The 144179-nt window shown below is 41.2% G+C and overlaps 1 long non-coding RNA gene and 1 pseudogene across 2 annotated transcripts; both read right to left on the bottom strand.

Moving 5' to 3' along the window:
- Window positions 1–27212: 27212 nt before the first annotated feature.
- LOC147366708 (translin pseudogene) lies at window positions 27213–69654 on the bottom strand (annotated as a pseudogene).
- Window positions 69655–70567: 913 nt separating this feature from the next.
- LOC147366707 (uncharacterized) lies at window positions 70568–91169 on the bottom strand. Of its 2 annotated transcripts, none has more exons than XR_015168961.1 (3): window positions 91008–91169; window positions 75716–75800; window positions 70568–70890 (listed from the first exon to the last, which is right to left on the bottom strand). It is a non-coding gene; the product is annotated as an uncharacterized LOC147366707 (long non-coding RNA). The 2 variants fall into 2 exon arrangements; XR_015168960.1 differs by having other exon boundaries at window positions 70658–70904.
- Between the last annotated feature and the right edge of the window lie 53010 nt (window positions 91170–144179).

Raw genomic sequence — 144179 nt, 5'->3', positions numbered from 1 at the left:
GGCAGAGGAACCAGAGATCAAATTGTCAACATCAGCTGGATCATGGAAAAAGCAAGAGAGTTCCAGAAAAACATCTATTTCTGCTTTATTGACTATGCCAAAGCCTTTGACTGTGTGGATCACAATCAACTGTGGACCATTCTGAAAGAGATGGGAAGAGTCTCCTTTAAGGAGCTTCAAACACCTGGGCGTAGAAAATTCACCAAAGAAAACCACACAAGGCTGTACTTAATGGTACAATGCAGAGTGTAAGAAGAGTGCAGAGTAAAAAGAAATAGTAAGTTTTGAACCCAGGAGTGCACAGCATGTTCAGTAAGAGTCATTTGATGTCCCAAGGGTACCAACAATGCATCATCAAGACTGTGGTTCCTTGAGGGTCACTTAAATTTGAAAGCCTTTTCTACAAATAAGATAAACTCTGCTACAGAAAAACAAGTGAATAAGTACGTCTAAGTAAAAATTGAGTCTTTGACTACTTTATGCCTTCATGTGACATCTTTGGGGAAAAATAACAGAAATAACAACAAGCAAACAGCCTTAACGATGAAGTTTACTGTTAAAAGTGTTTCTAAAACTAAGAGAATTCACTGTGGAACTGGAAAATACCATGATGCTTTAGCGATCAATTAATTACTCCTCAGCACTTCATCAATCCTAGTTATTCAAGATTTAACCAGGAGTAATGGGAATAAATTAGGAAGAAAAATTTAAGCTGAATATCAGGAAAATTTCCTTAATCATTAAATCAATTAGACAATAGAATTTAAAATTGGATATTTAATGTGAAAGATGGAACCAGAAAAGAGAAAATACATATCAAGAATAAATGAGAAATCATAGTTTTAAAAGGTTCTGCATTATCACTAGCCCATCCTTCTGTGTTTGGAAAGAATGATGCTTTGGGTTCCTATTCAGATTACTATATATTCTACATATTTTGAAAATGCAGAATATATACTTACTAAATTAAAGAAGTTACATTTCTCCAAGGCCAGCAGATTCTGTTTTAGAAATCTTACTAAATCCCAGAAAATGTGGACATTCTTTTTGACTATCTATTGAGAAGACCAGAAAGCCAGAGACTACTCTTTGCATACTGTTCTGGAATATAATCTTGTAAAAATAGTCAAAAGACATCATGTAAGCTATCACTATATTCCAATTCTGGACTGTATACAGTGAAGTCCAACAGAACTTGGAAAGTGATGAAGAGCAGAAAATTTACTTCCAACAAAATAGGGGAAGAGACACCCTGACCAACCCTCCCAACTGAAAAATAATTAAAATACTGACTAAAATAAGCTATTAAGAATATGTTTCTAAAAATGCACTGATGAGTTAGTAAGTTATGCTCAGAGGTCAAAACACTAGGCAAATTAGGAAGTGAGGTGAAATAGAACTCTGAGCACATATGCTGCAAGTGAACTTGAACTTCAGTTTTATACCATGAAAGGCAGAGAGATAATGGAATAATAATAGAAGACTGCACTTGACCTTAGTGTAAAGGCAAACCAGAAATAAACCTAGTTCAAGAGGATGCAAGAATAATTATTCATCTTATTTTTTTTTTTTTTTTTTTTTGCTGGGTAGCATTAATTATTTTATTTTATTTTTTTATTTTTTTATTTTTTCTCTAATTTTATTTTATTTTTAAACTTTACATAATTGTATTAGTTTTGCCAAATATCAAAATGAATCCACCACAGGTATACATGTGTTAATTATTCATCTTAAACTTGATACTGACTGAAAGGGAGATTTCCCTCAGAGTTTACAAACATAAACTAATCCTCATGAAGTTTTGCAGCTTCACTTTACATTACCTGAGTGACATTAAAAAAATAAAATAAACAAACAAACCAAGACCTTATTTTAAAGTGATTCTGGGCTAACAGTGTCCTCTGGCAACTGACAGAGTCAAATGTAAATTTTCTTTGAAATAGCATGTCCCAAATATGTTCTCAAAGAATGCCTACTGATGAAGTTCTGGTGGGGCGGGGGGTTGAGGGGGAGGTGGGGAGCGGTGCGGAAATGGTACTAAAATTTAAAAAAAAAAGGACTTGGGCAAGACACCTTGAATAGCTGCCAGAAGAAATGATAGTCAGCAAATTCAGACCAGCAAAATCTTCAGCTACTGAAGTTATCAGAGATAAAATATAAATGTATTTGATGTACTTTTAAAAAGAGATTAAAAATATGAAGAGAAAGCATATTTTAAAACAGTAGATATCCAGAAATGAAAAATATAATCATTCCCATTAAAAATTCAATGAATAGATTTCACTTTTATGGTAGCCAGCCTCTGAAATGACCACACATAATCCCTACTGATATTCACACCCCTGTATGATACACTCCTACAATGCACCAGAAGTGGTCTCTGTGACCAACAGAATATGGCACAAAAGATGGTATGCACTTCTGAGATTAGGTTTTTGTTTGTTTGTTTGTTTTGAGATTAGGTTTTAAAAGATGTTGTACCAGATCTGCAGCATTTAAGGCCACAGGAACACAACCCCCTGCAGGGAGGTCTCAGGAAAGAATGCTGGTCAAGGTCAGTAATAGTAGAGCTAAGGACATCTCAGCACCCCAGAACTCAGGAGTAAGTACTCCTGTTAAGATAGATGACAAAATTTGTATCACAAAACATTGTCCTGGCCAAGTATTCATGACTATGTTTTCTGTGTAGTTTATAAGCTCATAAGGAAAATAAACCAGAGTTCATTAAAAAAAAAAAAGATGCTGTGTGCTGCGTACGGTCCTCACACATCATTATCATCACCATCCCCATGACCTCATCACACGAGCAGGAGCCAACCACCATGCAATGAGGAGGCCTCCTACCAATATCCCCACGAGGAAGCCTGGAAGTAGGTCCTCCCGCACTTTCACATGACTGCATGGCTAGCCTGCAGGTTGAACACACTTTCATGAGAGACCCTGAGCCAAATCAGAGCTAAACAGCTTCTGGACCCCTGATGCTCAGAAACTCTGAGAGATAATGGCTTGTTATTTTATACTGCCAAATCTTAGAGTAACTGTTTACATAGAAATGGAGAACTAATGGACAACTTAGACATAACTGAAAACAGAAAGAGTTAGAACACAGAGGAAAAAAATTCAGAATACTGGACATAAAGACAGATATTGAAAATCGGAAAGATAAGAAACATTGAGGATAGATCGAGATGGTTTAATAAATATCTAATTCAAATTTCAGAGGAAAAGAGAGAGAATATACTAAAAACAAATATGGCTATAATTTTTAAGAATGGATAAAATCATCAAACCACAGACTCAGGAAGATCAACAAATCCTAAGCAGAATAAACAACAAGAAAACCATTCCTAGACATATTAAGATTTAATTGAAAAGCACCAAAGACAATAAATCTTATAAACAGATAAAGAATAGAGGCAGTTTACTATTGAACAAGGAAGAGATGAAACCCGACAGCGATAGTGACACCAGACAACAGGAAAATTCCAAAAGAAGAAGTGCCGGCAGAGGGAGAGTGATTCCAAATGAAAATTCTGAGATTCAAGAGGGAGTGATGGACAAAGGCCGAAACAAATACGTGGGTAATCCAAACACAGAGCATATAAAACAAAAGTAATGAAGGTCTGTGTGGCTAGGGGAAAAAATACAAATGGCACTAATATATGTGGCAGCAATAGCACAGAAACCACAAGAGATGATGAGGGAGGCTGGTGAGGGAGGTGACGTGTGGAACGGTCTTAATATTATTGGGGGAAAGGCAGAAATACTGAGCTACTTCAGCCTTTGAGAAGTAATCATAGTGATGTTTATAAGATAGCAACTAAATGTAAAGAAATACAGCGAAAGAATATAGCGCAAAAGAGTCAGACACAACTTCCCTGTGGCTCAGATGGTAAAGAATCTGCCTGCAATGTGGGAGACCTGGTTTCAGTCCTTGGTGTGGGGAGATCCCCTGGAGAAGGGAAAGGCTACCCACTCCAGTATTCGTGCCTGGAGAATCCCCATGGACAGAGAAGCCTGGTGGGGTACAGTCCATGGGGTCGCAAAGACTTGGACACAGCTGAGCAACTAATCACATCACATAAGCAAACAGCATTTATACCAATAGTGTGCAGACGGCAAAAAGGAATGGGAAGAAAACTAATCAGTCCTGAAGGAGTCAAGAAGAGGGAGAAAAAGAAACATAAATGAGACCGTCATCAAATAAATTGCTAGAAAGAATATTTAATCAGTAATTACAATAAATGTAATAGATTCAACATTCTAGTTAGCAAAGCTGTTAGACAGATTGTCACCTGGTTGTAGCTGTTGCTGAGACATATAAACAACAGGTATGCTCCAAAAAGAATGAAAGTAAAAAGATATGAAATTAAACCAAAACAAGGTTGGTATACCCATACTCATATCAGACAAAGGAGACACTGAACAAAAGACATTACTACAGATAAAAAACATGTAGCCACATAATGATAAAAGTTTCAGTTGACCAAGAAAATATAACAATTCTAAATGTGTATGCATTGATAAAATAACCCTGTTGCTGCTGCTGCTAAGTCGCTTCAGTCTTGTCCGACTCTGTGCGACCCCATAGACGGCAGCCCACCAGGCTCCGCCATCCCTGGGATTCTCCAGGCAAGAACACTGGAGTGGGCTGCCATTTCCTTCTCCAATGCATAAAAGTGAAAGGATTACAAAAATACACAAATCCTGCATCCGAGTGACAAATTTTAATATAAACAACCTGAGTAATTTTGTCAAGTAGACAAAAATAAGTAGGAATATAACAGTTTTGAAAAATAGAATTGTTTGATCACTGGATATACACAGAAAACTGCAAAATACATATTCTTTCCAAGCATGTACAGAAAATTTACCAAATATGAACCCATACCTGGCCAGTAAGTAAATTTTAGCAAATTTCAAATGTTGAAATCAAAGATCACATTCTCTGGTAACCCTTTCAGTTAGAAATGAATAACAAAAATATTACTAGAAAAATCTAAAGTTTAGGGTATATAGGAAATACATTTATTTACAACTCCTGGGTCAAAGAAGAAATCAGTGAAATCAAATAACATTCACAACTGAATGGTAAAAAAATACTATGCACCAAAATTTACGGGGTACTAAGAAAGAAAGATATGCATTTAAATACTTACACTAAAAAAGAAGAAAGCCTAACAATAAATAACTCAAGTATCAAACCTAAGATATTAGGAGGAAAACAGAAACAAAAAAATAGAAAATAATAAAGATAGAAGCAGGAATAATGAAATAAAAAACAACAAATTGAAACACTGTTAACTGAGAAGATTAATACAATACCCCAACTTCTGAAAATCATAGCAAAAAAGAGAAAGAACGAACAAATAAGCCACATTATTAATCAATAAATATGAAACTACTTAATGCCAATAAATATGAAAGTTTGATGAGATAGAGAAATTCTGAGAAAATAAAGCATACCAACTAAATGAGAAGAAATAATTTTAAAAAAAATTAATAGCCATTAAGCAATAACTGAAACAGTACTTAAAAGTCTTACCAAAAAGAAAATACGAGCACTAAAGGATTTGCCCATGAGTTATACATAATAATCAAGGAATTCCAATCACTTTAAAAAACTCCAAGTAGGTAAAAGAAATATTCTCTAACTCAATTTACGAAGCTAATATAACTTTGATACTAAAATCTGACAAGAACCATAGAGGACAGTAAAATTATAAATGAGCGTCATTCATGCACCTAATATCAACAAACTAAATCCATCAGTGCATCAATGATACATTTTAACCAACTTGGATTTATCTCAGAAATGTTTATGCTATTTTAACATTAGAAAATAAATTAGTAATATAATTCACTATATTAAAAGTTTAAGGTGATAAATCATTATCTCCATAGATAAAGAAAATACATTCAATATAAGTCAATATCAATTCATAACTGAACTATGAATACTGACAAAATACTGACAATTAACATCATCTTAAATGGTAAAATGTTGAAAGTTTTGCTTTGAAGACCAGAAAGATTGTCTGCTATGACTGCTTCTATTTATCACAGCCTCCAAAGCCTAGACAGTATATTATGGCAAATAAAGATATAAGAATTTGAAGGGAAAACAGACTGTTATTTTCATAATGAAAACAGAAAAATAATGAGCATAGCAAGTTTGCTGAACTCAGGATCAATGCACCAAAATAAATTGCATTTATTTGATCTATTAGAAGACTCAAAATGTAGTTTTAAAAAGATACCACTTTGGTAATATAAAAATATGTATAGAACAAATTTTGACTAACTCTTAACAAAGGATATTCAAGATCTTCCTGAAGAACATTATAAAACTTTGTTGAAAGATAATAAAGACTAAAAATGAAGGAGTAGATTGTCTTCATTGATTTAAACATTCAATATTTAAAATGTCAACTCTCCTGAAATTAAACTATAAATCCAAAGTAGTTCTAAGAAAATGCCACTTTTTTGGTGAAAACTTCATGCTAAAATTTATATGCAAAAGCAAAGAAAAACTCCCAAAGAGGCATAATGGATATCAAAACTGATACAAACTACAGAATAAAAACAGTATGGGACTAGCATATGCAGAAACAAAGTGATCAGTGGAAAAGAGCAGTTCAAAAACAGATCCACACACATTCACTTACTTGATTTTTGGTGTCGCAAAATGTAGATTACCGGAGAAGTAACAGCCTTTTCAGAGTCACTGAGACAAGTAGACAACCATATGAAAAAAAAAAAAAAAAAACACAACTATCTTGGCCTCACCATGTGCTCAAAAATCTGAACAGACTTAAATACAAAAGGCTAGATGACTATTCCTTTGGAAACAAAATACAGGAGAATATTTTTTAGACTAGTGTTAGAAACAAAGTTACAAACAAGGATTATAAGGCAAACTATAAGGGAAAAATTTATAAGCTTGAATATTTTAAATCAAAAACATCTGTTCTCCAAAAGACACCATTTTTAAAAGTTAAAAGAAAAACAGGCCAACAAATTATGAATGGAAGAAGACGTTTCCAACATAAACTTCCCTGGTGGCTCAGACGGTAATGCATCTGCCTACAATGTGGGAGACCCGGGTTCGATCCCTGCGTGGGGAAGATCCCCTAGAGAAGGAAATGACAACCCACTTCAGTATTCTTGCCTGGAAAATCCCATGGACAGAGGAGCCTGGTAGGCTATATAGTCCATGGGGTCACAAAGAGTCGGACACGACTGAGCTACTTCACATTAATACCCCTAATATATAAAGGATTCCTTAAACAAGCAAATTAAAACTTTAGGCAAAACATTAAAAACATGTATATCACAGAAAAGGAAACAAAAATGGTCAGTAAATATATTTTAATACTTTAATGTCATACAATTGTGGAAAAACAAATCAATATCAATAAGAATGATAACTGATGTTCATCAGACTGGGAAAACTGATAAATCAAGGGTTTGCAAGCATCTGGGAGCAAGGAAACATTTATATGCTACTGTTTAAAATATCAGTTGATAAGTAACACCTTAGCTACTAACTAGGTATTATCTCAGAGAAGGCGATGGCACCCCACTCCAGTACTCTTGCCTGGAAAATCCCATGGATGGAGAAGCCTGGTGAGCTGCAGTCCGTGGGGTCACTAAGAGTCGGACACGACTGATCGACTTCACTTTCACTTTTCTCTTTCATGTACTGGAGAAGGAAATGGCAACCCACTCCAGTGTTCTTGCCTGGAGAATCCCAGGGACGGGGGAGCCTGGTGGGCTGCCGTCTATGGGGTCACACAGAGTCAGACACGACTGAAGTGACTTAGCACCAGCAGTAGCAGCAGGTATTATCTAGGTGATGAAGCAAGAAGGATGCAAATTTGATGGGCATGTACCTCAGAGAAACTTTTGCACATAAACTCCAAGGGTCATGAACAAGAATCCATTGTGGCACTGTGAGAAATATCAAACCACGGAACAGAAACTAAATGCCCATCCACTCACATGAATAAATAGTCACATAGTCTACACAGTGAAAACTACTTAATTACTGAATGGATGAAGCTTAGGAACATGCTGTTGAGCAAAAAAATTGTAATAATAAAATTACTAAAATACATCTCCCATAATCAATTTGCTTTTGACTCTTTGCGACTCTATGGATTGTAGCTGGCCAGGCTCCTCTGTCCGTGGAATTCTCCAGGCAAGAATACCTGAATGGGTTGTCATTTCCTTCTATAGGGGATTTTCCCAACCCAGGAATCAAGCCTGCATCCCCTCTCTTAAGTCTCCTGCATTGGCAGGCGGGTTCTTTACCACTGGCACCACCTGGAAAGCCCTTTACATTAAAAAAGCAATATATTTTAAGATTACAAGTACACATATTTGAACTGATTATTAAAGGCAAGAGAAAGTTAAAACAAAATTTGGAATAGCCATATACATAAAGGGGGCATGAGACAAATGATAAATAAGTGATAAAATAAGTGATAAGTGATAAATAAGTGATAGTGATAAGATAAATAAGTGATGGGAGGCACTCAGGAAACCTCAAAAGTAATGCTAATATTCCTTTTCTTAAACCATGTAACTGGTATAGAGGTGTTCATTATGTGCCTACCTTTTTTATCTCACATACATTTTAAAATGTTTTTGTATCAACTTAATACTTGGCCTTGGAGTACGGAATGAAGCAGGGCAAAGACTAATAGAGTTTTGCCAAGAAAATGCACTGGTCATAACAAACACTCTCTTCCAACAACATAAGAGAAGACTCTATACATGGACATCACCAGACAGTCAACACCGAAATCAGATTGATTATATTCTTTGCAGCCAAAGATGGAGAAGCTCTATACAGTCAGCAAAAACAAGACCAGGAGCTGACTGTGGCTCAGATCATGAACTCCTTATTGCCAAATTCAGACTTAAATTGAAGAAAGTGGAGAAAAGCACTAGACCATTCAGGTATAACCTAAATCAAATCCCTTATGATTATACAGTGGAAGTGAAAAATAGATTTAAGGGCCTAGATCTGATAGATAGAGTGCCTGATGAACTATGGAATGAGGTTCATGACATTGTACAGGAGACAGGGATCAAGACCATCCCCATGGAAAAGAAATGCAAAAAAGCAAAATGGCTGTCTGGGGAGGCCTTACAAATAGCTGTGAAAAGAAGAGAAGCGAAAACCAAAGGAGAAAAGGAAAGATATAAGCATCTGAATGCAGAGCTCCAAAGAATAGCAAGAAGAGATAAGAAAGCCTTCTTTAGCAATCAATGCAAAGAAATAGAGGAAAACAACAGAATGGAAAAGACTAGAGATCTCTTCAAGAAAATTAGAGATACCAAGGGAACATTTCATGCAAAGATGGGCTCGATAAAGGACAGAAATGGTATGGACCTAACAGAAGCAGACGATATTAAGAAGAGGTGGCAAGAATACACAGAAGAACTGTACAAAAAAGATCTTCATGACCTAGATAATCACGATGGTGTGATCACTGACCTAGAGCCAGACATCCTGGAATGTGAAGTCAAGTGGGCCTTAGGAAGCATCACTACGAACAAAGCTAGTGGAGGTGATGGAATTCCAGTTGAGCTGTTCCAAATCTTGAAAGATGATGCTGTGAAAGTGCTGCACTCAATATGCCAGCAAATTTGGAAAACTCAGCAGTGGCCACAGGACTGGAAAAGGTCAGTTTTCATTCCCATCCCAAAGAAAGGCAATGCCAAAGATTGCTCAAACTACCACAGAATTGCACTCATCTCACACGCTAGTAAAGTAATGCTCAAAATTCTCCAAGCCAGGCTTCAGCAATATGTGAACCGTGAACTTCCTGATGTTCAAGCTGGTTTTAGAAAAGGCAGAGGAACCAGAGATCAAATTGCCAACATCTGCTGGAACATGGAAAAAGCAAGAGAGTTCCAGAGAAACATCTATTTCTGCTTTATGGACTATGCCAAAGCCTTTGACCGTGTGGATCACAACAAACTGTGGAAAATTCTGAAAGAGATGGGAATACCAGACCACCTGATCTACCTCTTGAGAAATTTGTATGCAGGTCAGGAAGCAACAGTTAGAACTGGACATGGAACAATAGACTGGTTCCAAATAGGAAAAGAAGTACGTCAAGGCTGTATATTGTCACCCTGCTTATTTATCTTCTATGCAGAGTACATCATGAGAAACCCTGGACTGGAAGAAGCACAAGCTGGAATCCAGAGTGCCAGGAGAAATATCAATAACCTCAGATATGCAAATGACACCACCCTTATGGCAGAAAGTGAAGAGGAACTAAAAAGCCTCTTGATGAAAGTGAAAGTGAAGAGTGAAAATGCTGGCTTAAAGCTCAACATTCAGAAAACAAAGATCATGGTATCCGGTCCCATCACTTCATGGGAAATAGATGGGGAAACAGTGGAAACAGTGTTAGACTTTATTTTTCTGGGCTCCAAAATCACTGCAGATGGTGACTGCAGCCATGAAATTAAAAGATGCTTACTCCTTGGAAGAAAAGTTATGACCAACCTAGATAGCATATGCAAAAGCAGAGACATTACTTTGCCAACAAAGGTCCGTCTAGTCAAGGCTATGGTTTTTCCTATGGTCATGTATGGATGTGAGAGTTGGACTGTGAAGAAGGCTGAGCGCTGAAGAATTGATGCTTTTGAACTGTGGTGTTGGAGAAGACTCTTGAGAGTCCCTTGGACTGCAAGGAGATCCAACCAGTCCATTCTGAAGGAGATCAGCCCTGGGATTTCTTTGGAAGGAATGATGCTGAAGCAGAAACTCCAGTACTTTGGCCACCTCATGCGAAGAGTTGACTCATTGGAAAAGACTCTGATGCTGGGAGGGATTGGGGGCAGGAGGAGAAGGGGAGGACAGAGGATGAGATGGTTGGATGGCATCACTGACTCGATGGACGTGAGTCTGGGTGAATCTGGGAGTTGGTGATGGACAGGGAGGCCTGGCATGCTGCGATTCATGGGGTCGCAAAGAGTCGGACATGACTGAGCGACTGAACTGAACTGAACTGAACTGAATACTTTTTAAAAACATATTAAAATGAAACACATAATTTGTCTCTCAAAACCAGCCCTCTACCTAGTTTGGTGAACAAACCCACCAAAAGCTGTAATAGTAAAAACTGAAATGATTTTTAGATTTTTCAGAAGAGTTCAGTGAAAGTATTATGGTAATACTTGTGTTAGTGGAGAAGCTGGAGAAGCAAACATTCTAGAGACTGGGAATGGTCTTCACCCTTCAGGAGTACAGGTTGGACACTTTTCGTGTGCCATGACAACAGATACAAAAATAAAGTCCCTGCTGAATATTAGCCACAGTAAAGGCGTGGCTAATGAACCAGATGTTTAGCTCTATCTCAGGTGTGTGTTCAAAATGTCATCAATTCTGGTTGTTTTTTTAAATGAGATATAAAGATAAGCTCAGGAACTGTTAACAGGGTGCTGTGGCTGGAAGCACTCTCAGAGCATGAAGACCCTCAAAGCAGAGATCTGAAGGTCAAATGGGAAAGGGATTCCTCATACCCCAGGAATCTGTTCACCACTATGGGGCCCCATTAAGTGGAAGAAAGCACCCTTCAGTGGCGAGAGGTCTGCAGCCAGGTGCAGTCCAAAATCCAGTTTCATCCTGCGGCCTGAAGAGCACGTTTCAGGTAGGCTGCTTAACTCCAGACACTAGAACACTCTCAAATGACTTCCTGTGGTATTTTTTAGCCTTCAATTCCTCCTTTGCATTATTTGACCAATGTCAAAAAAGGACCAAAGTAATGCATCTCAAAATGCAGATCTGCATGGCCTTTTTTGGAGTGGGTGCCTTACACATCCCTCCATGTTGCTGCACTTCCTGAAAATTAAGCAAGGGCACCTCTGCAAGGTCATGGGTGCTGGCAGTGAGACAGGTTCCTCAATATTGTATTCACACCTGGGTAATTCTCTGCAGTCATAATGGGTCTAAAAGCTGATGCTGACTTGAAGGTGTCTGATCAGTGAGAAATAAATAAAATGATGCCCAAATTGCTAAGGTCACAGAGTCCAGAAATGACAGGGCTCTTGCCTACACACCCCAACTTCCTGTTGGTTTTTCAGAAGAGGCTTCCACCCAAATGATGATTAGAGGAACAATTCTAGCTCCTCTCCTCTAAAGTGTGGTAGATACAACTGAGTTCAATTACATCATAACTTCTCAAGAAGTGACACTTCGGAAGATGAATGTTTAATTTTGCTCTGTCAGCTGTTGCTAGGTGGTCTTAGGTTGTTAGGGGAATCCTTTCCATGTTGAATGCTACAGTTGATGGTTCTGTAGCTGAGAGGAAAATGGGACTGAAAATAGCTCATGCTCTCCTTGCAGAACCCCTGCCCTGGTGCATGATCACCTACACCTAGATGGAGGTACAACTTTTCCTCCCAGCAGCTTCCCTGTGCTGACCACGCCTTCCACTTGCAGGGCTGTAACCACCCAGAAGAGGCTCCTCTCTCCAATTCACACAGATGCTCCTGAAAGCCAGGTGTGGTGCTCTTCATGTTGGTTAGGGTGACACAGTGAATAAAGCACCTGCTTGGGAGTCTTTGAAACTTCAACTGAATCCCATGAGCCACCTATACCATCATCTGACCTTGAGAAACTTCAGTACAGCTCTGAGCTAGTTTCTTCCCTTTTAAACAGGGATAATATTGTAAAACTTGCAAGACTGACATGAAGACTAAGTTAAATAGCATGTAAGTATATAATAGATGTTTAGGAAATTTAACATTCCCTTTCTTTTCAGACTCTTTCTGCTTTTGTATTACAGTAATGAACATTTGTATAGTAAGCTTACTATGTGCTGACTTTTCTTCATTCTACCTTGGATCTTTTTTTTTTTATCTTATTCAAGTATGCTGCTGCTGCTAAGTCACTCAGTTGTGTCCAACTCTGTGCAACCCCAGAGATGGCAGCCCACCAGGCTCCCCCGTCCCTGGGATTCTCCAGGGAAGAACACTGGAGTGGGTTGCCATTTCCTTCTCTAATGCATGAAAGTGAAAAGTGAAAGTGAAGTCGCTCAGTCATGTCCGATTCTTAGCGACCTCATGGACTGCAGCCTACCAGGCTCCTCCGTCCATGGGATTTTCCAGACACTACTCTATATAAAATAGATAACCAACAGGGACCTACCATATAGCACAGGAAACTATATTCAATATTTTGTAATAACCTATAAAGGAAAAGAACCTTAAAAGAATATATATGTATAAAATATATGTATGTATATCTATAGTCTCAGGTATATGTATGTGTATATATACATATATCTGAAACTAACAAGACATTTTAAATCAACTATATTTCAATAATGGAGAAGGCAATGGCACCCCACTCCAGTACTCTTGCCTGGAAAATCCCATGGACAGAGGAGCCTGGTAGGCTGCAGTCCATGGGGTTGCTAAGAGTCAGACACGACTGAAGTGACTTAGCGGCAGCAGCAGCAGTGTGTACATGCTAATCCCAAATTCCTAATTTATGCATACTCCCTTTTGCTCTTTCCTCTTCAGTACCATAAGTTTGTTTTCTATGTCTTTGGGTCTATTTCTGTAGATACCCCCCCCCAAAAAAAAAAACTACAGCCAATATCACTGATAAACATAGTAAAACATTCTTAACAAAATACTAGCAAACTGAATCCAACAATATATTAAAAAGATCATACACCACGATCAAATGGATTTATTCCAGGGATGCAAGGATTTTTTAGTATCTGCAAATCAGTCATGTGATATACCACATTAACAAATTGAAGAATAAAAATCTTATGATCATGTCTATAGAAGCAGAAAAAGTTTTCAATAAAATTCAACACCCATTTATGATAAAAAGTCTCCAGAATGTAGAACACATCTCAACATAATAAAGATCATATGTGACAAACCCACAGCCAACATCATACTCAACAGTGAAAAAAGCTGAAAGTATTTCTGCTAAGGCCAGGAATCAGACAGGTATGCCCACTCTCACCACTTTTATTCAACATAGTTTTGGAAGTCCTTGCCATGGCAATCAGAGAAGAAAAAGAAATAAAAGGAACCCAAACGGGAAAAGAAGTAAAACGGTCACTGTTTGAAGATGACGCGATACTAGACATAGAAACCCTAAAGGTGTTGACTATTTACACACCTATTTCACCTAATGGTCCTGAAGCACAGGACAAATGGAGACAAAGAGATATATGTTGATGGTTTACCTAGGATACGACCAAAGTCTGGGTCATCTGATTGTAAATCTCAGGACTGTCCTGTTGCTTCAGGCTGGAGTTACTAAAATTGTGATACCACATGACAAGAAGACACAAGAGGAGCTATGTTGCTATAATCATCACATGAACCTAGAAATAAAACCACTCACCATGTGATTTGCAGTTTGGAAGTTCTCCAGTCTCCATGGACGGAGGATGAGACCAGATATGCCACGTTCTCCACCGAGTTCACTCCATGCCTCGTAAAGAGAAAGATGTAAATCATGCAACCGAGGCCTCAGGGCGTGACAACATCGTTAGAGTGTCAGAGAATAGAAAATTGGTTTTCAGATCTCTTTATATATTCAAAAAGCATTTATTGAGGATCTATTATGTCTTCAAGATAATTCTAACTTTCAGGATATAGCACAGAATTCAGCAGGCAAAATAGCCGCTCTCAAGGACCTGACATTCTAGTGGGAATAATCAACAATAGAAACAGTGACAAATAAATACACATCAGGAGGGAATGAATTCGATTAATAAAAATAAAGCAGAAAAGGGGGGAAATATAACAGAATAGAGTGAGGCAGGGCAACAGACTGATATAGTTGACATCACTGATAAATGAACATTGATATTGTTTCCAAAAAGTACTGCTTTGTTCCCTTCTAAAGAAAAATAGCAACAAAATAAAACAAACAAACAAAAAAGCTCAGAAGTGGGGACCCTGCCTTTACTTTCATAATTCCCCTTGCTTCTTTTACCCTTTTCCCCTGTGAAATCTATCAGCACAGGACTCAGAGGCTCCCAGAAAATGAGGCTTCCTTCCCAACCTCCTCTTCATCTGAATTCTCCCCCTGGGCCAGCAATTCTCAGCCTCTGATATAATAGGAACAAGAGCACAGCTCTCTTTGAATGTGAAAATCTTTGGGGATGTTGCAAAATTTGTCTTATACTCAACTTATCAAGAACACATTAGACATACCTTTAAGCACATCTAGAAACTTAAGCAGTAGCAATGCATAAACAGTACTGCAATCAAGTCAGAAAAATCAATAGAAAAGTACTTGGCCACTTGAATTTGTTTTCCTGCCCCAGAAGGATAGCTTTGATGAAGCAGGAGTCTCCATTGAGATTTCTGAGTATGAAGTTAGATAATACAGCAGAGATTACTGACTCAACTCACCCATCATATAAGTGAGGATCTGGGGTCAAGAGAGTTTAGTAAGAATAGTTGCTCATACTCAGTTCAGTTCAGTTCAGTCGCTCAGTCATGTCCGATTCTTTGCGACCGCATGAACTGCAGTACGCCAGGCCTCCCTGTCCATCACCAACTCCCGGAGTTCACTCAGACTCACGTCCATTGAGTCGGTGATGCCATCCAGCCATCTCATCCTCTGTCGTCCCCTTTTCCTCCTGCCCCCAAGCCCTCCCAGCATCAGAGTCTTTTCCAATGAGTCAACTCTTCGCATGAGGTGGCCAAAGTACTGGAGTTTCAGCTTTAGCATCATTCCTTCCAAAGAACACCCAGGACTGATCTCCTTTAGGATGAACTGGTTGTATCTCCGCGCAGTCCAAGGGACTCTCAAGAGTCTTCTCCAACACCACAGTTCAAAGCATCAATTAATCGACACTCATCTTTCTTCACAGTCCAACTCTCACATCCATACATGACCACTGGAAAAATCATAGCCTTGACTAGACGGAATTTTGTTGGCAAAATAATGTCTCTGCTTTTGAATATGCTATCTAGATTGACCATAACTTTCCTTCCAAGGAGTAAGCGTCTTTTAATTTCATGGCTGCAATCAACATCTGCCGTGATTTTGGAGCCTCAAAAAAGAAAGTTTGACACTGTTTCTACTGTTTCCCCATCTATTTCCCATGAAGTGATGGGACTAGATGCCATGATCTTCGTTTTCTGAATGCTGAGCTTTAAGCCAACGTTTTCACACTCCTCTTTCACTTTCATCAAGAGGCTTTTTAGTTCCTCTTCACTTTCTGCCATAAGGGTGGTGCCGTCTGCATATTTCTCCTGGCAATCTTGATTCCAGCTTGTGCTTCTTCCAGCCCAGCATTTCTCATGATGTACTCTGCATATAAGTTAAATAAGCAGAGTGACAATATACAGCCTTGACATACTCTTTTTCCTATTTGGAACCAGTCTGTTGTTCTATGTTCAGTTCTAACTGTTGCTTCCTGATCTGCATATAGGTTTCTCAAGAGGCAGGTCAGGTGGTCTGCTATTCCCATCTCTTGAAGAATTTTCCACAGTTTATTGTGATCCACACAGTCAAAATCTTTGGCATAGTCAATAAAGCAGAAATAGATGTTTTTCTGGAACTCTCTTGCTTTTTCCATGATACAGAGGATGTTGGCAATATGATCTCTGGTTCCTCTGCCTTTTCTAAAATCTCTGTTCGTTTCCAAGGCAAACCATTCAATACCACAGTAATCCAAGTCTATGCCCCAACCAGTAATGCTGAAGAAGCTGAAGTTGAACAGTTCTATGAAAACCTACAAGACCTTTTAGAATTAACCCCCCAAAAAGATGTCCTTTTCATTATAGGGGACTGGAACACAAAAGTAGCAAGTGAAGAAACACCTGGAGTAACAGGCAAATTTGGCCTCAGAGTAGAGAATGAAGCAGGGCAAAGACTAATAGAGTTTTGCCAAGAGAACGCACTGGTCATAGCAAACACCCTTTTCCAACAACACAAGAGAAGACTCTACACATGGACATCACCAGATGGTCAACACCGAAATCAGATTGATTATATTCTTTGCAGCCAAAGATGGAGAAGCTCTACACATCAGCAAAAACAAGACTGGGAGCTGACTGTGGCTCAGATCATGAACTCCTTATTGCCAAATTCAGACTTAAATTGAAGAAAGTAGGGAAAACCACTAGACCATTCGAGTATGACCTAAATCAAATCCCTTATGATTATACAGTGGAAGTAAGAAATAGATTTAAGGGACTAGATCTGATAGACAGAGTGCCTGATGAACTATGGATGGAGATTGCTCATACTATTGGAGGCCTATGTGCCTGGAAGTCTGCTAAGCTTTATTCCCTGTATTAATCAAAGTTCTCCAGAGAAATAAAACCATAGAAAATATATGTGTATGCTGTTGTTGCTAAGTCGCTTCAGTCGTGTCCGACTCTGTGCGACCCCATAGACGGCAGCCCGCCAGGCTCCCCCGTCCCTGGGATTCTCCAGGCAAGAACACTGGAGTGGGTTGCCATTTAAAACCATAGAAAATATGTGTGTATATGAATATATATTTTGTGTGCATGCTCAGTTGCTCAGTAATGTCTGACTCTTTGCAACCCCGTGGACTGTAGCCAACCAGATTTCTCTGTCCGTGGGATTTTTCCTGGCAAGAATACTGGAGTGGGTTGCCATTTCCTTCTCCAGGGGATCTTCCTGAACTGGTGTGTCCTGCATTGGCAGGTGGATTTCTTACCACTGAGCCACCTGGGAAACGTACATATAAGAGAGAGACGGAGAGAGGCACAGAGTAAGAGAAGAGGCTTTAAGGAATTGACACCTAAGGAATTACTAAGACTGAAACCTACAGGACAGGCTGGCAAACTGGAATTCAGGTGAATTGATGTTATAGTTTTGAGTCTGAAATCTACATGCTGGAAAGGAAAGCAGAATTTCTATGTTGCAGTCTGAAGGCGGAATTGCTTTTGCTTCAGAAAATCTCAGTCTTTGCTTTTGAGATCCTCACCTGATTAGAGGAGGCCCAGTCACATTATGAAGAGTAATTTGCTTTACTCAAAGAACATGAACCTAAAGAGTATCTTCTCAGCAACATGGAAACTAGCATTTGACCAAATGACTGCCTTCTCCAGGGGATCTTCCCAACCCAGGGCTTGAACCCGGGTCTCCCGCATTGTAGACAGACGCTTTACTGTCTGAGCCACCAGGGAAGTCCACTGGGCACCATAGCCTTTTCAAATCGGCACATGATATAACCATTGTTTTTCTTTTATCTTACTATGAAACTAACATTAGTATTGCCTACATTTTATAAAGGAGAAAATTGAGGGTTCAGAGATCTCAGGGGACATGTCTAGGTTACAGCACTAGGAAGCATCCATGTGGAACAGCCTAAAACAGAACCCGAATTTTCAACCATCAGCTCTCTGGCTCTGGGTCTCTCAGCATAGAGGTGATTGCTGTGTCCATCCGACTGTTAATTCTCATCTGATAAAAGTCATCAGGGACACTCCTCATTAACTAACTGCTGCAAGAAGACCACACATAAAGAAGAACCATTTGGCACCTTATCAGCCAAATGAAAAGATAAAGCTATTATAGGATTTGAGGAGAGAATGCAAGGCAAGTAAAAATGAAGTAATTCTGATAGGCTCAGGACCAAGCAGGACTATGTATAAATGATTAACCTAAGGCCTGGATTCCAGATTGGATTCAGGGTTCTATTTCCTTACATACTACAAAGTTCAAATAAATATAGAGAGCTATGTCTTTAAAAAGCACATCTGAAGCTCTGCACTTGGTTTAGAAAACAGACCATTTCTCTGTTTCAAAATGACTCCTTGGGTCTTTCAGGAGAGAATAAGATATTCTGTTCTTACGGATGATTCCTCATCATTCTGCTTTATTTTTAATTCACGGTCTGCACAAGTCCACAATCCCAGGTACCAGCTCAGTGTAGAATTGGTCAGTCACTAAGTCGTGTCCAACTCTTCATGACCCCATGGACTGCAGCATGCCAGGGATGTCTGACTCTTTGCAACCCTAAGCAAACTATAGCACACCAGGCTTCCCTGTCATTCACTATCTCCCAGAGTTTGCTCAAACTCATGTCCCTCCAGTTGATGCAGAACAGACAAAGCTGAATAAGACGTTCTAGGATCCCAGTGAGGAGGAAATACACATCCGCCAAGTAATTACACTGCAGCATGATGAGTGCAAGGACAGAGGGCGAGACAGGAACCCAGAGACATTACAGGAAAGATGGCTTTGATCGAAACAGATGAATCAGCAGAATGAGCATGTCACCAGGTGAGGAACAAGAAAGACAGATTATGTCCAAACAACTACAAGGTTGTATGATACATGGGAGGATGGAGAACGAAAGTGCTAAGAGCTCAACTAACTCTACCTGACTGACTCCCTCCAAGTGTATTGTGCTCTTGCGGCCCCTGGACATTGCCTATCCTATTTCCTCTTCTGCAAAGTCCTCTCCATCCCCACCCCAGTCACTACCCTCCCACCGCTGGCCTAGTGACCACAGTTTACCCTTCCAGGCTCAGCTGAAATATGTCCTTGGGGAAGCCTTATTACTTTCACAAATAATGAGAACAGAAATAACAATAATAATCATGAAAATTTACTGACTGATTTCTACATGCCAGGCATTTACCAACGAATCTACCCACATCATCTCATGTAATAATCACAAGAATCCACGAGATAATAGTCATGCATTTTATGGAGGCCACGCAAAATTAGTTGAGTAATTTTTTCATGTTTTGTTAGCTCAAAAGTGGCAAAACCAGGATTTGAACTCATTGAGCCAGATTCTGAAGACAACCTGGTATCTTAAGTATGAAGCCTGGCTGTAGCCTTTCCTGCCTCATGCAAGTACAGTCAACCATACCCTCTTTGGGACCAACTCTGAATCTTTATGCATCTGTGTTATAGCACTAATCTCAGGCTTGTGATCACTTTAATGGGCCCTATGGCTCCATGACATCATGAGGTCTTAAGAGTGGTATTAACTTCTTATCTATCCCTAGTGCCAACAACTGCTACAGATACACAGTAGAAATTCAGTAAATGTTTGTGAATGAATGAATGGATGGATGGATGGACAGAAGAATAAAACATCTGTGGAAGACCCACTCTGTGAAACTCCACATAGGTCACTGCCAGGTATGTTGTCAGAGAATGAACTATGAAGGTTCATGTCACATGCAGGAAATAGGCATTCATGGAGGCCAGGGGAAGAATTGGGCAAAAGAGTGGACAAAGTACAGAGCAAAGGCTGTAGCATCACTCTGCTGTTGAGAGGTGGTCCAGGCAGCCACTGCCAATTCCTATGAAAAATCCCCCCAGGCAGGAGATGGTCAGGGCTCTCTGACAATGGCTGCCTCTTTGCTAATATCCCCCTCAACACACACACACACACACACACACACACACACACAGGAATATCCTGGCATCTCTTTTTGTCTCCAGTCAGTTGCCCTCCCAAAATCTAATCCCCACTCACATATCTGCATTTTTAACCCAACTCCTTACAACCAGGCATTCCAAATTCCTGTAAAGAAACCAATAGAAACGAACAGCAAAAGAGGTTTACTGCTCCTGCAGTGTTCTCCCCCAGCACCTTTAGGCTCTAGGTTACAGTTACAGGCGCTACGTCTTTCTGATGTTCTTCTCCTGCTTTAATTTAGAGCTCAGGGTTCTGATTGCATTAACGGTCAGGGCTCTTTGGAACAGCCCTTGCTCAGCAATATGCATCTGTCCCTTGCAGGGACACTGTATCCCCATACACCATGTCCTCTCCTGAGCTATCTATTGTTTCACATTTTATCCTCTGCACAAAAATTGGCCTTCAGTTCACAGACCTCATTTTGCAGCATCTGTTGCATTGATAACTAGGAAACTCAGTTCAGACAAGGGCCATTCACCAAACGCTGTCCTCATGCAGTAAATAATCAGGTAGCAAGGAGTTATCTTTGCAAATTTCATTTTCTTGATATCAAGTCCCAAATAGAGAGAATGTCTATGAAAATACATCTCATCTATGTATGGTAACATAATGACATTACTTCATTGAAATATACTCTATTTATTCTATGATATAAAAAGTTAAAGTACATTTAATAAAACTAGCAGAATATGACAATCAGCTTGAAACATGGGTGAAATTTTGCCTTTCTCTAGGTGACCAGACATTTTGTAAGGACAAGAAGAAAAGTCTCTTCAAGTCCCAATTTGTTTCTATCCAGAGAGTGTCATGTAATAAAAAGAAAATAGCACTGAAATCAGATGCATCTGAGGTTACATCCCAGGTCTGCCATTTAGCATTAATGTGACCTTTGAGCAAATGACTCCAGCTCTCTGAGCTCAGTTTCCTCACTTGTAAAATAAGGATACACTGGCGTAGTGGTAAAGAATCGATCTGCCAATACAGGAGAGGAGGGAGATGTGGGTTCAATCCCTGGGCCAGGAAGATCCCTTGAAGAAGGAAATGGCAACCTGCCCCAATCTTCTTGCCTGGAAAATCCCATGGACAGAGGAGTCTGGTGGGCTACCCATCCATCTGGTTGCAAACAGTTGGACACAACTGAGTACACACACATGCACGCACTATCCTACAGGCTTGTGGAGGAAGAAATGTAATATGGCATTCAAAGCACCTAACAGCATTCCTGGCATAACGAGGTGTTCAATAAATGGGAATCCCCTTGCATAGGAGATAGCATGTAGGAAAGACCCCAAGGACCAGGCATTGTTGCTCTTCCTCAGCCATTCTGCCTGCTGTCCCGCTCTCTGCTCCTACCCTCCCCTCTCCCAACAAGCCTGGTAGCATGAGAGGTTGGCTTAGCAGTAGAACCATTACCCTCTTCCTTCTCCTATTAGTGTATCAACATTTCAACTCAGAAACAGATTTTACCACAAATGAAGGTTCATTTTGGCACACACCTAGGTTTAGAATTTACTAACAACCTCTGGCCACTGAAGCAGTCAGTAGACACCGTAGTTATATTGAAACATTTAAAATATTTTTAATATACCTTTTTGATAGTATTAAGGAATATAAGGAAACAATTTGAGCTATTTTTAAAATCCTTTTTAATGGCAAGGATTGTGTTCTTTGAAGTCCTGCTTTGTTCCCAAATTAAACTATATGGGTTATGGTATTACAAGTTTTATTTCCCTCCACTTGACTATCAGATTTTTAAGACCAGGGCTTTGGCTTTATCTTATTCTCATCTCTTAGCACCTAGCATACTGCTGCATATGCTTCAAGCCCTTTAATAACAGTTTTTCCTCTTAACTTGATTCACTTTCACATTGACCATCAAACCAAACATGACCTTAACTACAGTTTGGGTTAATTGATTTCCTATTCCTTTCTCAAACAGGTGATAGATGTATTCTTAAATAAATAAGGAGATGAAAAGGTGCTATGCCAAATGAATCCTAGTCTCTTGGCCCAGGAGTATGTTTCAACATCCTCAGAGAACTTGTAGAAATGGCTGAATCATTGTCAGTGCACCTGAGAAACCCCAGAGGAAAAGAGCTCCTGGAAAACTGGATACAGGCAAGTGTCATTTGAATTTATAAAAAGAGGAAGAATGCGTATTCATGAACTAGAGAGCACTGAGCTTGACATCTATTCAGGGCAAGATTCTAGAACATTTTTTTTTTCTAAACAATGGCTTCTGAGCACTTAGAAAAAGAAGTGGTAAACTCAGCGTGAGCTCACTAAGAATAGTCCTGTCACACTAACCTCATTTTCTAGTGACAGAGTTACTACACTGGGAGATCAGAGAAATAGAGTAGAAATAGTGTAGCTGGATTTCAGAAAAGCTTTTGACAAGTTGTCTCCTGATACCCTTAAGGGCAAGATGCAGGAAAAGAAGCCTCAATGATATTACAGTTGTACCGATGTATCCAATGTTAGTATCCAAAAGGAAATAGTGATTCATCATAAGTTCAACAAAAAATGCAATTAACAATGTTTTCCTGACCTATGTCAAGGGCTACTGGTTCAAGTGTACAGACAGAGAGCAGAGGGAATCAGACTTGGCAGCAGCAACCGTCAAATGCTCCGTTTGTGTGATTTGACTTTCAAAAGTGTCATGTAAACCTGAGATTATGTCAGACAAATAAAGTGTCTAAAACGAGTGAGGCAATGAATACCTCTGTTCTTGTCTATGTAGACTGTATTCCTTCATGCACTAAGAAAAACTCTGGGTTGTATCCTAAAAAGGGTGATCAGGATGACGAAAAGACATCAATAAAATCATATTGAGAAAGAATGCAATATTAAAAAAAAGAAAACTCACAACTACCTCAATGCATTCCAAAAAGTAGAAGTAGGACAGAGCAGGAATTCCCAATGGGCTACCTAAAAAAATGTTGAGTTTTCTATAAATGGAGCTGCTTAGGTGTGAACTGGAACACAAGTACCAAGTGGTTGGAACCCATAACTTGCAATCTTAGAGTTTTGGTTTAAAAACACACACACACACACAAAAACTTTGTAATCTCCCAAAGCAAAGATTCTACAATCTGCTTGGTTATTTATCCCATGATTTAACTATAAGCTACCGTATTTTTTCAACTTATTTTAAATCAATAAAACATTAAAACTATTTTAAAGTACAGAGAAAACTGAACCAACACCCATATACCTACTATCTAAGTTTATCCGACTTGAATATTTTGTCATTTGCTTCATTTTTAATAAATAAATGATTATACATATAGTTGTGCTTTCTTCTTCCCCACCCAGAGAGAGCATCATCTTAAAGATGGTATGCACTATGTGTACTATGGCTACTACATTTTATTTACATGCCATGTGTACATATAATAATAATAAATAAATAAATAAATTGTCTTGTTGTAAGGAAACAATATGAAGGAATCCAGTTTAGCAGAAGAGGTGGAAAATTTTCACAAAAGACATAATGCTCAGTGTTGAATAAAGGGTATGAATTATCCAGGCTTTCCAGGAAGAGGAGGGTGTTCCAGATAGAGGAAACAGCAGTCTTGCTCTCACAGAAACAAGAAAAGAGTTGGAAATTTTAAAAAACTGCAAATAAGTTTATATATTGCTTTAAATAAGTGGTAAGTTGGGAGTGTGAAAAAGTGAAAATTGAGAAATCAACAAGGACCTGATTATGAAAGCCTTTATGGCAGAGAAGGACAGTTAAGCATATTCATAAGGGGAATAATATATGCATGTTAGATAAATCTTGTCATGATGTGCTTAGAATGGGGTGGAGGGTAAGTACAGTGGTCTGAGAGCCCGGTTGGCAAATATTGAAAAAAGTCCAATAAAGAGATGATGTATAGGATTAGAGAATGTTCTAATTTCATTCTTTTACATGTAGCTATCCAGTTTTCCAAGCATCACTTATTGCAGAGATTCTTTTACCCCTTCTATATTCTTGACTCCTTTGTCATAAACTAATTGACCATAGGTACATGGGTTTATTTCTGAACTTTCTATCCTCTTCCGTTGATCTATATGTCTGTTTTTGTGCCAGTACCATATGGTTTTGATAACTGTAGCTTTGTAGTATAGGCTTCCCTGGTGGCTCAGACAGTAAAGATTCTGCTGGCAATGCAGGAGATCCAGGTTCAATACCTGGGTTGGGAAGATCCCCTGGAGAAGGGAATGGCTCACCACTCCAGTATTCTTGCCTGGAGAATTCCATGGACAGAGAAGCCTGGTGGGCTACAGTCCATGCAGTTGCAAAGAGTCATACACTTTCATTTTCACTTTTCACTGAAGTCAGGAAGCCTGATTCCTCCAGCTTGTTTTTCTTTCTCAAAATTGCTTTGGCTATTCGGGGTCTTTTGTGTTTTCATAAAATTTTAAAGTTTTTGTTCTAATTCTGTGGGAAATGCCATTGATAATTTGATAGGAATTGCATTGAATCTGTAGATGTCTTGGGTAGTCATGTTGACAGTATTAATTCTTCTAATCCAAGAACACAGTGTATCTCTCCATCTGTTTGTGTCATCTTTTATTTCTTTCATCAATGTATTATAGTTTGTGGTGTACAGGTCTTTTCTCTCCTTAGGTGGTGTACAGGTGGTGTACAGGTCTTTTCTCTCCTTAGGTAGGTTTATTCCTAGGTATTTTATTCTTTTTAATGCAATAGTAAATGGGATTGTTTCCTTAATTTCTCTTTCAGATCTTTTATCAGTAGTGTATAGAAATGCATATCAAAGAAAACCATGAATAAAACAAAAAAAAATCTTACAAAATGAGAGAAAATATTTGCAAATGATGTAACTGACAATGGATTAATCTCCAAAATATACAAACAGCTCATACAACTCAATATCAAAAAAACAAACAACCCAATCCAAATAGGCTGAAGATCTAAATAGACATTTCTCCAAAGAAGCATTCAGACATTCAAAAGGCACAAGAAAATTGCCAAACATCATTATTAGAGAAATGCAAATCAAAACTACCTCACACCAGTCAGAATGGCTGACATCAAAAAGCCTACAAATAATATTAATAAATGCTGGAGGGGGTGTGGAGAAAAAGGAACCCTTCTACACTGTTGGTGGGAGTGTCAGATACTACAATCACTATGGAAAACAGCGTGGAAGCTCCCTAAAAAACTAAAAATAGAGCTACCATATTATTCTTCAATCCCACTCCTGGGTATGTATCCAGAGAAAACCACACTTCCAAAAGATACATGCACCCCAATGTTCATAGCAGCACTATTTACAATGGCCAAGACATGGATGCAACTAAAGTGTCCATCAATAGATGAATGGATAAAGAAGATGTGGTGTATATATATATATACATGCAATGGAATATTACTCAGCTATAAAAGTGAATGAAATACGGCCATTTATAGTACCATGGATGGACCTGGAGATTATCATATTAACTGATATCAGTTAAGTTGGAGAAGACTCTTGAGAGTCCCTTGGACTGCAAGGAGATCCAACCAGTCCATTCTGAAGGAGATCAGCCCTGGGATTTCTTTGGAAGGAATGATGCTAAAGCTGAAACTGGAGTACTTTGGCCACCTCATGCAAAGAGTTGACTCACTGGAAAAGACTCTGATGCTGGGAGGGATTGGGGGCAGGAGGAGAAGGGGACGACAGAGGATGAGATGGCTGGATGGCATCACTGACTCGATGGACATGAGTCTGAGTGAACTCCAGGAGTTGGTGATGGACAGGGAGGCCTGGAGTGCTGTGATTCATGGGGTCGCAAAGAGTCGGACATGACTGAGTGACTGATCTGATCTGATCTGATGATATAATATGATATCATATTAACAGACAGTTAATATATAATATGATATTATATTAATAGAGAAAGACAAATATCATATGATATCATATATATGTGGAATTTAAAAACATGATACAAATGAACTTATTTACAAAACAGAAATAGCCTTATAGACACAGAGAACAAACTTATTACCAAGGAGAAGGGAGGGGAGGCATAAATTAGGTGTTTGGGATTAAAACACACACACTACCATATATAAATAACCAACAAGGTTATTGTTAAGGTAACCAACAAGGACCTACTATATAACATAGGGAACTATACTTGATATTTTATAATAACCTATAATAGAAAGTAATATTAAGAAGAACATATATATATATATGTATCTTTAATTGAAACACTTTCTGTACATCTGAAACTATCACAACATTGTAAATCAATGCTATTTCAACAAAAAAATTTTAGAAAAGATGATGGAACTTAAATCAGAATGAAATGAACAGAGTAAGAATATCTTTTATACTGCTGTATGTACAAAGATATATTTTTAAGAATGATGAGAGGTATTTAAAGAACTTAGTGACCCATTAGATTTGTAATTATATTTCAGGGAACAATTCATGACATGACATATCTGAATCATTGTAATAGTATATTGGATTATTAATAACATTATTAAATAAAATACATAGCATAATGTTTACAAAGTTATGAAAACTGTTGTATTAGCATTGTACAATGGACAATTTCTTTTTGGGGGGTGGGGGGGTGCGGTAAGCAAGAAAAGAACTTTAGCAAGAGATCGACACGTACGTTTGCTGACAAAACTGAAGTATATACTGAGTTACAGAGCAAATTCACTGAAAACAACAAAGAAAAACCTGTTCTTGTAAAGGCTATTCTGTCACCCCTTAAAAAGTGTTTCAACTCTGAAATACCATACAACCGGTTAAAAAATGACGGGGTATCCTAACTACCATGGGAGGCGCTGGGCTGGGCCTGGTGGGCACCGCTGGAGTCAGCAGGGCCGGCGGGCAGCCCCTGCTTCACGCAGGCGGCTGCTGGCTCCCTGTTGCAGCCCTGGATGGAGAGATCATAGACCACCTCCTTCACTTTCTTCACATCGTACTTCAGGCTCTCGTAGCGCTTCCTCAGGGAATCATTTTTGAGATTGAGGAGGCACAAGCCGGAATCCAGCTCTTTTGATGAAGGTGGAAATGTGCAGGGGCCGGGAGTAGTCTCCGGCGGTCACTCTGTTGATGGACAACCTCTACAGTTCACTAGTGAGAATGAGAACCCCCGAGAGATAATCATCCACATCCAGGTGAAATCCCTTCTCCTGATCAGGCTCAGTGCCAAGGATCTCGGTAACTGCTTCTCGGTTCACTATGGTTTCGGTCTCCAAGTACACACCAAATGCTGCCAAGAAGACCAGGCACTGCAGCACAAACCTTCAGTGCTCCTGAAACCTGTAATGCTATTCCGCAGGAAACTTGGTCTTCAAAGACGTTGCTGCTGCTGCTGCTGCTAAGTCGCTTCAGTCGTGTCTGACTCTGTGCGACTCCATAAACGGCAGCCGACCAGGCTCCGCCGTCCCTGGGATTCTCCAGGCAAGAACACTGGAGTGGGTGCCATTGCCTTCTCCAGTGCATGAAAGTGAAGTCGCTTAGTCGTGTCCGACTCTTCGCGACCCCATGGATTGCAGCCTACCAGGCTCCTCCGCCCATGGGATTTTCCAGGCAAGAGTACTGGAGTGGGTTGCCATTGCCTTCTCCTCAAAGACGTTAGATGTGTTTTTACTGTACCAAAATGTTCTCGAGCTTTCAAACGCCTCGGGAATGTCCTGAAACCCGGCACTCTGATGGACCCCTTGCAATAGAGTTAAAATCTCTCGAGCTGTTTGTTCTAGACTCTGTACAACTTTTCGGATTTCCTCTCAGATGTCTTGCAGCCAAAAAGCCCTGCAGCCCACTAAGATCTCACTCACGGACTTGCTACCAGCTTTACGACCGTCCGCCAGGGCTGCAAGGGTGGCCGGCAGAGTGCGCTCCGGAGACAACCCGCGCGGTCAGTCGCAACGCCCCGCCGCCACCGCCACTGCCCATGGACAACTTTTGAGTTTTGTTTTTTAAGATGCCCATTTAATTTTCAAACTGTTGTTGTTGTTCAGTTGCTAAGTTGTGTCCGACTCTTGCGACCCTCCATTTTACTTGAGTTAGATGGACGGCATCAACGACTCAATGGACACAAGTTTGAGCACACTCTGGAACATAGAGAAGGACAGGGAAGCCTGGCGAGCTGCAGTCCATGGGGTCGCAAGAGTTGGACCCGACTTAGCAACTGAACAACAGCAAATCATTTTACTTATAATGTAAAACTATAATTTAAAAAGTGGGACACGACCAAAGCAACTCAGAAGGAAGGCATATAATTAAAACACCACTCAATTTAGTTCAGCTCTTGCCTAGTTTATTTCATTTCTTCCATTTGCCTTCACTCCCATGGAGAAGAGGGTGTGGGGCAAGAAGATATGAATTCTACTCATGTTGCATAGGGATAAGAATGGACTCTCGGCTGCTTCATCATCTCCAAGAAACAGAATGGTGTTTCAAAATATTGAGTACTAGGACACAAGGATTCTCACATTCACAAACGAAACTAGATTTCTAGGAAGACTCATTTGATTAATTTGGACTATTGGGCCTATTTTGTTTTCAAAAGAATCAGGTTGTTGTTGTTAATGATGTTTTGCATTGTGTAACTCTAATGTAATTAATTCTTTGTCTTCTACCTTTAAACCATTTAAATGTGTGTGGACAGGGAAAGTATATGTAAGTAACAGTTGTTTAAAATGGAAGCTGTTGCGCTTTTTCAGTACAGTTTAGAGACAAAGAAAAGAATAGGAGATCTTAGATGACTTAATTATCAAGAGGTATCAATTACGTAAATAAGCCTGATAGTAAAGAAAGCATCTTTTCCTTACAAAGTGGTTACTGAGCCTGAAGCAGTGGTTATTAAACCTGAGCATGTATCAGAACCATCCAGAGGGCTTATTGCAAAACAGACAAAAGACTCTCCCTAGAGTTTTTTATTTAGTACGCGTGGGATGGAGCCTCAGAGTTTCTTTCTGACAAGTTCTCAGGTGATATGATGCTATAATTCAAGGACCACACTTTGAAAAGCGCTGCTGTAGGGAGACTTCCCTGACCCCTGACACTGGGTACGTTGGTCCTTTATGAGCCTGTCTGATTATCCCTCCCCAAGGACCATTACCCTGAAATCTGATGACTAACAAACACATCAATCTCCTTTATCAGACCTTGAGCTACCGGAAACAAGTGCATATCTAATTTAGTAGTGCATCCCCCAGGGACAGCGCAGGGCCCGAATGACAGAGACTTGTAGATAGTTCATAATTTAGTGTTGAATTATACTTGATTTATCATCAAATAAATGAAAACATAAGTTTTGAGGATGAAACAGAATGTCTGTGTATGTGTGTGTATTTGTAACTTGAAATACTCAGAACCATGATAAGGAAAATGCTGAGTATTCAGGGGAAAAAAAAGAATATTATAGAGGCAAGATATATCCAACCAAAGGAAAAATAAGAAATTAGACTTTGAAATTCACTTTAGCTACCATAGTGTGTGATGGGAATAAAATAATTTGGAAATATCACAGTAATATGTGTATAAATGTTTTGAACTTTTTCAGACATACTCTATGGCCCATAATACTCCATCCTGTGTAGCTAGTAAAACTGAGAATCACCCCAATTTACCTGGGTATAGCCAAGGGCACACCAGATATTAAAGAGATCACCCACATCCTAAACAGAAAAAGAGAATTATACGAAAAAAATGGAAAAGACCTAGTAGGTCACTCAGTTCTAGTCTCTGGAGTAGTGAAAGATTAAATAAAGTAACAGAAAAAAATTATGGAAATATACTAAAGAAAATGTAAGACTCTCTGATCCTTTAATTTTTAGTGCCTCATGAAGTTCAAGGGTTTATTGTCAACTCATTGCTTAAACCCCTATTCATCAGAAGAAAAATATTCCCTATGGTCTGCATTAGAAATGGAAATAAGGAAGGCAATGTAAAAAGTTGATTTTTGTGGTATTAAATGACTCACTTTTTCCTGTGTTCATGAATTTCTGGTTTGTAACTGTACTTATCCAAAATATTAAAATGACCTTCAGGCCAACCCCTTTACTTAAGAGTAAAAGGGGAAGGGAAAATTACTAGAAGTTGACCATTACAGAAATTACTTGTGAGGCATTTTTCTTTGATAGCTGCAGTTTCACTCATATTATCATCCTTTTCTGTTGACAAGTTTCCAAGATTTTAATCTTGGATTGGAAATGTTACCCTATCAGAAAGGACTTATATTGTCAGAAGCAGCGCTGTCTTGGAATACAGAATCATATATGAGAGCGCTTGCTGTATTGAAAAATATACCATTGCTAGGAAAGGCATTTAAATGTTTAGTCTGCCTGCTTATAAATCACTTTCAATGTGCTCAAGTTCTTAGACAACATATTGAAAGCTTTTTTATTTCTTTTATTATAGCAGTGTCATTTGCATTGCTGAACTTGGGGTTATGTTGGCAATTCCAGATAAACCCTTGCTCAGAGGGTTTATAACTGCAATTAAATTTCACCCTGGCTTGGAATTCGAAAGTAAAATTTTTGTGAGCTTTTTTTTTTTAACTTAAAGTATATCTGATGTTTTTAAGACATGATCAGATTGACAATTTGGGTTTACAAAGGGAAAACAAGTGGCTTAAAGCACAGAAGACTAACAAAGGCATTAGGAGACCACGTGTTTACCTAAATTCACAGATTTGCTTGGTTGTTTTAGAAGAACATAATCATGGTATTAAAATTTTTTTTCTATTAACTTGATTTGAAGACTGCTGCTGCTTTTTTTTTTAATTGAAAAATGTTTTAATTGTATGGACAGCTTTTCCACTCCCTCTTAGTCAAAATATTTAAAATTCATTTAGACATCTCTTTAATCTTGGGCACACACACTGAATGAGTGCTTTCCCTTTCGCTGTCTTCTTACACAAAGCTAATACTGCCATCCTGTCTTCTGCCTACCACCTGGAGTTGTTCTGGGGATGAAATAAGTCTCAATGAGCTCAGAGTTGTTTGAGAAAGAGAGAAGTTAGGGTATGCTGACAGGAAGCCTTTGGTTTGAGAATGAAACTGAGTTAGAAATATGAAACAATGAAGCATTTCTGAGAAGGAAAATTTGAAGGAGATTTGGAATAACAAGAAAAGAAATGACTCCCATGTTTACTGGGTTTGAAAAAACAATCCTCAGCTTCTGGGTTCAAGAGTGGGAGTAGTTCGGCTCAAGGCTGGCTAAGGGAAGGGGTTCTCTTCAGGCTTTCCAGGACTTATCCTTCGATTCTCTCTGGTGGTGCTGATGCTGGTGCTGAGTCGTGTCCAATTCTCTGTGACCCCATGGTCTGTAGCCCGCTGAACTCCTCTGTCCATGGGATTTCCCAGGCAAGGATACTAGAGTGGGTAGCCATTTCTTACTCCAGGGGATCTTCCCGACTCAGGGATCAAACTTGTGTCTCCTGAATCTCCTGCACTGGCAGGCAGATTCTTTACAACTGTGCTACCTGAGAATCCCCCAACTTGCTCTACCTTTGTGAACAAAACAGAAGTAAAGACAACACAGGTTTACTGGCTTTGAAGTGAAATAAATCAGTAGTAATAAATCTAAATATGATTCTGACTCTGTAGTGGAGGAGAGAAAAACATCTGGCATAAAGGGAGATGTCTCTGCATAAAGGAGAAGGAATGTTCCTCCTCAGGACTCATTCCTCTGTGTATTGGCTCTTACAGAAATACAGCAATAATCAGATTGGTTAAAACTGCAACTCAATGCCACAGTAAAGATTTGAGGAGTAATGAGGACCTGGCTTCCCTGGTGGCTCAGTGCTAAAGAATCCACTTGCCAATGCAGGAGATGTGGGTCTGATCCCTCGGTCAGGAAGATTCTCCTGGAGAAGGAAAAGGCAACCCACTCTAGTATTCTTGCCTTCAAAACCCCATGGACAGAGGAGCCTGGCAGGCAAAAGTCCATGAGGTCCCAAAAGAGTCAGATACAACTTAGCAACTAAACAACAAGGTCCTTCAATACTAGGCCATGTATGCGCAGGCCCATGAAAACTACAAGGTAACCCAAGAATCCCAGTGGACGTGGAGATCACTTGGGCGGATTGAGAGGTTCCCAGTAACTCTCTCCAAGAGTACAGATGCCAACATTAGATGGCAGTTGCGGGAGGAGGAGACACAATCTACCCCACTTATATGTCTAGCCCACGTTCTTACACAGACCTCCACTGTGGTCTGATTTACAGGCTGAAATGATTACTGTAGAGGCAGCATGCATCACTGGGAGTCTGCTGTAGAAAATCATGAGAGCCTATGTAAGGGAGTTGGGGCAGAAGTGAAAAGGAGATATAATCTGAGGCATATTTAGGGGAAACAATTGACAAGAATTGATTTCCAACTAGATGTGAGATGAGGATGAGGGATACAAGAAAATAAAGGAAAACTAAGATGTTAAAATATCAGGAAAATCAATTAATGCAAATAGACAAAATAAGGCTGCACAGGTGAAGCATGGTTCATTTCACAGTGTGAGACACCATCACTGGGGAAAACAAGGCTGGGAGAGAATGGGAGGTGACTTATACAGAGTTCACAGAAAAAGCATGACAACGAAATGAACACAGTGTCGAAAGATTACTGTGAATACACATACCCAGATTCTCTCTTAGATAACCCCATTCCTCTGTACATGCTAGGAAACTGACTACGGACCAAATAAATGAGCTGCGCCAGTACTGAGTGGGAAGAGCAATTAAAACAATTTAAAGAAAGATGGGAGGACCTTTAAGTCCATAAGGTCTAACTTGACTTCTGAGAAACCCAACAGCCTCTACCATCAATGTGCCCACATCCAGCCAAGTAGAAAAGAAGAAACATGCCATGCTGCATCTTAAAAATGGCAATTTACTCTTCAGAAGCTCCAGGAAAGAACCAGTACATGAAAAAAGCGTCCCATTATTAACACAGTTGTCTAGTTTAATGACTGCACAGTGTTATCCCTACACAAAGAAGAAAAGACAGGACAAGAAGCAGAATTGGATGGAGAGAAGAGTTTAGTTTGGAGCATTCTAATTATGTAACACTGCCCATTAGGTGAGTGAAAGCACAGAAGGAAACTCAGGAGAGTGAAGAGGTCTGAGGACAAAGTAACCTTTCTCCTGCTCACATTGAGAATTGGAACGAATCATAAGTGTAATTTTGATATGTTACACATTTACGAAAATCTCTGTCTTCTACTCTGTCTTACCAAAAGCCAAAGTTGACTTCTTCTACATGTGAGAATAAAAAGTGCAATAAGCAGCCAGGTGAAAATTCCACCCTGCCACAGTAAGAAGCCAAGGATAAAAGCAGCTTGAAAAGGAACAAGGAGCTTCCGTATCTAGCAGATTCTCAGACGAGACGCACTGAGGAACTCTTCTACTGAAAAGAGCAAAGAATGCTGAGCAAATATAAATAATATGTATCAATGAGCTAGCAGACAATTAAGAAATTCTCAGGGGCCAGTGGTTAAGTAAAAGAGGAAATCCAGGTAAGCAGATACCTGAAGCCAGCCTTCACTCTGAGGGTAAGAGAAAGGGTATAGAGGTGGGTGTTCTGTTGTTATTCTATATATTCTGCACTTATTTTGTAAATATGCATTCATGTTTCCACTGCTGAATGTGTCACGTCAGTTACCCTGTTTCTCTGATGTGTTCTGTGCCCTGAGAAAGCTGGTCTTTAGGGACTGCATCAAACCCACGCCACCCCTCTAGCTCCCAGCTGAGTCTGGCCATGACCACAGATAGCAAATTATGGGAGCAGAGTATATACTCTCCCGGATCTTTCCCTCCCAGGGAGCCAAGGTTAGCCATGTTCCTTTGCCAAAGGAACTCCAACAGAACATAACTCCTATTGGCTACTCAACTTCGAAGAGAGTTCCCTGTGGCCCCTGCAGGCCTGGGTGTGGCAGTTCAGTTCAGTCACTTAATGTGTCCAGACCTTTGTGACCACATAGACATCATCACGCCAGGCTTCCCTGTCCATCACCAACTCCCGGAGCCTACTCAAACTCATGTCCATTGATTCAGTGATGCCTCCAAACATCTCATCCTTTGTCAGCCCCTTCTCCTCCCGCCTTCAATCTTTCCCAGCATCAGGGTCTTTTCCAGTGAGTCAGTTCTTCGCATCAGGTGGCCAAAGTATTGGAGTTTCAGTTTCTGCATCAATCCTTCCAATGAATATTCAGGACTGATTTCCTTTAGGATGGACTGATTGGATCTCCTTGCACTCCAAGGGACTCTCAAGAGTCTTCTCCAACACCACAGTTCAAAAGCATCAGTTCTTCAGCACTCAGGTTTCTTTATAGTCCAAATCTCACATCCACACATGACTACTGGAAAAACCATAGCTTTGACTAGATGGACCTTTGTTGGCAAAGTAATGTCTCTGCCTTTTCATATGCTGTCTAGGCTGATCATAGCTTGCCTTCCAAGGAGCAAGCATCTTTTAATTTCACGGCTGCAGTCATCATCTGCAGTGACTTTGGAGCCCAAAAAATAAAGTCTGTCACTGTTTCCATTGTTTTGCGACCTATTTGTCATGAAGTGATTGGACTGGATGTCATGATCTTAGTGTTCTGAATGTTGAGTTTTAAGCCAACTTTTTCACTCTCCTCTTTCACTTTCATCAAGAAACTCTTTAGTTCTTCTTCACTTTCTGCCATAAGGGTTGTGTCATCTGTGTTTCTGAGGTTATTGATATTTCTCCTGGCAATCTTGATTTCAGCTTGTGCTTCATCCAGCCTGGCATTTCTCATGATGTACTCTGCATAGAAGTTAAATAAGCAGGGTGGCACTATGCAGCCCTGACATACTCTTTTCCTGACTTGGAACCAGTCTGTTGTTCCATGTCTAGTTGCAACTGTTGTTTCTGGACCTGCATACAGATTTCTCATGAGGCAGGTCAGGTGGTCTGGTATTCCCATCTCTTTAAGAATTTTCCACAGTTTGTTGTGATCCACACAGTCAAAGGCTTTGGCATAGTCAATAAAGCAAAAATACATGTTTTTCTGGAATTTTCTTGTTTTTTCAATGATCCAGCAGATGTTGGCAATTTGATCACTGGTTCCTCTGCCTTTACTAAATCCAGTTTGGACATCTGGAAGTTCTTGGTTCATATACCGTTGAAGCCTGGCTTGGAGAATTTTGAGCATTACTTTGCTAGCATGTGAGATGAGTGCAATTGTGCGGTAGTTTAAACATTCTTTGGCATTGCCTTTCTTTGGGATTGGAATGAAAACTGACTTTTTCCTGTCCGGTGGCCACTGCTGAGTCTTCCAAATTTGCTGGCATATTGAGTGCAGCCCTTTCACAGCATCATCTTTTAGGGTTTGAAATAGCTCAACTGAATTCCATCCCCTCTACTAGCTTTGTTTGTAGTGATGCTTCCCAAGACCCACTTGACTTCACATTCCAGGATGTCTGGCTGTAGGTGAGTGATCATACCATTGTGGTTATCTGGGTCATGAAGATCTTTCTTGTATAGTTCTTCTGTGTATTCTTGCCACCTCTTCTTAATATCTCTGCTTCTGGTAGGGACATACCATTTCTATCCTATATTGTGCACATCTTTGCATGAAATGTTCCCTTGGTATCTCTAATTTTCTTGATGAGATCTCTAGTCTTTCTCATTCTATTTTTTCCTCTATTTCTTTGCATTGATCACTGAGGAAGGCTTTCTTATCTCTCCTTGCTATTCTTTGGAACTCTGCATTCAAATGGGTATATCTTTCCTTTTCTCCTTTGCCTTTTGCTTCTCTTCTTTTCTCAGCTATTTGTAAGGCGTCCTCAGACAACCATTTTTCCTTTTTGCATTTTTTTTCCTTGGGGATTGTCTTGATAACTGCCTCCTGTACAATGTCACGAACCTCTGTCCATAGTTCATCAGGCACTCTGTCTACCATATCTAATCCCTTGAATCTATTTGTCACTTCCACTGTATAATCGTAAGGGATTTAATTTAGGTCATACGTGAATAGTCTGGTGGTTTTCCCTACTTTCTTCAATTTAATTTTGATTTTGGCAACAAGGAGTTCATGATCTGAGCCACAGTCAGCTCCCAGTGTTTTCTGCTGACTGTATAGAGTTTCTCCAACTTTGGCTACAAAGAATATAATCAATCTGATTTTGGTATTGACCATCTAGTGATGTCCATGTGTAGAATCTTTTCTTGTGTTGTTGGAAGAGGGTGTTTGCTATGACCTGTGGGTTCTCTTGGCAAAACTCTCTTAGCCTTTGCCCTGCTTCATTTTGTACCCCAAAGCCAAATTTGCCTGTTACTCCTCTTGACTTCCTCCTCTTCCGTTCCAGTAATGGTTTAAGGATGTGGTAGTCCCGGGGAATGTCAGCACCCTTTATTGTTATTCTCTTAACCCTGCTCACACCTTTGTAAATAGTCTCACATTAACCATCATTAGTTACCCTACTTGATTAGTTACCTAATGCAAGAGGGTAAGCCCCTTGCAGGCCCCTGATCAATATAGCTATACAGTAGTTAGAGGAGAAATTGTTTATAGAAAGATAAAGAAGACAAAGGAAACAAACGTATGAGGGAAAGGTGGTGTGTACTAAGTCGCTTAGTGGTGTCTGACTCTTTCTGACCCTATGGACTGTAGCCCACTGGGCTCCTCTGTCCATGGGATTCTCCAGATGAGAATACTGGAGTGGGTTACCATGCCCTTCTCCAGGAGATACCCCAGTCCAGGATAGAACCTATGTCTCTTTTGTCTCCTGCATTGGCAAGCGGATTCTTCACCACTAGTGCCACCTGGGAAGCCCATGGGGAAAAGTGGGAGAAAGGATAAATTGAGAGACTGGGAATGACGTATGCAAATTACCATACATAAAATAACTAATAAGGACCTACTGTACAGCACAGGGAACTCTACTCAATGCTCTGTAATGACCTATGTGAGAAAAGAATCTAAAGAGTAGATATATGTATATGTATAACTGAGTCACTTTGCTGTACAGCAAAAATGGACGTAACATTGTAAATCAACTAATGGCCAATAAAAATTAATTTTGAAGGAAAGAAGAGTGGTTAAAAGAGGCAAATACTATAGAGATTGTATACCTTTAAGGCTAAGAAGGAAAGAACAGACATGACAATAAACAGGCAACCAGTGACCTTTATTAGTAGGGAAAGCCTGTGCATAACAGTGGGGTTAGAAGAAGCATCTAGGGGATTAGCGACTGGGACAACAGACTCAATATAAGGAGATATTTCTCTGGAGAAGTTTGGCATTAAAGGAAGCAATTTTCTAGTGTTTTGAGATGGTAAAGCCAGCACACACACACACACATTTTCAGTTTAGGGTTTGATAAAGAAAGAGATCAAGCCAGAGAAGAGATTGCAAATTGAAGTGTCAAAAAGAATAACTGATAGATGCTGCTGCTGCTGCTGCTGCTGCTAAGTCACTTCAGTCGTGTCCGACTCTGTGCGACCCCATAGACGGCAACCCACCAGGCTCCCCCGTCCCTGGGATTCTCCAGGCAAGAACACTGGAGTGGGTTGCCATTTCTTTCTCCAATGCATGAAAGCGAAAAGTGAAAGTGAAGTCACTCAGTCAAGTCCGACTCTTAGCAACCCCATGGACTGTAGGCCACCAGGCTCCTCCATCCATGGGATTTTCCAGGCAAGAGTACTGGAGTGGGGTGCCATTGCTTTCTCCAAACTGATAGATGAGGGGTCTGCAAGGTAGCAGGAAGAGATAGAATCAAGATAATGAAGTAAGAACCTTTCTCTTCTGAAAAGAAGTTGAAAAAATAAAGGTAAAAGAAGATCAGGACAACTCTGGACTTGAGATCGGTGCACATTTCGAGCATTCATTCTTGTCTGTTTTTCTTCCCTTCTACAACAGGAGCAACAAGGTTTCCCTTGGAAGCAGGGAGGTGTGAAGGGTGAGGCTGGAGGCTGGATAAAACTGGTAAATTTTGGAATAAACTGTGGGCATTGGAAGAGGTGTGTTTTACTTTAAGTAAATCATCTCTTTTTGTTCACAGTAGCTAACCCACCACCAATGGGGGTGAGCAGGGGACAGCCACTCAAGTGTCCAACAAACAAGTTTCCTTAGCTTTCTGGACGGCAATCATATGCATTTCTGTTGGCTTCTATGGCTGTGATGCTCTAAAGGTAACCCAAGTTCATGTAAATCTGACACAAGGATTACAAATATTCATCAGGCATCCCAACAAAGGAAATGCAGCAGGCGCAAAAGCGAGAGAATAAGTGAGAGCAACCGGAGGGGGAAAAACCTAGCAACCAGCAAATAACACCATCCAAATTCATCCTATGCAGTCACTGGCGCTTTAACAGGGAAGCAAAGAAAAGCAGGTTTGATGAGGCTTTGTGTCTTAATAAAACATCTTTGAGGATTGAGGAAACAACATATACAGAGCGTTCTGTGTTCCTTCATCATCAAAGGCACAGGATTAATGGATGCGGCTCTTCTTTCTCATGTATGACAATGTATTTATCATTCTTTACTTTACTCTGAGACTGGATAAGAACAGCTCCATCCGGTTGCCCTGCCAACCCTTCTCAAGTAAGAGGAGAGTTCAGACTCCACTTTGTGTTTGACTGTTATATCCCTCCTATTGAAGCTGACCTGAATAGAAAAGCTACCCACTAATGGCGTAAATGTCAACACTGTAAACAAGCTTTAGAAATGAGAAACAGCCATGATAATCAAGCTATCTAAATGCAAGTGCTATAAGCTTCAAAAGTTGTGGCTAATAATTTCTGTAAGTAAATCTCATTTTAATGTGCCTGTGTGTGTGTGCAAAGTCGATTCAGTCATGTCTGACTCTTTGCGACCCCATGGACTGTAGCCCACCAGGCCCACCAGGCTCCTCTGTCCATGGGATTCTCCAGGCAAGAATACTGGAGTGAGTTGCCATGCCCCTCTCTAGGGGCTCTTCCTGACCCAGGGATTGAATCCCTGTCTCTTACATCTCCTGCATTAGCAGGAGGGTGAGCAGGAGGGTTCTTTCCCACTAGCACCACCTGGGAAGCGCCTTTAATGTGCCCACTGTATGGCAAATACACTGCATGAAAACTCCATCACCAAAGTGGGGAAAGGCAGAGAGTGAGGTGGCAAAGCTTCAGGCCTGCATTCTCTCTGCCTGACTCCACCCAACTAAAACAGTGGGTTTTTTACATGTTACAAATAGAATCTTCAGGTAAGAATGCATTTGAGCAAAGGACTTTACATCTGAGAATTTTGAAAATCACTGCACCAAAGGAACACACAATGGAAGGGAATCCTTCCACAAATCCTTCCTTAAACTAAATACTTGTTTTCATTTCTTGTGCAGACATTTATTGAGCATCTTCCGTGCACAAGAGTATGATCTTTTCACTATGATGGGCAAAGAAGTTAAAAATACAGGAGAGAAGGAGGAGGGAAAAAATGGAAATTAACGGATAGGAGTGCCATTCTTGAGAAGGATGAGTGTGATCTTGAGCACAAGAAAAGGGACTAGCGTCAGCTGCAGGAGGAAAGCCTTGTCCACAATGAAACAAAAGACACAAATGGCTTTGTGGTATGGGGGTGGGGAGAGTAAATAGAGAGGGGAGGGAACTCAGAATATGAGAGGAGTCCTGCCTGGTGGCTGTGATCTCCTTTATAAATTGTTCTCCATTCATCCCACATTCATCAACTACCTACCCCATGCCAGACATTGTGCTCAGTGATGATGGACATGGGCAGCGTCCCTTGGGAACTTGCAATTCAGCTGAAACAGTGAAACCAGCAGATTCAAGGCTACAATTCAGACAGCCGGCGAGAAAACCCATAAGGCATGGGAAAGAAAATAGGCACTGTGTGGATACAGAGGAGATCATTTTGGACCTAGCTAACCAGAAAAATGAGGATGATGAGGTGTTCAACAGATGGAGGTGGTGTGAGGTGATAACAGGAGTATTCTGTTTAATAACATAGTGATGATCTTTGTATATCACAGACCATCATAGCCTATGCATCTTAAAAGAAGGTACATATGTCTTTCAGATACGTTTCATTTAATTGTCACAATAATCTCGCAAACCATTTACTACTGTCACCACTTAACAGATGGGGGTGGGAAATCTCTAGGAAGGAGAATAACTTACTCAAAGACATTTCCTTGATAAAGGGCAAAGCCAGGATTTGAATCTAGGTCTGTCTGAGTCCAAAGTTCATGTTCCATCCTCAGCACCAGACTGCCTCTTCATTGATCTTTTTTTTCATCATTTTTTTCCTGCCTCACTTTCCCTGAATCTTTCAACTCACCTGCACTCAGTTGATGAGTAATCAAACTTCTTTTAAAGAATAATTACATACTTCTAAGTAATGTTTATCACAGTAGCAAATGTGTACTGACAGAATATATACTCTCTTTTAAACTTTGACAGGTTTCCATTTATCAGAACCAGAGATAACCAATTCAAACTGAAAAGGTCACTCTAGAGCCTCATTCCCACCAGAGATATCATGTGGCTTCAAGAAACTTCAAGGTAACCATGCGTTACTCATCTGAGGATCTTCAGAACTTAACCCAGAGCCTAATGCAAAGGAACAATCTAATTAATGCTAATTGAGAGGAAATGGATGAATAATCAAATATTCCCTTTGCTTTGTGCTGAAGAATTGATGCTTTTGAACTATGGTGTTGGAGAAGACTCTTGAGAGTCCCTTGGACTGCAAGGAGATCAAACCAGGCAATCCAAAATGAAATCAACCCTGAATATTCACTGGAAGAACTGAAGCTGAAGCTCCAATACTTTGGCCACCTGATGCGAAGAACTGATTCATTGGAAAAGACCCTGATGCTGGGAAAGATTGAAAGCAGGAGGAAAAGGCAGCGACAGGGGATGAGATGGCTGGATGGCATCACCGACTCAATGGACACGACTTTGAGTCAACTCTGGGAGATAGTGAAGGACAGGGAAGCCTGACATGCTACAGTCCATGGGGTCGAAAGAGTTGAACATGACTTAGCAACTGAACTTTGTTTTCAGTGAATGGGCTGATTAAATTAGGCAGAAGAAGCTGTTCTATATGGCAAACTCTCCACATGTCAAACCCATCAACCAATAATGAGACTGCACCATGTGCTAGGATGTGCTCTCTTGCTCAGTTGGGTCCGACTCTTTGTGATCCCGTGGACTGTAGCCCACCAGGCTCCTCGGTCCATGGGATTTTCCCAGCAAGAATCCTGGAATCTATTGTCATCTCCTCCTCCAGGGGGTCTTCCTCACCAAGACCTCTTGGATTCAAGAGACCTGAATCCAAGCCTCTTGTGTCTCCTACAGTAGCAGGCAGATTCTTCACCACTATACCACCTGGGAAGCCCCAGTTGCCATGATATTGGTGGTGGTTATTTGTTTCTCTGCATACTGACTTGTTTATATTTCAACACCCAGCTTTTCCATTTCCATTCAATTGTTATTTATTTAATTCTAATGACCACCTATGAAATAAGATACATTATCCTCATTTTGCAGCTGAGGAAACAACAAAGGCTCAGAAATATTAATAGTTTTATGATCTCCATCAATTCACTCAGCTAATAAGGGCTGGAGACTGGATTTCACTGTGGAATGTTTTTGATTCCCAGTTTGCAAAGGACAACTTATGAAGAAGTCTTAGAAGAAAGCCATTCCAAAAACTCACTGATCTCTTCTGCCCGAGAAAAAGTTCTATACTCGCAGGACCAGCCTTGCACTTGGTTTTGCCCAAGAGGCATTAAGAGAAAATTCTGTCACAGAGATAGTCTCTGCAAATGAAATTGGAAGATCCAGGAAACCGGAGAAAATAAAATACCCAGATTTAATTTTCTACAAATACATCTATCATTAATCTTTTAAATGGATTTTATAAGAACTTTATTACACATAATTCTAGTCCTGAAATCTCAGATTTACAGAGGCTAAAATTTCCATAAAATATAAAATGTGAATAATTTAGATTACATCCTACTGTACAATAAATACACACCCCAGACAGGAAAAGATCTATAACCTCATTTTCTTCCTGACATCCACCGAGCAGCTTTTCCTGGCAAAAAGTTTGCTGACTCAAGCAGTTCAGCCAGAATCCTAACAAAGAAAAGGGTAGTTCTCTTTGGCTAAAATGCCTTTCTTACCAAACACAGTTTAGAGAGGTGCCTCTAGAGTAATGGCTGCCCAGTTTTAAATTCTACTTCTGCCATTTACAATCTGTGTGATGTGACCTTGGACAATTTAGGAAAACTCTCTGTGTCTGTCCTCCTCCAGGGCTAGGACTATTATGAGGCTTAAATGAAAATAATGCATATAACCTAATTAATTTATTTCTAGGCACAGAGCAGGCATCCAGTAAACGCCATCAGCATTATGTATTATGTGTACACATGTGTGCTGTGCCGTGCTGAGTCTCTTCAGTCCTGTCTGACTCTTTGCCACCCCATGGACTGTAGCCCACCAGGATCCTCTGTCCATGGATTCTCCAGGCAAGAATACCGGAGTGGGTTTCCCTGCCCTCCTCCAGGGGATCTTCTCAACTGAGGGACTGAATCCACTTCTCCTGCATTGCAGGCAGATTCTTTATCACTGATCCACCAAGAAAGTCCCCTTACAACCCATCTAAACTTCTCTGTCCAGTATTCTGTTCTTCATTTCACATTCTTTCTTGATGAAAAAATAAATTAATTTTCACTAAGGTATTAACAGACATTAACAACCTAATTTTAACCCTCCTGGAATAGCAAGAATAATAACTAACATGGTCTTGTACTTAAGACGTGCTGTGTAGGTAGCTACGTATACAAGAATGAAGTTAGAACACTTCCTAATGCCATACACAAAGATAAACTCAAAATGGATTAAAGACCTAAATGTAAGACCAGAACCTATAAAATTCTTTGAGGAAAACATAGGCAAAACACTTAATAACATAAATGAAAGCAAGATCCTCTATGACCCACCTCCTAGAGTAATGGAAATAAAAACAAACAAGTGGGACCTAATGAAACTTAAAAGATTTTGCACAGCAAAGGAAACTACAAACAGATGAAAAGACAACCCTCAGAATGGGAGAAAATAATCACAAAGGAAACAACTGACAAAGAACCAATTTCCAAAATATACAAGCAACTCATACAACTCAATACCAGAAAAACAAACAACTCGATCAAAAAGTAGGAAAAAGACCTAAACAGACATTTCTTCAAAGAAGGGATACAGATGACTAACAAACGCATGAAAAGATGCTCAACATCGCTCATTATTAGAGAAATGCAAATCAAAACTACAATGAGACACCACCTTACACCCATCAGACTGGCCATCAACAAAAAGTCTACAAACAATAAATGCTGGAGAGGGTACGGAGAAAAGGGAACCTACTTGCACTGATGGTGGGAATGTAAATTGATATAGCCACTATGGGAGATGGTATAGAAATTCCTTAAAAAACTAGGAATAAAATCACCATATGACCCAGCAATCCCACTCCTAGGCATATACCCTGAGGAAACCAAAATTGAAAAAGACACATATACCCCAATGTTCATTGCAGTGCTATTTACAATAGCTAGAACATGGAAGCAACCTAGATGTCCATCGACAGATGAATGGATAAAGAAGCTGTGGTACATACACACAATGGAGTATTGTCCTATGCTAAGTCGCTTCAGTCGTGTCTGACTCTGTGCAACCCTATAGACTGTGGCCTGCCAGGCTCCTCTGTCCATAGGATTATCCAGGCAAGAATACTGGTGTGGGTTGCCATGCCCTTCTCCAGGGAATCTTCCCAACCGAGGGATTGAACACGCATCTCTTGTGTCTCCTGCATTGGCAGGCAGGTTCTTTACCACTAGCACCACTGGGAAGCCCACAATGGAATATTAGTCAGCCATAAAAAGGAATGCATTCGAGTCAGTTCTAATGAGGTGGACGAACCTATACAGAGTAAAGTAAGTCAGAAAGAGAAATATAAATATCATATACAGATGCATATATATGGAATCAAGAAAGATGGTACTGATGAATTTATTTGCAGGGCAGCAATGGAGACACAGACATAGAGAAGAGACTTTGACACACGGAGACAGGAGGAGAGGGTGATCCTCATGGAGAGAGCAGTATGAGTAATTTACAATGCCATACGTGAAATAGACAGCCAATGTGGATTTGCTGTATGACTCCAGGAACTCAAACAGGGGCTCTGTGACAATCTAGCAGGGTGGGATGGGGAGGGAGATGGGAGGGAGGTTTGGGAGGGAGGGGACATGGGTGTACCTATAGCTGATTCTTGTTGATGTTTGACGGAAAACCACAAAATTCTGTGAAGCAATTATTCTTCAATTAAAAATAAATAAATGCTTTTAATGTGCTGTGTACTTTGTGAATTTGCATATTCACAAAGCTTATTATTTGTGATTTCAATTCTCACCAAACCATTTTACAGATGATGAAACTAAGGTTACTTAACTGACTGCAATTCACAGCATTTGCAATTGGCTGTCCAGAAGTGGTCCAGGACTGCCTGACTCCAAAAGCCAAACTTAAAGAGCATTTCACTCTTAATTGTTGAGGCCCACAGTCAAAGTGTGGAGAGGGGCTGGTGTTGTTTAGAAGGGGAGAAAGGAAAGAGGGATGATTTCTTAAAGTTAAGGTTTTATTATGACTAATATTCAAGTTTCCACTTGGTTATTTCCTTTCCATTCTCAAATATTAACTCAAGCATTAAGCTCCCCAAATATGCATTTTTAAGGATAAGCCCACTCCTGAAGACTGGGAGAAGAGTCAAAACCACCAAGAACCTCTGACAATTTAAAAGTCTTATCCAGTGGCTCTAAGAGAGCCATATGTCCCTGTAATGGTGGGAAGATGTTGGAAGAATATTGCATGGTGTGTGAGTGGTCAGTTGCTCAGTTGTGTCCAAGTCTTTGAGGCCACTTGGATTGTAGCCTGCCAAGTTCCTCTATCCATGGAATTCTCCAGGCAAGAATACTGGAGTGGATTTCCATTTGCTATTCCAGGGGATCTTCCCGACCCAGGGTTCAAACCCATGTCTCCTGCAGCTCCTGAATTGGCAGGCGGATTCTTTACCATGTTGAATGATGGCATCACATGAAATTTATCAGATTTGTTATAATTTTTATAGTGGACTCATTGCCTATATGAAATAAGAAGATAAGGCAATCTCTTGACAAAAATACACAGAAAGGGATTCCAACCTTAAAGTTGCTGTGCAAATTGTGCCCCTCCCCAAAGAACATGATAACGATGATGTCTGCAGGATTATGTCAGTGAGCAAGACATAATTCTGGGGCTGTTTGAGGCAACTGGATTCAGTTGATGATCCTTAGGGGTTAATTGCACAATGTATGTTACCGACGTGGGATAAATCTACAAGGATATTTCAATAGGGGACAGATTTTTGTATTACAAATTTGGATCTGAGATCAAGGAACAAAAGCAACCCTGAATTTGTAAAAAGCTAAGAATCTTCTCCTCACTGTACAAGCATCTGCACCTTAAATTTAGTCTTCACTTCATCTGCCACCATCTCACAGGGCGACTGAGATAATCAAAGGGGATAATGTATCTGAGGGTGCTCTGAAACACCGCACAAATGTGAGGAATCATCGTCATCTTTATTACAGTAGATATTCAAGACTTTTCCCAGCTAACGACCTTCAGAAGTCAGAGAAGAATGCCTGGGGGGAAAAATACAGAGTTTTATTAATTCATTTAGGCTTTGTGCCAATTGAATCTAACTCTAGAACTATTTCCTGTAATTATGATTTAGTAGTGCCAGAAACAAATATAGCTATCAAGTTCAACCACTTGCCTGGAGAACAAATTAGTTCATAAAACGTAGAGGATTTTATCTCCAAATTGAAAATTTGGCCTAAGTCAGTAACAGACACTAAGTCACTTGATTTTGTTCTCAGTAGGGTAAGTTTGGCTAGGTGGTATTTTCAGGGAGAAAAAAAGTAGCCACTAAAAGTTAATGTAATTAGAAGAAAAATATATTCCCATGTAATGTTCAAAAAAGGGTCCATTCATGATATTAGTATTTTGATCCATTTTTTTAAAGACTATAATTCTATCTGGTCAGTGGGATCAATGAAGGTGGCTACAGCAATGAAATTAAAAGATGCTTGCTCCTTGGAAGGAAAGCTATGACAAAACTAGACAGTGTATTAAAAAGGAGAGACATCGCTTTGCCGACCAAGGTCCGTAGAGTCAAAGCTATGGTTTTTCCAGTAGTCATGTAAGGATGTGAGAGTTAGACCATAAAGAAGGCTGAGCACTGAAGAACTGATGCTTTTGAATTTTGGCGCTGGAGAAGACTCTTGAGAGTCCCTTGGACAGCAAGGAGATCAAACCAGTCAATCCTAAGGGAGTGAGTGAAAGTCACTCAGTCGTGTCTGACTTTTTGCGACCCCATGGACTATACAGTCCATGGAATTCTCCAGGCCAGAATACTGGAATGGGTAGCCTTTCCCTTCTCCAGGGGATCTTCCCCACCCAGGGACTGAACCCAGGTCTCCCACATTGCAGGCAGATTCTTTACCAGCTTAGCCACAGGGGAAGCCTAAGGGAAATCAGCCCTAAATATTCATTAGAAGGACTGACCGAAGCTCCAAGACTTTGGTCACCTGATGCAAAGAGCCAACTCATGGGAAAAGACCCTGATGCTGGGAAAGATTGAAAGCAAAAGGAGAAGAGGGTGACAGAAGATGAGATGGTTAGATAGCATCACCAACTCAATGGACATGAATTTGAGCAAATTCCCGGAGATAGTGAAGGACAGGGAAGCCTGGCGTGATGCAGTCTATGGGGTCACAAAGAGTCAGACATGACTTAGCAACTCAACAACATCAATTATTCCAATAACTTTAGTAAGCAAAAGTATCACTATGTTTTATATCCATGCATTTTATTTTTTAGCCCAGGGCAGGACCAGGGATTCTCCATTGTTAATAAGAATCTCAAGTACTTTTGATGTAGGAGGTCCCCAGAATCACTGCTGGAGATCAGAGGTATGCAAACTCAAACTAGTCTCCTATTTAGACCAGGGCAAGGGAGGCAGCAGAAATGAGTAAAGCAAGCTCAACAGGGATCGTGGTAACAGAGGATGCTTTTTCTCTTCTATGGGATGCAGTAGGTACTTGGCATAAGTCACTTTTCCCCCCAAAGAAATAAATACGCATTTTCCAGGTGTTTCAGTATTTTAAGAGATGTCAAAGCTGTATTTGTGTGTAAAATATTCTGATTTTCAAATGTTCGCTCAACATTTAGAATACTATATAGATGAAACAATGCACTGACAGGCTACACTTAATCAGTGAAAGGCTATTCTAGAACCTCTATTCTAGGCTAGAACTACTTGCAGGTTACAGAGTATGGGCCTTTGCCATGAACGAATGAATGAATGGTATGCCAACTCTTTAGGACTGCTGCCCTTACCTTGCAGCTGAAGCAAAGTGCTATCCTAACTCCTAAAGAAATTAAAAATGACCACCCCATTGTTTTCAGTGGTGGGAACTGTCCCATAAAACAGCAGTACACTTGCTCATTGTGCGCACGTCCTCCCCTCAACAGTAACATTTTATTTTGTTTCTGGAATGTTGTCTACCTATCTTTCACGGTGCAGCTCATTGCATTTTTAAAAGATGTTTTTTCCAGGAGCTAATTGAGCTTTATCTATGTGAGTGGGCTAGAATCTGTCACTGACAGCCTGCAGAAGGCCATTTCTTCAATTGCTTGGAAGAACTAAAGAGTCAGACATGACAAACTGCAGCCCGGAATACCTGGCAGCCAGCCCATTAGAGCTGCTGTGGTAAGATGCAGTAATAAATTACTTAGAGAACACAGACTCACTTTATTTCCATCATGAAACTCGCCACCCTAAAACCAAAAGAAAAGATTTTATTTTATTTTTTTTCTATCATGGTTTGTCAGGGCCTTTTGGAAACAGAATGCATTATTTATTTTCTACAAAACATAATTGCTGGCAAAACCACTCTAGACTATGGAAACAGCTTTCTTTTGTTTCTTGTATGATTTCTTGAGAAACAAACCTTCGGCTTTCTTTATACCCCTTATGTTCTGCCAAGGAGCAACTGTTAACACAGTAGCAACTGTAGCGAATAAAAAATCAAACTGTGCATTTCTTTCCAATCCTGTTTTATAAACTGAATCCTATTGCCTCCACGTTCCTTCCATCCTACCAGACAATTAACTTTTTCCTAAGGGGTGAAGCAAAAGTACCCCTTTTACCAGGATGTTATCAACCACTGACTTAAAGGATTAAGAATAAACTGTAAAAGGTGTCTGCCAGTATCCTGGGGATTTGCTCTGTTTAGTTTGGATCAAATCCTCCCATAGGCAAAGCAGGCTATATAGGAGTCTCGATTTGAAATGGATGGGTTTCTCCCTAGATTGATAATTTTCTGAACTGACTGCTTTTTCTGTCTTGATCCCAGTTCTAATGTTTATTTTTGATCATATAGCATGTTACAACCTCACAGATTTTGGTGTTCACCTTTGTGCAGTACTGGGTGTTGATACAGCCTTGCCATCACTGAATCACTGTGGTCAGGGAAAGAAGATTCTCTGCCTGGCCAGCCTGGGTTGGAGGAGTCTTTTGAAGGACCATGTGCAGTGGGGAAGCAGCGATGCCCCAAATGAGAAGCAGGTTGTTTCTGCCGGTGGATAGCCGGTAGAATGTAGCCATGAAGAGCATCAGTTTGGTCGTGGTTTAGTTGCTCAGTCGTGTCCCACTCCTGTGACCCCGTGGACTGTAGCCCTTCAGGCTCCTCTGTCCATTGGATTCTCCAGGAAAGAATACTGAAGTGGGTTGCCACGTGCTCCTCCAGAGGATCTTCCCACTCCAGGGATCACACTTGCGTCACTTCTGTCTCCTGCATTGGCAAGCAGGTTCTTTACCACTAGCACCACCAGGGAAGCCAATGCTCTTGAACAATGGAAGCCTCACAGGAGTAAGTGGGCAGATTCCCAAGAGATCTTTGGCACAGATACGAATACTTATTTGGAGGTAAGATTTCTTGTAACAAGTGCAGCCTCAGTATTATTTGCTAGAACGCTGTAAATATTATCAAACTGACAGAGGCAGGTGGGCTATCAGAGGACTTGAAGCATCTTCTTTAGCTTTTCCTCACTAGTCATTCATTTGGTGTAGTCTTCCAAGAAGATCATCCTGACAGTGAAGGAAGCAGCTGTCCAGCCACCAACTCCCAGGGATGGGAGGTGAAGAATCTTCAGGAGTTCCTGTGCTCGCTCACTTAGCCCGCTGACTGAGCCCCAAGGAGTCATGCCATTTGTATCCACAACCCAGGACAAGGACACACTGAAGTTACCATTTAGTAAGTTCAGTCTCTGTGCTCTGAGCTGCTCTGCATTGAGACAGGGATAGAAAGAAGAAGGAAATGAGAAAACTTAATTCTGGTACTTATATTTTTTGACAGTCTCAAAGTTCAGAAGAAGTGCCCTTTCTCACAGGCTTACATCACATACAAGCCTCTTCCAAGGACTTTTGCTGCAGCTTTGAGAGAGAGATCTCGTGCAGCTCAGCCTCCTCTCTAGGCAAGGTTGCTGCTGCTGCTGCTAAATCGCTTCAGTTGTGTCCGACTCTGCGACCCCATAGTCAGCAGCCCACCAGGCTCCCCCATCCCTGGGATTCTCCAGGCAAGAATACTCACCTACATTTCCAATAAAAAAGAGTCCTTCACTCTTTGCCACCTGGCTCGCCTTTTTAGGGTCACTTAGACATCCCTCCACTGAGAAATACCTACTTTTCTGTGCTGTGAGTCTGCAGGTAAACTGGCAGCTACAAGAATACAACCAGAACTGAATATTCTTGTCGTGTTCCTCTAGACAGTTCACTCTGTTCATGGTGTTTCCTATCATCCTCCGTTTTCAATTTTTCCTAAACGAGTTCCTCTACATGCTGTTACTCTATCTCTCTGGTTGATTCAATCTCTTCTTCAGAAAATATTTATTTTGTACTTTTTTTATTCTCATGCTGGGCAGCAAGAATAAACAATATATTATTTAATTCAACCAACATGTATATGCCAGGCACAGTTTCCATATCCTAGCAATCTCTCAGCCTGATAGGGAAACTAAGCAAACCAGAATATATATATATAATAGAGAGAGGCAAATGATGCTATCCTGAGCACAGTGCGCTGGGGAAACACAAAACGGAAGTGGGACTCCAAAAAGTGGACGGACACGACTTAGCGGCTAAACAACAGCAACACGGCACTCACTCTCTTGAGAGCTGAGGAACACAAGAAAGAAGAGTCGCAACGACGATGGACATATCCATGGCAGCGTGTACGGGAGCACCACGGAGCCATGTAAGTGTCAGTGGGGAAAGGCCGAGAAGTTTGGGCATCCTCTTCCATTTTTGTGAAACATCTCCCTCCACCAGTTTGCTGTCAGGTGTCCACTATTTCCTCCAGTCTCAATTCATAGAACCACAAAAAACATCCTCAAATGCCAGTGAAGAACAAACAGCTCCCTCTTCATTCTGCTCGTCAGTGATAAATAATTTCTGCCATGTTGTATAGCAATCCAGATGCTGGTCTCTCTCCCCAACTTCTCTGCAGGACCCTGTGAGCAGGGGACTGTACCTCTCTCCTTTCTTTACTCCAACACCAACCCCAGTTCTTTGAATGCAACAGAGGCTTCTGAGCAGTTAGTTTGTGGGTTAGACTGTGTCTCACTGCACCATGCACATTTCTTTAGCCTAGGCTGCCACTGTATAAACACTATGCCCATGAAATGAACAGTCAGCATTCACTGGTGAGAACTATTGAATACTCTGCTGCAGGTAGGGAACTAGAAGCTGAGAATACAAAGACGAACTTCACTGTCTCTCCTCACGAGAGAGAGAGCCGTCTATGATTCCTAGAAGAGGTGATACCTGCCAAGAGGAAGAAGAGGAAAAGACGAGTCTAGATCTATGCCTCTCAAAGTGTGGGCTGAAAATCAGCAGCAAGAGCACCACTGGGGAATTTGTTACAAATGCAGAAGGTCAAACCTCACTTGAGACCTACAAAATCAGATGCTGCAATGTGACCAGGCCCCCAGGCACGCGACAGGCACGACAACCAGGCACACTGTTGTTGCCGTTTAGTCGCTAAGTCATGTCTGACTCTTTCGCGACCCCATGAACCATAGCCCGCCAGGCTCCTCTGTCCATGGGATTTTCAAGGCAAGAATATTGGCGGGGGTTGCCATTTCCTTCTCCAATGCCATAAGCACATTACAGCTTGACAAACATTGATGGAGGCAGTGAGACAGCGTGGGAAACAGCAAGAAAGGATGCTCACACGTGGCTTTTCAGTTGGGCCCCATAAGTTGTTCCACACAGCTGGAGAAAGAGCGCAAATTTGGGAGTGGGTAAAACAGACTGGAAAGGTAGGGACGGGCAGATCTTGAGGCACTACCTGTCATCCTGGGAGTGTGAATTTTGTCATGTACATGAAGGCTATGAGGGTTCAAGGAGAATGGTATGCAGGAGAGCAACATGGTCACACATGTTGTAGAAAGATCACTTGGAGGGCTGAGGGGACAGGGCTGGGAAGGGGGAGTCTACAGGTAAAGATTAATTCAGAAACTGTTTCAAAAGTTGAATTATGACCCAGCAATCCCACTGCTGGGCATACACACTGAGGAAACCAGAAGGGAAAGAGACACGTGTACCCCAATGTTCATCACAGCACTGTTTATAATAGCCAGGACATGGAAGCAACCTAGATGCCCATTAGCAGATGAATGGATAAGAAAGCTGTGGTACATATACACAATGGAGTATTACTCAGCCATTAAAAAGAATACATTTGAATCAGTTCTAATGAGGTGGATGAAACTGGAGCCTATTATACAGAGTGAAGTAAGCCAGAAAGAAAAACACCAATACAGTATACTAACGCATATATATGGAATTTAGAAAGATGGTAACAATAACCCTGTATACAAGATGGCAAAAGAGACATTGATGTATGGAACAATCTTATGGACTCTGTGGGAGAGGGAGAGGGTGGGGAGATTTGGGAGAATGGCATTGAAACATGTAAAATATCATGTATGAAACGAGTCGCCAGTCCAGGTTTGATGCACGATACTGGATGCTTGGGGCTGGTGCACTGGGACGACCCAGAGAGAGGGTATGGGGAGGGAGGAGGGAGGAGGGTTCAGGATGGGGAACACAGGTATACCTGTGGTGGATTCATTTTGATATTTGGCAAAACTAATACAATATTGTAAAGTTTAAAAATAAAATAAAATTTTAAAAAAAAGTTGAATTAACACAATTGCATTTGTGGTGGTGGGGGAGGCATTTCAAAAAGAAGAAAAGCTTCAGTGTATAATTAAGAGAGTAGAAGTTTTTTACATTCATGTTCGATTATTCTTTAGATTTAAACATTTTAATTTTATAGCCTTTATTGAGATTGTTACTATGATGAGGAACTGTATTTAATTGTTGGGTGACAAAAATAGAGAAGCCACAACCCCAGTCAGGAAAGTTTATGCTCTTAGAGGGGAAGGCAGACAAAAAAATCATTAGCAGACCATCTATTAGATGTGAACAGAAACTGTAGAATCACAGAGGTGGGCAAGAATTACTAAATCCTGACCAAGCCAATAGAAGAAAGCTTCACAGAGGAGGTTACATATGGGCAACTGAATAAAACACAATAATGAAGGCAATATAACATCATGGCTCAGAGCATGAGTTCTGGAGCCAGACTGTTTAGGTTTCAATAAACCATCTACAGGTACTTGCTTAGGCTAAATAAACCATCTATACAGACCGGCCCTACACAATCCTATTGTTATTATTGTTGTTCAATCACTAAGTCATGTCGGATTCTTTTTGACCCCATGGACTGCAGCACACCAGGCTTCCTTTTCCTTCACTGTCTCCCAGAGTTTGCTCAAATTCATGTCCATTGAGACAGTGATGCTATCTAACCATCTCACCCTCTGCCACCCTATTCTCCTTTTGCCTTCAATCTTTCCCAGCATCAAGGTCTTTTTCAACAAATCAGCTCATTCCAGCAAGTGGCCAAAAATATTGAAACTTCAGCTTCAGCATCAGTCCTTCCAATGAATATTCAGGGTTGCATACTGTCTTCTAAGTGAAGTGAAGTCACTCAGTCGTGTCCGACTCTTTGCGACCCCATGGACTGTAGTCCACCAGGCTTCTCTGTCCATGGGATTTTCCAGGCAAGAGGACTGGAGTGGGTTGCCATTTCCTTCTCCAGGGGATCTTCCTTCTGCAAAGTATTTAATCTTTGTTTCATCTTTATAGTGGGGATGATAATAAGCAGCCCATCTTACAGGGTTGTCCCAAAGACTGAATAAGACATGTCAGGTTTATAACACAGTGCCCAGAATCTGGTAAGCACTCAAAAAAAATGATACCTTTTATGACTACAATATACGAGCTGAATCTTGAATAAGACAGTGTTTTCTAGAGAGAGAAAAGCTGAATATAATTTCTGGTAGAGAGTGTGCACAGGCAGGGGAAGATGCTGAAACAAGAAATTTGGGAAATATGGCACAAAGCCTGGAATGAGACTCTCAGAAGCTTCCATTTTCCTTTGAGGATCCTGGGTATAGATGCAAAAGAGTAATGTGATGGTGTTCATGTGTTCAGTTCAGTTCAGTTCAGTCGCTCAGTCGTGTCCGACTCTTTGCGACCCCATGAATTGCAGCACGCCAGGCCTCCCTGTCCATCGAGTCAGTTCATGTGTTAGGAAGCATAAAAGATGTAATAAAACAAGAAGAGCCTGGAAACACGGTGAACTATTCAGAGTGTCCAGCAGCAAATGTGACAAGAGATGATGGTCAAATTAATGTTAGTGATAAGCAGGGGTGTGGCCGGAATCAAGAGTCAGCTCCGAATTTGAACTCCTGGGTTTCAGTGAGCAATTAAGTAACAGGATGGCTCTGAGTGTCTGTGTGGGATGAGAAGAACAATGGTGAAACATCTCATCACGTGTCAAAGCCAGGCTTAGGAGGCAGCTACAAATAGCAAAAAAAAATAGCAGAGATTAGAAACATCGAAGTTTGTTTCTGTCGCAAGCGTAGTCCACAGCTAGGCAATTTGTGACTGACAAGACACCCAACAGTGGGGACCAAGGCTCCTTCAATCTGTTGATCCCATGTAAGGACCCTCTTCCCAAAGTCACCCCATGATTCAAATTGCTGCACCAGCTCTAGCTTCAACCACTATCTCCTCATTCCAGTCATTAAGAAAAAAGAAATGAATGAAAAAGGAAAAATGCTTTCAATGACATTTATTTAAAGGAGGGTCTCAGAAGCTGTCACGTGACGCTTTCACTAGCATCATATTAGAAAGAATAAGCAAGGGAGGCAAATCAGTAGATTTACTTGGAGTGCCAAGCTAATAGCTAGAGATTCTATCACTGTGCTATGCTGGAAGGATACAGAAGATCCTGGGGAAAAAAGAAGCAATCTCTGCCATAACCAGACAAGGAATAGGGCAGGGAAGCAAGCTCAACTGAGGGCAAAATAAAAATTGAGATGAAGGTATCTATAGGGACAGTTAATGAAAAGCACCAAGGAGGTAGTTGGTGACATGTCTCTAGAGATTAGGAGAGCGGTGTGAAGACATAGATAAGAAGCTGACATGCCTTTGCTCCCGCTTCCAGCTGTTGTGAAATAAACCTCTGAGGTACTGAAAGTAGCCGATTTATTCCATCCATAGAGGAATTTGTTGGCATGACAATAAACCAAAAGCAGAAATTATTATATTATGATGGTCAACAACACACAGTAATTCACATGGTTTACAGATAAGAATCTTCTCCCAGGACTGCTCCATAGCTCTGCTATTGATGCCTATGGGCTGGTCATATTTTTCCCATGTTGGACTTTGGAGCTGACGTTTGCTTCTTGAGTTTGAGGCTACGATCATTTGAAATCCCTTATAGCAACTTCTTTAAAACAAACTTCATATCCCAGTGCTTATGCTGTGTCAGGAACAACATTTATTTTCATGGCTCTAAAATGACAGAATTTGAGAGACAGAATTCCTAGATTTCATGATACCTGGAAAGCATGAGTATCCTCTCCCTGTCTCCACGTGTGACACCCTCAGATCAAAGGTCAGTCAATACTGTCCCCAATTTGACCTTGTATTCCTAAGGGACTCCTCATATATTTCTGTGAACAACTCATATGGTGAAAGGCCTGAAAATCAAGTACACATGGGATAGTTTGAGAAATCTTGAGAAGGCAGGAAGCTGAGCAGGATTTTAAGATTCCAATATCAGAAACATGGGCAAGAAACACACTTATCTATAAAATGGAACCAAAAGGAAGAAGTTCTGAGGAAGTAGACTGAGCCTAAAGGTAGACAGCCTAACATTTGAAAATAACTTACTGAAAAAAATTTCTTTAGTAAAGTGAGAGAATAGGAGGGCATGCCTGATGTAGGAAAGAGTACACAGCAACAATAAAACACTGGAGGCATTTCCATTCAAATCAGAAACTAAACAATGATGCTTATTGTTGACACTTTGACATTATTCTGTAAATTCTAGAGACTGAAATACAACAATAAAAGAAATAAGGTGCATAATCACTGGAAAGGAAATGACAAAAAAATTAATTACTTGCCGATGGTACAATTTATAGTTTTACCCAGAAATCTCAAGCAAATCAACTGAAAAGCTATTTGCACAAATAACATTTTAGGAGGATAGCCAAGTAGGAAAAAATGTAGACTACCAACAGCTTGCCTATATAGCAGTAGTGATGAATTAGAATATGTAGTGGGAAAGGATCCCATTAGTAATGGAATGACAAATATCAATTTCTTGTAATACACCTCACAGTTTGCTGTTCTAAACGCAGGGGCACAGAAGCAGAGTGAGCAGAATCCATCTGATTCCCAAGCTCTCATTATCATGATGAGCACCAGACCTAGGCTGAGCTGGGCCCCAGGAGAAAGCCCTGGCCCCACAGCACGTCACTTATTTATGTGGGGGAGGAGGGGCAGAGGGAAATACCAACCATCTTTGCAATGTGTGCTAAGTCACTTCAGCTGGTGTCATGCTCTCCTCCAGGAGATCCTCCCAACCCAGGGAGCAAAGTCTCATCTCTTAAGTCTCCTGCATTGGCAGGCGTGTTCTTTACCACTAGCGCCACCTGGGAAGCCCTTAATGTGAGTTAACTGTGTTTTGAGAAAGAGCCTTCTTATAAAAAGTAGCATTGAGGCACCCCGAGCTCGGCCTACTGTCTGGATCAGTCAGAGATGTTGCTGTCCTACAGCCAAGCCTGCACAGACCTCTGTTAGCTCACAGCGAAGCTACCAAACAGGGGGATGCCACTGCCTCCGAGGCCACACAGGAGATAAAACTTTTGTCCCTCCTTACAAGTAAATAGCAATGTCTCCAATAAGGAGGAGAAAAAAAATTATCTGAAGTATTATAGATTTTGGTAATATTTTCATTCTATTTACTCATCCATTCACTGAGAAAAAAATATTTTGAGGCTGTACTCTGCTGGCCACTGTCACAAGGGCTAGATAGCTAATGGAGAAGTCTCGGGGAGCTTGAGGTTCAATGGGAAAGAGAGTTAATGCACAAGTAAGGAAAGAAATAAACTTTCTAATTAAAATTATGATAAACATTAGAAATCAAATAGAGGGCAGTACTAAAGAATAATCCGGACAATGGGACAGGGAGGTGGGCTACTTTAGACACTGGGACTTGATGCATTAGAAAGAGTCTATCACTAAAGAGCCAGAAAAACAGTATCTTAAGAAGAAGAGGTATCATGAGGTTTTCAAAGAACAGGGGGCAGGAAGGCCGATTTCATTAGAGATCAGTGGGCAAGAAGAATAGTGGTGTGAGACGAAAATGGAGAAATAAATGAGTGTGGCTTTGCAGACACTAAGTCGTGTCCCACCCTTTCGAGTCCATGGACTGTAGCCCTCCAGGCACCTCTGTCCGTGGAATTTTCCAGACAAGAATACTGGAGAGGGATGGCATTTCCTTCTCCAGGGGATCTTCCCAAGCCAAGGATCAAACTTGCATCTCCTGCACTTGTAGGTGGATTCTTTACATCTGAGCCCATGTGGCCTAGGAGACCATATTAAACAAGTTGGATTTTATTTTATGTGCAGTGGGAAGTCATTGGTGGTTAATACACAGAAGAGTCAGATTACCAGGTTTTTGGTTTTAAAAAATTACTTTGGCTTAGCAGGCACAATGGATCAGAGACCATTAAGGAGGGCAGGATTAGAATACAAGAGAAAAATGATTATGGCCTAAAATAAAGCGCCAGCGATGGAGCTAGAAAGATGAGAATAAATGCACGCAATATCCCAGAAATAGAATCGAAAGGAATTCTTTGGGATTATACGTGCAAGGTGAAAGAGGAAAAGAAATCAAGGAAGACTTCCAGTCTTCTGGATTGAACAACACAGGTCTTGGTGAAGTGGCAAGGAGAAGACAAGGAAGCGCTTAGGGGAAGAAAGCCCCAGAGTTTACTTTTGAACATCATAACTTTAAGGAGGCTGTGAGATGTCCAGGAGGAGCTGTCAAGCAGGCAGTCAATTAGAAGAGCCTGAACTCCAAGAAGAGGTTTAAGCTCAAGACACAAGTGAGGCTGTCAGCATAGCATATTTAGCCAGGAAGAGAATATAATTGCCTTGGAGAATGGTTCTAAACTGAGTCATGCTCTTTGCCACATCTGTGTAGCAGCACATCTATGTATTTTATTTACTTAATACTTTTTCTAGAAATCAACTGAAACATTCACTTAAACACACACTTTAATCTCTTTCAAAGCTGTAATACCTGTAAAATCTCTTGTTTAATATGATAGTTACATTCCAGTTTAACATGCATCTAAAATTAACTTTAATTATAGAAGGAGAATGCATAATTCAGGAAATATTGACTGAAGAAGAAGAAGTGTTGAGAGGAGGTACTAGAGAACCTAGGAGGTTCTCTTATACTTGAATATTTAGAGTTGTGGTCCAGGGGAAAGAAATTTGCAAAACATGTGCAAAGATTGAGCATCCAGAGATGAGGGGGGTACATCAGAAGAGTGGAGTGTAATGTGTTACCTAGAGCCCCCTTTAGGACTAGAGGACTTACTCCTTCCACTCAGGAAATTGTCATCATCTGGAGAGAACTACCTTCTCAGGGGTTACACCTCCTCCTCAGGGGGCAGACATATCTCATGATAGTCATATCCAGTGGTTACCCAGAGGTTCTAAAGACTACGCCCATCAGCTCAATTTGAGACAACTCTAAAGGCTTTTAGAACTCTCACAAGGTTGGCCAGAGTATTTGTGAGGTCCAATATTTTCCACTCCATGCTGTTTCCTTCTCTTATTCACAGATAACAATTCCAAGAGCACTCCCTAATCAATTTCCTGCACGCTGATCTCAGTCTCAAAGTCATCTTCCTGGTAAATGCATCCTTCATATTGTGATAACTCAGAAGGTAATAAAAAAGCATGCTTCAAGGAAAAATAGAAGGATATTGAAAAGTCAAGTAAGAAGTTATAACCTCATTTTTGTGGGAAGTCTCAATAATTGCAAAGTATACATTTTTACCAAATTAAATGTGGGTATTGTTTGTTGTTGTTCAGTCACTAAGTCATCTCCTACTTTTTTGTGACCTCATGAAGTACAGCACACCAGACTCCCCTGAGCTTCACTATCTCTCAGAGTTTGCTCAAATTCATATCCATTGAGTTGGTGATGCTATACAACCATCTCATCCTTTGCCTCCCCCTTCTCCTTTTGCCATCAGTCTTTCTCAGCTTCCAGATCTTTTCCAATGAGTCAGCTCTTTGCATCAGGTGGCCAAAATATTGGAGCTTCAACTTCACAGTCTTTCTCAGCATCCAGATCTTTTCCAATGAGTCAGCTCTTTTCATCAGGTGGCCAAAATATTGGAGCTTCAACTTCAGCATCAGTCCTTCCAATGAATATTCAGAGTTGATTTCCTTTAGGATTGACTGGTTTGATCTCCTTGAAGTCCAAGGGACTCTCAAGAGTCTTCTCCAACACCACAATTCAAAAGCATCAATTCTTTTACATTCAACTTTCTTTATGGTCCAACTCTCACATCCAAACATGACTACTTAAAAACCATAGCCTTGACTAGATGGTAATGTCAGCAAGGTAATGTCTCTGTTTTTTAATATACTGTCTAGGTTTGCCATAGCTTTTCTTCCAAGGAGCAAGCATCTTTAATTTCATGACTGCAGCCACCATCTGCAGTGATTTTGAAGCCCAAGAAAAGAAAATCTGTCATTGTTTCCAGTTTTTCTCCTTCTATTTGCCATGATGAGACTGGATGCCATGATCTTGTTTGTTTAGTTTTAAGCCAGCTTTTTCACTCTTCTCTTTCGCTGTCAAGAGTCTCTTTAGTTTCTCTTTTTTGCCATTAAAGTGGTATCACCTGCACATCTAAGGTTGTTATTTCTCCCAAAAATCTTCATTTCAGCTTATGATTCATCCAGCCTGGCATTTTGCATGATGTACTCTGCATAGAAGTTAAATAAGCAGGATAACAATATACAGACTTGATGTGTTTCTTTCCCAGTTTTGAACCAGTCTGTTGTTCCATGTCCAGTTCTAACTGCTGCTTCTTGACCTGCATACAGGATTCTCAGGAGACAGATAAGGTGGTCTGGTAGTCTCATCTCTTTAAGAATTTTCCACAGTTTGTTGTGATCCACATGGTCAAAGGCTTTAACATAGTACATGAAGCAGAAGTAGATGTTTTTCTGGATTCCCTTGTTTTCTCTATGATCCAACTGTATTGTTTGGAAGAGGAAAAATGAATTTCAGATCCAACAGCAAGTAAAGTGAGAAACATTTTTTGAAAACCTTTGAAAAGGAAAAAAGAGATCTTCATGCCTCTAGTGTACTTAGTCGCTCAGTCGTGTCCAACTCTTTGCGATCCCATGGACTGTAACCTGCCAGGCTTCTCTGTCCATGGGGATTCTCCAGGCAAGAATACTGGAGTGGGTTGCCATGTCCTCCTCCAGGGGATCTTCCTTACCCAGGGATTGAACCCAGGTCTCCCACATTGCAGGCAGACTCTTTACTGTCTGAGCCACCAGGGAAGCCCTATAATTAATATAGATTCATGCCTCTAGAATCTATATTAAAATGCACTGAAAAGTATAGTAAGTCATACAGAATGGGGCTGATAACTAAATAAAACAGATTAAGATAAATAAACAGAAAGCTCAAAATGGATCCAATATACATATAAATACATAAGGATAAGTAAGAGTCATTCAGGAAAATGTGTGTGAGAGAGAGAGTTTTCCAGCAACAGAATTTATGTTTGTAAGACCCCAGAAGTTTGAGAGAGGAAAAGAGTTCAACAAAAAATTTATTATACCTAGCACCAAAGCAAAGGAGGCCATGGCATGAGATAGCACCAAAGCAAAGGAGGCCACTGCATGAGATAAAACAAAAGGGATAGTCATATCAAGAGCCTACTAAATCAGACCAAAGATTTTGGATTTTCTCCTAAAAGCAATGGGAAACCATCTAAGGCTGTGGTGGCCCACAGGTTAGCCACTAACACCAAGAGCCAAGCTTGTATTTCAAATACTGTTAGTTTGAATAGAGAGATGCTGCAAGTATAAAACACACACCAAATATTTTGAAAAACTTTTATATAAAAAGTATGTAAGGACTTTCTTAGTGGTATCAGTTCAGTTCAGTCGCTCAGTTGTGTCCAACTCTTTGCGACCCCATGAATCGCAGCACGCCAGGCCTCCCTGTCCATCACCAACTCCCGGAGTTCACTCAGACTCACGTCCATCGAGTCAGTGATGACATCCAGCCATATCATCCTCTGTTGTCCCCTTCTCATCCTGCCCCCAATCCCTCCCAGCATCAGAGTCTTTTCCAATGAGTCAGCTCTTTGCATGAAGTGGCCAAAGTACTGGAGTTTCAGCTTTAGCATCATTCCTTCCAAAGAAATCCCAGGGCTGATCTCCTTCAGAATGGACTGGTTGGATCTTCTTGCAGTCCAAGGGACTCTCAACAGTCTTCTCCAACACCACAGTTCAAAAGCATCAATTCTTCAGCGCTCAGCCTTCTTCACAGTCCAACTCTCACATCCATACATGACCACAGGAAAAACCATAGCCTTGACTAGACGGACCTTTGTTGGCAAAGTAATGACTCTGCTTTTGAATATGCTATCTAGGTTGGTCATAACTTTTCTTCCAAGGAGTAAGCATCTTTTAATTTCAGGGCTGCAGTCACCATCTGCAGTGATTTTGGAGCCCAAAAAAATAAAGTCTGACACTGTTTCCACTGTTTCCCCATCTATTTCCCATGAAGTGATGGGACCAGATGCCATGGTCTTCGTTTTCCGAATGTTGAGCTTTAAGCCAACTTCTTAGTGGTATAGTGGATAAGAATCCCCGTGACAATGCAGGGGCCACAGGTTCCATCCCTGATCTGGAAGATTCCACATGCCTCAGCCAACCCCACCACAACTTTGGAGCCTGCACTCTGCAGCTCCCAAGTCGCAACTGCTGAGCCTGTGTGCTGCAACTCCTGAATCCTGCTCATCTAGAGCCCATGCTCCATAACAAGAGAAACCATTGCCATGAGTAGCCTGTGCACTGCAACAAAGAGTAGCCCCCGCTCACTGCAACTAGAGAAAGCCCAAGTGCAGCAACGAAGACCCAGTGCAACTATAAATAAATAATAAATGATTTAAATACTTCATCAATTATTTTTGTGTTGATTATGCTTTAAAATCATAATATTTCACTATATGGGCTAAGTATAACATATTCTTAAAATTCATTTCACCTAGTTTTTAATTTTTTTACTTTGGGCTTCCCAGGTGGCCCAGGGTAAAGAATCAGCCTGCCAATGCAGCAGACACAGGAGATGTGGGTCGGATCCCTGGGTCGGGAGATCCCCTCAAGAAGGGAATGGCAACCCACTCCAGTATTCTTGCCTGGAAAATCCCATGGACAGAGGGGACTGGCAGGCTACAATCCATGGTGTCACAAAGAGTCAGACATGACTGAGCATGCAAGAGACAGTAATAATGTGGCTGCTAAACATTTTTAAATTACTCACATGGCTCACATTTATGGATCATATTATACGTCTGTGGGACAGGGTTGACATCAGAGCTTCGAGCCTAGACAGGAAATGATGGACTTTGCTTCATCATGAGATCCCTCTGGCCTCAGTGTGTCATCATCCAGGCTCCTCCCAGCCATCTGTGCGCGCTGAGTTCCTGACCGGCACTGCCTCCTTCCCATCCTCTTCCCATCCCTGTGCAGCACCTCCTCCCTTCACTTTATCCTCCTGGGAAAGGTCTTATCCTAGTATAACATATACCAGGCCATTTGCTAAAGATTCCAGGTGTTGTCGTTGCTGTTTGATTGTAGAATGGAAGACTGTATCCCTTCAGGAAAGAAAGGCAAGTATGGGGAAGCACTGAAGACAGATACACGATGTAGCTCGTGGCATCCCCTCACGCTGCTGCACGCCCGCTCCCTACCCAGAAGCCCATGAGTGCACAGTCATTTCCCCATGGTGGGCACTACCTCCCCGGCCCCAAAGTTCAACCATCCCCTACAGGCTGGCCAATACCAAATCAGTTCTTCCCTCATCAGCATCTTGCTTCTCCACTTCACTGCTCACAGCTCCCAAGGGACTCCAGAAATGTCTTGAGAGAGGAGATCTGAGGCCTGTGTGTGGAAAGGCCCCTCCTCCTCCTAGGGCATTTCAAGCAGTTAATTCAGGGAGTTCAAGAGTAACTTTAACCTGACCTTTACCAACTCTGGCCATAGCCTTTCCTTGTAAATCAAAGCTTTGGTGGGGTTTCAGGGGTGGGGGTGTTTGGCACCTTCTGGCAGTGGTCATGGAGGGTCTCAGTTAACCTTCTTATGGATATCAGATAAGATTTAATCTCTCCCGGATGATTAAGTGGTTGTACAGTAAGCTCAAGTTTGGAAAAGTCAATGTATATGAAAACACAGAAACTGACGCCCTAGAAGGCATTTGATAATTGCTGTTGAATCTGAACCTGCACTGCCTTCAAGGGCCCATTGCTGTTAAAGAGCTTTGATCATAACTAATGGGCTAGAGGCTGGAGGGAAGACCGCATAGCAAAGGATCTTCAAAGTGAGGCAAGAGGCCAGGGCTTCTCTTTTCTAGTTGGGGGTGGCAAACTGAAAAGCCTACCAGAACCAGGCAGGACATATAAAAGAATGAAGCAGCCAACCCTGGGAATGGAAAGCACACCCCCAGTGTTTGTGAAACCCTACAATTCAATCCACAAGTCTTGTCAGTTTTTAAAGCATTTGGATGCAGAGATCAGTTTTATATGAAATACTAGAGTGGGTAGCCTTTCCCTTCTCCAGGGCATCTTCCAAATCCAGGGATCAAACCCAGGTTTCCCACATTGCAGGTGGATTCTTTACCAACTGAGCTACAAGGGAAGCCCAAGAATACCAGAGTGGGTAGCCTACCCCTTCTCCAGGGGATCTTCCCGACCCAGGAATCAAACTGGGGTCTCCTGTATTGCAGGTGGATTCCTTACCAACTGAGCTATGAGGAAAGCCCTTTATATGAAATTACACACTTTTTAAGTTAGCAATGAATCCACTAAATACACATACACACCAACACGTACATACACACACATTTATACACACACATCTCTATGCAGAAACAATGAAATTCACCTAAGGACTCCTATCTAGAGCTAACCAGTCTTTTGCTTACCTGGCCAGGTAGTATGACTTAGCTTTGGATCAGTGATTTCTAACTTGTGGTCTTTAAATCTTTGACTGCTATTGTGTTTGTGTGTTATATTTGTTGAAAAGTGAAAGCGTTAATCGCTCAGTTGTGTCTGACTCTTTGCAAACCCATGGATTATAGCCCACCAGGCTCCTCTGTCCATGGAATTCTCCAGGCAAGAATACTGCAGTGGGTAGCCACTCCCTTCTTCAGGGGATCTTCCCAACCCACAGATCAAACCGCAGTCTCCTGCACTGTAGGCAGATTCTTTGCCCTCTGAGCCACTAACAAAACCCTCGTTGAAAAGAATTAGCTATGAAATATGTTAGCATCAGTGTGACTTTTGATATCAGAACTAAAAAGGCAAGTCAAGGCTGTTAGCAAGAGCAAGAGGACTTCAAGCATAGATGATAAAAGACAGAGAAACAAGGACAGTGTTAGAAATATGCCTGGTAAGAAATAAGAAGTACTAGAGAGATAAGGAAATTAACCTATAAATAGGTTTTGCTTCAAGTCGGGTTTGGCATTTATTTTTATGTAAACAGTTATCTCTATTGAGATCAATACACTGGGGCTGGCTTATTTGCATATGACACAAACAAGCCCAAAGACTTATTTAAAAAAAAAAAAAATGCAACTTGCCACCTTGATGGTTCATCCAAAGGGCTCTTCTGATTGAACTCCTGTGTGTGCCTTCTAGGAAAGAGAGCAGAGTGGCCCCGGCCTCGCATACCAAGACCTAACTTCTTCCTGAGCAGTTAAACAAGGAGGTGGCAGAGCTGGGGGCAACAGTGTGGTGTCCTGAGGAGCCCAGAGCCACACGAACAGAGCCCAAGCCTTCTGCCTTGTTTTTCCCTTGTGCTTCACTTCATGGTGATCCTTTTGGCCAAGGGTATTATTAGTCATTCAATATTACTCTTATTGGCTATTAATCCCAACCCTTCAGCTGGATACTGAAAATAGGTCTTAACCAGCTTCACCAACATGTGCTTGCTGTTAATTTACCTGCCTGTGAATCTGCAAGTGATCATACCAGCATAAAAGGATCCACCCACCAGGTGCCAGGATGTACTAGACGCTGGACAGCTGGAGACCCAAAAATAACAAGGACACTCCCTTGTCTGAAAGAGCTCACATCCTAGTGGCAGAGCATCCATGTAAATGTGCAAGAGAGATTCCCATCTCCCACCTCATTCTTCCCACAGTTGCCGTGTCCCTCCCATTAGAACATTCCATGACACCAAGCCTGGCATCAGTTACATGTTTGTAATTTTCAAGCCCCGAAACTAGAAAGATAGTTAATTTAGGAATGTACCTCCCTACAGTGCCCCAGGAGATTGAGATTCCATAAGGGTACCAAAAAGAATCCATATTTAAAATGAAAATCCCCTAAAGGGTTTCTTATGATCACTCAGGCTAAAGCATCCTGATTCCTACCCCTCATTTTGCTCCCCATCCCCAAAGCTCTGACTATTTCTGCTGGTTATTGAACTACCAGCCTCAGGGCCTGAAAATCATACCCACGGCCCTGACACAAAGCTCTGTCCACAAAGACTGTTCAAAGCCATGGAATGCTCTGGCTCTTTCATAATTGTAATAGATATTGAAATGAAACACATTCTATTCTCTCCACAGGGAGAGTTTTTCCTTTTTTCCCCTGCAGCTCAAAGACTCCTCATGGTACCCTGGTAGCATAATAATTTGCCTCTCTCTACAAACTCCTTTGTTTTTGTCCTATTTCAATAAAAATTATTGACACAAACTTTACAGTGAATGGCTCTGATATAACTGATTGTTCTCCTGTTGAGTAATAATACTCGTAAAAAAAAAATGGAAGGCACAAGAAGAATCAGAGTGGGCAGAAATTGGAATCGTAGAGGGAAACTGTTTAGCATTTATAACTTCCATAAACTTAACCTTGTATTTGTGTCAGCTACTTTATAGTTTTCCAATTTACTTTTTAATTGAGTCCTTTTTTTTAGCTATGTTTGGAAGATATAACTCTAAGCCGTCCTTCAAAACCACACCACTTTAGTTCAGTTCAATTGATTGTTCCTTGTATTTATTATTCTTGTGCCCAACATACATCACTTACCATTTGGCCAAGTGCAAATGCAATTTACCATGCATCAAGCCACTTACACGGCAGACCTGCTTTAGTTAATATTTTATTTGGAGTGATCTCTTCCATGTTTGCTGTTATCCCTAATCACGGCCACCTACCATATTGTTTAAGTTATAAGGACAGAAAGAATGACCCACGTGAACTGATTTACTTGCAGACGGTACAGTCTAACTATGGGATATGAGCTTGTGGTTAAACGCACATAAATGTGAGTTAATTGAACTGACCTTGGTCCCAGATGCTGCAAGAATTCTGCAGAAATGTGAAAACTGCCCTTTCTGGCTTCCTTTTCAGTATAGCTTATTGGAACTGTCCTGGAGTTGAAAAATCGAATTCAGGCTCTGCTACCCACATAGTCTGTGACCGTAGGCTCTAGTCTCTGACTTTTCTGTCTATTGCCTGAGCCTGGAACACCCAACAAATGCTTCCTAAAGAGAAGTTTCACTGTCATCTGCCAGAAAGGTGAATCCAGAGAAACTGATACTCCACAAGGAGGGGGATTGAGTGGAGTAGAAAGGGAGACATATGGAGCCAAGAATAGGGAGTCTTTAAAATCCAGGAAAGGGCAACAAGAAACCAGAGGTAGGAGCAGGAAAGCAGGAGGTGACTCCATCCAGCCACACAGGTCCTTAGCTCTCTTTAGAGAGAATAGATATCTATGATTCTGGGTATCGTATTTGCCACTCTCAGTGCATTCAGAAAACTGGATCAAAGTTACACAGGATGGCATTTTCATTAAGTGTTTAGCTGGGTGCCGAGGATGCCTTGATGAACACGGCAGACACATATCCTGCCCTCTCAGAGCACAGAGTCAGAGACATTTTAATGTAAAGGGAAGGACTATGGAGACACAGGGTGTCACCACTGTGGTTAGTGTTGTTGAAATGAGATCAGTCCTGACTTCTCCTGCTAGAAAAGACTAAATTATTTTGAGGTTTTTAAGTAAATGTTACTAAAATAGATTTTACTACTGGGAAGGTAGCACCTTATAGTTTTTAGGGACTTTAATTCAAGTATTCATTCAGCTCCTAGTTTTAATTCTAACCCACGCATTCAGAACATATGACCATTCAGTCAGCTTCTCAATCTTAAATTCTACAGAAATTATAGAAATATATTTAAAACATATACAATTATCTGAAGACAGCTCTGATTTGTTTATACCGGTAAAGTCCCATTTGAGTAAGTGAGTGAAATCGCTCAATCGTGTCTGATTCTTTGCTACCCCATGGACTGTAATCAGGCTGTTCTGTCCATGGAATTCTCCAGGCAAGAATACTGGAGTGGGTTACCATGCCCTCTTCCAGGGAACCTTCCCAATCCAGGGGTCGAACCCAGGCCTCCTGCATTGCAAGCAGATTCTTTACCATTTGAACTACCCAGGAAGCCCTACTTACGCTTTCTTCCTATATGCTCACAACTCTTTCCACTTGTATCTATTTTTTTTTCCTTTTTTTTTTTTTCTAATTTTATTTTATTTTTAAACTTTACATAATTGTATTAGTTTTGCCAAATATCAAAATGAATCCACCACAGGTATACATGTGTTCCCCATCCCGAACCCTCCTCCCTCCTCCCTCCCCATACCATCCCTCTGGGCCGTCCCAGTGCACCAGCCCCAAGCATCCAGCATCGTGCATCGAACCTGGACTGGCAACTCGTTTCCTATTTTAGAGATTATCTGATTGTATTGATTATTCCTACTAGCTCTTGGAGAACAATTATGTCTCAATTGTTTTTGTGTCACTGACACCAGATGCAGTTACCAAGCACCCACCATGTGACAGGCACTGTGGAAACCACTGGAAAAAATAGAGGCAAAGAGATGAGTCTTTTTCATAGCTCATAATCCAGTGGGCAGACATATTTGCAAACAAATAATTGCAATAATGTATTATGGGTTGTGTGCTGGTGTGCTGCAGTCCATGGGCTCGCAGAGGGTTGGACTCAACTTAGTGACTGAACAATTATGGGTTGCATCATTTTGCATGGTTTAGGTGGCAAGTAACAGAAAAGTCAACTCAAACTGACTTTAATAAAAAGACATTTCCCTGCCCTTTCCATCTTTACTTCCTTTTCCAACTCCTTCTTCTCTCACATTCCTTTCACTTCCCACACTGGGGAAGAGATGCTGATGTCCAAAACAGCTGGCTGAGGAGAAGGTGTGGCATGGAAGTGGCAGAGGAAATATATGACTGGAGTGCTTGGAAATTGAGTAAATAAGTTAATTGGTAGAGCAAATAAGTAAATATATTGAGGACAACAGAAGTCACTGTCTGAGAAGGTATTGTACGAACATGGAAAAGAGGAGACTAGAAAGAATCTTGAAGTATTAGGCTGGGGTTTTAAGCCTCAGTGTGAACTTAGAGGGTTTTTAATGTATATATTCAGATAAATTGCCTGGAAAACTTCATGGACAGAGGATCCTGGTGGGCTACAGTCCATGGCATCTCAAACAGTCAGATATGACAGGGTGACTAAGTATACATTAAACACATTCAGATAAATATGGAAATAGTGGCTGATGTCAATGTGTGTAAATGTGTATGCAGATATATACATGTATACCTTAATGCTATCCTCTGAGAGCGTCTAGATGTAGGGGTCACTAGTAGCAATGATCACACTGAACCCCTAGATGGTTTCTAAATGACATCCTCTACTATACCCTGGTCATGGGGAAATATCAGGCAGATCCAAATAAGAGTCAATATAAAATGAAAGGTCTATATTCTTTAAGACTGTTAAGGATGTGGGACATGGGAAAAGACTGACTGAAGAACAGTTTCAAATTGGAGGAAACTGATGAGATGTAACAACTAAACGCAAACATGCTCTTGGATAGAATCTTGGACCAGAAAATAACAAGAAGCATTCCTGGGACCCTTGATGTAGGCTAAAGTAGAACTTAATAAGTGCCTCTGAGTTGCTATTTAAAGATTCAAAACAACGAGACTATTGCCTCCACTGCTTTTAGCACTTGCAAAAGTCTAGTTAGTTACAAAGCTTTCATTTTTCCTCAGATATTTTGCTGCCTTCATAGCGATGAATACTCATTAAAGAAAATTTAATTGACACATCTGATTTTAAAAAGATTCCTCAGTGAACATTATCCCCAAGGTTCACTGCTAATGACAATAAAATGAAGTTACATTTATATTAACACTCAAACCACAATGGCTTAGCACCTCTACCAACTACACTGCAACTCAAAGCACACACAAAGCCACCTTTACTCCTGAGTCTGTGCTCACCTAGCTCCAGTTCTTCATCGAGCGTCCAGGCTCGGTCCCTGGACATCTGCTGCAGCACACAGGACACCCAGGAGCTCTGGGGGGCTGTGTTGGTCCCGCTGCTGTTGTCGTTTAGTTGCCAAGTCGTGTCCGACTCTTTTGTGACCCCATGGACTGTAGTCCGCCAGGCTCCTCTGTCCATGGAAGTTTCCAGGCAAGAATACTGGAGTGGGTTGCCATTTCCTTCTCCAGGGGATCTTCCTGACCCAGGATCAAACCCATGTCTCCCTGTCTCCTGCACTGGCAGGCAGGTTCTTTACCCCTGAGCCATGAGGGAAGCCTCTAAGTCTCAAACCCAGGTCTGGGAGAGAACTCTTCCTTGATTCTCTACAGCATCACTGAGACCTGTCTTGAATTTCTTTAAAAGTATTGGAAGTTCAAGCATAAGAAGGAAATAACATTATACCTAGTAATGTATTCATGCTGTTAGATGTGATACTCCAGGAGCCCGTGGGCCCCACACATATGCTTGATGTATCGCCTAAAGAATCATGCTGCTGACCTCCCAGCCTGCTTCCAGAAGGCTGACTTTTCCTTATGCTCACTGCTATGTGCTCCATACATTCCAACAACTCAGAATCCAGGTCCAGCTGCCCAAAGAGAAACAGGATTTTCCCTCCCTCCAATCTTTGGCCTGACTTCTCAATTTTCTTTTCTGTCTCTGGATCAGTCTTTTCCTAAATAGTAGGACTTGCTGTGAGCCTTAAGTCATAGAACTAACCTATGGCCCCAACAGAGTAGTTGCAAAATACTATGCTCTGAAATACTCATCAATTCCAGGTTAACATAACTGAAATAATATGGAGGACATTGTTAAGGACTGAATTGTATCCACTCCCACCTCAAATATTCATATGTTGAAGTCCTGTGCCACAGTATCTCAGAATGTGGCAATATTTTCAAGAAAGAGCCTTTTAAAAAAAGTTTTTATTTTTATTTTTGGCAGCACTAGGTCTTAGTTGCTGGACATGGACTTTCTCTCAGTGTGGAGAGTGGGGGCTACTCTCTCATGCAGTGCACGGGCCTCGCATTGTGGCGGCTTCCCTTGCTGTGGCGCACAGGCTCTAGGGCACGTGGGCTTCAGTAGCTGCTGCTCATGGGCTCCAGAGTGCAAGCTCAGTCGTTGTGGTACACGGCCTTAGTTGCCTCACAGCCGGTGGGATCTTTCCAGACTGGGGATCAAATTAGTGTCCCCTAACTGCATTGGCAGGTGGATTCTCAACCACTGGACCACCAGGGAAGCCTGAGAGGAAGAGTCTTTAAAGAATCAATTAAGTTGAGTCATTAGGGCAGATCATCACCCAATACCACTGATGTCCTTACAAGAAGAAATTTGGATACAGACACACACACACACACAGAGAAATGGTGGAAAGGCAAAGAGAGGAGACAGCCATCAACAAGCCAAGAACAGATTCTTCCCTCAAGGTCTTCAGAAGGAACCAACCCTCCTAACACCTAGATCTTAGCCTGTAGCCTCCAGAATTGTGAGAAAATACATTTTTGTTGTTTGGGGCACCCCGTTTGTGGTACTTTGTTAGAGCAGTCCTAGCAAACAAATACAGATGCCAAGTTTGAATTGTGTAAAACCAAGTCCAGTTTCTTTTTGGTCTTCCTCCCATTGGTAGATAGAAGATCAAACTTTGAGTCTTCTTAGTTTCACAGGTTTTGCCAATGACTACTAAAAGAAAAATGATATTTTCCACAAAAAATAGTTCATAGGTACAAAACATTCTAAATGCAAAACTTATATATAGAAAAAAATCATTTTCCTAATCATTCCCCACCTCCCTGAAAAAAAATAAAAGCCAGCAGAATCTCCAAAATAGGTTGCTGGCTCAACTATAAATAGCCATTTATGTTTACAGACAAAATACTAAGCTTCTCAGTGTAAAAAAATCTACCTCATGATTTTCCCCAAGTACCTTTATAAATGTGTAAAACATAACAAAGGAATGATATGCCCCAAAGAAGAATTCAAATCTCCACCTTTCAACAAAGAGAAAAACAGCTTAGAACTTCAAAATACCAACTATGCTCACATTTGACCCACCAGGAAAGAGCTGGAGCTGATTCATGTCACTGCTTCTTATTCCATGGTGTGTGAGTTGTATCCAAACTACTGATGAATGAAATAAATGGAATGACATGGAAAAGGAGAGTGTTTATTTTATTCTCTTCTAAGAGACTGCCCATGATCAGAGCACAGATTTCCTGAGAACCAGCTTACTTCTCTCCATTCAGGCTCATCCTTTCACCTCCTGTCTTCCCCCTTGTCTGTTTGCATCGCTTCTGCTTACTGAGTCCCCTACCTCTTTCCCATTCCTTTCCTCCAACTTTATCACAGCCTTTCCTTCCCTGTTTCTGTCTGGATGACCTGCCTCTGTTTGGAGTTGGAATGCTCTGTTTCTTGGATTCAAAATGACAGAAAAGTCATCAGTATCTACAGCAGTAGTGCTCACAGTGTGGTCTATGAACCAGTGGTGGCATACGAGGTCATTTTGGGGAGTCCACAAATAAATTTTTAAATTTAATAGCTTTTTAAATCTAAATGTACATTAGAAAAAAATAGAACTGGCACATCAAATCTTTACATTCTGACATAAATGAGCAGATGGAGGAAGAATTCAGATGCTGAAGAGAGTTTTCCAGGTGACCTTGAAATCAAACCACATTAGATTTTATAAACCTAAGTGCTTTCTCTGACACATTTAACCACTGAAATAGTGCAGGTCTCCTTCCATAAAGTCTCAGCACCATGCAATTCTCCTTTACAGCACTTAGCCCAATTACAGCCCATTCTTTGTGTAACTGTTTGTCAAGTGGCCATCTTTACTACCAGACTCTTCACTCTGAAAATGGTCCCATGACTGCTTGCCTCCTATTGTATCCTTAGCTCTTGCACATTCTCTCATATATAAGCTTTCTTTGGGAGTTTGTAGAATAAATGCATGAAGAAATAAATGAACAAGTAAAGCTGACCCTAATTAGATGATAGACACATCACCATCCTAAGATTTCTGAGCAAAAGAAGGAAACCATAATCAATTAAAACATTAGAAGAATTGATGCCTTCAAACTGTGGTGCTGGAGAAGACTCTTGAGAGTCCCTTGGACAGAAAGAGATAAAATCAGTCAATCCTAAAGAAAATCAACCCTGAATATTCATTGGAAGGACTGATGCTGAAGTTCCAATACTTTGGCCACCTGAGGCAAAGTGCTAAAAGACCCTGATGCTGAGAAAAATTGAAGGCAGGAGGAGAAGGGGACAGCAGACGATGAGATGGTTAGATGGCATCACTGACTCAATGGACATGAGTTTGAGCAAACTCCAGGAGATGGTGAAAGACAAGGAAGTCTGGCATGCTGCAGTCCATAGGGTTGCAAAGATTTGGACACAACTGAGCAACTGAACAAATAATCTATGAATTAATGATATACCCATTACCTTCCTATGAAGATTTCTGAGCTGAAGAAGGAAACCATAACCTAAGAACTGGGCCCATCAAAAGATAAATGGATCAAGTGCATAATGCATGGAAAAGAACAATGGGCTCAGAACTGCAAGACCACAGTCTGAGCCTTAACCCTGTCAATAACTAGCTGGTTGAGTGACCTCTTGTCATCTCCTGAGTCATTCCGCCTCCTGTGATCTTATTTCCTCCTGTGCAGCATGAACAGATATTCTCTAAGACATGCCACTATTTGGGTGCTATGCAGTCAAGTCAAAATAGTTCAAGAAAAGGTTCCTTAAAGCTACACCTTTCTTTTCCTCTTTCTGTGTGTGTGTGTTCAATGACTATTATTTAGGACTAAAACTTCCATCACACAATGTTATTATGAGTGGAGAAGATGTCAAACATCTGGTTCACCAAACAGACAAACCAAAAAACCCAAAGTCCAGTGGGTTCTCCTGGCAGTAATAAAAATGGAGCGGCCACTGTGGAAAACAGTTTGACCTTTCCACACAAAATTAAACATAGAATAATTAGCATATGACCCAGAACTTGGGTCATATGACCCATATGACATTCTACTCCTAGGTATATACCCAAAAGAATTGAAAGTCGGTATTCAAACAAAAACTTCTACATGAATGTTCAAAGTAGCATTATTCACAACTGACAGATGAGAAAGCAATCCAAATGATGAATGGATAGACTAAATGTGGTTATGTCCATACAATGGCATATTATTCAGTGATAAAAAGGAATAAAGTACTGATACATGCTAACACATGGATGGATGAGCCTCAGAAACATGCTAAGTGAAAACAGCCATACACACAAGATCACATGTTGTGTGATTCCAGTTAGATAGGATATCCAGAATAGCTAAATCCACAGAGATAGAAAGCAGATTAGCAATCTTCTACCCATGACAGTAACCTTCTGAGCTTTAAGATATGGCCCTTGATATCATTACAGCCACCAAAATCTAAAAATATTCAAATCTACTACTACTAACATTTATCATGTACTTATATGCATGAGTTTAGAAAACCTGTCCAGGGCTGAATAATTTCTGTCAACTCTCCTCCACAAATTACAAGTGTTATGTTCTGTGAATGTGGCTAGTATTGATATAAAACTGTCTCAGAAACCCCTTACTTTCTTCACAAACACAATATATAACTCATTCAAAACTCCATATTGGCCCCATATTCCTCTCTTTAGACACGCAAGGGCTGTGCATGTCAAGCTCTATAGATGTACATGTAGTTTAAACACTCCAAACTTAGAAAAGCTATGCCTCTGACTGTGAAAAGAGTTTTGCTTAAAAATAGCAGTGTACTATTTTTAAGAGCTTTCTCCCATTCTCCTTTCCTTTGACATTGCCACACAGTCCCAGGAGCAGAGTGGCCGTGAGTTCCACATTCCAAGAAACTACACTGGTGTGCGGGGACAGGCATCCCCCATTAGGCTCACCACCAGCTTACCCAGCACACCTGCCCAGGACCTTCCAGACCAATAGCAAAGGCAAGCTTCACACTTTATAGAAATTGAAGACAAATCCTTGTTCGAACTGTTTTCTAAATGCTCAGTCAAATGGTTCATTTGATCAGCTTGTGATGCCTTTGTAAACAGCATCTAGGTTTTGCCACATGACATATAAAGCCACAATGTGGTGCTAAAAGAACAGTTCACGATACACCTGTTAAAGAATAGCACCTGTATTTCACTCCATCCACATGTCTCCTTTATCACATCCCCCTCCTTGCTTTCTTTTTTCCAACAACCAAAGTCATGTAGGTTCATGTCAGAAAATTTGAAGAAAACAGAAACAAAGAAAAAAGAAAAATCACCCAGAGCCCCACAGTCTAAATAAATCACTATTAACATTTCAACCATTAATTTCTAATCTATGTCTAATGATTTAGCAAAATTTTGATATCCATTTTCCATTTTACTATCTTCCTCTGCAATTGAGGTTGGTCTTTTGGGTAATAAATCAGAACTGTTTTTATATAAGACACTAGAGTTTATGCTACATGCTCAATAAAATATTTTTGGAATAGTACAAGCCCCTTAGAGAAAAAACAGCCTCTGTTTCATAATCACCTCTTTGCAAGTCCCAACTTATATGTCACCTCCACTGAGAAACCTTTCTAACTCTCCAGATCAGGTTAAGCCCCCATTTATGTGCTCCCATAACATCCTTTGTTTTTCTCTCATAGCATCTATCACACTTAACCATCTGGAGCATTTCAGCTATTTTCCCCTACTAGAGACAAGGTACTCAGAAGGATGTCACCAAGTCTGTCTTATTCTTCTCTGATTCTCCAACAGTTAAGAGAGTGTTTTTATGTAAAAGAGATTTAGCTAATAGTTAACAGATGGGTGGATGGATGAACCAATGAATCAATGAACCAAGGAACAAACCTTCTAGGGATGTAATCCTGGACCAAGACTGACTGAAGAGATGACACTTGTGTGGACTGTAATTGCATGAATAAGAGCTGAGTTTATACTGGGATGAGTTTATACCTCTTTGGTCCTCCTTCTCAGACACCAGGACTCTGAGGAAAGATCTCTGTTTCGTATGGAGACTCTGCCCAGGGAACTTACCTGCTGTAATCCATGAAGCAGTGGGACTTCGGTTCTGAACAAGACGGAGTCACAGGGACTGAATTTACCTTTCTACTTGAAACAACTACAAGAAAAAAAAGATGAAGTATGATTTTCAGACATTGGGCAGGCAGCATAAGATAGTGATTCCTGAGATAAGAAAACAGGTACCGTGAGCCCTATGAATGCCCCACCTTATTGCCTCCAGAGTTTCCAGGCTACAACTCAGGAAAGAACAACCTAAGAGGCACTGATGTTCTCCCTGAGTTTCTTCGTTCACAACCTACAGAGTTGCCCAAGTGAAATTAAAAATTGGCTCCTGCACATGAAGAACAAGAAAAAAACAAAGAAAGAGGCAGACCAGTTCTGATTGGTAGATCGCACTTTTAATAAGCAAAAGAATTTACATATGACGCTTGTCTTGGGAGGCTGCAAGTGAGTAGACATCCACACAGCTCTCCAAAATCTTAACAGTTTACACAGAGGCTTTACATCCACAGTCTAGATGGTCTCAACAACACAGGGCTCTCCCGAGGCTGCTCCTTGAAGTGACTCCAGTTCAGGAGCAGTGCATGGACCACATACTCCAGGGACAAGTCTCCAAATGCCTGGTCCAGCTGGCAGATCAAGAGGCAGTCAGGTCCTCTCGATGACCTCTTCCAACAGAGTGAAGGGGATGACTCATTAATCTTGAAAAGTCATGACAGCCAGTGATCACACGGCAGAATACCAGAGAAGGAGAGGGATGCAGAGAGAACTCCAGAGATCTGCAGAGGGTCCCCCCTCAAGTCTTTAGCTGAGTCCATGTAAGTGAAAAAATTACCTGAGGATATGGGAAGAATCCCCTGGAGAAGGGAACGGCTACCCACTCCAGTATTCTTGCCTGGAGAATCCCCATGGATAGAGGAGCCTGGCGGGCTACAGTTCAGGGGGTCACAAAGAGTCAGACATGAATTAGCAGCTACCACACACACACGTGGGAAGAATCACCTAGAGGGATCAGAAGGAACAATTCAGAGTGCTCACACAGGACTCCTGTCCTCAAGGGTCAAGGTGGAAAATCATCATAATTCACAGGGATTGGGTAGAATATTAAAGGATAGTGACCAAAAAAGGGCCCTAGTCCACAGTGTGTTCTGGCCCCACCAGGCTCAACCCATTCAAGTAATGTGACTGTGTACTATAGTAAAGCTCCATAGTATTTATAGGAATACAAAAACATCCAGCACCCAACAAGGGAAAATTCACAGTAGGTAACATCCAATAAATGATGATTAGGCTTGTAAAGAAGCAGGAATACAGGAGGAGAAAACAGCATTGGGAGAGATAGTATCCAAGGGAGGAAACAACATGAAATCATGACAGACCATCTAACACCACCATTAGAGAGAAAATACGGCATTAAACACTAGAGCAAACGTTCAGATTTGTAAACTTTCTCCACCGTTTCCTAGATAAATCTAACACAAAAACTTACTTTTATAACCACTGGTTCTTCTTATGTTTACTTATGCTCTTCCAAGGATTGAAAGAATTCAGATGTGTGTACATAGAGAATGCTTAAATAAAGGCAACAGGAGGTTTTCTATTTCAGATGATCAAGCCATCAGCGCATCTAACACCCCTTGAGAAAACAAAAACGAATAACTCCCACTACACAGAAAGAAGAGACTGGTATTTTGAAAGAATGGCTACAGTCTAACCAGTATTTGCCTCCAAAGCTTCCGCCCATCAGTCCTGAATTTTGGACTTTTTTTTTCTTTGCTAGCAGCTTTCATAACATGATTCAAAGAGGATGGATTTTTCATCAGTTAAGTGACATATCATGTTGCCCTAACGTGTCATAAATTTCAAGGATTTCTCAATATCTTGTCATGATGAACCCAAATTTAGCAATATTATCAGCCTGTGTCTCTACATATCAAGATACTTAATGTTTGTGCCAATAACTGAAATTTATCGTTTCTTGAATTTAATGGACTCAGTGCCATTGCTTCTTTCAGATTGTTTCAGCAGGACTAAACTTTTTGAAGTCAATAAACCATTTCCTGTCTTGAAAATAAACTTCAACCATTCTCTCTCAGGTTGTCTCCATGGCCAAATTATTGTTCTTCACCTCTTGCAATGTGCGTTTTGGAAAAGAACTATACTTTGGATTTTACTCACTGAGGCCTAACTGAGTCTCTGAAATGGTCCAAAGCGTGACAAAATAATTACTAAAGCTATGACTCTAAAAATAAGGACACAGTGACAAAAATACTCTTTGGGTAAATGAAAGATGCCATACAAATATGCAGTGTCTATTAATGTATCACTCTTCTGAGGGACAGACAGTCAAAGAAAATCATGCCTTTGACACTTGTCTGCTATCCAGCTCAGCTGAAAAGTCTTTGACAGCACCAGTGGAACAAGGGCTGCAACATATTGGAGGAAGGGATGATCAAGAAAGCTTGAAATCAAAGGGCAGATCAACAAAGGAAGGAGTAGACCAAAAGCATGAGGAGTTATGGGAATGGGAACTATACACACCACAAATTATAGCATCGGTAGAGAGAACGAGGGAACACATCAAAGTGTCAGGCACAACTCTCTTTTGTGAATTCCCAGTGGCTCTGAAGACCCACATGGCCAACAGAGTCAATAAGAAGGGCAGGGTACATGGCTTCTGCTATGGTCCTAGCTATGGGTTAGGACCTTGCATGAGAGAGTAGTCTTGACCATCACTCTGACAACATGTGGGCTGATGATACCTAACTAGGAACACCATAACATGACTGAGGACATTTAAAAGATGGATTTTCACAGAGGCGGGATGAAGACAGAAATAAATCCTAACATCTGATGAATCACAATGGGACCAAAGAAACCCAAATTTATGCGTGTCTGTGTACACACACACAAACCCCTCAGTCCACTAAGACAGAAAGCCCTCAAGTTGAAGACTTACTGCTTGATAAAACTGACTTTCTTGTAAGATTTTCTAAAGTCTTCTGAGGAAAGAAAGTATCCTGAGTCAGAGGAGTTCTTATTTTGAAAATTATATGTGCCAATATGCTTCTATCTCAAGAAATGATGAAGCTATATGACCCCTTCCTCTGACTTTAAGACACATTGAATGAAATTCAGTGGAGACAGGAGACCAAAAAAAAAGCAACAAAAGTAAGAAATGAGAGATTATTTCTCACATCTTACCATGTCTCCCTCACTAAACTCTAAGCTCCAAATGGCAGAGACAATGTTTGTTCTGCTGAATACTGAATATATAGTGCCTAACACAATGCCTGATGCACAGTAGGTATTCAGTGAATCCTTATTAAATAAATAAGGATGTAATGTTACATAGAACAGGAGGACATGATAAAAACCTCAGTCCTTCAAGGTAGAAATTATACTGGAGGTTGAATTAGTTAGAATTAGTTTGGCTCTGAGTAAAACAGAAATCCAAAATCCGAGTGGCTTAAACGAGATAGAATTTTATTTCACATCCATTTCTTTAGAGATGTCTGGGTGAACACAATGTTAGGGCAGGTATCCTGTTTCCACAAAGTGTGCAGGGACCACTGCCACCCCATCCTCTGCTAGCCACTAGGTCTGGCCCTTCTCCTCAAGGTCCAATATGTTTAATGTTAGAGTTCCTGCCACTACATCTTCATTCCATACAGAGGCAGAAGGATAGAAGGGAGAGAAGGAACAAAAATAGCACATTACTTGAGAACCTAAACCATGCTTTCAATTACACTGATTAATCAAAACTTACTCACACATAACTACAAAGGGAGACTGGGATATTCAGCCTTTTAGCCAGAAAGCAGTATTCCAGTTTAAAATCTTTTATGAAAAAAAAAAGAGGGATAATAGACACAGGGCATTTTCCACTATAATCTGAGTACTAATTAAAATCTTCTCCAGAAAGAAAGGAGAGAAAATAGAAATTCCTGTGTCAGGAAGATCCCCTGGAGAAAGAAATGGCAACCCACTGCAGCCTTCTTGCCTGGAGAACTCCATGGACAGAGGAGTCTGGCAGACTATAGTGCATGGGGTTGCAAAGATTTGGAATGACTGGGCATCTGAGCATACACAAGACTCATTACTCCTTTGTTTCTTCTTTGTTTCTTCCAATATTCCAAGAAGCAAATTCTCTTGAAATATACTTAAGGACTGAAAAAATAACTAACCAATTGACAGACCTCTCAGCTAACAAAAGATGGAAGAAAAGGAGTAGATTTTTCCCTCTTTGTTCCATTTTTTTTAACAATCTCAGCAAGGACTGCTTGAGCTCAGGAAACCAGCCATCTCCATGTTTTTCCTCCCAGTGATGCTGGGATCTGTCAGATTGGTGGGAGTTTGAACTAGACTATTCTTTGACCCTGCCAGTCCTTGCCTATCACCAACCCCTTCCAAATGATGCAACTTGCCTACAGCTCAAGATGTTTTTTCGCTGCCTCCAGAGGGGAAAAATGATAATTCCAGCTCACAATAAGGCGGGCATTCTTGAATGCTACATTTACTACTGACCAATAATAGACCAAACCAATCATTGTAGTAAAAACAAAACTGGCCCAGAAATCCTAACAGGTCCCTACCACCATTTGTTTGTTTCTTTATTCGTTTTTCCACACATGATTTTAGCTGATGGTATCCAGCTGAATATTTCTTAGAAAACAAAACCACTACAAAGAAAAAACATTGAGGCTATATCTTAAGTCTGAAAATTTTAATAAATATCTGAGAGCAATTTGAAATGTGAAGTCCTGAATCAAAGAGAACTGAAAGGATTTTTTGAAAAATAAAAAAGGTTGGTCAGCAATACCATCTTTGAATTTTCCTGGTGATACTTGGTGACCAGGACAGGAAGAGCAAAATTTTAAGTGATGTTCTTCAAACTCCTCATCCTCATCCTCAATCTAGTTACAAGGGGAAAACAGACATTCTAGTGGCCAATCAAATGTCTCCCCTCAACTCCCACTATGTGTGCATGGCAAGTCTCATCAGTCATGTCCAACTCTTTGCCACCCTATGGACTGTAAGCTGACAGGTTTCTCCATCCACGGGATTCTTCAGGCGAGAATACTGGAATGGATTGCCATTTCCTACTCCAGGGGATCTTCCCAATCCAGGGATTAAAGCTGAGTCTTTTGCATCTGCTGCCTTGGAAAGCTGGATTTTTACCACTAACACCACTCCGCTATAAAGATTATAAAACCATAAGAGACTGACAAAGCTCTCTGCTCTACATTAAAGGTCAAAACTTGCTATCCTAAACACTAGGGTGTTTGGGTGGAATGGCAGGAATGATGGACTTCCTAATTTGAGAATATGTACACTCACAGGGTCAGGATGGGGAGCAGGGTCTTAAAAGATGAATCCCATCCAAGGATAGTATTCAATGTACTTAGCAAGTGGCATCACACAGGCAACAGCCTATTAGAAATTGCACTGGCCAAAGCACCAACTCTGGGACCAAGAAGCTGTTTGATGAGCCAGGCATTAACCTTTTAGCTCCTTTTTTTCAATACAGCAAACTTTGTGCATGTTCAGTTATGTCTGATGGCTTGCAACCCATGCTCTCTAGCTCCTCTGTCCATGGAATTCTCCAGGCAAGAATACTGGAGTGGGTAGCCATTCTCTTCTCCAGGGATCTTCCCAATCCAGGGAATAAACCTGGATCTCCTGCATTGCAGGCAGATTCTTCACTGTCTGAGCCACTCTAACTTTAATCATGTCCTTTTCTAATTATACCCTGGTCTCCTCTGGATGGATAAATTAGATTGGAATATGCTCTAATGTCTTCAACCTGCACATTTAAATCAGTGTCACTTTAATTTTCACTTGTGAATGTGTGTGAATAAGATTATAAAATTATTAAAAGGGGAAAAAACATAACAGAAAGACAGGCTTATGGGTGACACCAATCACAATGACCAAGAGATACTGTCTTAATTATTTTAAGAAAAAGCAGATTCCCTTCAATAGACTTCTATATTCTATATATTCTATTACACAGTAATTCTTCCTCTTTTTTCCTTTGTAGATTTTCATTTTTAATAAAAGTCTTATTTGAAAATTTCAGAAAGGATTACAACTAAAGAAATATAGTTTTTACTTCCTATAATTAATGAGTCTAACATTGTGTCTCTGGCTTGTTCTCTCATTCCTCATGTTATTCTTTCTTCTTCATCTTACATGTCTCTTTTATCTGAATCTGTTTCCTAGTAATCACTTGTTTTTTCTTAAGATGAAGTTCACATAACATAAAATTCACCATCTTAATGATTTTAAACTGTACAATTCAGTGGCATTTACTGTACTCATGATGTGTGTGCATCTCTATTTAATTTCAAAATGTTTCGATCATTCCAAAAAGAAATCTTATACCCATGAAGGAGTCACTACCCACTTCCCTCTCCCTACTCCCAGACCTTATAAACCACTAACTTGCTTTCTGCCTCTACAGATTTGCCCATTCTGGACATTTCACATCAATGAAATGATAGAAGAAATGGCCTTTTATGTCTGGCTTCTTTCATTGGACATAATGTTTGGAGATGCACCCATCTATCAGTACTTTTCTGTGGCTGAATAATATTCCACTGTATGGATATACCACATTTGTTTATCCACTGCCTGGTTGCTGGACATTTGTGATGCTGGGGCTGGGAGTCTGTAAACCAGCTTCCAGAACTCCCCACCACAATCTGTGAAACTCCACCAAAAAGGGGCACTAGAAGAAGACTGAAAATCTGGAGGAAAAAAAGAAAGAAACTCGTTCATTCCTGTTTCCTTTTGATTTCCTCTTTCTTCCCAGCACCATCCTACCAACACCTTTGAACCTCAGAAGCAGTATATTTTTTGTACCAGGAGAAGCTAAATTCAATTGAATCCAGTTTGTGGGGCTTTTTTTTTTTTTAATGCTTGCAGACTAGTCCTATCAAATTTTCTGGAAGACAAAAGGACGCTCTGTCTCTCCTCACTCCTCAAAGGTGTGGGTCCCAGCCCAAGAAAGTTCCTCCTCTAAATTTCTCAGTTTTAGTAATTCCAAGATTTTCCTTCATTTCCCAACCCAAGAACTGATAGATTCTTGCTAGTGCTCCTTTCTGTGATATCTTGTTTTATTGAAGTATGTATGTACATATATATGTGTGGGTGTTAGTTGCTCAGTCATGTCCAACTCTTTGCAACCCCATGGACTGTGGCCCTCCAGGCTCCACTGTCCATGGGATTTTCCATGCAACAACACTGGAGTGGGTTGCCATACTTTTCTCCAGGAGATCTTCCCAACTCAGGGATTGAACTTAGATGTCCTGTATTGCAGGCAGATTCTTTACCGTCTGAGCCACGAGGGAAGCCATATGTGCATACAGCCCTATATATATTCATATATATTTATGGATTCACATATGAATTCATATATAGAGAGAGATTCACATATATATATGGATTCATATATATTTTTTCATATTCTTTTCCATTATAGATTATTTCAAGATACTTATATAGCTCCCTGTGCTCTAAGATCTTATTGTTTATTTCATGTACAGTGGTGTGTATCTGTTAATCCCCAATTCTCAACTTATCTCTCTCCCTCTTCTCCCTTTGGCAACCATAAATCTGCTTTCTATGTCTGTAAGTCTATTTATGTTTTGTAAATAAGTTCATTTATATCACCTTTGCAGATTCCACATGTAAGTAACACGATATTTACCTTTCTCTGTCAGACTTGTTTCACTTTGTATGATAAGCTCGAGGCCCCTCAATGCTGCTGCCAGTGGCATTATTTCCTTCTTTTTTGTGAGTCACTAATATCCCAGTGTGTATATCCACCACATCTTCTTTATCCATTCATCTGTTGATTTATTTATTTAGGCTGATTCCATGTCTTGGCTATCATAAATAGTGTTGCAATCAACACTGGAGTGCATGTGTCTTTTCAAATTAGAGTTTTCATCTTTTCTGGATATATGTCCAGGAGTGGGATTCCTGGATTACACGATTCCTGGATCAAAAACTCTAGTTTTAGTTTTTGAAGGAAACTCTATACTGTTTTCCATAGTGTTTGTACCAGAGCACATTCCCAGCAACAGTGTAGCAGGGTTCCCTTTTCTTCACACCCTCTCCAGTATTTAGGATGCCATTCTTATCAGTGTGAGGTGATACCGCATCATAGTTTTGATTTGCATGCCTCTAATAATTGGCAACACTGCGCATCTTTTCATGTGCCTGTTGGTCATCTGTATGCTTTCTTTGGAGACATAGTTTATTTAGGAAATTGGGTTTTCCTTCTGTGCTATCTTAGTGCTCTTTGTTTGCTTTTTCAATTTTCTAATACTCTCTAACAATTGTTTACATTTAATTCTCGCTATTAAAATAATGGGAGTGGCTCTGTCTCCTGACTGGACCCTGATGGATACAGTTCCCCAGCTAATTGCCTGCTGGCCCTATTTCTCTCCAATAGGAATGGAAGTTCTCAAAATTGCTGCTGAGAAGCTGCTTTTCCTCAGTGGGAAGCCAGCAGCCACTGTGTATTAATACATTGAGAAATCTAATCTCATGCATTCTCCTAACCCTTGTGTGAACTGGTGTGACTAAAATCTTCAGGAAAAGACATCTGAAGAATAGCAAATTGAAAAAGACATGGAGTAGATTAGTGTTATCCTGGCATGGAGGTGGGAGCAAGGATTGACTGCAAACAGGCATAGAGGGATGTTTTGGGAGTAGAGTGTGTTTTAACACTGGATTGTGATGATGGGTCCATAAATTTACTAAAAATCATTGGACTGTTCACTTCAATGGATGAATTTCAGATATAAATTAAAGCCCAATAAAGCTATTTTTATCATCAGTCTTTTAAAACTAACATAAAGGATCTTTGTGATCAAGGTCTATCATTGAGTGAGAGGGTCATTTAGACCAGGATGCTCACTCATGAAAGACCTCAAATTTAGATTTCCACAGTTATCTTCAAATCAAATCTGACATATAGTCACAGAAATGCACTGAGAAAATTCGAAGGACATGTTCATTCCCAACATTAATTATTAAAATATAACCACAGTTTTGTAACTCTAGGTCTCTCCTTATCTGAGCTATCTTCAACATCTCGTAAATACATATTAATGGCATGGGATTGCTCTCTTTGCTATCTGAGCTGAATTCTAAGGTGTTCCAAGTCAAAGACATACAAGGGAGGCTACAAGAGTTAACACTTACTAAGCATCTACTATGGAACATGGACAAAATTCTTTGCTTTACATCATCATTTAAGCTTATTTTACAATAGCAACACCTATGTGATGGGCTTCCCTGGTGGCTCAGACGGTAAACAATCTGCCTTCAGTGCAGGAGACCTGAGTTCAATCCCTGGATTGGAAAAATCCCTTTGAGAAGGGAATGGAGACCCACTCCTGTATTCTTGTCTGGAGAACTCCATAGACAGAGGAGCCAAGTGGGCTACAGCCCATGGAGTCGCAAAGAGTCAGACACGACTGAGCAACCAACACTTTTCATGTGATGGGCATTCCAATGCAAGCATTTATACAGAAGAAAACTGAAGCACTTAAAAGTGAAATAACCTGCATAAGATGATGTACTCAGTAAGTAGGCAATCCAGCTTTTTGCACATGAAATGACCTTTTCATGAAAACCTTGGTGCCTCTTTCAGTGAGGCATTTCTGAGGGCTAAGAGAGACCTGGACCTTTAAATGAGCAAGAATACTAGTTAAATCAACTTAAAAAGCACATTATTGTTTAAGATTTTATGAAATATGAAGTTCAAAGTCTTTAAGAAGGTCTCAAATTGTCGGTGACCCACAATGTATTTAACATAATATTGAAGGTAGGTATTTCCCCTTAGTTTCTTTAGGTTCTTTTTTTGTAATGCTATATAGATAGATAGATAGATATGCTATATATATATATATATATATATATTTAATTTTCACAATGTTGAGTTGGTTTCTGCCATACAACAATGAGAATCAGTCACAATTACACATATATGCCCTCCCTCTGAAGCCTCCCTCCCTTCTCCCCATCCCATCCCTCAAGAGAAAAACTAGTGTATTAGCACATAGATACAGAATCTAGAAAAATGGTATTGACGAGCCTATTTGCAGGGAAGGAATGGAAACACAGATGCAGATAATGAACTTGTGGACACAGTGGTGGAGGGAGGGCGTGGGACAAATGCAGAAAGGAGTATCAACATATATACATGATCATACAGAAAACGGAGAGTTGGCAAGAAGTCTTTAGGTTCTTTTCATTCAAATGCTTGGCAAAACTTTACATCATGTTGTTTTATAGTGTTCTGTGCTGACAAGTGTATTCTGAGAAAATACATTTCTTTTATTCCAAACCTATAAAAGCAACACTGTGCATTTTTGTCTTTGGTAGTCCCTGTGGTTGTGACTATGTATTTGAAGTTGCTGCTCTCCCGTGGTTGCCTAAGCCAAGATGATCAACTTCAAAAATACATCTGAAGACAAAATGCATCTTTTCAATTGAGAAAAACAACAGAAAGTATAAACAGTATATTTTAAAAACACACAATTTTTTTTTAATTATTAAGGGAATTTTTCAGAGTTTGTTTTGTCTTTTCTTTTCTTTTCTTTGCATTGAAATGAACGCTGCCATATTTTAAAAGAGAAATAAAATAAAATAAAAACTGCTTGTTTTTATTTTATTTTATTTTCTACTTGTGGTTCAAGTCCATCCATGACAGAATTTTCAACAGAAATTTGAATATAGATCCCTAATCCCAATACTTTACAGATATCATGAATATTTTTTAACATTTTACCACAGAAAAATGATATTATCTTAGGATAGATAGTCCATAATTTGATTTAAAATGTTAAAATGAAATCCCCATCTGTGGCTAAAGGCTAACGGCCATATCCACTTGGTGCTTTGATTCTCGAAAAGGTCACTGTGACAGAATTGCCATGGCCTACAAAAGTTCACATTATCCACCTTGGGTGAGGGACATCATGATGCAATAGTTGGTGAGGCTCAACTAAGGCTATTTCCACTAAAAAAATAAATAACTTTTTTAATGAAAATACTGTCAAAGGTTACCTCAGAGAAGTTGGCTAAGGAGTTGAAGAGACAGACAAAGGAATTTTTACTTTTCATATTCTATTATTCTGTGCTTAAACTTTAATGAGATTGCTAAAACTTTTATTTTATCGTGGGCATGCACCACTTTGTTAATGAAAGAAGTAATTACTTTTAAAAAGGATTATTTCCAAAGAAGAAACAAAAAATGACTCAGGAAGAGTCACATAATTTTTAAAGAAATTTTTCATTACAAGATGGATAATGCAACCCCAGGAGACATATGCTCCCTGGGGTAAAATTGCAATTATCAATAAAAGCAAAAGAAGAAGCAGTTTTAATGCCTAGAGGAAAAAAATACAGAGTATGTGGCCTGTGGCTTTTAAGTAAATTGGTGAAATTACAAGTACACACAATAAGATGAGGAGCCTGTGTCAGAGTATAAGCGAACCCACAGCTTCCATCTACAAAAGAATCTTGCTATGGAAAATAAATAAATCAAAGGAGTGGAAAAAGTGTGTTTGATGACTAAATTGATTTACACTCTGATACAAATTGGTCTCAATAGTTCGGGCACCAGAGACCTCACTCTGAGTAGCTCTGGAACCTACAAACAAAGAAATGGAAAAAAAAAAAGGTTTAGATTGTGAGTCAGCTGGGGCTCAATGGAGGACACAGAAATCACTCTAGACATTTCAAGTAGGAAAAGGACTTAATACAGGAATTCTGTGCACACAGAAATGTTGGAAGGCTAGAAGCATAGGTGTAAAGTCAAAGAGGCACCACTTAGTTGAAGAACCTCCACCATAGCTCCAATCCAGAGATCAGGAAGCTTTCCTCACTGCCCCTACCACCTCTGCTTCTTAACATTCATGGAGCTGGTGGCTAGACAGAGGACTGCTGAGCCTGGTCAGTGCAGTGACCTCCAGGCCCCAGTGAGCTTGCTTGACAGCTAAAGTGAAAGAAAGAAAGAAAGTCAAGTCACTCAATCATGTCCCACTCTTTGCAATCCCATGGACTGTAGCCCACCAGGCTTCTCTGTCCATGGGATTTTCCAGGCAAGAGTACTGGAGTGGGTTGCCATTTCCTTCTCCAGGGGATCTTCCTGACCCAGGGATGGAACCCAGGTCTCCCGCATTGCAGGCAGACGCTTTACCCTCTGAGCCACCAGGGAAGCAAAGTGACCTCCATCTCTCTTCTGCCTCCCAAATCTCATACCAATGTACCTAAATGAAACAATCTGTCTTGCAACCTTCCCTGGCTTCAAGGAAGCCTGGCAAAAGTAATCATTAGCTTTTCAGTCCCTGAAGAATAAGAATATTTGTAGAAGAATGTAGGAAGAGAAGGCAATGATAACTGACTATACCTAACCTGGTAAGAGATATTTTGTAAAAATGAGTCTTCAAACACATGAAGGGCATTATCGCAGAAGAAAAACTAGACTTATTCTGAGTGCAGCTGAGAGCAGGCTAGAACACTTAATCTGCCCTGGTGTATCTTCCTAAATGGGCGTTCTCTGGAATCCACATCTTTGGGTTGGGACAACTTCTGCTCTGAATATGTTCATTCTGGGGCCCAGGCTGAAGGGGCAATGGCTATTCAGGGAATGATCAGCTCATAGAGATCAAGCCAAACTACACAAGCAGCTCACAACACATCTACCAACATTCCCTTGTCAAAAGCAAGTCACATGACCAAGTTCAATACCAGTGGAAAGTATACTCCACCCACAATGGAATACCACTGAAATATTACACAGCAGAGGGACGTACTATTGGAGGGAAGTCAAGAATTGGAGCCAATTATCCAATCTACAACAATTTCCAAAGTCTTTTCTAATGCTACTGCTTTGCATTCTGTAATTCAATGACAGAGATTCATGAAAATATGTGAACTACTTCAACTCTCCAGTTGTCCACTTTCTTGCCCTCAAAAGACCACAAATAATTAATGTCAAACTGATCCTTTTCTTAACCCTTTGTATCTCAAGGGGAGAGTTTTCTGTCTCTAACCAAGACCCATTTTCAATCTCTCCTCTAAATTTCAACCCCCAATCTCAGAGACTTTGATTCATCCCTATTTCCTCTTCTCCTCTCCTAAATCTTCACCCTGGCTCCTTACCCAACACACATCAAGCATTTGGCCTATGATATTAAAAATAAAACCTCTCTCATGGTCTTATATCTCCGCTTGCACTCTGCAGCACTTTCTGAAATCTGGCCCAAACTACTCACACAAGGAACAAAGACATATTCACCAAGTCTGCCATTTATTGTTGGAGGCTTGTGGTGAGGCACAAGAAATAGCATTCCTGTTCCCTGCCTGAGTTCCACATCACATGAGAAAGATGAAGCTAACGTTGAAGAAATGTGGCTTAGTTGTGAGAGCCAGAAGCACCTATCGACTTCCCATGCCCTCAACACCAGCCAACGTGAGGACAGTTTGAGTCTGCAAGGAACACACACTTCACTCAAGTTTCTGGCTTAGTGTTACAGGTAAAAGAGGAAGGAGAAATGTACAAACCCCATCCTACTTCTTGATTAGTTCTGTTAATGGAGATAAATGGACCAATAGCAACAACCTAAGACCCGAGAAAAAGATGCAGAAATAGTTGTAAAGTGTCTGGGTAAATTGTCCTTCATGGAGACTAGAGGACTGGAACAGAACCCTCTGAGAGCTACTTTACAGGTCTTTAATTTCATTGAGTTCTCTGGGATATTTACAGTATTGTTCCTTCTGGAATAAAGCTTTTATCCACTTAACTTCTCAGAAACCCTCATTTCTAGGTTTTCCTCTTAATACTCTGAGCCGTTCTATTTGATCTCTTTAACGGGAGTGATCATGGGGATACTTCCTGTTTTCCAATTCTGCAATGTCCCTTGGAAATCCCATCCACTCCTGTAACTTTCACTGTCACTCATGTGCTACAGACCCATATAACTGGGTATTTATCTGCCTACCAGACATTTCACCTCAAGGATGACCATCTATATCTCAAATACAAATGTCAGAGCAAATCTGTCATCTTTTCCCAAAGCAAGCTTTCTCTTCTATTGTCTCTGGCTTTGTGAGTGGTACTAACATTCACCCAGCATCTAGGTCAAAAACTTTTAACATCCTGACTCCTCTCTCTTTTCTCCCCATCTGCCCTCTCTACCACATCAGCAGGTCCAATGAATTTCATTTCCTAAATATCTTTCAAGTCAGCCCCCCTCCCTCAGCCTCCATCTCTACTAGCCCGTGCCTTGGTTGGAACCCTCGTATCCATTCAAACGTAATTTACTGTAATAGTTCCTCAACTATTACACCCAATTTCAACTTCCTTAAGGTGGACCTCTTTTGCTTGAGGTTGTTTGTTCTCTTTTATTTTTATTTTCTTTTTTCCCAGTCTAACAATAATTACCTCTTCCTTTGTTAGCAGCATGACAATTTTGCTAAATGAATATAAGGTGCCAGCATGTTTTCTTTTAAAAAATTATTTTAAATCCATGATGTATGTGTGATGTATATGGCAGATCCCCGACAGTGGAAATATTTGAGTAACCAGAACTGTCTATTGTTTAATAATGGTGGTGAATAGAAATGATACAGGATACGTTAAGGGTGAGAGAACTTTTTTAGTTCCAACTTTTTTAGGCCCAATAAAGGATTTCATAATAAAAATTAAATACATCAAACCAGATGATCAATGATTCTCTACCTTCTTCTTCTTTGTCACTAGTAATGATTTAATATCCTCGGGGCTCAACTGTGCCATTTCTGTGGGTTTTGTTTCAAGCAGACATGGTTCCTTTGAGTAGAACTGTATCTGTTACAATATCCAAGTTAGTGAAACCCACTCCATAAACTTGTGCTATACAAATCTGTGCTTTCATCTCTGTAACGCCCCCTGAAACACTTTTCTATCAAAGTAACATTTACCCTAGATGTGTTGAAACCCACCAAACATAAAGTACTCACTTTAGTCTGTCACACACTGCTTCCTCCACCTTATATACTAGAAGGAAGTCCTTTGGTTTGAAAGCTTTTCCAGTGTTTGAGAAAATAAATCACTTTCAAGTTCCGGGTGAATATTTTCAAAAGCATTTTACAAAGGGTTTTAATGACACCACTGTCTCTCTTCCCCCAGCCTCAGCTCAAACCTGATTCTGAGCTCTTTAAATTCAATACCAAGCTTAGATTTTTAGATTTTAGAGCAGAAAGAATTTTCGTTTCCATCTCAATCCCACCTACTCACTTTACAGCCGAAGAGACAGAGACCAGGAAAGAGCAAAACAGTTGCTCAGGGTCTTGATGTGGTTGACATGACTGAGATTTATTTCCCTAATAGTCTCAGGATTTTGAACAGCAGGGGTTTCTCTGACCCTCGGACTCTGGCACCTGTCTCGCCTGATGCCCTGGCTTCTGGCGCTATCTCAGCTGCCACTCATGATCACCCATAAAAGGCCACCTGTGGCCTCTTTTCCTTAAATCTGAAGAGCTCTCTTCAAGCCTTTCTCAGAGAAAGGAGCCGTTGTGGGTGAGGCTGGGGAATTTCTGCTAAGGCTGAGCAGTGAGCCACTGTTTCTGGTGGCTTATACCCCTTATCAGAAAGAACAACCTGGTGTAAATAGATGTTGCCAAAGCCAGTGGCTCAGAGAGGCAGCTGGTATCCAACTTGAAATATAAGTGACACTCTGGTGGCCTAATGTAACTGGGAGGAAGGGGGGTGTCCGTGGGGGATGGAAGATGATAGCATCATAATTTTCTCTTCCAAAAACACAAAAATAAAATGATTAATCCCCCCATTCCTTTTTGGAAACCCCCCCCCCCTACACACACATACTAACACACACAACAATAACCACTACCTGTCAAGGCTGTATACTGTCACCCTGCTTATTTAACTTCTATGCAGAGTACATCATGAGAAACGCCAGGCTGGAAGAAGCACAATCTGGAATCAAGATTGCTGGGAGAAATATCAATCACCTCAGATATGCAGATGACACCACCCTTATGGCAGAAAGTGAAGAGGAACTAAAAAGCCTGTTGATGAAAGTGAAAGTGGAGAGTGAAAAAGTTGGCTTAAAGCTCAACATTCAGAAAATGAAGATCTTGGCATCCAGTCCCATCACTTCATGGGAAATAGATGGGGAAACAGTGGAAACAGTGTCAGACTTTCTTTTTCTGGGCTCCAAAATCACTACAGATGGTGACTGCAGCCATGAAATTAAAAGACGCTTACTCCTCGGAAGGAAAGTTATGACCAACCTAGATGGCATATTCAAAAGCAGAGACATTACTTTGCCAACAAAGGTTCGTCTAGTTAAGGCTATGGTTTTTCCTGTGGTCATGTATGGATGTGAGAGTTGGACTGTGAAGAAGGCTGAGCACCAAAGAATTGATGCTTTTGAACTGTGGTGTTGGAGAAGACTCTTGAGAGTCCCTTGGACTGCAAGGAGATCAAACCGGTCCATTCTGAAGGAGATCAGCCCTGGGATTTCTTTGGAAGGAATGATGCTAAAGCTGAAACTCCAGTACTTTGGCCACCTCATGCAAAGAGTTGACTCACTGGAAAAGACTCTGATGCTGGGAGGGATTGGGGGCAGGAGGAGAAGGGGACAACAGAGGATGAGATGGCTGGATGGCATCACTGACTCAATAGACGTGAGTCTGGGTGAACTCCGGGAGTTGGTGATGGACAGGGAGGCCTGGCGTGCTGTGATTCATGGGGTCGCAAAGAGTCGGACACGACTGAGCAACTGAACTGAACTGATTCTAGCCAGCTATCATTTTGAGATTTTGCTATATATTTACATCTATTAATCTGGGGACATGGGACAAAGACATAGTGTGATTTCCTCTGAGTATTTGAATATTCCTACTTTTTCTAGAGTCATCATCTTTACTTTGTATCCTAAACTATAAGGAATATACATGAAATGCTGAGATTGCAAGAGTTAGCCTTCTTCTTGCAGCAAACAAGAAGTGCAAGTATTCATTTTCCAATTCTTTTTTCAGTCACCCAAGAAGACCAAGCAAGGTATAGAGCCCAGCTCAAAGAATCTATAAAGAAGAATGCTATACTATTACACCATGAAATGTGAAATGAGGTATACCTGGAGGCAATGATGCCCCCATCACTGGAAATAATCAAGTAGGGAGTGAACAAATAGTTGATCAAACCTTTGTTAAAAGGGGTTGTTAGCATCCAGCCGAGGGTTGGAAGAGACGGTGTTTCAGTTGCCTTCGAACGCTGAACTCCTTAGGCCCAGTTGTGGTTATGTGCTGAGAGCAGTTGGAGCACTGAATGGAAAGTAGACTACGGATGAAAATGTATCAAGTGTAGGACAAGCCTTCATGGAAGCTGGTAGGGTGGATTCCAAGGAGACACCAGCTCTACAAATCAAAACATCAAGGCAATAAGTCCTTGCTTTGGTCAGTATTTATCTTTCAGGTTAATCTGCCTGGAGGTTGAACAAAAAAAAAAAGAATTAAGTGCTCCTGGCTGTCTTCTCCATATACATAATCAATTAAGCAATGCAGGTTAGATTGGTGTCTGGCTGCATAAAAATTGACTATCGGGGCTGTTCTTTTTCAAAGAACATCCAAAAGGCAAAACGGACTAAAGAGCTTGTAAAAAGTCTTTCTGAGAATCGAGTACAATTGTAGTCAAGGCGAACAATTGTCACTGAACTCGGCAGCAGCCAATGGAGAGAGCCTACTTGTGTTTGTGAACTGACTAGTTAATACTGTTGCAAAGCATCATTGATCCTAGACAGTGTGAATGGGAACTAGGCTGAATACTTTTACTTCTTTTTCCTTTCCCATCACAAACCAATAGTTTCGGAATAAATGGACATCATTGTTTTGTAGGTAGATACTCCATGTTATTTGAAAAGTATCCCTCTCACTAAACAACTTCCTTCTTTCACAGAGAAAACCTGGCAGATGAAACTGGTTTCAGAATCAAGTGACAGAAGAAATGCCTGTGATCCAAGAGAAGGTCATCTAATATAACAAGGGCCAAAAATATTCACGTAAGCCAGGAACAGGAGTCATGCATTTGTAAATAGCAGGGGATATTTTATCATTGACATGGTTCAGAATTGCTAATGCATGGTGATAATCAAGCAGATGAACTTTTTGTCAGCTTTTTGATAGATCATCCTTCTCATAGAGACAAATGATTGTTTCATGGCCACACTAGGTCTTCCCCCACCCATGATAAGACACCATTTGTGAGCATCTTCCAGCCCATCTCCCTCATAATATCTCTCTAACATACCTCCTTTTAAAGGAATATCCCATATCTGCCTGCTGGTCCTCATAGTCTCTTACTTTGCTAACTGGTATAATGAACAAAAAGATTTGAGAAGTGGAAGAAGCCAAAGATAAGCCAGGGGATTTTTTTTTTTTTAATTGAAAAGAGATACACAGTTTAGTTCAGTTGCTCAGTCGTGTCCAACTCTTTATGACCCCATGGACTGCAGCACGCCAGGCTTCCCTGTCCATCAGCAACTCCCAGAGCCTACTTAAACTCATGTCCATTGAGTTGGTAATGCCATTCAACAATCTCATCTTCTGTCGTCTCCTTCTCCTCCCATCTTCAATCTTTCCCAGCATCAGGGTCTTTTCCAACGAGTCAGTTCTTCTTATCAGGTGGCCAAAGTATTGGAGTTTAAGCTTTAGCATCAGTCCTTCCAATGAATATTAAGGACTGATTTCCTTTAGGATGGACTGGTTGGGTCTCCTTGCTGTCCAAGGGACTCTCAAGAGTCTCTCCAACACCACAGTTCAAAAGCATCAATTCTACTACACTCAGCTTTCTTTATAGTTCAACTCTCAGATGCATATATGACTACTGGAAAAACCATAGCTTTGACTAGATGGATCTTTGTTAACAAAGTAATGTCTCTGCTTTTTAATATGCTGTCATATTAAAATATGCTGTCACAGGTTGGTCATAACTTTTCTTCCAAGAAGCAAGCGTCTTTGAATTTCAAGGCTGCAGTCACCATCTGCAGTGATTTTGGAAGCCCCCAAAATAAAGTCTCTCACTGTTTCCACTGTTTCCTCATCTATTTGCTGTGAAGTGATGGGACCAGATGCCATGATCTTAGTGTTTTGAATGTTAAATTTTAAGCCAAATTTTTCACTCTTCTCTTTCGCCCTCATCAAGAGGCTCTTTAGTTCTTCCTCACTTACTGCCATATGGGTGGTATCATCTGCATACCTGAGGTTGTTCATATATCTCCAGGCAATCTTGATTTCAGCTTTTGCTTCATCCAGTCCAGCATTTCTCATGATGTACTGTACATATAAGTTAAATAAGCAGGGTGACAATATACAGTCTTGACATACTCCTTTCCCAATTTGGAACACAGGGGATACACAGGGAAGCAGAAAGAAAAGAGATACACACAGGAACAGAAGGGAAATAGGTGATCCAAAATGCTCAGTGGGTAATATTACCCCTGTGCCAGCCCCTCCATGATTATAATTGCCACAGTGGGATGAAGGATGTGTCCAGGACTCAAGAGTCAAGAATCTCTTGAGCTAAGCTTCAAGGAGGGATAGGAATTAGAATTGAGAAAAGTTTGGAGGTAACAGCACAGCAGCCATTAAGCTTACCCAAGACTGGGGAAATAGCAAAGGGAAGAAAGAGATTACAAATGAACAACTGGGCCTTGCTTGGTCAGTCGAACTGAAGGCAGATTATTTTCTCACAGAACTGTAATGGTCATAACACTATGACCATTTGTCTTCTTTGTCACCTTTCACCTGGGGTGTTTAATATGGTTAAAAACTCTTAGAGCAGAGGCACCTTTTTAGCGTCACTGAGTCATTCCCTATTCCATATGGAGAAAATCAGGCACAGAGGCTCAAATAACTTACTTGAGGCCACAATGCAGCTATAGAATGCAGCCACAAATAATGCCTGGGCTTCACAAATCCCTTTTCACCACCCCCATCACCAAGCCCTTTCTTTCTTTCCTTCCTCTCTTAACATCAATTTCCAAAGTCAACCACGTCCAGTCCACAACTAGTAAAACACCACATCTCCATGAATTACTCTCCCAGAAAGATCAAAATGTTATGAACATCCCTGACACCAGGGTAAGAATTCATGGGTTGGAATAGGGCCAGAGGACAACAAACCTGCCAGAGAAACACTGGGCATGGCTTCTCTGTTCCTAACACTTTTCCTTTTCTCTTCTTGCCAAACTGTTCCAGTCAACTCGTCCGCAGACTCTTTATGGCAAAACTAATGAAAATAGACTACCTTGGGGGATGGGCCAACACTTAACCCTGAAGGTATCAGGAAAAGGTGTGTGATGAAGATGCTGAGATACAAACACACATGTTGACCCATACATAGACACACAGACACACCCAGAGAGCCTTTGCTATTTATTTGTACCTCAGTAATGGGAAAACTATCTCCTTTATGTTCTGCCCTGGGTATTCTTCATTCCTGCCCAAGCCAGTTTTCAATTGCTTTGGAAACAAGCTACAGAAATTTCAGGTGTCGAAAGCCTGATTGGAATTGTTGGATTTCTTGTTACTTCCAGCCCCAGCGTCAGACTACCACAGGACAAAGACGGGGGTGACAATGTCCCTTCACATCCTCACTGCCCTGTCTTTGCTGATTTCTCTGTGTGTGACTCGCCCTCTCACTACCAATACCGGGAGGAACTGTCCAGGGCAACTGACGTCCTCTGCAAGCAGGTTCCTCCTATCTAACTGTTAGTGATGGTCTCATTTCTGTTCCCTTCTCCTTGTTTCTAAAGGAAAGCAACGATTTTTCTCTTTGTTTCTCTGCCCTCCACCCGCTCACATCACATCTCTCTGCACGGGCCAGGTAATCAGTACACATCTGAAAAGTGCATTTTGACAAAGAAGTAACTCTAAACTCTCAAGGTGACAAAGGAGGATGAGGTCCACATTCCTAAACAGACCAGATCCCTGGCTCTTGTTTATTCCTCCAACCTTACCCAGTGCTGATCCCTGGGATGAAAGCCAAACCAAACTGCTTATGCTTCTCAAGAAGCACCCTGTGCTTTCTCATCTCCGGGTGTTCTATCACACAAGCACCAGATCTGCCTTGAGTACATTTTCCCACATCATCTCCCTGCTGATGCCCTACTCATTCCCCAAGAGCCAGCTCTGTGGCCTCCACTGGGAATGCTTCCCAAAACCACCCACAAAGTATTCATCATCCACTCTTATATCACCATATTGAAATTTTCTATATCATTTTCCTTACTATGTCATGTACTCCCAACTATGTTTTTTCTTGTTTTTATCATACCCAGAAACCTACTACAGAAAGACATACATAATAGGCTTTTGTGAAATGTGGATGAATGAGTGAATGTGAGTCTATCTACCCTTTGGATCCAAATGACATTTAAAAATTACTTTAGAACTTTCTGACGAGACCTAGAAGCCCAGAGACTTGGCATCATCATTATTGAAGGCACGTAGGCTATCTGACTCCATGCAGAGAAAATTAAAATAACAAAACCAAAGATCTTATCCATTAGGAAATGTGTATAGTGCCAATGCTCTGATATTAATCTTGCTCACTCCTAATTTCTTCAGATCCCTCACATCAGAGAAGTTAAGATCTTCCTTTGCCTTATCTCTGAATAAATTAAATTTCTGATTAGAGCCAAAAGATGGTTTTACATCAAGCAGGTTTTAAAAATGAGAAAAATTCTTGCAGGAGTCATTTCAGAACTGACTCCTCATCTGCGACAGGACAGTATGTGACTGACCTTTACATTCAATAAAAGATCCAGAGCCCAGACTTATTTTTCTTCTCAGGGTGCTGGGGTGAGAGTTCTGGGAGCCTTACCAAATGTCCCATCTATAAAATCTAGGATAAATTTTTTTTTTAAGTGTGTCATTTTCTACCACTTTAGCCATTAAATTATTACACATTAAGAACTGGTCTTTTTGGCTCTAGGACTTAACCAGTTCCTGCATACTTTTGTAATCAGATCATTTAGATGGATCAGGGAAGAGTGAAAAGATTTAGAAGAGATAAAAATAGCTTCACTTCTGGGATAACAGTAGTCCGAAGGCGAGTCACAGGGTTGACATATTAAGAATAGCTCTTCTCCCAAGTTCTGAGCTAAAGGGATGCTTTCCAACTATGGAACAAGAAAAGACCATAGAAAGGTATCTTCAAGGAAACAGACTTCCTAGTGGCACTGCCAAAAACAACTTCTTTTTGCCTTGGTTCTCCAGGGCTAGACAAAAAAACCCTCCCCTGATCCTGAGGGCTTGTCGATATCCAAAGATCAAAAACAGCTTGCCTGTGGATCAGTCTGGAGTGTGGTCAAGTAGCCAAGGTCATCAGCAAGTCTTAAAAAGTATTTTATTTATTTTGATAAAGGGCATCAAGTCTTTTTTGGAAAGATCATAATAAGCAAATATTGGTCAGTGATGTCATTAACCCAATATTCATGTCATTAACACAAACAACAGGCTTCCACAGACAACTGAGAGGTCTGAGCAAATGGTCAATGAAATGGTGTAACCTTAATGAAAAAGACAAAACGCAAGAATGGAATACAAAGATTAAAAAAGCCCTTCGTAGGCAATCAGAGGGCTTAGGTATTTGGACAGTTGTTCACACCAATACATAAGGCAACGTAGGGAAGAAAAGGCACAAACGAGGGAAAAAATGACACTCAATAAAACAGCAAGAAATAAAGCAGAGAAATTTCATATTTAAACACTAAGTGTGACTCTAATAAGCCTTCATATACTACTAGAGACCTATGGACCAAGATTTTACCAGATTCTAACAAGGGAAATCAGTGGTTTAAAAGTCATGCCTTAAGGTAGGCCTAAGTAAACTAAGTTTTTTTCTAAGTAACTATTTAGAAAATCTGCTTAGAGTTCATTCTTTGTGTCAATGTATTGTTCAATTAACCCTTTTGTGTCTATGATGCTGCTGCTGCTAAGTCACGTCAGTTGTGTCTGACTCTGTGTGACCCCATAGACGGCAGCCCACCAGGCTCCCCAGTCCCTGGGATTCTCCAGGCAAGAACACTGGAGTGGGTTGCCATTTCTTTCTCCAATGCATGAACATGAAAAGTGAAAGTGAAGTCGCTCAGTCGTGTCCAACTCAGTGACCCCTTGGACTACAGCCTACCAGGCTCCTCCATCCATGGAAGTTTCCAGGCAAGAGTACTAGAGTGGGTCGCCAGTGCCTATAGTCCCAAGTTAAAGGATGTTATTCAGCTGTGAAAACAGAAACATTTAAAAAAAAAAAAAAAAAATCCAACCAAATCTATTTGAGCCTGGTTTTGGCACCTTGGCAGCAATAATGGAGACAAGGATTTTGGTTAACAGTTACACTAGTAAATTTCTTATGTCTGAACTCAAATCAGGGTTCCTCAACCTCGGGGCTTTTGAAATTTTGAACTGGACTTCCCTATGCATTTTAGGATATTTAGAGTATCTCTGACCAATAGCACACATGCGTGTGCACACACACACAAACACACACTCACCCAAAAATGTCTTGGAGGTGGGGGGAGGGGAAAGAGGGCAGTCAGAAGTGGGAGAGGGAGGCGGGCAGGAGACAAAATTGTCCCTGATTGTGGAACACTTAGACTAAATCTAAATTGAGCATTGCGTAACATGTAACGGTGATAATTGCTGCTCCAAATGACGATCATGGGGCATTTCAAGTTTAAATTCTTGGGCTTATTAAACTCTTCAGATGAAATGTCTTAAACGGTCCTTGATTTTTGCAAATATCATTACATATTTGCATGCAGGCAGTTAATTAAAGTCAATTTTAAATTATCAATGTTGAACGAAAACCCCCAAATTTCCCTGCCACAAAATGAAAGTATGTGCGGATGCAAGTGAAAGAAGGGCGTGACTTTCATCTGTTTGTGTGTTCTTTAAAAAATAAATAAATATATATATATATGCACATTCAGAAAAAAAAACTCTGTTCGCTTTTTAGGGCACATCACAATCTACCCTTGTGACTGTGACAAGCGCTTCCTTCACTGTTGGGAATAACTCAGACAGGCAAAGGAAGAGATGGGGCCAGCGCTCTTGCTAGCACTTTGAATCTATGGAAAGTTGGATTTAATCATTTATTGATTCATACAGGTTTCCCACATACTTCCCAGAGCAATTTCAATAGGGAGGAAAAAAAAGAAAAATACCAAAACTACTGTCCTAATGGCAGTATCATTTGCAGTGATCAACTACAGTCATATGGTTTTGATGAAAAATGCCTTGTAGAGAAGAATTCCTGCAAGAAGACAGAATAGCAGTAGTTACCTTTCGACATTCAGGAAAAAGAAATTGTGATTACAGTTTCCTAAATGGCCAAGTTTGTGGAGGAGTATCCATTCACAGTCCCTCCAGGGTTACTCTGCCACTATCCCTTTTTCAGTTTTTGAAGGACATCTGAGTCTAAATGACTTCCAAGTTCATTTTAGCATCACTATCCTGAGACCTAGGTGGTCACATAGGTGAGGCTGTTTGTGTCTTGCATGACATGAGGAAGTGACAATGTTTTATGATATTGAAGCCTGGGACCTCCAAGGACCCTTTAATTTGAATGTCCTTGTCCACATGACCTCTGAGGTAGCCACACATTTTTCACTGACCAACATATAAACCCTGAATTCTTCATTCTGCAACCTGAGGTTGATGGTGCACCAGAGTATTTGGAAATGGCATTTGTAATTGGTCTCCTTGGCATTTGACTGCCTTCCTTCCCAACTGCTTTTTGACTACTTGTCTTGCCCAAGTTACTCTTTGCCTTATAAGACCCTCAGGAAGAACCTTGACCATACTCTAGTCATAGATGCTAACCTTTCTACTAACCACTGAGTGAACCTACAAATCTTTATCTTCCCTTTACGAACAATAAAAAGTCAGGAATCTGCTGTCAATAACAAAATATCCAGAGGTACACAGTCTAGATCGATTCAAAATTCTAAATCTTAAATCATCTGATTTTTACTATATTTTATGGACGATGGTATTTTCCAAAGCTAGCAGCAATATTTTTCATCCCACATACACTTTATTTTTTAATTGGAGTATAATTGCTTTACAATGTCGTGTTAGTTTTTCCTGGACAACACGTGAATCAGCTATATGTATACACAGATCCCATTTCTCTTGAGCCTCGCTCCTACACTTGACCCCCACATCCCAATACTCCAGGCCATCGCAGAGCACTAAGCTGAGCCCCCTGTGCTGTATAACAGCTTCCCACTAGCTAGCTATTTCACACATGGTAGTGTATATATATATTGTAGAAGGAAATGGCAACCCACTCCAGTGTTCTTGCCTGGAGAATCCCAGGGACGGGGAAGCCTGGTGGGCTGCCGTCTATGGGGTCGCACAGAGTCGGACACGACTGAGCGACTTAGCAAGTGTATATATGTCAATGCTGCTCTCTCAAATATGACCCAGCAATCCCACTACTGGGCATACACCCTGAGAAAACCACATGCTCTTTTAAAACACTGCTACTTCCTCCACCAAGGTAAAGTCTGTGCCCTCACCTCTCAAACCTGGGCAGGCTCTTGTGAGTGCCTCACCAAGAGAGTATAATGAAATAGACACTTAGTGATTTTCAAGGCTATGTCACAGCCTTTCTGCCTGTCCTTTTAGGACACTCGCTCTTGGGAGCACCACGCTATGAAGAAGCCCAAACAGTCCATGGAAAAATTTCTGTGGAGAGAAACTATGGACCCTGGTCCACAGCACTGACAGAACTTCCAGCTGACTACCAACACCAGCTGACCATACAGGTGACTGAGCCATCTTGAAAGTAAATACTTCATTCCCCCAGTAAACCTATGGTGATGGTTGGTGATTTAGTCACTAAGTTGTATCTGACTCTTGCTACCCCATGGACTGTAGCCTGCCAGGTTCCTCTGTCCATAGAATTTCCCAGGCAAGAATATTAGAGTGGGTTGCCATTTCCTCTTCCCAACTCAGGGATTGAACCCAGGTCTCCTGCATTGCAGGAAGATTCTTAACCACTGAGCCACCAGGGATGCTCAGCAATAAACCTATGCATGTGTGTATGGTTGCTTCAGTCATGTCCAACTCGTTGTGATACTATAGACTGCAGCACACCAGGCTCCTCTGTCCACGGAGAGTCTCTAGACAAGAAAACTAGAGTGGGTTGCCATGCCCTCCTCCAGAGGATCTTCCTGACCCAAGGATCAAACCCAGGTCTCCTGCATTGCAAGCAGATTCTTTACCACCTGAGCCACCATAGAAGCCCCTGCTGCTGCTGCTGCTGCTAAGTCACTTCAGTCGTGTCCGACTCTGTGCGACCCCAGAGACAGCAGCCCACCAGGCTTCCCCATCCCTGGGATTCTCCAGGCAAGAACACTGGAGTGGGTTGCCATTTCCTTCTCCAAACATGAAAGAGAAAAGTGAAAGTGAAAGTGAATTTGCTCAGTCGTGTCCGACTCTAGCGACCCCATGGACTGCAGCCCACCAGGCTCCTCCGTCCATGGGATTTTCCAGGCAAAAGTACTGGAGTGGGGTGCCATTGCCTTCTCCGGATAGAAGCCCCAGTAAACCTATAATTGACATGATATAGAGGAGGGACAAGCCTGAGAAGAGACCATTTAAGCTCTACCCAAATTGCAGATCTATGAGCAAAATAAATGATTTAGTGACTTTAAGCAAAAGTGAAAAGTCAAGTCACTCTGTCATGTCTGACTCTTTGGGATCCCATGTGCTGTAGCCTGCCAGGCTCCTCTGTCCATGGAATTCTCCAGAGTGAATACTAGACTGGGTTGCCATTTCCTGCTCCAGGAGATCTTCCCCACCCAGGGATCAAACCTGGGTCTCCTGCACTATAGACAGATTCTTTACCATCTGAGCCATCAGGGAAGCCCATTTAAGTGGCATTAGGCCACTAAATTTGGGGGGTAGTTATGCAGCAAAGGATAACTAATATATACCTTATTATGTCAAGAATTAGCATATATGTTTTAGACATAATGAATTTCAGGAATTTATACAGACAAAACTCTTGGACAAGTGCTTAGGTAAATATTTTAAAACAATGTTTATTACAAGCCTGTTTATTTTAGAGAAAAATGTTTAATCTAAATATCTAACAATTTAAACTGTCAATATACGGCACATTGTGTGATACTGGAGCATTATTTGAAAAGATGACATTTGAAGTATATTGAGATAAACTTTTTTCAAGGATGACCATACAGCAGGGGTTTCTGTTTCATTCTATTGAGTGTAATTGACATACAATATTATATTACTTTCAAGTGTACAACATAATGATTCAAGATTTGTATACAGTGTGAAATGTTCACAATAAGTCTAGTCACCATCTGTCACTGTATAGTTTTCTTTTTCCTTGTGGTGAGAACTTTTCAAATTTATTTCCATACAACTTTCAAATTTACAATCAATAGTATTGACTATAGTCACCACGCTGCACATTACATTCCCATGACATTTTTTTTTCTAACTCAAAGTTTGTATCTCTTGATCCCCTTCACCCATTTTTGCCTACCCCCCAATAATCCTCCCCTCTGACAACTACTAATCTGCTCTCTGTATCTCTGAGTTTTGCATTTTCATTTATTTTGCTTTTTTTAGATTCCACATGTAAGGAAAGTTATACAATATTTGTCTTTCTGTCTGACTTATTTCACTTAGCACAACACTCTCAGGTTCTATCCATGTTGCTACCAATGGCAAGATGTTATTATTTTTATGGCTGAGTGGTGTTTCATTGCATATATATACACCACATCTTCTTTATCTTCTTTACCTATTCATCCACTGACGGACACTTCAGTTGTTTCCACCTCTTTGCTATTGTAAATAATACTGTAATGATCACAGAGGTGCACACATCTTTCCAAATTAGTGCCTTCACTGTTGGATGGATAGACATTTATTAATGCTGTATCTTCTTATTGGATTGACAACGTAATCAATATAGTATGCTCATCTTTGTCTTTTAATAAACTCTTTGTTTTAAAGACTTTTGTCAGACTTCTCTGGTGGTCCAGTAGTTAAGAATCTGCTTGCCAGTACAGGGACACAGGCTTGATCCCTAGTCCAGGAAGATCCCACATGCTGTGGGGCAGCCAAGCCCACGTGTCACAACGACTGAAGCCAGTGCACGCGAGAGCCTGTGCTCTGCAACAGGAGAAGTCACAGCAGTGCGAAGCCCACGCACCGCAACTAGAGCAGCCTCCACTTGCCACAATTTGAAAAAGTGCAGTAAAAATTAAATAAATAATTTTAAACATAATAAAGTCTATTTTTTCTGTTTTAAGTATAGCTACCCCAGCTTTCATTTGGTTTTCATTTGCAAGAAACATCATTTCCCATTCCTTTACTTTCAGGCTGTGTGTGTCCTAACATCTGAAGTGAATCTCTTACAGGCAACATATAGATGGGCTTCCTGTTTTTATCTATTCAGCCACTCTATGTTTTTTGGTAGAATTTAGTCTGGTTACATTTAGAAACACTGATAGGTATATACTTACCAGGGCTTCCCAGGTGGTGCTAGTGGTAAAGAACCCACCTGCAAATGCAGGAGACGAAAGAGATGTGGGTTCGATCCCTGGGTGGGAAATACCCCTTGGAGGAGGAAATTGCAACCCACTGCTGAAGTGACTTAGCAGCAGCAGCAGCAGCAACAGTACTCTTGCCTTGAGAATCCCATGGATAGAGGAGCTTAGCAGGCTACAGTCCATGGGGTCGCAGAGAGTCAGACATGACTGAAGCAACTTATCACACACATACACGTACTTATTACCAACCTGTTAATTGTTTTCTGGCTGTTTTGTAGCTCCTCTTTGTTCCTTTCCTCTTTTTTTGCTCTCTTCACTTGTAATCTGATTACTTTCTACAGTGTCTGCTAGATTCCTTTCTCCTTATTTTTTGTGTACCTACTATAGGTTTTTGCCTTGTGGCTACCATGAGGCTCATATGTAATAGCCTATAGCCTTTTAACTTAATATCAAATTAAGCACATTTTAACTTAATAGCAAGTTCTAACACATAAGTTTGAACACATTCTAAAATTTTCATTTCATTCCCACTGCCCCAGGTTTTATGTTTTTGATGTTCCATTTTATATCTTTTACTTTGAATATACCTTAACTAATTATAGTTACAATTCTTTTTTGCTATTTTTGTCTTTAAACCTCCTTACTAGCTTTAATGATATTTATCTACAACCTTTAACATACATTTACCTTTATCAGTGAGATAATCATATCCATAGGTTTTCTTGTTACAAATTAGTGCCCGTTCTTTTCAGCTTAAAGTAGACTCTTTAACATTGCCTGGAAGGCTGGTTCACTGGTAATGAGCTGCTTTAGCTTTTGCTTGTCTGAAGAGCTCTTTATCTCTCCTTCAGTTCTGGATGGTAGCCTTGAGGGAGAGAGTGTTCTTGGTTGGACTGTTTTTTTTTCCTTTAAGCTTTCTGAATATATCATTCATTCTCTTCTGACCTGCAGAGCTTCTGTTGAGAACTCTGCTTATGTCTTATGGGAGTTCCTTTGTACATAATAAGTTGTATTTCTCTTGCTGCTTTTAAGATTCTTTTACTTTTGACAGCTTAGTTTTAATTACTCTTAGTCTAAGTCTCTTTGGGTTTATCTTGCTTTGAACTCTTTGGGCTTGTTGGATCTAGACATCTATTTCCTTCCCCAGGTTAGGGATGTCTCAGCCATTATTTCTTCATGTAAGTTTTCTGCCTGTTTCTCTCTCTCTTCTCCTTCTGGGACCCCTATAATGTGAATGTTATCCCACTTCATGTCCCATGAAAGTATCTTCACTCTTTAAAATTCTTTTTCCTATTTGCTTCTCTGTTTGAGTTCCACTGCCTTGTCTTCCAGATCACTAATTCTTTCTTCTGCTTTATTTAGTCTGCTGTTGAATTCCTCTAGTTTTCCATTCAGTTATTGGATTCTTCAGCTTTGTGATTTTGTTTTGGACATTCTTATATTTTCTGTCTTCTTGTTAAAATTTTCACTGTATTCATCCACTATTCTCCTGAGTTTGGTGACCATCTTTATGAACATTACTTTATGAACTCTTTATCAGGTAAATTACAAATATCTATCTCATCAAGGTCGTTCTGGAGTTTACCTTGTTCTTTTGTTTGGAACACATTCCTGTCTCCTCATTTTGCTTGAGTCTCTGTGTTTGTTTCTATATATCAAGTGAAGTAGCTATCCCTCCCAGTCTTGAAGGGGTAGCCATAGACAGAAGATGAACCTTATCGTTTAACTTTGCCCTAACTCTGGTTGTCATGTGAAACTTTGTGATTCTCTAAACAGCCTGATTTATCCCTGATAGGTCCCAGTTGCTGGTGTTGTGCCAAGATCTATGAGCATTGCAGAGGGAGGTATCCTCAGTCAACAGGGAGTTTCAGGCTCATCAGAAGCTAGACCCTCAGGCAGCAGCTGTTAAGGTATGCAAATATATACTGCCCTGTGGGACCACAATTGTTAAACCCTGCTTTTCTCCCATCCAAGAGTCTGGAGGTGTCCCTTAGTGACAGCTACAAAAAATCAGAGCTCCAGTTCAGTGTGTGAGCTACGTTCTGGAAAGTACAGGAAGCTACAGCAAAAGGCCAAGGGTGAGGGCAGAGATGCTGTCCCTATTTGACATTCCCTGAGAGTACTTCTGTATCCTCTAAAAGTAGGATAATCATAAGTGTGTCCCTCAGGCCGAAGTCCCAGGACGAGTTCTCAGACCTTTTTCACAAGGAGACTGGGGGAATTGAAGTCCCAGGATGAGTTCTCAGACCTTTTTCACAAGGAGACTGGGGGAATGAGTCTGCTTTCTGCAGTTCCCTGAGGATAGTAACTTTCTAACAAATTTCTAACAACTGCCCCTCCAAATTTCAGACCCATGGAGCCCAGAAATGCAATCCTCTCGACCTTCAGACCAAGGCCTTGGTACCCCTCTTTGCTGGGACTGGGAGTGGCACAGGGTGGGGCACACCCACCAAGCCAGCAGGTTAAAGGGAAAGTGCAAAAACAGTGCTTACTAGTGACAATGCCAGCAAAGTAGAGAGGAAATGCAAAATACCATACTCTCTAGTGCCTCTGTCCCCAGAGAGTCCCAACAGACTCCTAACCCTCAGGCAGATGCTTTAAGATTTGCAAATAAGTCTCTTTCCCATATATTCTGGGCGCCTTTCAAATTGCTGCTTTTGCACTTGGTCCTGGGTTAAGTGAGTCTGTGTTTGAGCCCTTAAAGAGCGGAATCTCTCCATTCCCTACAAACCTGTGGTTCTGAACAGTAAGCCCTATTGGTTTTCCAAGCCAGACGTTTGGCATGAGGGAGGTCATTTCTCCAATGCAAGTCCCAAGAGTCGGGGCCTGATGCGGGGCCCAGAACCCTCACTCCTCAGGGGGCTCCTCCCTACTTGTGATTTGTAGGTTGCCACGTTGGGGGTCAGGTTTTTGATAAGACTGTGCCACCGCCTTTCCTATGCAGCTCACCTCATGGTGACTCTTTATTCTTTGTTGTGAAGGAGCTGTTCAGCTAGCGTTTAGGTCTTTTTCAGAGGGAATCGATCTATATTAGCTGTAGAGTTGCTGTGTCCATTGAAGATGAATTCGGGACTGTCCTACATCACTGTCTTGAACTGCTAGTCCCTAAACAGTAGTTTTTAAAACAGTATGCACATAATGATTCAACTTTTGTAATGTGACTGTGTGTACACTTATATATTTAATATATGGGGAAAATTGTTAAGATCTATACTCCAAAATACACTTAAAGTTTACCTCTGTATGAGGGCGAAGGAGTGATTTTATTTTTTTCCTGCTCATTTGCATATTCTAAATTTTCCTATTAAATGCAGAATGCTGAAATAATGTTTAAAGACTTTAAGGAAAATAAAGGATTTCTCTTTATAATTTTAGTGTAAGAAAAAGGATCATATCAGGCCATTTCTGCTTATTGTTGTGTAACCAGGAAAAGGATCAAAAACAAATTTCTCTTCTTTCCAAAGTAGCAACTGGCAGGCTAGGGGCACAAATGCCAACAGAGACATTTTTCTGTGGTTGAAAGGTTAGGAGCTGGCAGCAAGAGCAGCAGCAATAACCCTGGCACCTCGTGCGATTCTTAAAATCGTCTGTCATCATGGGGAGAGTGAGTCAAGCGACCATTCCATGTGGAGGGAAAAGTTAATTCCTTATGTCTGAAGGGCAAGTTTGGACAGAGCCTTAGATGGTCAACGAGAAGAAACTGGGTCCCCAAAGAGGACAACTTTGCCAACCCAATCTAAAACATTTAAATCCAGCTCTCAGGTTTTCTCAATCACGTGCACACATTCCGCCTTGTTGAAAAGCCCTTGTTTCCTTTTCTTCTGATGTCAAATAGTGCAGTGAAAACTGTGTCATGCCTTTCCCTGGATAGACTAAGGGTCTGTAGTGGTAATGCATCAGTGCATAAGGACTTGGAAGAGTGCTTAAGATGTGTGCAGGTGAGGTTGGGGCTACAGGAATGTCCTATTACCAGCCACTTGAACTTGAACCTGAAACTTTAAACTCATGCTCTTCAAGGGAAAACAAAAAAACTGCATTATTTAAATGGCTGCATCATATAAACGGTTCTCATGGAAGTGGCAGCTCATTCACTTTGGAATGAAAGGAAAAAGCTGCTGCAATAGCATTCCTCTATCCTCTCCCCTTCTGCTCCTCCAAGAGAGATTCCTTATTAGTTATCTGTGGTAGAATACAGAACGTTTTCATTTTCCTGCTTCTACATAGGCTGCAGTTTAGCTCAAACCATCTGACCTGGGGTTGCAGCCCATCCTTGGGGACTTGGCACAAAAGATTTATAAATAAAATTGGTCTAAGTACCTCATATGGGTCACAATGAAAGGGGAAGCCTGAATGTTTAAACAAAATGCATTACCTGTGGTAGGCTGCCTGCCTGAGTGATTATCATAGAAGACTCAACAAGAAGCCTGAAGAAGCTAACCCAGGTTTTCCCAAACACAAGTGGGAGTCCAGGGTTTCTAATTTGGAGGGGTAGGATAGGAGAGAAGATCAGAGAATGGCACTGTGACTTGCTTATTGAGTCTAAAGTAGCCTAAGCAGTTACGAAGTACTGGGCAAGCAATACACAAATTTCACAAGGAAGCTTTGAGTACTGCAGACTTGGGGTTTTACTCTTGTTCTACTTGCTGATATGCAATTACATGCTAAATATTTCATTCTTATCCTGGGTGATGTGTCAACTTGATTGGGACACTGAGTGCCCAGACGTTTGGTGAAATATCATCCTGGGTGTGTCTGTGAGAATCTTTCTGAATGAGATTAACATCACTTGACAGATTAAAGCAGATTGCCCTCCCTAAAGCTGGTGGGCCTCATCCAATCAACTGAAGATGTGAACAGAACAAAAAGTCTGTAAAAGAAGGAATTCCTCCTTCCTGACTACCTTGAGCTGGGACATTTTCTTGCCTTCAGACCCAAATTTATACCACTGGCTCACAGGGCTGTGGACCAGACTAGACTATATTTATTTCACTGGAGAATCCTAATACAACCTGCTTTTTCATCCATAATTTGGTGTTAATGCTTATCTGGTTAAGACCTCTGCAAATGAAATCAATGAAATGTGTCCCATCAGCTCTGGTGTACAGTTGGCACACAATACATGTTGGCTCTCCCCCTAACTTATACTTGCCTGTGAGAAGATTTGCTTGCTCCCCTTTTTAGTAAATCAGTTCCCTAAGATTATGCTGAGGTCATTGGGTATGTATCACAGTCCACAGACACAGGTGTGTAATAAACATTTTATTTCCTTTATAGCAATTTGACTCAGACCCCAGGCACACATAGCACAAGACTAAAGGCATATTCTCAGTACAGAGATTTTCTCTCCTCTCTGGGGAGGAATTGAGGATATTTGTGTCACTCAGAAAACAGGAAAAGGTAACAATCTCTAGTTATAGTTGACATTCACACTGGCCAAGTTGTTCCCTGAGGTCCAAAGACAGCTGTTTCCTTGTCATGCACAGTTCCCTGGAATCAAGGTGGAGACTCCCTGGTGCCCAGGGCTCCAGCAGCCAAGTCACCTTACCCTACCCTGCACAGCATCCCTAATTCTGAGGACTCCTCAGGTGCTGCCACCCCAAAGGGGCCCCTGATACGAAACTACTCATATCCATATCATATTTCACCTGATTTGAGAAAACTTGAGAAATGTAAAATGTATGGATCTACAATTTAGCTAAATAAAGATAAAGGACATCAGATCACTTAAAGCAGGGCAAGAGGAGTGATTCCTATTATCTCATGTTTTTGGTAAAACCAGTTCTTGGAGCCAACTAACAACAAACATTGGGAGTGGGCATAAATCATACTCCCTTTTGGAGGTTGAGTGTTTTGTAATTGTATCCTTCACAGAGCAATGTTATGGAGAATATATTTCATAGTTTTGAACTCTGTACTACTTTGAACTTTATACCATTTTGTGCATCTAAAAAATCAGAGGCATGCTAATGCAGATAAATGTTAGCTATGCTGAAAGCACAAAGATGGAAACTGATAGAAACAACTTATTTTAAAACTAAATCTTTAAAATATTGAGAGAAAAACAAGGAGAATATAGGATCAGATATCACCAATGATGTTTCTATATTTTAAAGGAAAATACTTGAGGAATACCAGATAGTAAAACCCACTTGGTGAGCAAGCTAGCAAATTCAAATCAATTTGACACCAAAGACTGGCAAACTTCGGCAAAATTTCAGATGACACAAACCTGGCCAAGAAGATGGGTGACAGAATCAAAGTTCAAAACTACCTTCTCAATATGAAACAAGCTTCTAAAAGTAAAAATACATATATAATTTTCAGTGTGGATCACAATAAACTGTGGAAAATTCTGAAAGAGATGGGAATACCAGACCACCTGACCTGCCTCTTCAGAAACCTATATGCAGGTCAGGAAGCAACAGTTAGAACTGGACATGGAACAACAGACTGGTTCCAAATAGGAAAAGGAGTCCATCAAGGCTGTATATTGTCACCCTGCTTATTCAACTTCTATGCAGAGTACATCATGAGAAACGCTGGGCTGGAAGAAGCACAAGCTGGAATCAAGATTGCTGGGAGAAATATCAATCACCTCAGATATGCAGACAACACCACCCTTATGGCAGAAAGTGAAGAGGAACTAAAAAGCCTCTTGTTGAAAGTGAAAGAGGAGAGTGAAAAAGTTGGCTTAAAGCTCAACATTCAGAAAACGAAGATCATGGCATCTGGTCCATCACTTCATGGCAAATAGATGGGGAAACAGTGGGAATAGCGGCTGATTACTTTTTTGGGCTCCAAAATCAATGCAGATGGTGATTGCAGCCATGAAATTAAAAGACGCTTACTCCTTGGAAGGAAAGTTATGACCAACCTAGAGAGCATATTCAAAAGCAGAGACATTACTTTGTCAACAAAGGTCCATCTAGTCAAGGCTATGGTTTTTCCAGTGGTCATGTATGGAGGTGAGAATTGGACTATAAAGAGGGCTGAGCACCGAAGAATTGATGTTTTTGAACTGTGGTGTTGGAGAAGACTCTTGAGAGTCCCTTGGACTACAAGGAGATCCAACCAGTCCTAAAGGAAATTGGTCCTGGGTGTTCATTGGAAGGACTGATGTTAAAGCTGAAATTCCAGTATTTTGGCCACCTGATGCGAAGAGCTGACTCATTTGAAAAGACCCTGATATTGCAAGAGATTGAAGGCAGGAGGAGAAGGGAAAGATAGAGGATAAGATGGCTGGATGGCTGGATGGCATCACCGACTCAATGGACATGAGTTTGGGTAAACTCCAGGAACTGGTGATGGACAGGGAGGCCTGGCGTGCTGCCATTCATGGGGTCGCGAAGAGTCAGGCACAACTGAGCGACTGAACTGAAATGAAACCAAATTAAGGTTTAAAAGAATTAACTGCTCCTGTATACTGTGCTATTGGCCTGTTTAAACAAAAATTAAAAAGAGATTTGGATTCATAAGGATAACATGAAGCAATTTAGTCAGTTTAAACATTACTTACATTAAATATTAAATATTACCTTCAAGACATGTGGTGTGTGAATCATGGAATCATCGGTAGCAGAAATCACTAAGGATATACCAGTAACATCTCACCGGAAGCGACGTGTCTGGTCCTCAACACCGTATTATAAGAACAGCATAGACCAGTAGGCGGCCACTGTGGCAAGAACTGCTTAGTGGCTGACCCAAGACTGCTGTGGGTATAAGCCAACATTTTCTTCAGTCCTTGTCTCAACCCAGCCAAGAGTCAAACGTCCTTTGAGAAGAGGACTCACTGAGCTGAGATCTTGTCACTAACCCTTTGGTGGGCCAGAGCAGTGACAAGTCTCCAAAATCTCCTCCGACTTCTGTAGTCAAAAGTGCACACATCTCGATTTATCATACTACCAAGACACCTTACATTATAGAGATTACATTTCAAAAGGAGACTGGAGAAAACGATGCTGAGAAATAAAAAGCTGATGTTAAAAATATAATGAGAATCATTTAAGTTAATAGAAAATGAAGACTTAGAGATTAGCTATTTGTCCCTCCCTATAATGAGCAGAATGACTTTGAGAAATGGTGAGACAGCCCAAACTCTGTTGTTGCATGTTCGGTCATATCTTTGACCAAAAGCCATGAGTAGGAGGGGAATCTTAAGCAACTAAGGTTCTCCCTCAAAACAGACACTATAAGGCTGGCCCACTAATAACCCCATGGGAAATAATTTATTCTAAAGGAAGAGTCAAGAGACACAAAGACAGTAGGCCAGAAACCTAGGTGAAAGGCAGTTCTGAAGAAAGCCCTGTGCCACCAGTTACCATGCAACTCAGCATAGGCCCCATGGGTTCAGTCCCATATCTTAGTAGAGAAACCCGCAACAACGTATTAAAAAGTAAAAGAACATCTTCTGGCTAAGATGACATTGTAAACTTAAGTCAGTCTCCCCTCTCCACCGTGCTTTCCTCCAAATGGGTAGCAGTGATAGATGACATTTAAAAAAAAAAAATCTAAAATATGCAGTCATGTCTTTGTAGAGGAAAAAAGTAAACTAGAACACATAGCAATAAGCGAGCTCAAGTTCCAGATGCGCTAGGCTCTGGGCCTGAGGTCTGTTGGAGGCTGACCGGAGTCTGAATGAAAGCTTCTCTCCTCCACACATCACATAGGACCTACCCTAGTTTCTCAGCTGTGGTGGGGACTCCCTTGTCATGAAAAGAGACTAAAGAGGTTTCACTGAGCCATATACTCTGCTGAGTTGGGCTATGTTCTAGGGAACAAAGCTGCATGGCCAAGACGGGCTTGGGAAGATGAGGCAGACATAGTCTCAAGTCATGGTCTAGGCCAACCCACCTCCTGCCTCACTGGCTGCTGTGTGAATAAAGGAGTTAACATAGCAGGTCCGAGGCTGCCAGCTTTAGAAGGGCCTCCTTGCAAGGTAGGCCCTGGACTAGCTTCTCGGGATGTGGCACCCGAAGCATTCCCTGATACGGCAGGTGCCCTGTACCTAAACTGTTTGTACAAACAACGCGATTTATGGTTAACATCTGCTTTCCTTCTGGGAGTCTGGAACTTGGGTACACGCTAAGCAGAAGATGCCTCAATCAGCTTCCAATAAAGTCCAGAAATCCAATTATCTAGTAGACAATCCTGGGCAGAAAATATTCTACACATATTCTACATTTTTTGCTTCTGAAAAAAAAAAAAAAAAAGAATTTGGTATGTCTCCTCAGGGGAGGGAAAGAGTGTAAGGAAGCCTGTGCATAGCTTTCTCTAGAGTCTGTGTATTTTTCCCTCAGTGATCCTGTCATACATTCTTCCACTGTGATAGACCTCAGCGATGAATCCACCTACATGCTGATTTCCATGATTCCTCCTAAAGTAGCCCCAAATGTGTGTGGCCTCGAGGATCCCCCAAAACAGTGCTGGCCATGGGATTCACTCCAACTCACCCAAATACGGCTACAGTCTTATTTTGGGAAAGAAAGAAGGGCTGGGGATGATGAAATGCTGGTGCCTGGGTGACTGTGGAGTTACTCAGAGTACAAAAGAACAGCTGAATCGTTACCTGCAGTGAATCGCTCTCTGCTGTGAGAGGTAAACGTTACCTATGGAATTTGAAAATAGATGCAAGAGAAGAAGACTAGACTCCTGGGATACCCTGGCTTCTTTTGGCCCCACCAGCTGAAATGAAGACAAGAGAGAGGCCTGGTGAAGTCTGTTCGTGACTGGTGTGAGGCACCTGGTGTGAGAGAAAAGGGATCAATGTTCCCAAAGGTGGGCTTTGAATGAATCAGAGGTGATAAAAACAGCTGGAAAGGTGTTCATTCCTTCAGGCAGAAAGAAAAATAAAGCGGGGGGGGCGGGGGGGGAGATACACCAGGAGCCTTTTCTGCAGCTGAGCTCCAGGACCACCCCTCACCCTTCACTCCAGCTGAGGTCTCTCTGTAGCTGTCACTTTAACCCTGTAAATGCAGAATTTACTGCTGGGGCTTTGAGCAAAACATGCAATGATTAAAAAAATTTTTTCAATGGTTTTGTGGCTATTTCATTCACATATGATTATAACATGCTTATAATTTTCATGAATACTAGAGAAAGATCACAATAATCAGGGGAATGTGCAAAGAAAAATTATTAGTTGTATACAACTCTTCGATGCTTTTGCCATAAGTAGGAATACTGAAATTTAAACTCTGAACGTTGAAAACAGCAAATCTCCATAACCAATGACCTGTGTTATGATTTTTCCTTATTGGCACCTCTTTTTACAAAAGGGAGACACGTGAAAAAAGAGAAAATCTTCAGATGGAAATAAACTTTTATTTTAAGTTTTAAAAAGCAGTTTTTAATTTGCTAACAAGCTCCTGTTGAAATCAAATGCCTGACCCTTAAAGACTGATGATTTTTCTGCACAAGTGCATATTTTAGAGTGGGTCGATCTGGACTCCAGGCGAGGGATAAAGGCCTTAGGAAACCCTCGTTACTTGGGCTTTGAGACCAGTTGTCTGGCCCTGCAGTGTCTGGGGTTTGCAACTGCAGAAGAAAATTAGTTGCTGACATTTCTTGAATTTGAATTCAAGATCCTAATTGCCTAGATATGACTTTACATCTGAATCTTATACTGTCCACAATGCACTCTGGTAACCTTAGTACTACCTGCGCTGAACAGAATTCAGATGAGATCCCTCCACTCAATGAATAGGACTCAGACTCTGGAACTGCTGTAGCTTTAGAACACCCCTGAGAGGGGCTATCAACTGTAAAATCATCACGGAGGCTATCTGGCCTGCCGACATAGAGGGATTTGTTCTCTAATGGGACCATCTGAAGTTGAGCTGATTGGCTCTATACTGTTGTTACAGGAACTAACTGCATCCATTAACTTGTGATTCCTGCCAAAAGCTACAAGCTACAGGAGGCACATCGCTTGAGGAAGCCACCAAGCTTCTGAAAAAGTGAAAAGAAAGTCACTCAGTTGTGTCCAACTCTTTGCAACCCCATGGACTATACACAGTCCATGGAATTCTCCAGGCTAGTATACTGGAATGGGTAGCCTTTGCTTTCTCCAGGGGATCTTCCCAACCCAGGGATCGAATCCAGGTCTTCCACATTGCAGGCAGATTCTTTACCAGCTGAGCCACCAGGGAAGCCCATCAAGCTTCTAAGACAGTTCTTTACAACTAATGGGATTTAACTGGCTAAATCTAGGACTTTAGGGTGTAATTGAGGTCAATACCACAGGTTGGTCCCTGCATCTTGAAGTCCTAATGATAGTAACTGCTGTAAGATGCTTTGCATAAAGGCGAAGAGGGTGGACAGAAAAGACCTAATTTGGCAGGGCTGAGGTTGGGACAGGTTTCCCCCACTATCCAAAAGTAGGCCATTTCTATAAGACCCTACATAAGCCAAATGGCATGAAGCTAAGAAGCAATTACCTTAGGACGCATCTTGCTGGCGGAAGCACAGAATAAATTGAGATGAAGCACAGATGGTCACACAGTTTAAAGCTACGGCGGCTTGATGCTGAGATTCTGTGTGTAGGTCCCAGGGACAGAGCTTGACTGGGTGCTTCACTGCTCATGGTACACTTTGCCTCCCTACCGGCTCACTGCAAAGCAAATGCTGAACGCTATTTTTGCTTTTTGCCTCTTTTTGGTAAAAGTGAAAGTCCTCTTCAGATTTCTTCTGGTTAGCAGAAACAGGTACAAATATATCTTTATTTTATAAAAAGCAAAGTGGTGTCAGGCAAACTTTCAAAAAGCAAAAGATACCTGTATCTCTTGAAGGGCCTGCTTGCAAGGTAGGGCCTGAGCTGGCATCTGGTAACTTGGCACTCAAAACAGTTCCCTGACTGATAAGGAAGTCTCACTGTGCCTAGACTGTTCATACAAACAGTCTAATTTATACTGAACCCCTACTTTTCTTCTGGGAGTCTGAAATATCAGCCTCCAAAAACCTTGGGCATTACACCAGATTAAATGGCAGCCCCCCAAAAATTCATGTCCAAGTCCTAATTCCTGGAACTTGTAAAGATGATTTATTTGGAAAAAGGGTCTTTGCAGATGGAACTAAGCTAAGTACCTAGGATGAGATCATTCTAGATTTAAGGCAAGCCCAATGGCAGCTGGTATTGTAAGAGAAGGGCGGAAAGATTTGAAACAGAGAGAGTGAAGAAGCCCACCCGAAGGTGGAGACAAGAGACTGGAGTGATATATCAACAAGCTGAGAAACACTGACATTTGCTGGCGGCCATCAGAAGCTAGGAGAGGGTACAGGATGGCTTCTCAGAGCCCCATGAGGATCTAACCTGGCCAACACCTTGATTTCAGATTTCTGACCTTCATAACTGTGAGAGAATACATTTCTGCTCTTTTAAGCCATCAAGTTGTGGTAACTTACGGCAGTCATAGGAAACAGATACAGCACCAAGTCTCTAATGGGCTTCCCTGGACAGAAATACCACATCTTTCTGCATTTTTTTTTTTTACTGTTAGAGAAAGAAACATGTTAGGTAGGTCTCTTCACAAAAGGGAGGGTACAAGGAAGCCTGTGTGGGCTTTTCTCCAGCCTTCTCCCGTGTCTTTGTCCTGCCCTGACCCTGTCTTGTACCCTTTGGTTATAACAAACCTTATCCCAGAACGCAACTATATGCGGAGCCCCATGAGACCTTTTAACAAATTGCTGAATGGGTGGCTGGGTCTTGAGGACATACAAAACAGACTGAATTTGTAACATCCTCACTATCTCAATACAACACAAGACTCTAGGTCATTAGTATAAGCCCTAATGGTGAGTAGGAGACCTCTGGGCTACCCAACGGGGGAAACCATAAAAATCTCTATTCAGGGTAAAGTTAGTACAGAGAGAAAGAGAAAATACCAACTCAAGGAAATCCAACAGATAAATGTCCCCAACACATGAGAAAAATAATGCTGGGAGCTGTCTTGTATCCTCTAGTAACAATACAAAACTTACAAATACAAATCAAAACAATACAAAACAGTAATTTGAGAAACTGTAAATACCACTGGGGAAAAAATGACCTACAAACTCATGACACGCGGCCGAAAGTAGACTTCCAATAGCAATAGGCTATTAACTCCCTTTCCTTCCCTACCAAATGAGAGTAATGGAGCAATTACAAAATAATTTTAAAATAAGATTTTGCATTCTTATATAAAAATACATTAAATATAATCAAGAATAAATCCATTAAGAACAAGACATGATACAACAAAAACAGGCAGAAGTGAAACAGTGTATACATTCTAAAACTCCAAAATGCTAAATGAAATATTAAGAGTTACTGGAATTTTAAAATTCAGGTGAAATAAATGCCAGATGCCAGAGACAATTTAAAGAGAGAACAGTGAACTGGAAGAGACTATACAAAGGAAATTAACTGAAATTCTTCACAGTAAAATAAAGATAATAAAAATATGAGTGAGAAGACAAGACATGTAGGGTAGGTGGAAAGGGTCTGACATGAATCTATATCTATTGAATGAGAGCTTAAGAAGAAAAGTACAGAGAGGATAGCAGAGAAACAATATTGAGAAGTTAGAAGTCAGAGCTGAGAGATAAATTCGCATTAACACAAACAGTAAGTTGAGAAAACTGTAAACACCAATGAAATAAATACGACCCATAAGCTAATGACATTTGGACCGAAAGTAGATTTCTAATCAGTGTCAATAGATAGCAAAGGACATCTATAGAGAAAATAACTAACAGCCAAGAATTCTGTATCCAGTAAAACTAGTATTCAAAAAGTTAAATATTATATATACAAATAAAAAGGGAACCTATAGTCTCTCGTTTACAGACTAAGAAAGGAATTACTTGGGGAAAAAAAGGAAAAAAACAGAGTGCAGAGAGAAAGAGGAAGACAAAAAAAAATACAGCACACATAGAAATTAATAAAATACATCATTAAAATTAGACTACTAAAAATGGTAAATTTTTGTGTAAAAATAAAAGAACACTAAAGCTCTAAAGAATAACAAAGGATAAATAGGAAGTTATTCAATCAGTATGTAAAGTATGCTGTAGTTCTGGTATTATTAAGTAGCAAAAGAGTAACACTAAATGACTTTATATCTTTACAGAAAAATTCATAGTTAACTGTGTGTATTAAACATTTCAGAAAAACATGCCATAAGAATATATGCCATGTATACAATAAAAATGCACGTTTAATACAAATAAATTCATTGTGCATTAAACAATATAATAATATATAAATATAATTTAATGCATATATGTAAATACTATGTATTGAATACATAAATGTATGTCTATATATAAGTATGTATATATAATTTAATACATACATAATACAATCCATCACTTCAAATGCAGCAAAGAAAACCAAAAATAAAAAAGAGAAAATATTATTAATTCCAACAAAGCAGAAAGGTAGAATAAATCGATAAAAATATTTACTTAAAAGACTACATACAAGAAGAATATAATAGATAGAACACTAAATATATCAGCAACATCAAAAATAAATGAAAATTTAAAAAATAAATACATAAATGAAAATAAACTCATCAGTTAAAAATAGAGACCCTTGGATGAATGAGATTAGAAATGATAATAGAATAGAATTTAAGGAGGAAAATGCATTGATATTTACCAAGCAAAACACTATATAATAATACTTTGTTAAGAAGACATAAAATTATGAAATAATATACAAAAGAGCCTAAATACATAGCACAATAAATGACAAAATTACAAGAAAATGGTAAATCAATCATAATAGCAGGAGATTTTAATATACTACTATGCAAACTGAAATAATATGCAGAACTAATGTACCAAGTAAAACATTTTTTAAAGTATAATTCTAAGAGCAATACACAAATTTATTCTAAGAGCAGAACACAAAACTCTACATCCAGTAATTACTGTATTCAGTGGTAAAGAATCCACCTGCCAATGCAAGAGATGCAGGTCCGATCCCTGGGTGGGAAAGATCCCCTGGAGAAGGAAATGGCAACCAACTCCAGTATTTTTGCCTGGGAAATCCCATGGACAGAGGAGCCTGGTGGGCTACAGTTCATGGGGTCACAAAAGAATCGGACACAACTTAGTGGCTAAACAACAACTAGTTCTTAAGGAAATTCTCAATAAACATTAAAGAATCGGTATTTTACTATGTTCTCTATCCACAGGACAATTTTTAAAGTTATTTCTTAAAATAACTGATACCTATGTTTGTGATTTTTAAACAACTTACTTCTAAACAACTTACTGGTAAAGGCTGTAATTCCCTAACATTTAAGATTAGATGATAATTAAAGTACAACATATCAAGTAGCTAGCTTTAAATTTGTAGTCAAATTAATTGTTTACAAAAGAAAAGATTAAGTTCTCTCTCTCTCTCTCTATATATATATATATATTTTTTTTTTTTTGGTCACACTGCATGGTGTACAGGCTCTTGGTCACCCAATCAGGGATAGAACCCATGCCCCTTGCATTGGGAGTGTAGAGTACCACTGGACTGCTAGGGAAGTCCTTCAATTAACTTAATATTCAATTCAAGAAACTAAAAAAGGAATAACAAAATAAAGCCAAAGAACACATTCTGTGAAAATACTAATAAATTTATCACCAAGAAAAGCAGAAAACAACAACAAAAAGTATATAGGTAGCATAAATCAGTAATATTGAAACAGAAAAAAACATAAAGACAGAGTGTAGATCTTTTTAAAGCACCTGATATAAATACTACAAACAACTTCCTCTCAAATTCTCCAGAAAAAATATATAAATTACAAAAATTGACTCAGGAAGAAACTGAAAAGCTGAATAATAGCATTCTAATTATTGAATCAAGAGTCAAAAATAACCCCTCTCTCAATAGGCTCAAACAGTTTTGCAGATAAGTATAACCAGAGTTTTATGTTACAGATTATCTCTATCCCTTTACAAGCTATTTCAGAAAATAATAAAACAGAAAACATTTCCCAAACTATTTTTATTAGGCAAAATAACCTTGGGACCAAAACCAGACAAGAATAGCACAAGCGTATACAAAGCTTACTTAGGAGAACAATGTAAATTTTTACTTATGCAAAAATCTTAAATATTAACAAACCAATGGTGTTTGGGGTTGAACTGTGTCTTTGCAAAAAGATAAGCTGAACTCCTAATTCCAGTATCTAAGAATGTGACCTTACTTGGAAATAAGGTTGTTTGTAGATACAATTAGCTACTATGAGGTCATACTGGAATAGGATGAGTCCTTAATCCAATGAAACTAGTATTCATTTAAGAACACGATGTAAAGACAGGAGGAGAAAACGCCATGTGATGATGGAGACAGAGACTGCAGTTAGGTAGCTGCAAGCCAAGGAATGCTAAGATTTGCCAGCAACCCCAGAAGCTAACAGAAAGCCATGAGACCAATGCTCCTCTCAGTTCAGTTCAGTTCAGTCACTCAGTTGTGTCCAACTCTTTGCGACCCCATGAATCGCAGCACGCCAGGCCTCCCTGTCCATCACCAACTCCCAGAGTTTACTCAAACTCATGTCCATCGAGTCGGTGATGCCATCCAGCCATCTCATCCTCTGTCGTCCCCTTTTCCTCCTGCCCCCAATCCCTCCCAGCATCAGAGTCTTTTCCAATGAGTCAGCTCTTCTCATGAGGTGGCCAAAGTACTGGAGTTTCAGCTTTAGCATCATTCCTTCCAAAGAACACCCAGGACTGATCTCCTTTAGAATGGACTGGTTGGATCTGCTTGCAGTCCAAAGGACTCTCAAGAGTCTTCTCCAACACCACAGTTCAAAAGCATCAATTCTTCGGTGCTCAGCTTTCTTCACAGTCCAACTCTCACATCCATACGTGACCACCGGAGCCTTCCAAAAAACATGACATTGACAACACCTAGACTTCAGACTTCTAGCCTCCAAAGCTATTAAGACAATACATTTCTATTGTTTTAAGGCACCTAGTTTGTGGAACTTTGTTACTTCAACCCTAGAAAACATACAAATTTCAAAGTAGAAAAAGAACTGAATCAATCTGGGTGATAGGAATACAGAACTGATACAGATTATAAATTTTCTGTACTTTTGAGATTATTCATATTTAAAAAGAAATCAGCTCTCAAGATAACCCATATGAATGAGAGCACCAGGCAGTAGGGTTTGGAGGAGCAAACGAAAGGATCCTATTCCTACTTGTCATGACAGTAACAATCCAGAAAACAGTCATCTAAGCCATGAGCCAGACTTAGAAGGTGTAAAATGAGAGAAGCAGAGGGCCTGATTCAAAGGGATTAACTGGCAGAGGCACATACATCAAGTCCCCATTGCTATCATGTGCTGCAAAACAACCAACCACAAATCACAGCGGTATAAAACAGCACTTAGTTCAAGTGTCTAGTGGGTTGACTGAGTAGTTCTGCTGGTCTGGACCAGATGGCTGATTTTAGCCATGCTTACTTAAAGCAATCTGCATTCTAGAATCTTGAGTGACCCGCAAGAATGGACCTCAGCTTTGATGGATTGGCTTTTTTCCATACAATCTCTAATCCTCCAAGAGACTAGCCTGAATACGTTGCCTTGGCAAAGGCAAAGGAGCAAGAGAAGAAACAAAAACATTCAAGTTATCTCGCAATTCCCATTGGCCAAAGCAAGACACACAGTCAGCCCCAGAGCAGAGTGGGAAGAGCCTACAGTGCTACAGAGCAAAGGCCAGGGAGGTCATTAACCAAGGTCATCAATGGATTCAATCCACCATGATAGCTCCCGTGATACTAACATCAGTCAAGCACAAGAGGAAAGGAGAAAAACTGAACACAGGTAGTAAACTGAAAAAATTGCCAATATCACCCAGAGACCCCCTCAGGAACTTCCTGAATAAGTTTGAGGACACATAGTGACAAGATTCCCACAGAAGCATCAGCAGAAGCACAGAAATACTGAGCTTCATTGTTGCAGCCCTACTTCTTGCATCCTGTCTGGGTGACTGAAAACAGCAGCAACACTTCTTAGTTCTCCAAAAAGTGGAGGCCCAAATATCTCCCCACTTTCTGGTATTAGGTCAGAGTATTCACCGAAGTTACCCAAAAAAATTAAGCATCTGCACCAATGACCAACATCAATGCTTCCAGCCTATGGCAGATGTAGAGTCAGAGAAAGTTTAAACACATTCATCTAGTTCTTTTCTTCCCCTTTTGGCCACTTCTACAATTCTTTTGCTAGGTTTTAAGAAAACACAGCCGGAGAAGGCAATGGCAACCCACTCCAGTACTCTTGCCTGGAAAATCCCAGGGACAGAGGAGCCTAGTGGGCTGCTGTCTGTGAGGTCGCACAGAGTCGGACACGACTGAAGCGACTTAGCAGCAGCAGCAGCAAGAAAACACAGTACGTGGGGAAAGCCCATTACAAGACACTCCAGTGAAAAGTCTGCCTGGCAATTCATTTTTTAAAAAAAAGTAATATCAAACTCAGGGGGCCAACAAGCCAAGCCTTGTTTACACTCCCACAAGGGGATATCAGTTCAGTTCAGTTCAGTCACTCAGTCGTGTCTGACTCTTTGTGACACCATGAATCGCAGCACACCAGGCCTCCCTGTCCATCACCAATGACCAGAGTTCACTCAAACTCACATCCATCGAGTCCGTGATGCCATCCACCCATCTCATCCTCTGTCGTCCCCTTCTCCTCCTGCCCCCAATCCCTCCCAGCATCAGAGTCTTTTCCAATGAGTCAACTCTTTGCATGAGGTGGCCAAAGTACTGGAGTTTCAGCTTTAGCATCATTCCTTCCAAAGAACACCCAGGACTGATCTCCTTTAGAATGGACTGGTTGGAACTCCTTGCAGTCCAAGGGACTCCCCAGAGTCTTCTCCAACACCACAGTTCAAAAGCATCAATTCTTCAGCGCTCAGCTTTCTTCACAGTCCAACTCTTGCATCCATATATGACTACTGGAAAAACCATAGCTTTGACTAGAAGAACCTTTGTCGGCAAAGTAATGTCTCTGCTTTTGAATATGCTATCTAGGTTGGTCATAACTTTCCTTCCAAGGAGTAAGCGTCTTTTAATTTCATGGCTGCAGTCACCATCTGCAGTGATTTTGGAGCCCCAAGAAATAAAGTCTGACACTGTTTCCACTGTTTCCCCATCTATTTCCCATGAAGTGATAGGACCAGATGCCATGGGGATATGGATGACAATTATTATTTTAACTAAGGATAATATTCAGAAATAGCTCACCCTGTCTCTTAAGAAATTCCTCTTCAGAAATTTTTCCACCCAACAGGTCCCTCCCTCTTTTACAGGAAAAGAATTCTGGCTCCTTGCTTTCAGATACATAATTTGGCTTTCTGGAATTCTGGTGAGAGATAGAGCTGACTGGTTTGTAGAGGCAGAATAACTCAGAACAATTTTAGTTATGAAATTTCCCAGGGAAGCATAGAGATAGGAATCCTACATGAATTACTTACTGAAAACTTATTTGCTGCATTTGGTGTTTGGTGGGAATGGCGCAGAGAAACAAAAACAATAGATACCTTTTATTGATAAAATAGAACTCCCATCTAAAGACTGAGACCAGCCTAGACCCCCATTCTTATACCTTTGTCCACATACACCCTAACTCTTAGAAGTGACTGACTTGTTCTGTACCGTATTTATTCTATTTATTCTATACTACATGTGTGGACTTCCTAGTGAAACATATCACATCAATCAATCTTTATTTTGTAAGTTAGACTCTCCAATGCATAAAATAAAAATTTCCCTTCCCTGTCTCTCCATTTTATACTTCCATAAAAATTGGTAAGAGTTAGTGACAACCAACAATATTTATCAAGCAACTAGTTCTGCCTTCATTGATCAATTGAGATTAAAATAATGTGGTAAGTAAATCTCTATGATGCAGTTCATTTCTAGCTCCTCCATGATGGCTAATCTCTATTACATTACAGACTCTTGAGGAGATGCAGTCACTTTGATCCATCTGATGGAATAAAAGATCCACTTATTCATACAGGTTGACCTGCTTTGCAAACAGTATGTATAATAAAGCATATTTTGGGGGGATTAATATACATAACGGAGAAGGCAATGGCACCCACTCCAGTACTCTTGCCTGGAAAATCCATGGAGGAGCCTGGTAGGCTGCAGTCCAAGGGGTCGCAAAGAGTCGGACACGACTGAGTGACTTGACTTTCACTTTTCACTTTCATGCACTGGAGAAGGAAATGGCAACCCACTCCAGTGTTCTTACCTGAAGAATCCCAGGGACAGGGGAGCCTGGTGGGCTGCCGTCTATGGGGTCACACAGAGTCGGACACGACTGAAGTGACTTAGCAGCAGCAATACACATAAGGGGCTTCCCAGGTGGCTCAGTGGTAAAGAATTCACCTGCCACTGCAAGGGATGTGGGTTCTATCGCTGGGACAGGAAGATCCCCTGGAGAAGGAAATGACAGTGCACTCCCATATTCCTGCCTGGCAAGTCCCATGGACAGAGGATCCTGGCAGGCTACAGTCCATGGGGTCACAAAAGACTTGGATATGACTTAGTGACTAAAACAACAGCAGTAATTTATGGAAAGCAAGCAAATCTTGTGTACAGCTTAATTGATTTTTACACATGTGCCCACATGTATAGAGCATAAAAATTGTTCAGCATCTCAGAAACCATCCTGACAACCACCTCTATTAATATTCCCCAAGAGCAAATACTGTTCTGCCCTCTATCATGGTATATTAGTTTCACCTAATTTGACATCTTTTATATAGCATTCATATCTCTACTTAACATATTCAATCTTTCCTCTATCTTCTTGAGCATATGGAATACGGTTATAATAACTGTTTTCATTTTTGTCTACTAATTCTATCATCTGTGTCATTTCTCAATCAGTTTCAACTGATTGATTTTTCTTCTCATTATGGGTTATATTTTCCTACTTCTTTGCATGCCGGATAATTTTTCATTAGATGCCTGATAATTGTGAATATATTCTTTGCAGTAGAAGATGAAGAAACTCTATTCAGTAAACAAAAACAAGACCTGGAGCTGACTGTGGCTCTGATCACAAACATGTTATTGCAAAATTCAGACATAACTCGAAGAAAGTAGACAAAACAACTAGACCATTCAGGTATGACCTAAATCAAATCACTTACGATTAAACAGTAGAAGTGACAAATAGATTCAAAGGATTAGATCTGATTGAGTGCCTGAAGAATTATGGACAGAAGTTCGTGACATTATACAGGAGGCAGTGATCAAGATCATCCCCAAGGGAAAAAAATGCAAAAAGGCAAAATGGTTATCTAAGGAGGCCTTACAAATAGCTGAGAAAAGAAGAGAAGCTAAAGGCAAAGGAGAAAAGGAAAGATATACCCATCTGAATGCAGAGTTCCAAAGAATAGCAAGGAGAGAAAAGAAAGCCTTCCCCAGTGATCAATAAAAAGAAATAGAGTAAAACAATAGAATAGAAAAGACTTGAGATCTCTTCAAGAAAATTAGAGATACCAAGGAAACATCTTATGCAAAGATGGGCTCGATAAAGGACAGAAATGGTATGGACCTAACAGAAGCAGAAGATATTAAGAAGAGGTGGCAAGAATACAAAGAAGAACTGTACAAGAAAGATCTTCATGACCCAGATAACCAGATGGTGTGATCACTCACCTAGAGCCAGGCATCCTCGAGTGTGAAGTCAAGTGGGCCTTAGGAAGCATCACTACAAACAAAGCTAGTGGAGGGGATGGAATGCCAACTGAGCTATTTCAAATCCTGAATGATAATGCTGTGAAAGTGCTGCACTCAATATGTCAGTAAATTTGAAAAACTCAGCAGTGGCCACGGGACTGGAAAAGGTCAGTTTTCATTCCAATACCAAAGAAAGGCAATGCCAAAGAATGTTCAAACTACCTCACAATTGCACTTATCTCACATGCTAGCAAAGTAATGCTCAAACTTCTCCAAGCCAGGCTTCAGCAGTATGTGAACTGAGAACTACCAGATGTTCAAGCTGGATTTAGAAAAAGCAGAGGAACCAGAGATCAAATTGCCAACATCTGCTGGATCATTGAAAGAGCAAGAGAGTTCCAGAAAAACATCTATTTTTGCTTTATTGACTACGCCGAAGCCTTTGTGTGGATCATCACAAACTGTGGAAAATTCAAGAGATGAGAATATCAGACTACCTTTCCTGCCTCCTGAGAAATCTGCATGCAGGTGAAGAAGCAACAGTTAGAACTGGATATGGAACAACACACTGGTTTCAAACCAGGAAAGGAGTACGTCAAGGCTGCATACTGTCACCCTGCTTAAATAACTTCTATGCAGAGTACATCATGCGAAACGCTGGGCTGGAAGAAGCACAAGCTGGAATCAAGATTGCCAGGAGAAATATCAGTAACCTCAGATATGCAGATGACCCCACCCTTATGGCAGAAAGTGAGGAGGAACTAAAGAGCCTCTTGATGAAGGTGAAAGAGGAGAGTGAAAAAGTTGGCTTAAAACTCAACATTCAAAAAACTAAGATCATGGCATCTGGTCCCATCACTTCATGGCAAATAGATGGGGAAACAGTGAAAACAGTGACAGACTATTTTTTTGGACTCCAAAATCACTGCAGATGGTGCCTGCAGCCATGAAATTAAAAGACTCTTTTTCCTTTGGAAACAAACCTATGATCAACCTAGACAGCATATTAAAAAGCAGAGATACTACTTTGCCAACAAAGGCCCATCTAGTCAAAGCTATGGCTTTTCCAGTAGTCATGTATGGATATGAGAGTTGGACCATAAAGAAAGCTGAGTGACAACGAATTAATGCTTTTGAACTGTGCTGTTGGAGGAGACTCTTGAGAGTCCCTTGGACTACAAGGAGATGAAACCAGTCAATCCTAAAGGAAATCAGTCCTGAATATTAACTGGAAGGACTGATGCTGAAGTTGAAGCTCCAACACTTTGGCCATGTGATGCAAAGACCTGACTCACTGGGAAAGATCATGATGCTGGGAAAGATTGAAGGCAGGAGGAAAAGAGGACAACAGAGGATGTGATAGTTGGATGGCATCACCGAATCAACAGACATGAGTTTGAGCAAGCTCCAGGAGTTGGTGATGGACCGGGAAGCCTGGCATCCTGCAGTCCATGGGATCGCAAGGAGTTGGAAACGACTGAGTGACTCAACTGAATTGTGAACTTTACCTTGCTGGGTGCTGGATATTTTTGTTCAATGCCTGGATCGGGAAGATCCCCTGGAGGAGGGCAAAGCCAACACTCCGGTATTCTTGCCTAGATAATCCCCATGGACAGAGGAGCTACAGTCTGGCGGGCTGTACAGCTGCTGTCATGGCCTGGCAGGCTACAGTCCATGGGGTTGCAAAGAGTCAAGACATGACTGAGCGACTAAGCACAGCACAGAGCACTGTTTAATCTGGGGCTAGTTTTTCTCAACTCTTGAGTTCTGTGTTTGTACTCTATGCAATCAATGCCCTGTAAATTATGAGATTTTTTACATTCTTGGGTGGTGTTCACAGGAACTATTCCCACTAACACTTGTCAGGTGGTTTTTTCCTTACGTACAAGCACTAGTTAGTACTCAGCTACAGACTCAATGGAGACTCTGAAAATCTATGGATTTCTTTCTCAGCCCAGCCCTCTACTTCTCATACTCCACCTGAGAACTCACACCACCTTGATGGCGCAGATTCTCAGCTCCATATGCTCTTCTAGAGACACTACTGGGCTTCACCTGCAGTTCTTGCTCCCAGCGCTGCATCCCAGGGCTTCCTGTGGGGGCTGAGCCTCACCTCCTTTCTTTCCCACCTCTCACAGATCACTGACCTTTGCTGCTTGCTGCATAACATCTTGAAAACCATTGTTTCCTATGTTTTGTCTGGATTTTAGCTGTTTCAGACAGGAGAGTAAATCTAGCCAGTTACTCCCTCTTAGCCAGGTGTAAGAGCTTGTTTTGTCTATTATCGAGCTTCATTCTATAGGCAATCATGTTGCACATTCTCTTCAGCGTCTGACTTCACTGACTCAGCATTGTGCCTGACCCATCCATGTTGCTGCATGTATCAGTAGTTTCTTTTCTCTTTTTAAAACTTCATTTTGTTCTCTAGTATTTCTACCAAGAATATTTTAAAATTGGTATTGAAATTGACGCCCCCACCCCCCACAGATGGCTCAAGTGGTTAAAGAGTCCACCTGCAAAGCAGGAGATGCAGGAGATGTGGACTCGATCCCTGGGTCGGGAAGATCCCCTGGAGAGGGAAATGGCAACCCACTCCAGTATTCTTGCCTGGGAAAGCATGTGGACAGAGGAGCCTGGTGGGCTATAGTCCATAGGGTCAAAAAGAGTCAGGTAAGACTGGCACACACGCATTCATTCCAGGGCTTGTTTTAAGTATGTTGACTAACATACTTAGCCTTGGTGTTAAGAAATCATGGATGTGAACTCTAGGTTTGACATTGAATAGCTATGTTCCCTTGAACATGTCACTTGGCTTCGCCAAAGCTGTGGGCCCAAAATTAATGATTTAGTTCAAGTGTTTTACAAAGTGCTCTAAAATATAAAGTGATTTAATTTAGAATCGTAGAGCACATAGAATCAATGTTTCCTAGTGTTTTCTTTACAACAAAGTGATAATTCGGTATCTACCAAAACAATTGCAATTCTCATAGAATGCTTCACTGAGTGGGAAGTGGAAATAAGTACTTTCCAAATATACACTAGGAAACTCTTTAAGGAATACTGATTCCATGGAGTAGCTCAGATATTACTACTCGGTTATCAGACATGGTTAAGAGACTTAATTTGACCATGGTGATAAAATCAGGGTAAAAAAGAGTATGCTGTATTATGAATACCTTTCAAAATCAGAAGCACATTGAGTAGGAACAACAGATTGATTTTCAGTGATGATTGGGCATCAAAGGGCACCAAAAATAAAATTTACGCATTTTCCTATTTGCATATAACTTCTCTTGTATTAATGAGATAAGAAATTCCATTTTTAAAGAAATGTGCTATGATAATATGGTTATAATGACATTGAGCTCAGTAACAATGAATACACTGCAGGAATCTATTCTGAAAATATAAATTCATTTTCTCTCGAGGCTTTTGAGTTTTTCTTTTTTCCCTTAATTTAAGTGCCTGAACATTAATTATTCCAATATCAAATTACATGCTTTCATTAGTTTGAGGACAAACTACTCCCAAACAAAACAAGTGTTTTAAGAGAATTTCTGATTCACTATATCTGATCAAAGTAAATATAGTATGTCTTAGCTTCTCTTGTCAGTGAGGACCCCTCAGAATTTTCAAAGGCATTGGTCTTCTAAAAGAAACATACTGCTCATCTAACACTGTCAGCTTTTCCAACTGGTAGCCAAGGTGGATGAACCATAGTTTTTGTTTTGTTTTGTTTTTAGAGTGATGGCTAATTTGGTAAAGTGGAGTTAGACTGCTTCTGCCACCTGTTAGTTATGTGTCGCTGGGAAAGTTACTCAACCTCTGAGTTCGTTTTCCATTTGAAACAGCAGTAGCCTTTTCTACTAACATAAAATTCTGTATATAAGGCCTTTTGTACCGCACCTACCACATAGAGCTCAATATTAGCTGTGCTTGTTATCATTAGTCAACTCGCTTGGCACCTCCATGGTCCTCCTTTCAAGGCTGCTCCCCCAACTACTGTAGCCAAGAAGGGGATCTCACTGATCCCCAGGTAACGCCAGCTGCTCACCCTTATGTACAACACACGCTGAAAGGCTACTCACAATGGCAGTCTTCCTTTGAACAAAATATTCCTGGTTCTGAATTTTGCATATTTCTGTGGGGTTTCTTCTGTAACCTATTTGCCCTGGTTTGTTTACTTCCTTGAGTGTTCTAACACTATATAAATTTGTAAAGCAGATTCTGAAATCCAGCGGCCTGAGTTTGATCAACATCTACCAACGGACCATCATCCACCCGTGGGACTTGGACAAGTTAGCTACTTAACTTTTCTAACCCTGTTTTCCCATCTGTAAAATGGGGATAATATAAGCACCATGTTAGGCTAATGTGAAGACTAAGATCTTGCAGACAGTGGAGACTTAGCATGAAGACAGCACTCAAGAAGCATTCATTAAATAGTATCTTCTGTTAATAGTTACAATAGAAGACCCTATTTAATAATAATCACAGAGAGAATTGGTCTATTATGTACTGCTAATGACTGAGCAACTGAAAGTACACCCACGTACACACACACACAACAGGTAAATCTTCAAGGCAGCAGAAATACAAGTCCAGTAACCGAGATAGTGTGCTCCCTGTTACATCTCACCACTCAGAACATCCTGATCCTCTTGGTTGTATGAAGACCATCCCCTTCTACTAATGATAACTTCTGTTAGGTCGGTATGGATACTGTATTTATATACATAGATATACCTATCCCTGTGTATCTAAAGATCTACACAGTGGTGAAGATGGGAAACTTGTAACAGGTCAATGAGATGAGCAGAGTCTGTCCTGAAATGGTGGCTGTTCCTATAAAATGTTAACTCTGTCTAACCTAAAACTGTTAGGTCCTCTGTCTAACCTAACTCTGTTCAACTGGGGATGAACTTAAGGCCAGCTTTTCTTTGGAGAGGTATCGAAAACATTGAAAAACTCTTCCCCACCGCCAGCTTTGACATTAATAAATGAAACCAACTCAGAAAAATTCCTTTCACCCTACTTGGGTTCTTCTGCTGAGGTTCCATCCCCAGAGGCTTCCTAGAAAGGTAGGAACTGCTTTGGTATTTTAAAATTAGCTTTGTCAGAGGGCAATGAGTAAACTCCCCTGGTGGCCTCTGGTCCTGGTGCCCCATTAATCTTTGTGCTTATCCATAACATAGATCCATTACTCTCTTCCAGAATAATTAGATGAGCATCATTGGCCTTAGTTTTTAAAAGAGATCCAGAGCAGCCTGAAGGGTGACTGTGATGGTTCATCCTCGCCCACTGACCCTGTGTGGTTCAAGCTTTGGGGAAGCAGGATGACAGGGGCATCTTCTGTTCAGATTAGCTTTCCTTCCCAGTGGCCCCCATCACTCACTCTCCTTTTATGTAAATGGACTTGTGGGTGGGAGACAGTAAACTCAAAGCCTAGAGGGAGATGGGCAGTTGCCTTGCCTTCTGGACTCTGGCAGAGAGCTTGCACTTGCCGAGGGCTCTCTGCATCATCACCCAGATGCCACCCACCTCCTCCACCTTTAGTACGTTTAAAGCCCTTATGAAAGAACTAATTGTATGCAGGAAGCAGAATTTCTCTTTCTTTTTCAAGAAATCTCTTTGAGGACTCTGCTGTGCTTGGGTTGGGTGCCAAACATGGGTCTGGGTGAACGGCCCTCTCACTGGCTTTGCCCTCTCACTACCCCTCACTGTCATCCTGTCATCAAACTAGTCTTAAACTGAGCCAGACTTCTACTCTCTCCCTCTCAGCCATATTCCCCTATATCACACGGAGCTAAGGGATGCATGTGTTTATATTTTTTTAAGAATTTTAAACTTTATTAAAAATAAGTTATTTGAATATTGATTTCTTGTTTTGCACAGACATTGGCAAGGTAATAAGACAAAGGCAGGCCGAATTGATAAAACCATTTCCTAAAGCCAGTCTAGTAGCAAGAGATAGTAGGAGCATTTCCAAGAATTTCCTGGATATACAGGTGAAAGATGGGTGTTGTCTCATATAAAAAGAGAGGACAAGTAAGATGGCATAGGGAGAATAAAAGAGGAAAACTCATTACTCAGTCATTCACCTTAATTCTGTGGTTTCTGAACATAAGTTGGTCTGTTTGGGAAAGAACCCATTTGTTTGACCATTTTCCTCCAGGCCACCCACACATTTTATCTTCCACTCAACTCCCCCTAAATGGCCAGAGACATACTTAACACTCATGGCAATTGAAAGAAATGACAGGTTAGCTGTTTGGGGAAAAGAACTTAGAAAAATTGTCCCAAAGTTACAAAAACATTCGTACCCTCTGACCCAGAAATCTAACTCAGGGAATGTACTCAAATGAAAGGAGAACTATATGTAAAAGGCTTCTTTTGTAATATTTGTAACAGCATAATTAAAAGGACAAATACACAATGGAAGAAACCAAACTATGTTCTGGTTTATGAAATCAATTGGCTATTATACGGCTTTTGGAAACAGTCATTAAGGGCCAATAATAATGCAGACAGTGTTCAATGCAATATTTACAACAAGTTTGCATCCACACTCTGATTATAATGACTTAAGAACCACACCTACACGTGATCAAGTATCAGGAAAAACTATGGAAAGTGAAAATGGAAACCTTTTCATGAGTGGAGAGGGAAAATGACAGATTGCTCTTTCCAAAAAAAAGGAAGCTACTTATCTCTAAATGCAGTTACCAATGAACAACATTTAAAAGGAGCCATCGCAAGAGCTCTTCTTTGAAGAGGGAAAAAGGAAATATTTGGGGAAGTATGAAGCAAAGACTTTATACTTTTGAGTTTACTGTAGAGCTGCAGAGAAGGATAAACAACTCTTGAGAAAGGGCCAGCCAAAGGGTGGCGGGAACCACAGTGGTCCTCCTGAGGGCTGCTGCCTGCCTGGTTCAGTGAGAGGGGAGTTCATCTCAATGTCCACCAAGTGTCTGAGCACCAAGAACATTCCAACCAAAGAGACAAGAGCACCCTGCGTCTTGAGGGATTGTCCCAGGATGCACTTGGTCCCAAACATGAAAAGACATTCAAAGAAGCATCTGGATCATGAGGAGATCAGAGAAGCTGTCCAATAGGGTGGAGGAAGCACAGAAAGGCAGGGATAACTAAACTGAGCTTTCCTTTGCAAAAAAAAAAAAACAGTGCAGAGGATCCACGATTGCAGACTGCGAAGAACATAAAAGAGAGTGAAAGAGAGCCAGGGGGAGCTATCCTGTGACTGACCTTCCCAGGAGAGGATCAAATTGAGGAAGTGCGGAATTCACAACAGACTCTGCCCTAACCTCCAAGCTCACGTTCCTCACGTCGCCTATCTCTGCAGTCCATGCCTGTATACACGCTGCCATATGTCTGATTCTTTTAGCAGAAACAAGAGCTGTGGCCTAGATAGGTAGCAATCAGAGGTGCAAAGGTGGTTAACTAGATACCTATCAACATCATTTCCTCGTGTTTAAAGAAGAAGAAACTGAGGCACAGAAAGGGAAATTGCCCTGTGAGGAAGGAAACCACTTCTCACTAAAGCTGACTGGCCAGGTCTGAGGAGCACAGCCCAATAGCCACGAGTCTCCAGCAGGGGACTAGGGACAATGTGATAGATTCCAGCAGTCTGGCTAGGTTTCCTGATTTCACTGCCGTGTTTTACTTTAGGGAGGAAACAGAAAAGGGCTCATTTCCTTATCGAGAGTTCCAAATATAAAGGGATTGTGGAGATCTCTGTCCTCTCCCTTTCCTTATGTGTTCATTGTAGCTTCACAGTATCCAAGAGCCTCCTAGATCTTTGATGCTGGGAGGAAAGCCAGAGTGCAGCAGATGGGAACAAGGGAAAGCACGGAGGCCAGGGACACAGAGTTGAAAAGGACTGGGCCCTCCGGATGATGGAAACCAGGTAAGCCCCTGTCACCCAGTGCCCAGGAGTAGAGGTAAGAAAGGACCAAGGTTCTGAATTTCAGGGAGACTCCAACCTCAAGCCTTCTCTCAGGGAAATGGAACAGGTAGAGCAAGCAGGAGAAGCAGAGCTCTATCCAGAGTAGTCAGGAGACAGCCTCAGAATAGTCAGTGGGCAATTTCTCTCCTTCAGCAACCCTGGATGTACCACTGCAGACGCAAAATCACCAGTGGTGAGATCAGCATGGGAAATCCCAAACTGCAATGCCTCTTACAGAAAAGCCACTCCCCAAAATGAAATTTTTTAAATTTCAGTTCTTAGAGATCCTGAGGGTAAAAATAAGATAACGATAGCCAAGCCACTCGGTGCTGACAAGAATTCAGGACCAGGCTAGAAAGGAGAAGAGTCCTAGGCTTCAGAAAGCTTTTCTTTTCCTCACAGAAGTCTTGTGGTTCACCCTCAACCTGTCTCTCAAGAATGGGGCTGTGCCTGTCTTGTATATGCATCTGTAAATCAAGAGAAGGGAAAACTTGAACAGATATAGAAAAGACGGTAGCAACTGACTTAACTTTGAAGACACCGTGGTGGTCATCATCTGATTTCCCAGCATCAGTGTGCCCACCACAGATTTCTGGACCGATAATGACAACTGAAAGCTATTAAATAAGAGGCAACCAGAGGACCACCATGACCTGATGATGTGCCAAAGAGATCCAAGGCCAGGACCCCCAATTCTCTCATCCCTGGTGAGAATCATTGTCTTAGCAGGACCTGCAGTCCTCTGTTCTCCAACCTAGAGCCCTTCTGGAGCACGAAACACGAGGTAAGGCAGGGCTTAGCTATGTAGGATACCATTTTGGAGTGTCACAAAACAGAGGGCACCATCAAGGTCAAGAGCAAAGGTCAAGAGCAAGGTCAAGACGAGTAGAACAGCTCCATCCAAGAGACCAGTTCCTGGGACAGTCTTAAGGAAGTGTCCCTACTATGGGCTTGACCCAAGTCTGAATAGCTGGGGGAGCTCTGAGACCGAGGGTGGATTGTCAAAACCAGCCCTTCCAGTCCCCACAACACCCCCACCAATATCCAACAGCCGCACCAGTCATGCCAGGATTGAAATATCTCCATTCAGACCACCCACTGCCCTCACCAAAGGTGGAAAGAGCAGACCATCCTGTAGAGACGCAAACCCCCAATGAGATCATCTCTTGTAGAAACCACAATCACTTTCTCCATCCCCACAGTTGAGGGGCCCACTCACTCGGTGGGTGAGACAGAAAGGCGCCAGGTGCAAGGCGGACTCTTCACACAGACCCCCGGACCCCATGGTGGAGCAAGCAGGGGAAGTCCATCAGCAGGAGGCTCCAGTGAGGAGGTGCCTCCAATGTCTAGGCCATTAAGAACCAGTCTGTTCAACTTCAGGGCCAGTAGATTCACAACCTGGGTCTGGAATCCCAGAGGCCTGTGATTTCCTTTATAATCACAGATTGTGCACCCCAAGAGCAAACATCCCATAAATGGATCAGAACTGTCTCTGGGGACTTGGTTTCTGTCTTTGTACCTTGAGGAGACAGGATGATAACAGCAAATAGAAAAAGAGGTATCCATGGGTATCCAGGCAAGATGCAGCATTGTTTTCTTCCCAGCATGCTCTCATGCCATCTCTGGTATATATTGCAGTCACCACACAGAGCACATTGTTGAACAAGTGAAATTCACACTAAGTTGACTCTGATTTCAATATCCCCTGCAAGATGAGAGAAACCAGATCCTAGGAGAGAGGGCAAAGACTTGGAGGGGAGTGGGGGGCACAACCTGGAGCATTTTAAAGCAGAACAGAATATAGGTTCAAAAATAACTAAGATCTAGGCACAGGAGTGGAGAAGGAAATGGCAACCCACTCCAGTACTTTTTTTTTTTTTAATGATAAAGTCCCCTTTTATTTTTTTATTTTATTTTTTTTTAGTTTAAATTTATTTATTTTAATTGGAGGCTAATTACTTTACATTATTGTATTGGTTTTGTCATACCTCAACATGAATCCGCCACGGGTGTACACGTGTTCCCCATCCTGAACCCCCTCCCACCTCCCTCCCCATACCATCCCTCTGGTTCGTCCTAATGCATCAGCCCCGAGCATCCTGTATCTTGCATCAAACCTGGACTGGCAATTCCTTTCTTATATGATATTATACATGTTTCAATGCCATTCTCCCAAATCATCCCACCCTCTCCCTCTCCCACAGAATCCAAAAGACTGTTTAGTATTTTTGCCTGGAGAATCCCGTGGACAGAGAAGCCTGGTGGGCTGCTGTCCATGGGTCGCACAGAGTCAGACATGACTGAAGTGACTTAGCATGCATGCTTGCATTGGAGAAGGAAATGGCAACCCACTCCAGTATTCTTGCTTGGAGAATCCCAGGGACGGGGGAGCCTGATGGGCTGCCGTCTATGGGGTCGCACAGAGTCGGACACGACTGAAGCAACTTAGCAGCAGCAACAGCAGGCACAGGAGACTTCAGGGCCCAAGAAAACCATCCAATTAGTTGGACCCATTCGCAAACCCTTTTGGCTTTGAGGGCCCTGAACAAATTCCTCTGATTTCTCTTCCTACCAGGCCCAGCTCCACAGAACAGGGCATATCTGAAGTTGGGTTCATATAAATATCTCAGAGAGCCTCTAAAGTGGAAAGAACCCACAGGAATGCTTCTTGGGTCTTAGTCTCAGGAATGACTGCACTGATCCTTAGACACAGTAATGATCACATTTCCCTCTTTCAAGTGGGAAAATTTAATACTTAGAGCTAAGCTCATGGCTCCCTTCTACCAAAAATATAATGAGGTAGTAGCAGTCCTTGGCTTTGAGATACTAGGACCTTCTTTTTCCCTTTTGGCACAGTTCTTTACCTTTTTTTTTTTTAATTTCCCATATCTCATTCTATTAGATTATCTCATTTCTGTGTGACATTTTAAATTCTTTTTTGGAACAAGGTGATGTTTTGCTTTGTTTTTAAATAAGTCATTAAGCCCAATGTGCAGTGTGGAAGCACCTGGAAAAGGGTGGTGGCCATGCACCATCTTTGTTCCAGTGATGTGGGGCCCACTGTCTGCTCTGTACAAGAGCCTCCTGTTTCTGTTAGCTATGGCTGAGATAACTTGCCCTATTTCCCTCACAAACTAAATCCCTAATTCTCTCAAGTCTATTTCCAACCTCTAGCAGAGGTTAGCCAAGAAGAAGGTCAGATATGTGATGGACCTTGAAGAGTTCTGGGTAGCTGAGGGGCAGTGACTGCAGAAGGACATGTGGAAGTTAGCCTAGGGTGGAAAGAAAGAGCATTCCTGAGAAAGGGAAGAGGGCCCAGAGATTAGGAGTCACTGTATGGTTAAGCATGGACTCAAAGTTTATGGAAAGAGGAGTGATGGGACAAGAGCTAAGCAAGGAGAGCTGTGTAGTAGTCACATCATAAAGTCACCTCTGTGCTAAGAGGTTCAGACTTTTTCTCTTATAAGCCATAGGGAGCCAGGGAAGGATGTGAAGGAAAGAAATGCCTGAATCACATTTGCACTTAGGAAAATGACGTGGACAGGGTGCGAATGACTGACGATTTGGAGTGGGGGCTGGAATCCAAGTCATCTGGGCAAGACTTAGTAAAGGCCTAAATTAAGGCAGTGGGAGGCTGAGTAAATTCCAGAGGTGTCTGTGACACCCAATTGGCAAAACTTGATAACCACAGCGAAGCAGAGGTATCGATCTGACTCTCGGAACAGACTCAGGTCACTCCAACTTCAGGGACGTGTTAAGATGGTGCTGTCACTCAGAATAGGCAGTGGGACGTGTCGAGCAGAGGGTGAATGGCTCAGGATACTGAATGCAGATGGGCTGGGCGAGGTGTCCAGGATACGTTTGTGGAGAATGATAATAGGACAGGATTTCAAGCACTGAGAGGAGGGTAACACATGCACTGAAGCTCAGAAGAAATACCATTCTACAAAGAGTGAGGACAAGGGTGGCAGATGGACATTAACAAGGACTGACTCCCTGTGTCCGTGTTCTTTCTGCTTATCTGTATTTCCTGATCTCTCCAGAATGACGTTCTACTCTTCTTATAAAAGAAAACACAACTTTGCATTTTAAAGTGAAGTCACTCAGTCGTGTCCAACTCTTTGCGACCCTGTGGACTGTAGCCCACCAGGCTCCTCTGTCCATGGGATTCTCCAGGCAAGAATACCGGAGTGGGTTGCCATTTATTCATGCTCATGTTTCTCTTCAAATAGAATCTTCAGCCTTTTAAAGACAAAAAAAAAAAAAGAAATGTCATACCCCAATCTAAAGAAACAGACTTGAAGACACAGAGCACACTGTGGAAACCATCACTGTTGTGTCTAAAGCAATGCAGAAAGGGCGTACAGGGTGAAGAGAAAGCTGTGAATGGATCTGCGGGCCACAGGAGGGACTGGGCAGGAGGGAAACCCTGAGAGCAAGTCTGAAAGAAAGCAGTGCCCCAGAAGCCAGTGTTCTATGAAAGCTCTGATACTGTAGCTTCTAAGTTCTTCATGGAGGGACAGTCTCTTATTCATATATGAACTCCATCCCACTGGCAGTCTGCCATCTCCCAGACAGAAATCTACAGAGTAATGGCTCAATGTGAAAGTGAAGTCGCTCAGTCGTGTCCTACTCTTTGTGACCCCATGGACTGTGGCCTACCAGGCTCTTCTGTCCGTGGGACTTTCCAGGCAAGAATACTGGAGTGGGGTGCCATTTCTTTCTCCAGGAGATCTTCCCAACCCAGGGATTGAACCCAGGTCTCCCGCATCGTAGGCAGAATTTTGTAGACGCTTTACCATCTGAGCCACTAGGGAAGATCGTTATGGTTGGCCCAATAAGCACTTACAAATAAATGTGATCTTAATTCCCTCTTTGCCTCTATTATTTGAACTCCTGTGGAATACACTCTCTGGGACATTTTCTCTTAGAATATAATTAGAAAGGGTTTGCAGAGCTTGTAAAAAGAGAAGGAAAACTCCTCACTCACTTAGAACACTTATTCTCCCTGAGAGAGACCGTTTCATAAAGCTTAAGACAAACCCCATCTCATAGGTTTGCAACTGAGGTGGTCAAATACTAGAGCAGCAATACCAAGCTCCAAAGAGTTGAAGAAGCCAGCATCACTTTCCTTGCACAAGTGGCCATAAACAGAGAAGGGCCATGTATCTGATCATTAATATTGACAACCCCTCAGCAGCAGCCCTGAAATTGATCCCAGGTGCAGCTGATTATACGGAAGTATAAAAATTTTATTCAGGTATGAAAATTACATAAATAGCTCATCCACTTATGAAGGAGGCACGAAGAGAACATGAAAAAAAAAATAAGAAAAAGATTCTTGGGCTTCTTGTATTTATCTTTTCACTCATAAAATAGACTTATTGTTGCAATTAAAATAGACTCGTTGTTGCAATGTTGATGCAATAAACATTTTAAAATGGGAAAACACACCAGCTGGAGGAGGGTCACTGCACATGAGTTAAGTCTAAACTCCCGGGAGGCACAAGTGAATGGGAAGAGCATCTGAACTGTGACACACAAGAATGCAGCTCAAAGGAAGAGAGAGAAGATGGAGAAAATAAGTCAAAGATCTTTCTTTCCTAATTCCAGGAGGTTCTTCACGGGTATGTTCAGCCGTGCCTCAGAACACCAAAGTCTTCTCCCTAGGACACTTTCCCACAGGTAAAAGGGAACCTCACCCCCATCCTGAACATGGGAAATGAACTTTTTTTTTTTTCAACTGAAGGAAGCCACAGAATCCTCAGGATCCATCAATGAGGACAGAGAATCTTACGGAAGCCCTGGTGAACGTCACAATGGAATGGGTTTTGAGAACCGCCCCCCGCCAAGCTATTCCCGTGGAGACTGCTAAACTCGCACAGCAAGCAAACAATCATTCTGGTTAGAGGCAGACCATTACCAGCTAATTGTCCGAAAGTCAAGAACACACCAGCTCTAGGGACAAGTGGACCCTCACATGAGGAGACTTCCCAGAAGCCATTCATATCACTACCCACAGAGCTTCACCAAGATGAAGAGCCCTGGAAAAAGGATGCTACAAGATAAGCCGAGCCACAAGCCAAAAACAGGGAGTTAAGATATCTTCAGGCCAGAGGGCTGGATCAAGCTTCCTGCGAAAAGAGTGATGTAGGGAGATCTTGGCATTTGCAGTGGGATGGATGGGGGCTGTGTCTGCCCTTCATGCCCAGCGCAGTTCTGTCACCTAAGCAGAAACTAAGGTTCTACTGCTGCTTCCTTAAAGCCAGTCATGACCAGGAACCACCTGGGAAGCAAACATGGAAATAAATCATCCTCTAAGGCTCTCCTTCTTCAAAGGAGAAAACCAAGACTCATTGTTGATAGGAAGACAAATCCCTGAAAACTCAAACAATGGAGTAGAGAACCCAAGATGTGGCTTCTCTGTGACAGTGAAAATACTCTGGAGGACCTAGCCAGGGGTGTGGGTGGCACTGTGAATCTCACTGGCAGGCTCTGGCAGCTCCATGTTTCCTGATCAAAACCTAGGTTTTAACAGGGGATAATTACAGAGGACAGATGGATATGAGGCACTTGCCTTAAGAGTCCATGGGATCACTATTCTCTTGGAAGAAAGGGCTTCACTGAAGACTCCGGTCTGTGAGTGGATGCCTACGAGGATCCCAGGGTAAGTGTTAAGTGAGGGCAGGCAAGAGGAAGGATGAAATTATGACAGATAATGGGGAACCCAAGGATACAGGGTCAGTATGCTTAGAAGCGTTCTGCAATTGACAGAGAAGGGAGAAGTCAGGGATAGGGAGGTGATCTTGTGGCCAGAATGAAGAATATTGAAGGGCTCCTGTTGAGACCTGCTTTGGCATGAGTTGGGGTAGCCAGGCTCCCAGGGCAGAGACTCCCATAGTAGAAGGTCAAAGACAGGGATGGAGTTGGGGTAGCCAGGCTCCCAGGGCAGAGACTCCCATAGTAGAAGGTCAAAGACAGGGATCAGAAGAGAAAGCCCCCACCTCCCCAACAAACTCTGAAATTCTAAAGCATTTAGATCACTGGATCTAAATGCTGGATCACTTATCCTAAGTGAAATAATTCATGGCATAAGAGGCACTCACAAAATAAGAACAGTTTCATGGGTGCATGAAGAAATCAAATACTTCCTAGTCTCTACCTTGGAAACTTAGAGAAAGGGAGACGGTGCTGAGGCTCTCTAGGGAGTTGAGCATATACCCAGAATCCAAACCCAGAAGAGAAGAGGAATTCATCTTTCTGACCACTATTGCTCCTTAGGTTACAGCCTCTGAAAATCCTTTCTAGCTATATTCCAGGGGGAGAAGACCCAGTCCACATTAGGAGTTTAGGAGTCAACCGGGGCCACATGATGAAGGGTGATGTGGTCTCCAACATAGCAGGTCACTCTGTGAGGAGACAACCACAGACTTGCCTCCCCGGAAAAAGGAAAGTTCCCACCACAAGCTTCCTTAAAGCCAAAGAGCCCCACAAGGAAGAGGAAGACATCGAGATAGGAGCACTTGTGAAAACCCAGCTCTGGCCCTGCCAGGCTGCCTTAGACAGTGATCTCCACCCTGCAGGCTTGGCTGCCACTACGAAGTGCCCTCTTGGTTCCTAGTGAGTCAAGGCTTTGCCTTCTCTGTAAACCACTCCATGAATGGACAGATGGGATGAGCCAGAAAGACCATCAAGATGAGGAGAACAGGAGACCCTGGAGTGACCATGGTGAGCAAGTTGGGGTAGGGCAAGGCTAATACCAGGCTTCCCAAGGATAGTGTTCCAGGCTCCCAGGGCAGAGACTCCCATAATAGAAGGCTAAAGATGGGGATATGAGAAAGCCCCCATCTCCCCAACAAGCTCTAGTTCTAAGGCATGGGCTGGATCACTTATCCTAAGTGAAATTATGAAACATGGTGCCCATTGCCTAAGAGGCATTCACAAAATAAAGAACAGTTTCATGGGTGCATGAAGAAATTAAATACTTCCTAGTCTCTACCTTGGAAACTTAGAGAGAGGGAGAAGGCACCAAGGCTCTCTAGGGAGTTGAGCATATACCCAGAATCCAAACCCAGAAGAGAAGAAGAATTCATCTTTCTGACTGCTACTGCTCCCCAGGTTATGGCCTCTGCAAATCCTTTCTAGCTATACTCCAGGAGGAGAAGACCCAGTCCACATTAGGAGTTTAGGAGTCAGCTGAGGCCACATGATGACGGGTGGGTGGGGTGGCCTACAACACATCAGGTCACTTTGTGAGGCGATAACCACAGATTTGCCTTCCTGGAAAGAGGAAGGTTCCCACCACAAACTTCCTTAAAGCCAGTGAGCCCCACAAGGAAGAGGAAGACATTGAGATAGAAGCGCTTATGAAAACCCAGCTCTGGCCCTGCCAGGCTGCCTTAGACAGTGATCCCCACCCTGCAGGCTGCCACTAATGGCTTTCTCCACATGGAAGGCATTTCTGGGGCCCTCTTGGTTCCTAGTGAGTCAGGGCTTTGCCTGCTCTGTAATCCACTCCGTGAATGGACAGATGGGATGAGCCAGAAAGAAAGACCATCAAGGTCAAGATCAGGAGAGCAGGAGGCCCTGGAGTGACCACGGTGAGTGCTGGTTCTCTTGGTATGAGTCTCTCCAGGGTAACTCAGTGGGTGGGGAGAAGGGGATTCCGTCAGAGGATGGACACCTGGCTTTCTGGCCTCCTGCTCCAGGGGCCACAGAACAATAAAACTGCCCCCACATCAAATAGGCAGGCCAACCGCACTAAGACTAAAATGCCTCCATATCCAGACCACAGCACACCTCTCTAAAGAGGAGGTAAAGGACGCGGAGCTCAGAGCACTATGTGGAGAAGCACATTTCCTCAAGACTTCAGGTACCCCTCCACTCGCTCTTGCAGAAAGTAAGAGCTGAGGACCTCAAGGGCATCAGGGAACCCTCCACAAGGCTCCATGGGCTATGGGTTTCCCAGGCTTTATTTAAAGTCCTAGCAGTCAGAAGCTCCACTGGGGCTTTCTAAATCCAGGTTAGTTATTAGTACAGATGGCCGCCCTGCCATCTTAGTGGCAGCTAAGTCTCTTCCCACGTCATGAATACCAGGTAGGGCTCACATATGACTCTGGACAATACACTCAGATCAATCTAATAAGGAATCATTTCACAATCAGATCATACATGGGTCTCTGCAGTGCTTTTGCTATTTCTTACTTTTATTGGTACAAGAGAAATGGGATGAGGTTATCAGCAGAAAGAAGACGAGCAATGGGTAGGTTGGGTAGAGCTCAACTTCAGGGGTGTTGATGCCCTTTTTAAGTTGTTCTCACTGACTTTTAGAAAATGGTCAGAAAAAAAAGGTGTCACATGAAAGCATAAAGTCAGCTCCTTCTCCCCTTATTGATCGACACACTTTCATGTCCTCAAGTTTGGGGAATCCCACAGTCATGAGAAACCCAGAACTGGAAGATACCAAGTGAGGAACAGAGTGACCAGATGAGTCTCCTGAGTTTACTTAAGTGAAGATATTTTCCTGGCAAGGAGGGGAGGGAACGATCATCTGGATTGTACACTCCCTGGAGGAGAGAAGGAAGGTCAGTGTGGACATTTCCATGTCATCACTTTTTAGCACCATGACTGGTAAACATGAAATGCTGACTCTGTTCTATTAAACAACTCACACTGGTCCTTGCCTTTTTTAGGAACCCACTGAGACAACCAACACCATCTCAGCTCTCCAGGGAGTACAGAATGTAGGCAGAACTCAAGGCCAGAAGGGAAGGGAATTGGCTGTGCTGACCACTACTGCTCCTTGGGTTACGGCCTCTGCAAATCCTTTCTAGCTATATTCCAAGAGGAGAAGACCCAGTCCACGTTAGGAGTCAGCTGAGGAAACATGATGAAGAGCAGTGCAGCCTACAAAACATCACTGTGTGAGGAGGCAACCACAGACTTGCCTTCCCAGAAAGAGGAAGGCTCCTACCACAAACTTCCTTAAAGCCAGTGAGCCCCACAGGGAAGAGGAAGACATCAAGGCAGGAGTGCTCATGAAAACCCAGCTCTGGCTCTGCCAGGCTGCCTTAGACAGTGATCCCCACCCTGCAGGCTGCCACTAATGGCTTTCTCCACATGAAAGGCACTTCTGGGGCCCTCTTGGTTCCTAGTGAGTCAGGGCTTTGCCTGCTCTGTAATCCACTCCGT

The sequence above is a fragment of the Bos grunniens genome, chromosome 8 (assembly GCF_055505025.1).
Source record: "Bos grunniens cultivar Pamir isolate PY7600 chromosome 8, Bosgru_T2T1.0, whole genome shotgun sequence".
Lineage (NCBI taxonomy): Eukaryota > Metazoa > Chordata > Mammalia > Artiodactyla > Bovidae > Bos > Bos grunniens.
This window is presented reverse-complemented; position numbering and strand designations above follow the sequence as displayed.